Source organism: Halichoerus grypus, chromosome 5, assembly GCF_964656455.1.
Source record: "Halichoerus grypus chromosome 5, mHalGry1.hap1.1, whole genome shotgun sequence".
In the NCBI taxonomy this organism is placed as follows: Eukaryota; Metazoa; Chordata; class Mammalia; order Carnivora; family Phocidae; genus Halichoerus; species Halichoerus grypus.
The window spans coordinates 119,852,161-119,996,339 of NC_135716.1; the positions used below are offsets into that span (position 1 = coordinate 119,852,161).

Sequence of the window (144,179 nt, forward strand, 5' to 3'; positions counted from 1 at the left end):
AATGAAATGAGATGCCATCAGAGAAAGGAAAGGAAGCAGAGAAGTAGGATTGGAAACCATTAACCATAATTAACAATCTGTGTGTGCCAAGCACTTTGCTGTCTATCTCGATGCATGTCCTCTTACCAACACCTTAAAAAACGGTTGTAGTAAGGACCAGTTACCACTTACTTGGTAAGGAAATGTTGTTCCTAATTTTTCTCCCTGTGCTTGGGCCCATTCCCAAGAATATGCAAGAGCTCAGGGAGCTGACCCTTACTACCTTTCTTGGAAGTTATTACCTTAAATAAAAAGCACATAATACAGAACCCATAGGATATGTGTGTGTGTGTATGTGTGCATATGTGTGTGTATACATTTCAATTTTAAAGGAATTGGCTCATCTGCTTGTGGAGGCTTGGCAAGTCCAAAATTTTCAGGGTGGGCTGGCAGGCTGGAGACCCAGAAAAGAGTTGCAGTTTGAATCCAAAAGCCATTTGTTGGCAAAATTTCTGCTTTCTCCAGGGAGATCAGTCTTTTTTCCTGTAAGCCTTCAACTGGTTAGATCAGGCCCACCCATATCCTGGAAGGTGATCGGCTTTGCTCAAAATCTGTTTATTTTAAATGTTAATTTCATCTGAAAAATATCTTCACAGAAGCATGTGGAATCATGTTTGACCAAATATCTGCTTAAGTTGACACATAAAATTGGCCATCCCAGTACAGCTATCATAGTCAGTCATTGATAGAGAGCAGCTTACAGGAAATTCAGCCTTGGCACAAAAGCAGCAATGGGCGGGCGCAGGGCTGCAGCGGCTGGGGCTGTCAGTCAGTTATGCTCTTTTTGGCAGATCTGAGCAGCTTCTGTTCGTGGCCATCATACCCAGTGACTAAGGCAGCATCAAAAGTGCTGTCCAGTATGTAACTATAAGCATGTGCTATAGATTTGATGAAAAGCAGTGGACAGACAAATGGGACCAGAAGAGTGCATGTAAAGTGAGCCAAACAGGTAGCCACAAATGAGGAGCTTGAAAGGGAAGCAGAAAATCAAGGAGTAGCCGTGTGAGCAAAACCACTGTGTAATGGGCACTATGCTAGTGTGTTGTACATGCATAAGCTCATCTCATTCCCTCCAAAACACAATTCAGCATAAATTAATATCATTGTGGGAAGAAGAGACATTGGCTCAGAGAGCCTATGTAGCTTGGCCAAACTCATCTGTCTAAGAGTAAAGAAGCCAGATTTAGACTTCATCTTCCTGATACCAGATCCCATCTCTTTGTACCCTGTTCTACTGACTTTCTCATCTATCTCAGGACTAGGAGAACGATGAAGTGAGGAAACAGGCATGGGGTAGCAGAAGCAAAACACCTTTGGCACGAAGCAAATCATCCACCTCAACTGAGAAGCATCTTAATTTATTTCCTACTGAGGCAACTTCCAGTCCCTGAGGAAGTCCAGGTTCAGGCCTGCACAGGAAAGCAAGAAAGTAACTAGAGGCAGTCGGGGGCCGCAGTGGGTATGAGGGCAGAGAGGCATGGGCTGATCCCGACGTAGCTTTGTGAAATGGGAATGAACTATCAGAAACAGAAGGCAGTTTTCCTTTGAAAGTCTGTCACATTCACAATGAGAGTGATGAAAGACTTTCTTCCTTGCCTTTTAGGTGACTTCAATATGGCCAGACTTTGAACTCTAATACGGTACTGAATTTTGTATTGAATGTGGTGGTGCGATATTGAACTATAAAGAAGGGGCTGGAACAGTACTTTTCAAATACTTGCTGCTCAGAATCCCTTTGCCCTTTTCCACTTACGGGTATGATCTTATCTATTGATATTTTCTGTCTGAAAAGACCCTCTGTCTATTCTATCAGGTTGCCCTATTTTTCATTGTGTAATAGGCTATAGTTTGGAAATGAATAACCCAAACAACTTCGATATATTGCTATTACTGTGCTGTTCTTTTGAAGAAATTCTTCACTTGGCATTTGCACTTTAATCAGACTTCAAGCTGCTATGATAGCGGCGTCTCTCCATTGCCAGATCCCACCACCACCCCGGCACTGACTTCTTTGTAAATCCCGATGACTTCCACCATCCTTAACACTGAGGGTGCCCACCCCCGACATGCTGAGCTGGTAGGGCGCAGCTGGAGGCTTTCTTCCCACCTCCCCCCGGCAATGACCACTGCCGCCACTCTGCAGCAATGAGCACACGCGCTGTGCGGCTTTCTTTGTGCTTCTCACGGCCCTGTTCTGCCCACCTTTGCTCTTGATGCCCACTTGAAATCCTTATGCATCACGTGTACAGGTCCTCATGGGCATGAAATCTAAAGTGAACATGCCAGAAGGAGCTCCCTGGAGGCCGCGAGGCTGTTCAAAGCTATTTGTGCTCTAGAGGCATACTGAAGAGTGAGCCCACTTGTGGAAACACGGAGCACATTGAGACGGTGGTATTTGAGCTGCAGTGGGGAGAACTTCTAAATATGACTGGTCTGGGTACTGAATATAATTATACAGATATGAATAGTAGCGGCAAGCTGTGGTCCAAGTCATAAATGAAACAAAGTTAACAATATTGTGTGAGCATCTCCTTGGCTGCAGTGGTTGAAGACCGGGACAGAAGCTCCCAGCACTCGGAGCGCTCAGGTACCATGCTGGCACCATGGGCGCTCAGTCAGTGGGTATTTAGCAGAATTGAATTTAAAAGCAAGGAAAATTGTGTTTCTTAAGCTTATTTACGTGGGATGTGTTGCAGAGTTTGGGATGATCCGGTGAAAGTTAAGAACGCTCCCTCCAGAAACATGCACACACAAAAATTTGAACCAAGTTTTAAGTGGTCCTGTTACCCCCTAAGGGGTTGCTGGGAACCTCATCTGAGATTTTCATATACTCAAGAGTCTAATGTAAAAATTTAAAAATCAGAGGAAGACCAATAAAATATCAATAACCGGGGTTACATCCTCATCTGGCAAAAAGTTGGTGATCTGACATTTAGATACAACTCCGACATTTACTGTTTATATGAAAACATTTCTTAACCTACCGAAAGTTATTTTTTTCTTCTCTGTGCTGTTGTGGCATTCAATGTGATCATTTATATGAAATAGTTATGCAACTTCTCCAGAAATGGTATTATTATTGAGAAAATCTAAGCTGCCTATTTTATTTTATGTCTGCTTGTTTCTTTTCAGCCTCTTGTTCTTTTCCTCCTCCTTCTTTTTCTCCTCCTCCTCCCTTTCCTCATCTTCCTCCTCCTCCCCTGCTCCTCCACATTCTAATTCTTATTCCTTTGGCTTGGTGTTCAGTGAAAAATGTTAGTATTTTAGTGGTTGCCCCGTATACATGAAGAGTCATGAGCAATGAAAATACCTAAATGTCTCATTAGCATTTAAGGGGTAGCCACCAATATGTATTCCTTAGCTCACATGGTTTATGCAAAAAACTTGGGGTCAGAGCTTAAACGATTGTAGATTTGAACACTTCCTTCCATTTATTTTGGGAAGATTACACAACAATTGTTTTGTACGACTGTACTTTGTAAAGCTTGCACACTTGGAAAATGGGGATAACAACAGGATTATTTGAGAATTCAAGAGACACTCTGCTTAAAAACAATACTTTGCAAATTAGAAAGCACTCTGCAAGAGTGACTTACCATTAGAAAATGAAGATGAGAGAGGGCCAGTCCCACTGCTCTTTCACTGTCCAGATACTAGGAGACTGAAGAGGGCATTTATGATTTTGTCTGCCTAGCCCCTCTAATGAGATCTGAATTGCTCTTCAGATTCCACCCTGTGCCGTTACATATGGGAATGAGAACTCCTCTGTACGATTCCTCCAGCCACCGTGATTGGTCCTGGATTGGCTCAATCAGAGACTGTCCCTAAAATTTTCCAAATTAGAGTTAACAGAAGAGGAGCTTTATCTTTCAAGGAGCCACACTGGGAAATTGTAAGTCTGGAGCTTTAAGTGGCCATGGTTTAGCCTCAAGTGAAAAGGCTGTTTTGAGAGGATAAAGCCAACATACAACAGGAAGCATGGAGACAGGACAAAATGGATCCTGAAGTGATTTAAATCCCTGACATCCCAGAAGTCACCCCAATCCCTGCTTTCTCAAGACTTGGTTGTCCTAATGTTTCTTTAATGATAGGATATGTTTCTGTTACCTCATTTTCAAAAGGTTCTTTGAGGTGGGTTTCTATCACTTGCACACAGAAGAATACTGGCTGACAACAGATCTTGCATGTGCCTTCACAGAAGGCACAGAATGGAGCTTTCACAATGTCTTTGCAAACCTAGAGATAAAAACCTCTCTGGTCCCGCTCTGGTTGGAGGCCAACCAAACCTACTTTGCAAGTTTTGCCTCCCAAGGAAAGCAATATGATCAGTATCATCTTCCTAAAAAGCCAGGAAGATGCATCTCCACAATTTACAAAATAGTGTGTTCCTTAGCCCAGAGCTTGTGTGAGAAAGCACCAGGCATCTTATGAAGTCATCGTGCTTCTTGCAGCCAGAGTGCGTCTTTAGGAAGCCCAGCTGAGGGCACGAATAGGGCAATTTGGACTGATTGGAGAGGAGACAAGCATGAGGAGGAGACAACAGCAGGAAAGAAATGATTTCTGAGCAAGAGTAGATTGCCTCTGTTTGGCTCTTTTAGCCCATGGGACCCAGTAATAATTTTCCCTAAGTTTCATATGCCTTTGCAATCCAGTCCTATAATCACAAGTGTAGTGAGGTCTGAATTACTTTGCTTGTCAAAAAGGAGTGTTGTTTATAAGTGGAGTGCTAACATACTTCTCTGCCCTCAAGTCAAGTGAAGACAGATCCGTCTGAATAGAAATAAGGGAATGCCCAAAAATTCCTACCTAATGTCAAAACAATGTGGAATTTTTAATTATTCCAAATTCCAATCATAATATTTTGTTTTAAGCCTCACCAGAAGTAATTCTGTCATGCTTTTACATTTGAACTGTGACAAAGCAATATATTTTAATTAAAAAAAAACACATCAGTTTGGAATTGCCTGTGTAAACCTATCTATAGGATGTGTCACCCTCAAAACACAACAGATACAGAGACTAGGGATAAATATAAAAATAGGCTTTAATTTTCCCTAAAGCCTGGGAACACTCTCAAAATGCCACAAAATAAAATACTACTTAATTTCTTGGGCCTGTGTAGTACAAATCTTCTATAGGAATTCCTAAAAGTGATGGTCTTTCATCCCCTCCATCAGCACCTACTCCTGATGCCTACCTTCACCTACTTTACAGTTGTCACTGTACTTGTGTTTCCTATGTTTGATATTCCAGAACTTTCTCCATGCTTAAGAACCAGCTAGTCTAAGGGATTCTGCTTGTTTGTTCCTATCTTTAGGTATCTAAAAAACATTTTGTTCTGTTAGCCCCTTCTCAGTTTCAAGAGTCTCTGAAATTAAATGAATATATAGAAATGGTTGCTAATTTCTTACTGTTGTACTTATTTTTCTCTAGGTATTATTGCATATATGTCTAGAATTAATCTTTAAGGTAATTAACTTTATTATTTGCACATGCTACACCTCTTACCTCTTTACATACTCATTAAAAAATCCCTGATATTTTAACATCTAGTTTTGAACTTTATTTTATAAAAAACAAGTATTTTTTCCCTTCAGTTGTCGAATTTTCTACTAGTATTTATACTATACGCTTTTCCCAATAACCCCACTCTACTAAAGATAGATTTATAAGTGTCAGGTAGAACAAACAACTGTGTCATTATAAGTGTCATTTAATGGATTTTTATTTCTCTCCTTCAATTTTCCCTAGGTACACTCAATTTTTTTAGACAATTAGATTTTAAACATTATCCTTCAGGTTTCCAAACTATATTGATCTAAATATGACTCATGTTGTCAATTGAGTTTTTAAAAATTTATCAGCCTGTGTTCACACATAATTCAAGATGGGTATAGTTTTCTAATCTTTTGCCCTTTTGCCCTGCATAATGTCTAGTAAATCTGTAAGTACACGTAGCTTATGTCAAGGTGAATTATTGAACTAAAAGTTTAATATATGATCTTGGGAAAATACATTTTCACTGAAGGCAAACCATGAATCTCTTCGGGGCAATTCAGGTTGACTCCTTAGATGCTTATTTTGTGTGTGGGTTTTTTTTTTTAAGACATGCAGTTATATATCTATATCTTTATACTTATGAGTTTAATAAAAGTGTTATAGAAAATATTAAAGAAGACATTTATGTTTCTGTAGAAACTTTAAAATATGTTGGTGTGCAAATGAATGACACACTAATCTAATGCTTATGTTGACTCTCCTATGACTTGCTTTCATGTTTTCCAAACCTTTTCGCCACAACATAATTTTATTATATCAATAATACACAGCACATTCCTAAATTAGAATGAAGTAGAAGCATGTAAGAAAAATGTGAATATCCCCTTTTATTCATCATTCCTCCAACCTTACACATGCATACACATGTATACACACCTCACACCCAACTGCTGAATCCTACTTCCTTCTATAAATATGATCACTTCTGTGGTTTAATGTGCTTCCTTCTGGAATATTTCCATGTACTTAAATACGCATATGCAACTAAACCCAAATATATTTTTGCTTGCTTTGTTTTGACTTGCTATGAGCTTATAGCTAACATGTTCATGCTTTCTGTTGCTCTTTCCATTTCCTGAAATTTTGTTCCCCAAGATGGACAGTAGGCACAGTTCCTCAGTCTAATCTTTCCCTTTATTAAGACTATATTTCCTAGCTCCCCTGTTAAGAATCGAAACTTCCTCTCTTCTGTGTATTCTTCTCCATGCCATCCTTGTCCCTGAATTATGTGTCATCAGAGCTCTTATCACCTTATAAGTGACATGTTCTATAATTTGTTTTTGTTGCTATGTACCCACTAGAATGCAAGATCCATCTGAGCAGATTTTTTCATCTGGTTCATTTATTTCTATGTTCTCAGCACCTAGAATAGTGCCTAATGCAAGTAAATATTTATTGTGTTAATGAATGAAAATTGTGGTCACTAAAAGTGATTGCTTTGGAGCCAGATTGCCTGGAATCAGTCCTGGCTCTAACATCCACTAGTTGTAGGACCCTGGAAATTTATTTAAACTCTTTGTTCTTTGGTTTTCTTTTCAATAGTATAAAGATAATAATAACACCTATCATCCGGGTTGTAAGAATTAAACAAACATACATGGACACAGGGCAGTGCCAAACTTCTATAATCCTCACTCAATCGGTAGCTAGTAAATGTGACAGCAGTAGTTGTAATGTCAGTAGTAGTAATCCTGTGTAACTAGGTCTTTCATTCAACAGTGTCTTAGAAGCATTTCAGTCATTAAATATAGGTCTACCCACATTTTTATTGCTACAGAGTATCCCATTGTATAGATTTATTATAATGTATATAACCATTCCTCTATTGGTGGACATAAAAGTTCCCCACATTTATGTTACAGAGAAGTTGTAATTGCAAATGATATTCTTGTACACTTATGTTTGTGTACAAATTTATGTAATGCCATGTTATATGCATTATGTGAATCTCTTGGTCAAAGAATAAGACTATTTCAACATTCTCTCTTCCTTTCTCTCTCTTTCAATTGCCTTTGCTTTACAGAAATTTTGAAATGTTAGTCAATCGAACTATCAAGTATTTTATTTATGACTTCTAGATTTAAAGATTATAAATTCTTCTATATTTTCTTCAAATGTTTTCATTGTTTTCCTTAATTGAGCACTTAAATCCTTTTGGTATATATTGTGTTTACATGTGTAACATGAAGTTGGTATCTGATTTAGTTTTTCCTTAAAGAAATAGCTTCATTGTCCCCACATACTGTATTGAAAACTGTTTTCTTTCCTCACATATTTGATATTATATCTCATTCATATATTATATCCCAAGTACTTATGTTTGTTTCCTCGCTCTGTCTTTTTATTAATGTCCTCATATATTCATATGCAAGTAGCATACTACTTTAATTACTATAGCATTATAGTTTGTTATGAAACCTGTTTGGGTTTTCTTTTTTTAATCTTGCATATTGTGCTTTCATTAAGGTAAAGTCTTGGGAATTACTGAAGTCCAGATTAGCTTGAATAGTATTACTGTCCTTATTTTTCTAAAACTATTTAATATCAATTTTATTTATTAATATTTACAAAAATAATAATTTCATATCAACTATACTACTACTGAAATAATTCATATTAGTTGTAATATTATAATAACTTACTTTATTAAGCATTCTCAAATGATCTTCATAAAGAACCACACATCAAAACAAACCTTCTAGACCAAGGTTTCTCAACTTTGGCACTGTTGTCATTTGGACGAGCTAATTATTTGTCCTGTCTTGTTATATGTTGCCTACAAGAGACTAACTTCCGCTTTAAGGACATACATAGGCTGAAAATGAAGAGATAGAAAAACATATTCCAAGCAAATAGAAACCAAAAGAGAGCAGGGCTATCTCTACTTGTATCAGACAAAACAGTCTTTAAGTCAACAACTATAACCAGAGACAAAGAATAAAGATAAAGGGGCCATTTCATCAGAAGGATATTACAATTGTAAATGTATATATACACAACATCAGGGCACCTACATATGTTAAGGAAATATTGACAAATGTGAGGGTGAAATAGATGGCAAGGCAATAATAGTAGGGGACTTTACTACCCCACTTTCAACAATGGATAGATCGATCATCCGGAAAGAAAGTTAGTAAGGAAATCATGGACTTGAACACAACATTAGACCCAATGGACCCAACAGACATATATAGAACATTTTGTCCAATAGCAGCAGAGATACCAGAGATAAGATTTTTTGGCTAACTTCTGTCTTTCAGTGTGCCATATACACAACAATATATGCTCAAAGAGTTCAGTGCCTTTTAAACTCCTGTGGTATTGTGATATAATAAGAAATGTAAAGTTGGCCTTCTTCCCTGATTCCTGACACAGAGCTATGAAACTTTTGGAATTTTTGTGACAGGGTAAGGAGATCATCTTTTGTTATTCATAACGAGCCCTTTTCAACCATACCTGAGTTTATGTCAATGAGGTAAATCTTGGAGGATGAGAGCATGTTGCCAGAGGAACCAACCGTGGGATTGGGATTGGAGGGTGGGAACTTTCAGCTGCACCCTCAGATCTCCAAGGAGGGGAGAGGGGCAGGAGATTGTGCTCAATCACTAATGGCCAATGATTTAATCAATTATGCCTGTGTAATGGACTCTCCATAAAAACTCTAAACAATGGGTTTCAGAGCCCATCCAGTTGCTGAACACACCAAGCGATGTGCTAGGAGTGTGGCACATCTGGAGAGAGTGTGGAAACTCTCTACCCCTTCCTCCATTCCTCCATACCTTGCCCTACCCATCCCTTCTATCTGGCTGTTCCCAAGTTGTATCCTTTTATGATAAACTGGTAATCTTGTAAGTAAACTATTTGCCTGGGTTGTCTAGCCTTTTTAGTAAATTATCAAACCTGAGGAGGGGGTCATGGGAACCCCCAGTTTATGGCTGGTTGGTCAGAAGTACAGGGACAACTTAGGACTTGTAATTAATGTTTGAAGTGGGGGAGTCTTGTGCAAAAGCCCGTAGCCTGTGGGGTCTGAACTAACTCTGGACAGTTGGTGTCAGAATTGGGTTAAATTATAGGACACCCAGTCTGTGTCCATTGAGAATTGAAGAACTGTTTGGTGTGGAAAAACTCACATTTCTGGTATTACGAGTGTTGAGATTATAGAGAGAAACAGGATAGTTTACCTTTTACTCCACACTACATGCTAGGACATTCTGGGAACAAAGAATACTATCGAATGTTCTTGAGTATTGCTAAGGCATTTTGCAAGTGCAGAAATCTTTGCTTTTAGCTTAAATTTGGCTCTTTCCTGGAAGCCTGACTTTGATCCCATTCCAAAATTCCCTTGATTGTTACACAGTACATTCCTATATAAGAGGATGGGGGTGAACCGTATCAGAAAGAATTTTACTGGCTTAGAACAGAGAAAAGTATCCAGCGAACCTACCAATTTATTCTTTTTGAAAATGATTTCAATTTTATAAACTCTATAAAAGTGATTTCCTAAATCTCAATGATATCTCTAAAGCACTTGGAATTTTCTTTAAATCGGTGATTTTACAAAACACTGGAATACTGGTCTCTTTTATAAATCACTTCTTAAAATCTTAGCAAGCATTCTTAAACAATTCAAGTTTGGTGAATCATTTTGAAAAAACTTGAAATAGAACACGATGGTGTTGGCACTAGATTATGGGCCAGACGATTTGGATCTATCCTAAGATCAAAAACTATCAAAGAGCAAAATCTTTGCCCCCAAGCAGCTGTCACTCAGATTCATTATTTTGTCAAAGAAGAATGAAGATCCAGCGTACCATTATATCCCTTATCACAATTTGTGGGTGGAGAACAGGGTTTTGAAAATGAATAGAAAAGGAAAAAAATAATAATAAAATGAATTTATCTTAATGTACATGCCCTCTTGCCTGTGAATTGGCAGAATTGTATTTACCTACAGAAAAAGCATTCCTTACTATATTTCCAGCCTTGATCTAACAGTAGGGAAAATAGTCTAGTGTTAACGTCTGCTGGAGTACAGCCCAAACCTTTTCTCTTACTCACGGTTGCTGTTCATGCCTGCAACACCCAGCAGAGAGACCGCCCCCCCCCCCCCCCCGCCCCGTGTTCAACCTTTGTAGTAAGTGTGGTCAAGTTCAGGGCCATGTGGCAAGCACTGGTAGGCCCCGTAAGCAACCGAATAGGAGTTTCCTTGTGGATTCAAGCCAGTTGCCACAAGTCCCTGCCACCTCTCTTCTGAAATTTCTCAGGCAGTGTAAGAGAGGAAGATATTCCCTAAACTGAGATATTCTCATTCCAGGCTTTCAAATATGCTGTTTCTTTACCTGGAATACACTTTCTTTTTCTATATTCAGAAAATCGCTATCACCCTTTAAATCTCAGCTTTAACATCCCTTTTTTATAGAGATTTCCCTACCTGCCCACTTAGGTAGAAGCTACCCTATATGTTTCTGTTACAGTCTATATTTTCCTGATTTTCTTGGAAAAATTTATTCACACATACTCACAGAAGGGTAAAGAAGACTATAGGAAATTGATCCACAACTGAGAATTAATTAACATTTAATTTTATTTCCTTCTAGTGTTTTCTTCTGTATGGAGTCCGCTTTGATGTCTACACCTAGTCCTATTTACCTCTGGCCTTGACCTAAGAGAAATACTGTCTTGAGTTTGATTGACATACTTCAGATCCACTCCTAATTTTTATACGCACATACACACAAAAACACCACTAACAATAATACACCATTGCACTATATATATATATATATATATATATATATATATAGTAAATTTATAAAAATACACCATTTTGCTGTAGAAAACATGCTTTTGAAATATATCGATGTTGATAGTTATAGACATAGCCCATTCTTTTTAATTACATGGCCTATTAGGTAATTATTCTTGTCTTGCACATGTATGTACTGAATCTTATTGACTGTTTATTTCTCAGAAAACTGCATGAAGGTATGAACTCTGTTCACCATTGTTTCTTTCGCTGCACAGCACGGTGTCTGCTATGCGACTGGCAAACTAGATTACTGAATCAAGTTTGCTCTTACATTTACCTTGAAACGAGTTTTTTTATATATATGTTTGGAAATATTATTAGGTTGCCCCCTCTTGCTTTTACCAAAGTTTGTGGAATCTTTCAGAGAAAATGTTGATGAGATTTTATTAATTTATATCTTTGGTCTTAATTTAGAGGGATTTTGGAGAGCCTTATTAATGTTTATATATTGCTGGGCAACCAATAAGTTATGGTGAGCTTGCTCAAAATGGCTGCTGAGCACAGGAGAGCTTCTGAATGGGGTCAGTCCTGACTTACATGACTCTGGACAAACTACTTCTGCTCTCTCTCCAAACTTCCATTTCATCTGTCAGATGTGGTGGAGGGTGATAATACTTCACCTCCAGGATTGAAATGAAATAACCCATGTCAAGCTGTTACACAGGGTTCAGTATACCATATGAGTACAATGAACACTGGTGATTACACAGATTACAAATGATTAAAATTCTCTACTTTCTAAAATACTGAGCAATACCATAAATAAACTTCTGTTGTGGGATAATCTCATTATGCTTTCTTTGAGAGAATTTAGAAACTTACCTTTAAAGTTCACAAATAATACTCACCATGCCCTTCCTATAAAATACGATAGTGCAAAGAGTAGAGGCTTTGGACTCGGTCAGACCTGAGTTCAAGGTACTAATAACTGGTTAGTCATATGACATTAGCCAAGCTATTTTGCCTCTCTGAGACACAGTGTTTCATCTGCTGATCACACATTCTATCAGGGAATGTCAGACATCCTTAATAATCTAATGTCATTGGTCTCTCTGCCTCCAGCCTATGACAGGAACCCTGATATGAAAGCAAGGACAAAATAGAATTCTCAAAACACACACTGTGATACTAGTGAGGGAAGTTTTTGTGAATTAATCAAAGCCTTTACAATAAGTCTGGACGGTATCTTCTTTTTCTTTCCACTTCTATATTTGCTATGGCTTATGTGGCTAGGTTGGCAGTTGGGATTTGGGATCACTCCCCACCCATAAATCAAAAGTAGGAAATAGATTGAAGCCAAATAAAGCAAACAGGGAGCAGAAATCTCAAGGCAGCATTACGACCAAGCCTTAAAGAGGGGAAGTGGGTCCTCAAGGACTTTGTGTGGTTGTGGTTCAGCCCCCATCAAGGCAGTATACCATGCACAGATATAGGGCAGGTACTCGAGCTGTAAATAAAATGTGTACCTTTGCTTGTAGTAAACTTTGCCTCTAGAGCCCTTGGGAACTGAAAAATGCATGGACTGTTGGTGGCTGGATCAAATTGTAAGGACTTAGGTTCCACGTCTTCACCATTTACTTTTCCATGGACCTCATATTACCAGCAACTTCAGAGACATTATGGGATCTAAATGAAATGATATACGGGAAGTATTTTTGCTTATTCTCTTTTGCTACAAGTTCTCATTCTTAAGGATCTTGATAGGAGCAAATTCTAAGTAAAATGTCAAAGTGAGTGATATTGTCTTTGGCATTCTCCCTTCTACTTCTTTGTCCCCTGATGTTTTATCTTCTTTCTGCTCATTTTTGCAGATTCTTTGTCTAGCTACACCCAGGAGTGGGGTTTCTCATTTGTTTGCTTCACCTTTGTAAATATGAGACTGTAGGCAGCCCATGAGTAATCAGGAATGTCAGCACCCTTGAGCAAATAATAACATTTAGCAAACTTCTTGCTATCCAACCAACTAATCATCATGTCTTATCCAAAAATCTGCCTGCTGCAGTTATGATTGAGTATAGACTCTTTAAGAAAGAATTTGCCTCTTCACCCACTCACTCAGAACTATTATGAAAAACAATCATCTACTAATAAGATACTCTTTCATAGCTATTTTATTTTAAGGGAGTACTATTGAAGATTAAACAGGATTCAAAGTAATGAGTTTCTATGTGGAATTTCAAGTATATAGTCCGATGGGAGTGATTAAGGTTTCTAGGCTATAGAAATTACTCAAAGAGGAACAAATGAATGAAAGATATTTTGGAGTAGGACACCTTGATAGAATCCCTTAAACCATTTAAAGATGGTACACCTGGACTTGATGGCTATTTCAGAAACTAAAAACTCTAACCTATCTTCTACATATCCTTGTTTTCCAAGAATGCCCATGGGAGATCTGGCAGAAAAACACATACCAGGGTGATAGAGGGGAATGAGTCACTGACCTTGTGTGATACCTGGAATGCGACCTACAGACTTGAGTACAACTCTCTTTTAAAATATTCCATTCTTAACAAAGCTTGTGTGCATTTATGGCTTTAAGGCAGGAATTCTCTCAGGCTTAAGACGTAAATTAAAGCCATGCAGTGTCAACTTCAATAAGGGCCTAGGTTTTTCAAATTTTTTGACTTCCACTTAGAGAGACAACACTGCACTGGGAGGTTACTCTTTTTGATCAGTCTCAACATTTTTCCAGCCATTTTCAACTCCCCTTCAAAAGAATCTCCCACTAGAATTACATGAATATTGTGCCCCCAAGGTGAATGCAATGTTTAGAACAACAAAATATTGATTTCCCATTGTGTAACTTCCATTTAATTTAAACCAAAATGCAAGAAGGGGAAAGAGTTTGTAAGAAAATACACTGATGTAAGCCTTTCCAGTGATCCTTAAAAACTTCACACATTTCCAGTGTTGAATTTTGTTGACAGATACTTATTTCAGTCACATTTTGGCCCTATATATCTCTTCAAAGTCTGGTTTTTAAAAATCTGAAATCCTTAAAGCTTGGCTTCTCTAGCCCAGGGTGATTCCAAGAATTGGTATGATAAGCATTAAACCCTAGCTGCCCAATTCAGTCTAATTCATTATAGTTGGTTTAATTCTTAGGACTTACTCCAAAATAGCCTCTAAACTTATTGGCTGTTCCATAAATGTATGAAAATAACAGGTGTATACCACCTCCAGCAACATGTACTTTGTCTTTGCAACCTGGTTATTCCAATCTACGAGTAATCTGAAAACCTCTTGAAAATGTTCTACCATTTTGTATATTCTATTATCTTGCTAAACATTTCCTGATCTGCTTTTCTCCTCATCCCCAAATATCAGAAGCATTTTTCTATGATATTTTTCTCGACTAACATTATTTTATAAAACTATAGTAAATAAATTTATCATTAGTTATTTTTCTCAGCTTTTTCTCTGCTTCATTTACTTGGATCATTGAAGTTCCTACATCTGATTGCACTGGGTATTTTTGTCAGATTTTATAATTTTTATCACTCAGTGGATAAGGTAGTCTTTCTTCTCATTATTAACTTCTAGATTTTGTAATGCATTGATTTGTTAATTCACTCATATAAAGTGTCATTGAATAATGAAAAAAAAAAGCCTACCTCTACTGGACTGTGCTAAAAGCACTTTATATACATCATTGTACATACTTTTCACAATAACTTTAGGAGGTTAGTTCTACTATCCTCATTTTACAGGTAAAACTGAGGCTCAGAAAACTTAGATAATTTACCCAAACTTACCCAGGTAAATAGTAAAAGCAGAACTATAACCAATAATCTTCACTTTCAAAACCTGAGTTTTAGCCTCCATACTATCCTAAATTTATCAGTGGATCACTGTTTTGAGACATGATGTTTGTAAAAAGAGAAAAATAAATTTAGAAAAGGCACTGCTTTTTCAAAACTTGAAATAGAAGAAAAAAATCTATAGACACCAAAAACTATAATACCTGGTATAAATATGACACAAGCCTGGGGAAGATAAAAGTTCTTCAAAATAGAAGCTCAAAACATTCCTGATATTCAAGATGGTGGGTCAAATGAGACTTTTTATAAAAAGGAGAAAGAAAAGGTAGGTCAAATTTGTTAGTTCACATAATTGCACAGTTCAAGAGTAGATTAGATATCAGAGAAGCTTGGTCCTGTGTTTCAGTGTTATGACCAGACCCCATTTTTTTTTCCTCTTCCCTTTCTCCTAGACATTTCTTCAGCCTTGGTCCCATTCTCCTCTGTGGTTTCAATGGTTTGAGGTAGCACGCTTCCAGGTTTACATCCAGCAAGAAAGAAAAAAAATTCCTTCCTCAATAACCTAATCAAAAGACATGGAATTTTGGGGGGTCATGACTGGCCTGACTTGAGTCATCTGTCCATCTCCTAATCCAATCACTGTTGCCCAGAGGAGAAAGTATGTTAATTGGTTTAATTTAATTAGGGAGATTATTGCTGAGTTCTGGATGGGATCATTTAGACTCACAAAAGCACACAGGGAAACAGGATATTATCAGAAAAGGGAAACAAGTAATGTCAGTCACTAAGGATCTGCACCTTACGATCTCATGATTTTTATATGCTATGTCTTAAACAGAAAAAAAACATGATATTTAATAATTTAAAATTGTGAAATAGTAGTCTGGTAGTCTGAAATGCTATTTACCAATATGCTTTTTATTGGGTTTGGTATGTAATGATTCTTTATAAATTAACAACCCAATCATGAAAACATGCCTTATAAGTTCATCTTCTGAGATTTTCTTTGCTCTTGTTGTTCCCCTCAACTGAATACTTTCCCTCACTCCTCTAGATTCTCAACAAGCTAAAGAGCACAGCTTAAACCTATCCTTAGAATGTCTTTTCTGCCACCTTTCCCCAAAGTGCTGTCTAATTCTAGTCATATTTTTTTTTTAAAGATTTTATTTATTTATTTGAGAGAGAGAGAATGAGAGAGAGAGAGCACATGAGAGGGGGGAGGGTCAGAGAGAGAAGCAGACCCCCCGCTGAGCAGGGAGCCCGATGTGGGACTCGATCCCGGGACTCCAGGATCATGACCTGAGCCGAAGGCAGTCGCTTAACCAACTGAGCCACCCAGGCGCCCCTAATTCTAGTCATATTTAATATCACTGCTTGTACTGTTAGTTATTTGTCCTTGTGCATATGCATTGTCTCTTCAACCTGATAATAATCTTCCTGAACTCTATCACTGAATATCCCAGCTAGTTATATATTAAAAATCAAGGGCATTTGTAATTGCAATTACAAACACAGTTCATTTTTAATAGAGCAGTGCTTCTTGGTCTGATGGCAGAAGACCTAGAAAAGCATTACATTTATTATGCTGAAAAGACATCAATATATCTGATTTTATGTAACTAGATATATTATTTTATGACACATTAGTTACCATCCTAAAATTTATGTAGGTAAGTATTAAGAAGCAACAAAAATATAAGAAAAAATTTTTGAGAAGAAAAATATAAAAATTCTACTAGTGTGTGTGTCTTACTGATATTTTTTCTCTTGTGTTTTGCCTTGCTTTGTTTTTTGGCAAAGTGGGGGAAATATAAACCTTCTAAAATATTAGTGATACAATTCCTTGATTTAGTTCAGAAGGCCTTGGAGTTCTATTGGGGTCACAGTTTACAAACCTCTGCCACAGTGGCAAAATAACATCAGCCTGTGAGATAAGTAATGGCTACACATGTTATTAATTACACTTGAATTCAGACTAGCTCAGTCACATTGTTAAGAGCTTGGTCTTAAAATCAGATCTAATCACTAATTCCAAAGACAATGTTCTGAAGGCCTAGTACATCTTGTTTTGATCTTTCAGATAGTTAATCCCATCTTCCTATTTTTCCAGAACTCTAAAGACACATATAGATAGGTTGAAAAAGTGATAAACATTTTCAGTACTATTGTTATCTACCTAGACACTTTTCATCTTCAATGAACAATAGGCAGGAGATGAGAGAAGACACCAATATTTATTTAGCCCTAATTATGTGCCAGGTACTTTGTATGACTTAATTTATACATTCATTTACTCATCTTTAACAAATACTTTTTTGAGAGCTGGCACTCAACCAAAAAAAAAGTATTATTGTGATAAGCAAAAAGAGACTTATACCCTACATTCGTGAAGGGTATATATTCTAATGGGGAAGTCATACAAATAACCAAATTCATCATTGTAAACAGTGTTGGGAAGGAATAAAATGTGATTTTATCTTCAGCAGTCCTTTAAGAAATGCATGCTTCTCCCTATTCATAAGTGAGATTAAGGAACTTGTCCAAATCTACAAGGTTAGTAAAGGTCAGCAGGGCTGCCAAGAATTGCTGGGCAAGTGTTGTCCTGTACCTCTCTTGGGGGCAGGCGCCATCATTCACATCAACTCTAATGTGGCTGAAGCTCCTAGAGTTTTGTAATCTACCACCTGCACAACCATATGCATGGCCTTGAGTCAGATGGGATTCGATACTTAGTTTGACCATATTACCCTAGTCAATGTAGATTTTCAGAGTAACCAGATTGAAAATGTGTTAATTTGTTCATCAAATTCATTGTATATGAAGGCAAGTTTTGTGGGACAGCATCTAAACAATACCCTGAGATATAAAGATTATTTGGATACCCCGTTTCTGTAAAATACACAGAAAAAAAAAAAAAAAAAAAAAAGGTGTTTCTTGGCCCCACAGAGTTTGTAGTAGATGAGGAAAATAAAAGGAAATGAGATTGGCCATTGTGACAATACACTTAGAAGGCATGTTATTGTTAGTAAAGGATGTGTATTTGCTTCTCGTAGCAGTTCATAGTACTTACAGGATAGATAGTTGGCAAGGTAACCAGAATGCTTGGATAAAAGGTTTGAGTTTTCTTACTCTGGTCAATGATGGACCACTGTCAACTTGGGGACATAGCTGTTCAATGTGTTACACAATTAGGATGGTTACTCTAGCCATGCAGACACTTGAAGGAAACCAAGTCTTAGGGAATTCAGATATAAGGCTTTTACAAAGGTCAATTTATGTGGTAAACTCTTAGATTATGATGATGAAAACAACAAAAAAAGAGGGGGGAGGACAAATGCAGAAAAATATGTATTATTTAGAAGGAATATTGAAGTCTCGCTTCTTCTTGTTTTCCTACAGTTTCAACTTTATGTACAAGTAACAGTAAATCTTTCTTACTTTTTCACTGTAATATAAATGAACAATCCTACACAGCTCATTTCTCAGCTCGTTTTAATTAGTATCAGAATAGGAGAATGGGTATCTCAGGCTGTTAGTAATTTGATATAGAACTTTTCACCTCCAGGTCAATGGTAAGTGAAACACATTTACATATTTTTAAGTGGATTTATTGCTCTTGAAGGGAGCCCAGTTGTAATCCTTCACTCCAGAACACGTTATTGCCAGAAAGCCCACAGGCGTTGAAACATTGATCAGGAAGTAACAGGGAAAAAGCGTTCAATTTCAACTGCTCTTCAGTGTTTGGCTTGCGAGATCTTCTTAAATTGTTTTAATTAATCCTAATTATGATTCTATTTTTAAAGACTGATATCTATCTGATGACAAATTAGATATGGACCAATAAGCTGGGCTTATTTCAATTTAGAATATGTGCTATGCAGTTACTCAAAAATAATTATCCATATCAGAAAAAGCAAGAAATTTACTAGAGAGCTCACTTTGTGCTAAGGGGAAAAAGAATGAGTGATAGAAATTCTATTACAAATTTCAGTAATAGGAATATGGCTTTTATAATTAGAAAACAATAGTGCCATTTACATTGATCTTAGCATCAAGGGAATTAGATGTTACTTTTTCTGGATGTGTGTGCCCACTTAACACCCCTAGAAATGGCCATAATAGATCCAACCCCGTCCAATTTCCTCAGCCTCCAAGGCAACACATCCATGGCAACAACTAAGCATCATTACAGTTTCTCAACTGCAGAAAAATAACAATTTCTTAACTGCCTTTAGCCCCCACTCTTCTTAGGCAATGTAAAACAACAACAACAACAACAAAAACAAAACCCAAAACAACAAAAATCCCAAAATGTCAGTTCTATCCTCATTGTATATATGCTCTGTCAGACATATTCTTATGAGATGGGCATATAATAATAAATAAAACACAACACCTGGGTCATAGCTTGAAGTACAAGGAATGAAGGACTTGAGAAAAGAGTTTGCATGCAGATTACTTACCAGAGACATGATCCCCAGGATCAGGAGTGAGAGAAAGTGGAGTGAAACAAGGAAGAGGGAAAGCGAAACCAAGGATTAATGGATTGGCCCGCACCACAGGCAAATGGTGTTCCATCCTGCCAGATTTTCTAAGGAAACTTATGAAATGTGTCTCAGAATTTTTCACTTGGAAGACAAAAGAGACAGATTTTATCCACTGGTGCCTGTTCTCCAGTTGTTAAGTGTGACTTCATGGATATGAACTTCCTCACATTGCCCACTGGGCACGTGTGTGACTGACAGGGGAGCAACCATGCTGCAGCTTGTCAGGGAGGCCTCATGGGGTCGAAGCAAGACATCGTCAGGTTCATCTGGGTGAGTCTGATCAGGGCCTATGTGCAACCGGACACCGTAGCAGAGACTGCAGGAAGAGATCGTCACAGGGAGAGGATTTGACGTGGTCAAGGACGTGTCTAACACACTCTGCCCTTTCAGGACTCTGGATTCAGTGTCTCTCCAAGGAGGCACACCTTCCTTTGAGGGAAAGAAGTTGAAAACAAGGAAAATTTTTTGAATCTTTAGGAATTTTTAAAGATGCATCCTTTTAGAATTATTGTAGAGTAGACAGATCGAGATAAAATATATGGGCATTCAAGTCAGATAAACTGTAGTCTGAATACTGTCTCGAATTCTTACTTATTGTATGGTGTTTTCAACTCATTCAGAGTTTCCTGATCAGTATGGCAGGGGAAGGGAGGTAAAATAGTTTCTATCCCATGCAAGAATTGTGAATATTAAATAAGATGATGTATGTGTAGCACCTAGTCCATTGTCTTGCAGGGGTACCATATCAAAAAAAAAAAAAAAAAAAAACTAGCTCCTGCGCGAGGTAAAGATTGACAATCTTCCTGTTTTCTTATCTCTCTATATTTATGCATCAAATGATGCCATGAAGCATATAACACCTTTTTAATACAACTTGAGGATTCTTAAAGTAAAAATAAGTTCTTCTCATAGTCCTGAAACTGAAAATATAAGGAAGCTAAAGTTTGTCTAAAGTCTTTCATCAGACAGATGAACAAACAGAAATTGTTTTTACCTTCATTTTCAATTCACAAAGTTTTTTTTAAAGTCTACCTTATGAGAAGAAACTGGCAGATGATTTGGTGTACTAGTTATTAAACTAACTTTTTAAAGTTTAATTTTAAAAGTTAAATTTTAAAAATTTAAGAAAAAAATTGATGTTTTGCTCAACTGTTTCTTGAAACATCAGTGACCCCAAATGCACAGTCTTTACAAGCTAAGAATTCCCTGAAGCTCAATAGGAGAGTTGATATCTTAACCTACACAACAGAACAGCAGGATCGGGCAAGTCACTGCGCTGAGACACCACTTGGGGCCAGATTTTAATAGCTGACAACTCATAATGGATTGACAAAAGCAAAACATCATTAACTTGAATCTACAAAGTCGACATTTCCATATGCAAATAGGAGCTAGCACATATGTGCCTGTGTACAAGTCTCATTGCTTGTTTAGTTGTCTGTATGTCCTTTAGGTTGCCTTCCTTTGTCTTGAAGATCCCAGTGGACAAGAACCACGTCTGGTAACTCACTTTGCAAAACAACAACAGGTGCACAGATTGGGCCTCACTAAATGTTTTTTATGGTAATGATGGTGATATTGTTGACTTTTCTTTCTCACACAAGAATCTAAGATCTACTATGTAATGTCAGCACCCAGGAGTAAAAGGACAGTCATGAATAATACGTTTGAGCAGTGGAACATGAAAGTTACTGTATATTTATATAACAAGGACCACTGAACTGACCCCTAGGGGCATGAGTACTAGAAAGAACACTCGTTCTAATTTTCTACATCTTAGTTTAAGTTCTTAATATTGATCCTTACAAAAGATGTTTCCTACACGGCAAGCTAAGTAACTCTTTCTTATTTATCTTTCTTGAAAATAATGGGGCTGTGGCATATTACTTTTTAGTGTAACTCTGCTTGGTTCGGTGACATAAAAAATTACAGCCAGCCTAATTCTGGCCCATGGGAAAATGATTTAGCCTCTCTGAGCATTAAGTTCTTCTTGAATAATTGCAACCTATCTTACAATCTTGTTTTGTGGATCAGATAAGATCAAATCAGATAATATAAAGTGCTATAAAAACTTAAGCTGCTGTTATCCCCCAAAATGCATCCTTTGGGTTGCGCTTAGGTGACTTAAGGAAAAAGCCAATTATGCTATTTCCTTTATGAGAAAATGATCTTGGACTTATTGTTCAGCATGCCTCTATGAACACACCACAAGGCTCAGCAGCCTCTTAGGATTCTTTACTCATTGCTTTCGTTCTCCATTTTCCCAGTGAGCTGTCCTTTCTTGGCTTGTCGTTCCTTTTCTGTTGTGTATACAAATGTCGTGTGTTAAGATCAAGGGGGTGGACACCTGGTTTGCTTCTCTGAGTTCTATCACTCACTCTCATAAAGATTTTGCTTTGGGCATTGCAGCTGGCATTCCTCTGCTTTCTTTTCTTTGCTGCCGAAGAGTTACACAGGAAAGAATAATGAAGGCTTAAACTCTCCAATCCTGCTTCCTATCTACCTCGCATCCTCCTGTTACCAAAGGGGAAACACATGTTTTTCAAACTCAATTTTTGCTGATGAAAATTTTGTTCAGTTTCACAGCTTGACTTCAGAATTTTCCCAACTGATGGTAAATTCCATTCCCTTGCCAAACAAGGAAAAAATCTATAAGCGTGTTTGGAAGGAAAACTCAGAAATCTCCCTCAAGCTCTAGTACCAGATAAATATAAGAAAGAAAAGAATTTGTTATGCCAGCCTCTCTGTCATTCAAAACGCTAACATGTTTAATGACTGGAAATCTGGGGAAAATATTTAACGGAGGTCAATGGAATTTATCGTTACAGAAATGTAAACTTTGAAGCACAGAGATTTATAGCAATGGTAGCATTTGGATGCTGAAAAGACAGAAGTGAAACTTGCAGGTGGCTTGGGGTTGAATGCATATTTGTTGAATCAATTAGAGTCAGAGAGAATGCTCAATTAGATTTTCTTCCTCTCGTGCATTCTATTATTTTGCTTAGAATCGGGTTTTGTTTTGTTTTTTTCCCCATGACTTACCTTTCCTTGTGAAAACTTCTTTCTCTTATTCCTTTTATTTACTTGATAGTTACTTAAACGAGTATAATTCCAAGTCCCTTTTTCTTTCCTTAGTGCACCACAGCCCAGATCAAAACTCTTCCTATAGGTCACTTTCATTAAAGGTGTTATAAAAATAAATGGCTTGTAACAGGTAGGGAAAACATGAACCAGGAGGAACGGTGCAGAATCTTATTTCCCAGCAGTGCCACGGGAAGCCTTCATGTTCTTTGGGGTTTTTATTTCAGTGTTCAGTTCCGGCCAAGTTAAACCCCCTGCCTGGGTGTCAAGGGCTAGTACTGAAAGCTACAAAAGGCAGGGGAGACCTTTCTCCCTGAAAGGGGTTTTGGAAGTGAGCTAGTTTATTTAATCCCCAGGCAAACCTGTAGTCAAGCTAATAAGAATGAGAGAAACAGCTTCCTACATGGGAGCTAGGACTGTGAGAAATTGTTTTTCAGGGTGTTTTATAGCCAAAACCCTTCAAGGGTATGGAAGAGCTCTCCAACCAGGGGCACAAACATTCAAGGAGAGCTTGTTTGTTTTATGGTTATTTTTATCCCACAATAAACAGCTTAAATTTGCAGACTATACTTTTTGACTATAAAGTGGGTTATTTCTCAAGATGCCAGTGCTTTCCCATAACAGATGGAATAAATAGGAGAAAATGCTGAGAATACACCACTGAAATTCTGATTTATTCAATCATTAACAAAAAGAAGTGCAATTTCAATGGTAATAGAATGAAAACCCAACTGTTCCCGCTTTCCTTCTGAAAACTTGTTTTCTATGGAGAATGCTGCTCTTAGGCAAACACCTATTTAAGCCTCAGCAATGTATAATCTTAACTTCAGGCAGCATGGTTGTGTAGGTTCAGTAATTTGTAATACCTCTGCAACTAGGGATAAAATATTAACTTTTAATAATATAAGCACTCTCTGCAGTACAAATAGTGGGGAGAAAAGACCACGTATATTATCTCCCAGGAAAGATGTTATATGTATGTATATATATTTTATACTTGGCTTTCAATGCTTCTCAAGGCAGTCGCTTTGCAGTTTGTTAGAGGAAACAGTACATGGATAACCTTTGGGGACTTGGCAGTAAGTTGACAAGCAGTCAGTCCAGTGTCTCTTTCTCAAGACACAATTAAGAAGGAGGGGAAACAAAAACCATTTAAGTGCAACAATGCTTAAAATAATCATAGCGAAGTCACTTCAAGGTTGGAAACCACACTAAATGCTTCCTGGGACAATAGTTTGAATATAATAAAGGCAAATGAAACACTGCAATAGGTTTCTAAGAAAAACAGAAAAGTTAAAATAAAAACTCCATGATACACACCTATGTATAAAATGTTCATGATACACACACATGCGTGCACACACACAGGATATGTAAGAAGGCAGAACATTTCTATTTTCATTGCACATCACAATAAGCCCGTGGAATATAAGGATTTCACTATAGGCTTGCTTAAACTTGTCTAAGAATTTGAAGTTCTTTCATGATCAGTTCTTGATCTAGGCGGACCCAACAGAATTCACCCGGTATGGAACCAGGAATCCAAGATTGTACCCTGGCTGTGTTATTAATCCCATTGGATAGCTCATTCATTTTACCTACTGGGATCTTTTTTTTTTTTTTTCCTTTTTGAATTTGACAACTTGATTCCCAAATGATCTTATAAGGCTCCACTGGTTCTAAAATTGTACCGTCATAAGGTTTTCGTTTAATTTGTTTTCAATTGAGTATCTCCTGCCTTACTTTAGGGCTAGTATTAACTAAAAACAAATCAATATAGACTTAGGTTTCTGTGATGCAACCACCTGTGTTTATGAAAGAGAGAGATGGTTGTGACAGAAACCCTTCAGTTTTGTCCTTTATTATCTTTGGTTTCCATCAGATGAAAAGTTCTCCAGTAGTGAGATGGCATTTATAATCTATTAAACTTAGAATGAAAATTCCTTAAATCATTTCATAGAAGACCCAATTTAATAGATTCACTTCTCCCTTGCTTATCCCTCTCTTTCCCCTTTTATCTCAGCCTTAACTCAATTCTTAAGATCTTAGATAGAGAATAGACTATCATAGTAGTCTTCCTGGGAGTTTTCACAAAGCTACGTATATAAACACAATCTGGTGAAACATTTTCAATCTATATATTCTGAAAGTCGATGTGGCTTCTCCTGTTCTAACAATGTGAGCAGAACGCAAGGGTATTGCTCAAACCAGTAAAGTCTTTTAAAACGTGCTGCCCATTTCCTTTCTTAATCTGCCAAATAGTTGCCGTTATTTTTAAGTCTTTCTCATCTCTATGCTTTTGAAATCTTTTTCGTTCTCTGTGCACAGAGTATCAGGCCTATCTTTTAGTGCAGGTGTGTGTTTTGTTGGCACTTGTTTACAATGGTGGGGCTGGATTGCAAACGGCCCTGTATTATGAATAAACCAATGGCTGAAATGAAGTGGAACCTTGATTTATTTGGGTAGGACTGTTTTCCAGTGCTGTAAATCATATTTTGGTGTTCATTTACCTTTGCATTCTTTTTGAGCCACCGGCACTGAGGCTGACGAATGGGAATCAAATGAAGTGTGCTAAGTGCTTCTGCTGGAGGGTCTCATCTCCCCGCATGCCCGGGTGTGATTTATCTCTGCAATACATCACGCAACTTTTTTTCCTTTACTTATTTTATTTAGTGTTGTCACAAATAATATCAATTGGCCATTGACTGTGAACTCTAAACAGTAGTAAATTAATGAAATAAGCTACATCTACAGAAGTCATCTGTCCCCAATTTGATTAGAGCCACTTTGGTTGCACCAAGCCATTTACTATAGATGAACCTCATTTATTAAACAAGCAGCTTCATGAGTTCTGTGTAAATTCTTATGCATAATATTTGCAGTGATTTTAATGAAACACTTAAAGCTGACTCTTTTATATCTCAATCACTAAGAGTACTTTATGTTTGTAGAATAGGCATTTTCAGTCATCCTATGACTTGAATCGAAGTAACTCTATCTGAAGGAACTGTCTATTTATGGAAGGAGGTGTTCATTCTTTTTGTTTCTGCAGGAGACAGGGGGAGCAGGGAAGGAGCCCAGGGCTTTTTTAGGTAAGAGCTTCCTGGAGAAGGTGTCACAAGAGCACGGTGAAATTCCCATCACAACACAGAGAAGGTACTCAGGTCTCTGCCCAAGCATTCCAGTGTTCCACTGCACTAGCATATCAAAACTTTCAGACCACAGGAATGCAGAATTCCAAGTGTTTGATTTACCTCGGAATTTGGAAAGGTAAGTTTCACAAAAGGAATGACTTTATAAAAACAATCTGAGTCGTTCAAATAGATAATGCCAATATTTCTTTGTAGTGGCTTCAAAAATGTCGGGAGGCCAACCATGTCCCAGAAAAAGCACTGGGCGGTAGGTAAAAACTAAATCAAAAGCAGGGGAAATGGAAGCAAGTTCAGTTTGAAATAAGGTGACAGCCTCTGGGCACTAGAGCAACTGCCACAGAAACAGAGAAGGGGTGTGGAGTTTAACTGAGGGGGACATATATCCAGAGCTGCCTTGGAGTGGGAGGGGCTAACTGCACAATTTTGGTGAAGAGGAGAGGAACGAAATGGAACAACAGAGAAGTCATGGTGGATGAGATAAGAACATTCCTGTGAAGTATGTGTATGGGACCTAAGCGGAGTAAAAATTGGAAACATTTGGTAGGGTTTGTCTTTTTCCACAACATAAGTGAAGGTGGGTGGTGATAGAATGCAGAGTCATCCTGCACATTTGCTAAGGACATATGCCCTCCTCATGAATCCACTTGATGAGATCTACTGCAGTCAAGATCTGATTAAAGAGCTGAGAGACAATCACAGCGAAGCTTAGTGTTCAAGTTAAAAGCATATTCAATATCCTTGCTTTAGTAAAGAATTTGACCCATGCCAGCACCTCAAACCCTCATATGTTTTCAAAGAAATTTAGAACCCTACAATTCTAGAACTTGCAAACTGTAAATGAGGGCTTAGGTATCTCAGCCACACAGATTCTGTTCAGGATGTTTCCCAAAAGTTACTTCATATTTTTTTTTCCAAATATAGTTGTTAATTGAAATCCAATTCACTGGTACAAATTCTTTATTTTAAATAAAACTGGGGACACCTGGGTGGCTCAGTCGTTGAAGCATTTGCCTTCAGCTCAGGTCATGATCCCAGGGTCCTGGGATCAAGCCCTGCATCTGGCTCCCTGCTTCTCCTCTTTCTGCTGCTCCCCCTGCTTGTGCTCACTCAATCTCTCTGTCTCTCTCTCTTTGTCAAATAAATAATAAATAAAACTTTTACAATAAATAAATAAATAAATAAATAAATAAATAAAAACTGAAAAGTCCATTGAAACAATCACCAGATTAGAGGGAACATATTGAGGAAGGAAGGAAGGAAGGAAGGAAGGAAGGCAGGAAGAAGGGAGGGACGGATTGAGGACCTGCAGTCAATTTAGGTATGCATTTTTCTTATTATTATTACTGAGTGGGTTTTTTTTTTTTTTTGTACGACATTGTACAATATATAAATGCAATGCAACATTTAGTTTGAGGAAAAACTAGTTGAAGAAAACTAGATAAAGTACATCTAGGGCAGTATGTCCCAAAGTGAGTTTCATAACAAAATGTTTCCTGGTCAAACTATTTAGAAAACAACCACAACTATATATACTTCTTCAATATATACAGTGTACATAGTGGAGGTTCTGAGGAGTCCTGCAGTAAAATAAAGCTGTTTGAGTTTGTTTTAATTTCCATTTCAAAAAACACATTTGATTAGATAACTTTTTTCCATTCAATCCCCATTAACAGCTATAGCACTGGTGTTCCTTGGAACACATTTTGGGAAATTGTTGCTCTCAACACATCTGCAGAATTCACCTACAAAGTCTAACTCTTTCAGAGATTATACAAAAGAAATGTGTCCACGGGTAGAGTTATCCATAAGAAAAGCAAGCTTTATGAAAGGAATTCTTAACTCTGAATTCTTCATAAGTGACTGATGAGGGAATGAAAATCCCTCATTTTGGGAGTTCCCAAATTCCAAATAAGTTTTATTTTTTGGGAGTTCCCAAATTCCAAATAAGTTTTATTTTCTCCATAACTGAACCTGAAGTTACAAGTTTAGGCTTTACAAGGCAGTAGTATCCTACAAAACAAACACACACACACACACACACACACACACACACACACACACACATTGTGGATCAGAGACTTACACTTACCCACATTCTTCTTTCCAATTTTTGAAGTTGTAGACATGACTGAAACCCACTTACGAAAATTGCAATTTCTGCACAACGACTTTCTTTGTCATCTGAATTCCACATCCTCTACAGCAATCACACTGCTTAAATCTCCCTCTCTCAAATTAGCAATTACTCCCTTCTGGTTATTTCTCAGATTCAGCTCCCTTGAAGTCTCAGAGGCATTTGATAATGTTGATCATTATCTTCTCGAATGTGTTCTGGCCCAGGTCCTCTGTGCCACTCACCTTCTTCTCCTCCTACCTCTCAGATTACTCTCCTGGTCACTGTTTCCTGATTCAGTGCCTTCACTGCTCCTCTCATCTCACAAAGCCTAGGTTCTAATCAAATGTTCATTTCCCTCTATATTCATTCTGTTAGAGTCCACACCTAGTCTCTGTTTTTCAGTTATCTTTAAAAATGAGCCTGCCCAATGTATATCTCTCTCCCAGCTCAAAAGACATCTTTGTAGTAGCGACATTACCAGAATATATTCTCTCAAATACCATTCTGATCTATCCAATTTAACAAATGAAAACTAAACTTATCATCTACCCTCAGCCAGTTCCATTTACCAATGATCTTATTGCTCTATGTAGCAATACTGTATTTTTTTTTTATGTTTAAAATGTAAGTTTTGGGCACCTGCGTGGCTCAGTTGGTTAAGCATCTACCTTCCACTCAGGTCATGATCCCAGGGTCCTGGAATTGAGCCCCCCATATCAGACTCCCTGCTCAACAGGGAGCCTGCTTCTCCTTCTCCTTCTGCCCCTCCCTGCCTTGCTCATGCTCTCTCTCTCATTCTCTCAAATAAATAAAAAAATCTTAAATAAAATAAAATGTAAGTTTTTCCAGTGCCTTGTGTACATTTGCCTTCCACTTGATCATGAAATTCTATATATCATGCATCAACCAATTATTAAATCCTTAGAATATGCCATTACAACAGTAGGCACTGATACAAAGTTACTTGACCTTCAAGAAACTCATGATTTAACATGAGAAGTAGGAATATAAACATAAAATTTAAATAAGTTCAATGCTACAAGTACAAGATGTTGAAGTTTTTATGGAAAGAAAAAGAAGGATCCCAGAGAGGCATGGAGATGGGACAGTATTAGAAAAGGCTTAGAAGGAAACAACATTTGAGGTGGGTCTTGAAGGATGAGTTAAAGGTCATATGAGGCATAGGAGACAAAGAAATGATATTCTAAGCTGTAAATATTCATAACTTATGTAAAGAATTGACAAGAGCATTGGTGTGCCTGTGAGGTGGGATCAGGATTCATACCACTTGTTTGGAGGGAATGTTAGGCGATTGGGCTGGAAAGATGTTGAGCCCACCTTTACTATGGACCTTGAATGACTTGCTAAGAAGTTTAGACTTGACCCTGAAGGTGAGGAGATGATCAGAATTTCAGCAGACAAGTGCATAACGTGTCTATATCTTAAAGTTATCATGCTGGTTAAAAAAAAAAGAAGAAGAAGAATGGAAAATAGAGGAGGGGTAGAGGACAGGGAAATAGTCTCTCACCTAACTTTCCTTATTCTCAGCTCTTTACTCAATTCCAATCCTCCTGGATGACTCGATGATACTTTATTGCACAAACACAAACAGCAACATTTCAGCAGCATCTCTTTCTTATTACATCAAAATTACCCTCTTCTGCCTGACTTCCAGGATTTGCTAAATGTTTCTGTCCCTCAAAATTCTTATGTTGAAATATAATCTCCAATGTGATGGTATTTGGAGGTGGGGTCTTTGGAAGGTGATTAGACCGTGAGAGTGGAATCCTCATGAATGGGATCTGGGCCCTTATAAAAGAGACCCCAGCGAGTTTCCCCACCTCCACCACCATGTGAGGACATAACGAGAAGATGGCCATCTTTGACCAGGAAGAGGTTCTCACTGGACACCGAATCTGCTGGCACAGTTATCATGGACTCCCCAGCCTCCACAACGGTGAGAAAATGAATTTCTGTTCTTTATAGGCCATCCAGTCTGTTTTAGCAGACTGAATGGGCTAACACAGTGTCCTTTATGTTTACTGAAGGTCTTGTTATGCTGCACATGGCAAGTTTATTCCTCTCCTAGATGCTCACCTTTTTTTCCCCCAATTGACACCTTCCTCACCTTTGTCCCATGGCCATACCATAGCCATCCCAACTGAACTCTGTGCTTCTTTGCCTTGTTCCTCTCCCATGGGATGCTCCTCTTCATGGACTCAGATCAGGCCTATTAACCAGTATCAAATCCAAATCCCCTCTTCTCCCACAGTCTTTCCTGAAGCTTTCCCTATCTCTTGCCCTTGATCCCACTGTTTTGTTTTGTTTTTGTCTTTTATTTTCCAAATGCCTTGATATATGCTGGATCTCACAACTCATGCATTGCCTTCATTATTTGAGTCTAATTTCAAATATTTTTTTTTGTTTCTTGAGAACTAGGATCATGTAGTTTTTATACTTCTTAGTTTCTTACTTTTTATTGGACAAATTGCAAATAATCAACATACTAAAAGAAATCTACAGGACTCCTGCTAGAATGTTGGTTTCAATGCAAGAATCTCTAATAAGAAAATCAATGTCTAAATTTATTGATCACTTATATGCAAACTGTGCTAGGTGCATCTATGTGTAAGCCTCCTAATACCACTATGTAGTAGGTATTATTATTATTTTTTGTTGTTATTAATATCATCTTTAATATCATCATATCACCACCATATCCATATAAAGAAAGTAAATTTTATTTATTTTTTTATTTAAAAAATTTTATTTATTTACTTGTCAGAGAGAGAGACAGAGAGTGAGCATGAGCAGGGGGAGCGGCAGGCAGAGGGAGAAGCAGGGTCCTCATGCAGGACTCAATCCCAGGACCCTGGGATCATGACCTGAGCTGAAGGCAGACACTCAACCAACTAAGCCACCCAGGCGTCCCAAGAAAGTAAATTTTAAATTAAATTAAAATTTGACAATTGTTCAAGGTCACTAATTCATTCATCCAATCAATAAATTTTTATTGAGTTTTTAATAATGTCCCAGGTATGATTCTAAAAACCATGGAAGTAATAGTGAGCAAAACAAAATTCTGTCCTGGAAGCAGAGCATTTTGCTTAGGGAGATAGACCATTAGCAACTTAAATTTTTATTTACTTTTTTTGAAGATTTTATTTATTTTTGTGAGAGAAAGAGAGTGTGCATGAGCGGGGAGCGGGGCGGGAGGGACAGAGGGAGAAGTAGACTTTCTGCTGAGCAGAAAGCTTGATGCAGGACTTGATCCCAGGACTCTGGGATCATGACCTGAGCTGTGAGCAGACACTGAACCACCCAGGTGCCCACAATTTAAATATTTTAATTAAACAATTTAATCAAATGATCTTATAACAATGTCTGGTAGAGTGATGCCTGCTATAAAAAATCAAGCAAGGCAAGAGCATGGAATACAATGAATAGTAAATCATCCAGTCAGCTTAAGAAGGCAGGCTGTCGAACTTTATGTCCTCTGTAATAAGTCCCCTATTACTTATCAGCCTCAGGTACAACTTCATTACTAGCATTGGAGGCCTGCAGTAATCTCTTTCCACACACATATTCTAATGTAACTCAAATCTCATCAACATCAAATCTACATTCTAATGGGACAATTCTACTCTCTTCACTTAAACTGTACTCACCATGGCTTTTGTGTTCAGCTCATGCTATTCTTTTAGCATACACATACACACACACACACACCCTTTTTTATTTTAACACGGTTTAGCTTACTTATTCTATAAAACCTTTTTTGTCTATTAGAACAAGAGTTGTACCTTCAATTTTGTTTGGAATTTCCATCATATGTATTGTTATTCTAGGCAGTTTAAAGATATCTGTTGTCATGACAGAATTTATCTGAATTCTAGTTCCTGAAAGTGATGGAGAAAGAACAATATGTCATTAATGAGAATTGAAGAATTATTACTTTGGATCTAACTTTCTGCAGTATCTGCATTGACAATTATTTTTAAAATCAAGATATATAGTCTGAAAAGTTCTTTGGCATATTGGACTTTCTGATTAGGAAAATACATTGAGGATAAATACAAATATGATATGCATTTGTTAGACTTTGGAGAATCTAAAAGCATTCAATTCAAGGTAACCCTTAAATCCTTGTATATTAATATTATTTAACTTTTATGTCCTCCAATTACAAAAAAAAATGAATAAATTAAAATGGTTATTTATGTCATTTTAGCCATTAAATGTTTAAATACATTTAAAAATTATAGCTCAGTTTGCTGTGAAGAGAATGGTTTCTTTCAAAAAAAAGATGAGGGGTGCCTGGGTGGCCCAGTCAGTTCAGCGTCTGACTCTTGGTTTCCAGATCAGGTAGTGATCTCAGGGTATTGACATTGAGCCCTTGGTGGGCTCTGCGCTAGGCAAGGAGTATGCTTGTCCCTCTCCCTCTGCTTCTTCCCCTGCTCGCTCTCTTGTGTTCTCTCTCTCTCTCTCTGTAAAATAAATAATTAAATAAATAAATAAATAAATAAATAAATAAATAAATAAAATCTTTTTAAAAAATAGTATTAGGAAAACTGGATATCCACATGCAAAAGAATAAAAATGGACTCTTTCCTTCCACCACTTACAAAACTTAAAACAGATTAAAAACTTGAATATAACACTTGAAACTGTGAGACTCCTAGAAGAAAACATCGGGAAAAATTTCCTTGACATTGGTCTTGGCAATGATTTTTTGGATATAACACCAAAAGCACAAGAAACAAAAGAAACAAAAAACAAGTGGGACTCCATCAAACTAAAAAGCTCTGGTCTCAAAGGGAAAAATCAATGAAATGAAAAGGCAATCTATGGAATGGGAGAAAATACTTACAAACCATATATCTGATAAGGGGTTAATATCCAAACTTATGAGTCACTCCTTGTTATAGTCATTTTATGATATACGTGTATATGAACTCATGGGATTGTACATCTTTTAAAAAATCACACTATAGAACCAAAATATATGCAATTTTTCTTTGTCAATCATACCTTAATAAAGTTGAAAAATAAGAAATAAACAAAAACAGGGGCACCTGGCTGGCTCAGTCAGAAGAGCCTGCAACTCTTGATCTCAGGTTCGTGACTTTGGGTTCCACATTGAGTGTAGAGATTCCTAAAGAAAATAAATTAAAACTTAAAAAATACGAAAGAAGCAAAAACAAAGGAAAAAATTAAAAATCTGAAAAAACTATATAGATTTGAAGTAATAAGTGAAATACTTAGAGCTTGTGGTTGTTTGTTTTAATGTTCAAGAGAACTAGGAATCGAAAAGTGACTGAACACCACTAATTCAAGTTCATAGGCTAAGTAGACGGCTGCCTATCATTTGAGATACATTCAAGCTGCTAGAAACTGTACCTCCAAAATCTGTACACTGTCAGTGTCTGGCTAATATCTGATATTTTACTAAAAGATTGTCTAACAATGAAATGCACATATTTCAGCAAGTAGTGGCAGATCAAGCCAATCGTCAATCAGAAAAATTGTGCTGAGAATAACAGTAATGAATTTCTTGCAAGCAGTAGCTCTGCACCATCCAGTAACATAAAGTCCTGTTGCCTCCCCAGCTAAGCATCTCTATCATAGATCTGGGGTTCTCTACACTGTCAGCTTCCAGTCTAACATACTAATGCCTCTTGCCTGAATTACTGAAATAGGGTCTTAACTGGGTGAATACCTTAATTCCTTTATTTAGCCATTATGTATGGGGCTTGTAACCATGTACCAAGCACTGTCATAAATGCTTGAGCACCTCTGTGAGGGGTTTATCTAGCTGGATATGGAAATGCCTTTTTTGGGGGGGTATCCTTCCAATTTGTTATCCACACAATATCCAGAGTGATCATTTCAAAGGCAACTCTGATCTTGTAACTCCCTACTTAAAACCTTTTCATAATTTCCAATTGCTTTTAATTAAAACCCCAAAGCCTTGATGGAGACTTGAAGGCCCTGTATAATCTGGTTTCTATTAGATCTGCACCTCATTCCATCTGGCACTCTCCTTCACCTACTCAGTTCTGGTCACACTGGCCTTCTATCTAATGGTGACTGTAACTAAATCTCTCCCATCTCAGAACATTTGCATACTTGCTTCTTCTTTTAGGATTTCTCTTGCTCTTCATATGTCCATTTACAGCTCTTTCTTCATGTCTCAGCAGAAACACCACTTCCTCATGTGGTTCCCTAACTCACCAAATTTACCCAGTGTTCCTGTATTATAAATAATTATATGTATAATGTTTATCTCTCTAATTGAATTTAATTCAATTAGGACAAAGACCAGTAGGTTCATAATTTCTTTCTATATCTAGCACAGTACTGGATAAATAGATAGTACTTAGTACATATTTATTGAATATAAGAAGAATAAAGAGAAGCGAAAAGGAGAAAGAGAAAAAAGAAGGAATATCCTGACTGTTGGTAAGGCCTACATGAAAGTGGAATGAGCTTGAACTGGGATGGACACTAACTTAAGGGGTAAATACTTGGATTCTGGCAGAAAACTTCAAGAGAACACAATTTATTTTAGCCCACATTTTCCAAGTACATTTAATGGTAGGCCAATCTCATAGAATGCTTCTCAAAAGCATGATAACATGGTCAAAGGAGTTCTCACAGGGCGCCTGGGTGGCTCAGATGGTTAAGTGTCTGCCTTCGGCTCAGGTCATGATCTCAGGGTCCTGGGATCAAGTCCCGCATCGGGCTCCCTGCTCCTTGGGAGCCTGCTTCTCCCTCTGCCTCTCTCCCTCTCTCTCTGTCTCTCATGAATAAATAAATAAAATATTAAAAAAAAAAAGGAGTTCTCACAATATTTTCTGCCTCTAGAGATTCACAACGCATATTATGATTTCCTCTTAAGAGCTCCAAGAAGTCTCCTAGATTTAAAAAAAAAAAAAAAAAAGGTCTGTTTAATAAACCCCTCTCTTCCTCTGGAATAACTAGCAACACTCAGAATCACTTGCTGGGAAATAGGATTGTGAGATGTAACATGCCTCTTCCACGCCCTTGTTTTTTCCCTCATAATTAAAGGGATGGAAAAACCTCATTCTGCATTTTACCTTGTCTCAAAAGACAGCCTTGGATGCATTACCTTCAGAGGTTTTGTTTTTACTTATTGATTGAAAATTAGTGTATAGCATCAGGAGTCTTGGCCTCCTCTTTACAATAAAGGATTTATGTAATTTTGGATAATTGATGTATCAATATTTATGGATTTGTAGTAACATAACAATGGTCACATACTTTCAGTGTAGAATTCCTTTAGCCTAATAGTGTTATAGACCAGGAGTCTTCAAACATTCTTGTGTGCAAATTCCTAGTATTTGCATATTTATTTATATATGATAATATAAGTGTACCACTATACTTACATATTATTTATTTTATAAAACATACCCCCAAATAAAAGCTTTAAATGTTGAGGTGAAAAAAAATATAATGAGAGGTCCTAATATAGTCTTTACACTACTCCATGAATCATTTTGCCTACTCCCTGGATTGCATGCATGCACCTTACTTTAGAGGTAACTCTTGTAAATTCTAACAGGTTAGAGTTCACCAGGGAATGATAGGACCTAGGACTGTTGTTGACAAGTAAGTGACAATGCATTATAGGGCTCACAGTTTTCATTTATTCTGAAAATTACTCAGCTGTTATTTATTGGATGTAGCTTGTTTAGGTGGGTAGAAGGAACTGAATCTTTGGGGAAGATATTGGAATGTGGAGAAAGAATTCATCTTTACAAGGTTTCTGTCAGGATTGAGATGTTGCATAATTTACTACCATAATATTACCAGATAGAGCCCTATCATCTTTACCGTGGCCTGGGATGTCAGGAGGGCATAATTACAAAGGCATATGGTCCTCTTGGATGACCAAAACTACAAAGGTGGTCTGATCACTTAGGCATGGATCTACCAGAGGTTCAAAGTGCAGAAAACAGAAGTTATAAGGGTGGAATCTAAGATTGAGTCTATTGATTTTTACTCAGGGAGAATCCCAAAGAGTAATTTCAAAGTTAGTCAACATGGAGAAACCTTCACAACAGTGCCTGGCCAAATATACTTATCATATTGTGCAACCAACTTAGTTTAATCCTCTATCCTGGCAGAGACTACATTCAGAGAAGCCCTTAGAAGGGATTCATTATAGGCTTATACAAAGTTACAAGTTTAGAAGCTCCTTGAGTTCCAGAGTTATTTATCATCAGATAAAAGCATCATAATCATATAAATGAGTAGAATTACAGAATGATTAAGAGTACAGACCTTGAAGGGAGATGAGTCTGGTGTGAATTCCTACTTTAAATGTCTTAAAGGCTGGATGATCTGGGATAAACTACTTCATCTCTGACCTACCATAAAGTGTGAATGACTGTAGTCTTTCAAATCCCACCTTAAATTAAAACACTTAACACAATGGAGCTATAATTAGCACTCAGTAAAAGGTAGTAATCCTCCTCCTCCTTCTTCTCTGTCGTTGTCATCCTTGCTATCACCGCCTTCTTCCCCTTCTCCTCCTTCTTCTCCTTCTCTCCTTCTTCTTGTTCTCCTTCTTCCCCTTCTCCTTCCCCTTCTCCTTCTCCTCCTCCTCCTCCTCCTCCTTCTTCTTCTTCTTCTTTTTCTTCTTCTTCATTCTTCTTCTTCTGTATTATTTTTGGTTCCATGAAGGAAATGAAAATTGTCTATGATCCAAAGTGTTTTTTAGATATGTAAGTGAACCATAAATTTGTTCTTTACATTTCATATAGATGCACTTGACTACATTAAACGTAGTGACCATATGTAAGCTGACAACTTTGATTAAAGACTTTTCAATATGAACTTGACTTAATCGTTAGTTTTAGTGGAAAATCTGGTAATAAGGCTTTCTCTCCTCTGCAGTTCTGTCAAACACTTGATCCATGGAGACAAAATGGGGAAATAAGCCAAGGAAACACACCATAAGTAAAAATCTGTGGAATTGAACCCAGAAGCAATTATGAAAGAACTGCAGGAAAAAATACATAATCAGCACTGCAAAGCCAAATGACTCCTGTATCCTATATTGGGCAAATTTGAGGGTGAAATAACTTCCACAAAATAAAATTCTTAAGGATAATGAGTTATAAATAACACACTCATTGATCCTGATTTTGAATGGTGTTCTAGGGCATTTGAGTTCTAACACATCTGGAAAAATTGTCAAAGTTCTCCACTACAGACTGGGTTAAAAATTAATCAGCAATATGTTTATGGGTTTTATGTGTCATATTAGTCTAATCACCTGCTACCTGCTAACCCTGCAGAGATAAGGCCAGAATATGAGCTGTCAGGTGAAGTAAATTGGAAGTAGAAATGATCAATTCTTCCTTTCCTCAAAGACAACATAGATCTTTAAAATAATTTTTCCTTTTACAAAGAAGGACCCAGGCTCCTTAATCTAATAGGTTAAAGTAGGCTCATTTATTGCTCTTTAAGGATCTGGAAAGTCCATGAAGCAAGCACAGAATGGAACAGAATAGCTTCAGCAGAGAACTGATGTTCCAATTCATGCTCTGTAGAATTACAAATGGCAGTGCTTTTCATTGTGATACATTTCCCCCTACACATCTGCAAAGAATTGTGCAATATGTTTAGAAAAATAATACTCATTGTGATTTTATTTTCAGGATCTAGGAGATTTTAGATTTCTTAACTCTTTATTATGCTGAAATAATCAAGGCTATGATGGTCTCCTGAAGAAATTATTTTCTTAACATAAAAGTATAGCTAATGGAGAACACATGTAAAACTTTAAACTTTTACAAACCAACATAACTTCCCATGCTTGCAGCAAAGATTGACCATCATCAAACACCTTTGTAATTTTTTTTTTTTTTTTGGACATGTTAGAAAAGAGTGCACACTCAGCTTGCACCACTAGAACAGGGCCATCTTTACCAAGGTAAGCATTGGAATCATTAGCCTAACACCCTCAAGGCAAAATTGTAATGACCTCTGGATCATAACAAGATGGAGGTCACAGGAGAGCCATTTAACTCAATTCCTAACATAAAGTTATTTATGAAAAAAGACACAATTGAATTGTGTTTTGCATGAAGCCTATAAAATATTTTTATTAAAATAAAAACAGTGATAGAAAAAACAGAAAAGGAGAGAAAATATCTCAAAGCAACCAAACATATTTAACAAAGATGAAGCCCATTCTATTTCCCTGGGGTGAAAATGTGTGATTTAACATATGAGAAGGATATTTCAGTTGGTGTATGTTACCCATCATAGCTGTACCAGCAGGAGCAGCTAAAGAAAACGGTCCATTAGTTTTTCCATAATAAACTCTTTTTTCACTGGAACACTCTTGGGATTCTTTGACATTACTTCAGTGTAGTTATTGGTGGATGGCTTCAATAACTGGAACTCTCACAATCTGAAATTAACATTTTCCATGTCACTCTAGTATATCTTAAATATTATGAAACTTGATTTTAAGGGCATCCTCTTCAATATGTGTGATTCCGAAAGGCAAGGTTGTAAATGCAAAATGCTCTCTATATTTTTGCATTTCAGATTTGCATTTGTTTCTCAAATTAGCATGTCAAGACACCTATTCAGTATAACTTTATCATGCTCAAGGAAGGACTAATGAATGAGAGCTAACAGCTCCCGGTTGGAGTCTCCAATGTGTCTAACCTATACCTAAGGCAACAGCCTCCACACAAGGGAGTTCTCTGAAAATATGTGCCCTAAAATGTACAAGCACAAATGAGAATTGGATGAAAGTCTTCATTGAGGTTAAAAAAAAATTCAGCACCTAATTTTGCCAAGTGCCAGGAAGAAGAGATGGTTCTTGTGCTAAAAAGAAATCATGGCCTAATACAGAAGTCAGGCATTTAAACAACATAATGCGATAGGTTCAGTTGGAGAAATATACAACCATTTAAGGAAGAACACAGAAGAAATGTGATTTGTGCATACCAAAACACTCCTTGGAAATTTTTCTTAAAGCTACAAAGAATATGAGACTTGATCTGACTTTATGTCCTCTCTAAATATCATGGATAAGACTGAAGCCCAAAGAGGTAAAAAGACTCATGCTGGGACCCACAGCTCATTTACCTCACATCTCCAAATTCCAAATCTAATGTTCTACTGACTACAGCAGACACCTCTTTGGGAAATACATGGTAGCACATCCCTAATTCACAAGACCAATTTGCACTTTATTGCTCTCTTCTCAAGACTACAATGAAGTGGGGAGGGTGTGGCCTGAGGGACAACAACTAATTTCCTACTTACGTTTTCCTTCAATTGTGCTATTTAATAAAGAAATAATTGCTGAGAGACCTGGAACTTAGAAATGAGGTCTAACTGAAAGTCTGAGAGAATAAGCAAAAAAGAAAAATGGTCGTTGTATTAGCTCCATGGAGTAAGAGATGACAGTTTCAGAAGGAAAGGAAGGAAGGAAGGAAGGAAGGAAGGAAGGAAGGAAGGAGAAATCTTAACATTTCTTAGAGAAAGAGCTTTTCAGAAAATAATACAAGGATAGAAACAACGATCAGGAAAATTTAAATAGCTTAAGTAATGTCATCCAGGAAATATTTATTGAACATTTATGTTCCGAGCACAATGCTGAATACTAAGTGTTGCACAAGAGATGGCAAAGTTCCTGTTTTTAGAAAGGTATTAGTTTAGTTTAGTTTAATTGAATAATCACATTAATAATTCAACCCACATCCAGTGCTCTGTGACAGGAACATGGTTCTATGAGGGGTTATAACAAAGAATTCTGACATAGCCTGGAAGGTCAAAGAAGTTTTCTTGTACAAATGGGTATTTGAACTGAGATAAAGGATAAATGAGAATTAACTAGGCTAAATGGATGAGGCAAAGGAAATAATGTCTAGACAGCTAGTGGGAGAGAATTGTGTGAGATGGGTCTGTGAGCCAAGAGACCATGTAAAGAATTTAGGTCTTTGTAGTAAATTGATTGCACTAATGGCCTCGCTCTATCACACCTCCCTAAATTCATGCCTTCTTTTACTGCCTTCCCATGATGATTCTGAGCTTACCATGTGACTTTGGCCAACAGGACAGTGGCAAACTGGATTTAAATAGACTTGACAAAGCACTTGCATGTTGCTACTTCCTTTTGCTCCACCATGAGAACATGTTTGGGCTAGCCGGCTGAATGAAGAAATGTGAAGCTGAGTTGCCCATCATCTCTGCTGAGGCCCACTCAGACCACCTGACCTCTAGCCAAACACCTGAGAGAGTCGAGCCAAGATCAGCAATTTAGCCACGCTTATTGGTAACTAGTGATTGAATTTGGCTAAGCCCTGTTCACATCAGCAGAGCTCTTCAGAGGAGCCCAAAGAACCACCCAATCAGTCCACAGATTTGTGAACTAAATAAATATTTAAAGTCTTAAGCTGCTAGGATTTGTGGTTGTTACGCAGCATCGGTATAGCTATAGATAGCTGACACAGTGTGAAGTGTAAAACATGGGTATGTAGTGGTGTATGGTGTGCACACGTGTGCAGTGAGTTTCAGGCTGTTACAATAAGTGACAATGGCAACTTGGACTAAGTAATAGTGGGGCTGAAAACAAGACTATAGAATCAAGGCAATTTGGATTTAATTCTCTAGAAAATGATAAACTACTAAAGGCTTTTAAGCAGACAGTGACATGAACGAAGCTCTACTGATTTAGGCAAATTAAATTAACCATGTTTTCATAAATGGATTACAAAAGAAAGAGAGAGAACAGAATACAAGAACAAAAAAATTTAAAGAAAAAAAAGTTAAATGCCAAGAAAGTATCTCTTCACAACATGAACTTTAATGAACAGCCTCATACAATGAAACCATTCATTCTGAAGCCCATATGTAAGAACAGGTTCTCACTCTTAAAAAGCTATTCTTTCTAGATGTTAGTAGTTTCATTAAAGGCCCTTTAGACAGTCCAACCTCAATTAGTTGGAGTCTTGGAAGTGGAATGAAATCCATGGTTTTACAAAATGATAAATTAGTTCTAAGACCCTTTTCTGTTCAGTGGTCTTGTAGATAAGTAATGAAACTTAAGGTATAAACAGTTTAAAGGATATGGAGTTTGTTTTAATGTTCATTTTTGTATTATTGACAAGGGCTCTCTAGAGATTTTGAATTTACTATGTTAATAAGTTACTCCTTTCTGACTTACTAAAATTTTCCCAACCCTATCCTCATAACCATAATAGAAATCGTATCGCTTAATATAGAGAGACATATTATATTCTATCAGTGAGTGTTTAACCATTCCATAATATTCATGGGTGTAACATGGAATAGAAACTGCTTAGGAGACAAAGCAATGGGTTTTAATCTTATCTCTGTTTGAAGCCAATCCCTCCAATTGTGCATAAATCCCATTGCCTCTTGCTTAAGGACATCAGTCCAGAAATTCCTTGAGCAGCATAACTCCAGCCATTCTTCCCTCTTTCTCCTATGTTAATATTTGTCTCTTTCTCCTATATAATTGAAATCAGTGTACACACATATAGTTATATCTAAATTCTTAAAGAAATTCTCTTGTTCCTTCTTCCTTGTCACTTTATCTATCTATTGTTAGGTTGTACTTATTGAAAAACTCTAAGGAAGTAATTTATTCTTGTAGTTTCTAATTCTCTCCTCCCATTTTCTCCCAATTCAAGTTGGGGTTTTGTCTCCATCATCCCATCAAAATTATTCTTATCAAATTTACCACTGATTTCCACATTGGCAAACCAATGGCCAATATCAATAGCATATCCACTTCCTTGATAGATTTTCCCCATCTTCATACCACCCACTCCCTTGCTTCTCATCCTTCTTCACTGGTCTCTCTTTCTCAGTCTTGCTTGTTGGATTCTTTTTTTTTTGTTCTCTCCAACTTCTTACTGTTAGAAGATCCCCTGGCTTTGCCCTTGGTCTTCTCTTCACTGTCTCCATTCATGTCTTTGGTGAGCTCATTCCAATCACATGGATTTAAATATAAATCATATGGCAACTGTTCACACATTTATATATTATATATCTAGCCCAGACTTCTATCCCAAATACTAAATTTGTATCTATGTCTACTTAACTATCCACTTAAATGTCTAATGGACATCTTGAAATACATATGCCCTAAAATAAACACCAGGCTACTCCACCTGCAACCTTCTACATGTCCACTGATGGAAATTCCATCTGTCTAACTGCTTAGGGCGGAGATAGATAGATAGATAGATAGATAGATAGATAGATAGATAGATAGATATAAAATAGAGAAGAGTTCTCTAAAAAAAAGAGAAGAGTTAAGGAAATACATATATTTTATATACATATATATTTCCTTAACTCTTTTCTTATTTTTCATACCCTGCATCCATCCTATCAGTAAATTCTGATATATATCCAGAATCTCATCACTTCTCTTCATCCCCACTGCTACCATCCTGGTGTGGGTTACCATCATCCATCACTTGATTACTGTGATGTCTTCCTGATTGGTTTCTACTATTGTCTTCTGACAGTCTTTTCTTAACACAGTAGCCAGAGAAACACTTTTAACATTTGAGACAAATCATATAATTCCTCTATTCAAAAAAAGTTTAATGGCTTCATTTTAATGCAGACTGAAAGCCAAAACTCTTTAATAGCATTAAATGGCCCCTACCCCTGTACCTGAATCCAGTTATCTTTTAATTCACTTCCCAATATTCTCCCCTCAATATAGCTATGAGATTCCTTACTTTTCCTTACACATGATGAACCTACTCTCACCTTAAGGAGTTTGCTCTAGCTGTGTTCTTTGCTTAGAATACTCTCTCTCTCTGGGGCACCTGGGTGGCTCAGTCAGTTAAGTATCTGCCATCGGCTCAGGTCATGATCCCAGGGCCCCTGCATCAGGCTCCCTGCTTGGAGCAGAGCCTGCTTCTCCTTCTCCCTCTCCCTCTGCCTGTAGCTCTCCCTGCTTGTGCTCTCTCTCTCTTTCTCTGTCAAAAAAATAAATAAAATCTTAAAAAAATAGAATACTCTCTCCATATTTATGCATCACTAATTCTCTTTCTTTTAATGTCATCTTCCCAATGACGCTACCCTAACCTCAATATTTAATATAAGAGTCTAACTCCTTTCCCTAAATGGTGGCACTCTTGATTCCCTTTCTCCTACTCTACTGTTTTCTTTTTTTTTCCCATAACACTTATAACCTATTAACATACTAAATAATTTTCTTATTGCTTATATGTTTTGTTTATTTTCAGTCTCCTTCCTCTTGAACATAAGAAATCTGAGGTCAGAAATCCTTGTTCCGTTCAGTGAAATAGTCCCAAGAACACACAGAGTAATAACACATAGGAAACACTCAATTATGAACAAAGTGATATTTTTGAATGAACAAAGTGATATTTTTATGTATTTGGAAGGACATACCCCATCCCCAACTAAGCATGTGTTATAAAATATTCCTGTGGTTAAAATTAATCCTTTTTCTGTTGGCTTATATATCAGAATAATTTTTTAATGTGAATTAAGACATCCTTGCCTCACTTTTCTCCTTTTTATAATTTAATTGTCTACCATTACTGCCACTTTGTATACAATGTGGAGGCCCTGCCCTCACTGGATATAAAATGTAGGAATAACTGACAGTACTGAGTGGCTTGTGGATGTGGGGAGTGTGCAATGACAAATAGATGTCAAAGCCCTATGAGATAGATAGGACAGAAATCTAGCTGAGTGATTTACCCGGAGTTACACAGTGAGTCACCAATAGAAATGCAGGAATATGGGATTTGTATTTTCTGGTGAAGGTTATTTTCACTAGAACTTACCACTTAGAGTCTAATTCAAAGTTCCAGAAATAAGTGGCTTGTTTCCACCAGGTTCGGACATGTGAAACACCTGAGGCTCTAGGTGATGTGTCCTGTTCATCACAGGTCATTGTTGGACAGCCCCCATGGTTTGAATCTCGTCACTCCTTTTGCTCTCTCTAATTATATGTAAGCTGAGGGTGCAAAGTGTTTATGTCCATGTATTTCCTAGCACACTGTTATAGCAATCAGCTTGGTATTTATGTGTGTGCTTGCATACACACACACATACACAATCCATGAAATGGTAGAAATTAAAAAAAATAAGAGATGGTGAGGAATTGTCTATGGTAAAAATGAACAGTTTCATGCTGACTTTAGCAAAAAACACACTTCAACTTTGCTGTTCTACCTTTCTTCTTATATCTATCATGTATGAGTGCAAGTCCTTATATTTTATTTACATTCTCCCTGAATTTTGCTCGAGTTGTTCTATGCTTAGACAGTGAATCCTCACAGAGACTAACCTGCTAGATTACAGAATATTTCAGCTTTCCATGCTCTGACTCCTGATTCTCATCCAGACATAGCATTGATTGTTATAAATGCAAAATTAAGGATAAGAAGAAAACCATAGAATAAATACAAATAAGTGAATGAATAAACACGTATGATTAAATACTAGGCAATTCTCTTCATTAAACAGTACCAAATAAATGGTAGCTAATATAATAAAACCAAATGGTGGGACGGAGTTGCTCTTTATTACAGTAGCTTATTTTCAATATTTTAGTATTCAATATTTTTAATGACTTTTGAACTGTGATCTCTTCTAATGTTCATATGCAATCAACTGACCAGTAGATACTTATTTTATGTTGAATATTGGTTTCTGTTGAGGTTTAGCAAACTGTTTACTTCAAAGGATGACATTTGTAGAAACAGTATTTGAAACTTCTTCAATACAGTGATTCTAAATTTTCCACCACATATATCCAAAGAATGTGGTTCCTTATGTTCACAACTTCTCAAGGACCATGTCATTTCTTTTCTTTATCCATTTTACAGTAAATTATCCTCTGTAACACATGTTATTTACCTCTTCCCAGTTTCCCTCAATGATCCTATCTTCTGGTCCTGAATATTCATGCATTATCTGTGCTAGAAAAATAATTAGATGGATAGCCCTTTACTTATTCAAAATTTTTAATTAATTTACTTAAATTATGCATTTGTTTAAAGCCTTGTCAAATGTCCACCCATGTCATTATTTTATAAATACAATAAATTCCTACAAGTGAAAGAAAGAGCACATTAAATGATTTTATAGAGTAATAGCACTCTTTATGCAAATAAATACAAAACATTTTGATAGTGATAATAGTGATTATATTAGATTTTCAAATTCATTTTGATAATATTGCCTTAACCAGCCACAAATCAACTCTGATGAGTTCTATAGCATAGGAATATTAAAAAGAAGACTGAAAATTGATATTTTTTGATGAAGCCTGCATCACCAGATGAGTGAGAGGCTGCCTCTCTCCGGAAACGTGGTTTGATGCTGCCAAGTCTGTGCTGGTGGATTGGAGGGAACTTAGAGTCTAAGTTTCTTGCTTACCTTTTCATTAACTCATGCTGTAATTGGAGTGGGGTCTTACTGTCATTTCTCTTTTTTCCCCATTTATTTTATCTTTAAAGTGGTTATAGCAGTACTTTTCAATAACTGTTTGTGGTCAGACACTAAGTAAATAAATAATAACAGCCCTTTTTTTTGGGGGGGGTTAAGTAAAATTTATTAAAATTAATTTCATATCTTTCTTTTTACTTTAATATGATCAACGTGAAATTTTATTTTATTTTATTTTTTTTAATTTTTTTATTGTTATGTTAATCCCCATACATTACATCATTAGTTTTAGATATAGTGTTCCATGATTCATTGTTTGTGCATAACACCCAGTGCTCCATGCAGAACGTGCCCTCCTCAATACCCATCACCAGGCTAACCCATCCTCCCACCCCCCTCCCCTCTAGAACCCTCAGTTTGTTTTTCAGAGTCCATCGTCTCTCATGGTTCTTCTCCCCCTCCGATTTCCCCCCCTTCATTCTTCCCCTCCTGCTACATTCTTCTTCTTCTTTTTTTCTTTTGTAACATATATTGCATTATTTGTTTCAGAGGTACAGATCTGAGATTCAACAGTCTTGCACAATTCACAGCGCTTATCAGAACACATACCCTCCCCAGTGTCCATCTCTCAGTCACCCCATCCCTCCCACCCCACCCCCCACTCCAGCAAGCCTCAGTTTGTTTCCTGAGATTAAGAATTCCTCATATCAGTGAGGTCATATGATACATGTCTTTCTCAATAACAGCCCTTTTAAAATGCAATGCTGTAAGAGTGCTTAAAATCTCATTTTTTTTTTCCTCTGGGATAGGAAGCTTACTTAACTGTCCTATCTGGAAAGAATTGTACAAATAACTCTGTAATCCATTCTACAATCCATTTATCCAGATGCTATCTCCAACATTAACACAATTCCAGGTGTGGTTTTGTTTTTTTCTTCTTAAGTCTATAAGAAAATAAGTGTTTTTTAATATATTTTAAGTGTAGGTTTCTAGACACAGATAACAGATATCTGATGTTTTGAAGAATTGTTTAGACAGGTCTACAATGAATACTTTTAAACCAAGGGACAGATTTCAGTTAAGGAGAATGAAGATAAAAGCATAGAAATCTGGCCAAACCAGTTCTGTGAGTGGATTAGAGAATGTGTTTGTTGATCCAGTGGAAGATGTCAATATAAAGGGCAAAACTGAGGAAGCCAGAGAGTGATTGCAGAGTAAGGCTGAGGATGCAGATAGGGCAGAATCTAGATGAAATTAAAGGTCAAGGAAAGAACTAGAAGAGACCCTGACTCGAACTCAAGCACACATCCAGGTAGACTGAGGGGAAATTTAGGGGCTTTGTGTTAAATAGCTTTTTTGTCAAAGAGGAAGAAGTGAGCAGCACCTGGGTGGCTCAGTTAAGTGACTCCTTTCGTCTCAGGTCCTGATCCCCGAGTCCCAGGATCAGAGCCCCTCATCGGACTCCCTGCTCCGAGGAGAGTCTGCTTCTCTCTCAGCCTCTGCTGCTCCCTGCCCACCCCCTCAACCCCTGCTTGTGCTCTGTCTCTCTCACTCTCTCAAATAAATTAATAAAATCTTTATTTAAAAAAAGAGGAAGAAGTGAAATAATCTGCTATGAATGGAAGGATAAAGATTCTAGGGAGAATGCTATTTAGATGCTACAACAAAAGAATAAAATGATTATCAACAGGCTAATATGAGCAGAATAACCTACCTTTATAATAAGACCATTTTTCCAATATATCTAGAATATCTTGTTTTCTTAGACTCTGCATTTCCTATTATTATCAACATTTAGCTATTTAATTAATATTTAAATATTTTATCGATATTGCCCTTCAGTGCTTAGACATTCTGGGGAAGCTGGCATGCAAAATAACTAGGATGCTCTGAGTTACAGTGCCCTCCACCCTATGCAGACCACATATCAGGAATATGGTGCCTAGTTTCAGATGTCTCATTGGAGGGCCATTGACAAACGAAAAGCATCCACAGAGAGTTAGCAGCATATTGAGGGCTCTGGCCAAGCCGTGTGAGAAACAATTTAGAAAAAGAAAACTCTTCTTCTTAGAGAATCAAAGAATTAGAAGGACTCCTAAAGGTCATCTGGTCCAACTGCTTGCTACAAGAGCTTTCAGATTCTCCTGCAGATGCAACACAGAAGTTTTTACTGTCGTTGCTGAGACTAACCCTTCCAATGAATTCTTTTTCCTTCTTTTTCCTGGAAGAAAGGATCTGTAGTAGACAGCTAGATAGGGGAATATAATTCCCTCTTTCTTTCTCTAAAATTGTGATATTAAGATTTTGTTATACAACAATTATCTCTCTGTTCTTTGAAACACAGAGTGTCTTTTACCTAGTTTTTAAGATCTAACGTTTTGCCCCTCGCTATATATATATATCCTAATTTTATTTCTCTCCATGGTAGTCAGGCTAATCTCATTCCATTCTCTATGTCCAACAGGAAAATTGTTTTCATTCTATCTTAGTGGCTATTTGGGGTTTCTATTGCTATGTAGTAAACCACTGCATATATTAGTGGCTTAAAACAACATCTTTATTTTTTATTCTCAAAATTTGGTAGATAAGGAATTCAGGAAGGATTCAGGTGGGATGTTTGGCTTCAGTTGGCTTCATTAAAGGTCACTCTTTTTGTAGTCATTTCTGTATTAGAAACAAAGAGTACATTTTTTGGTATGGCTTTACTGCATTACCCTGTATGAAGGTATAAACTTATTTAGCCAGTTTCCTATTGATGAATATTTAGATTAGTTCTGATTTTTTCACTATTGCTGACATTGCTGTAATTAATGCCCTTTGATGACTCATTTGAGTTTCTGTTGGATAAAGTTCTACAAGGGAATTGCTGAAGAAAAATGTAAGGTCATATAAATTTTAGTATAAATGGATAAACCAACCAATAAAAGGTAGTTCAGTCTGGACCAGCATAGAGAACGACCACTTTTCCATCTCATTTCCATTCTGATAGTGAACTGTATTGCTATTATTTTCATTTGCATTTCCTTGAGTATTAGTGAGGTTGGAATTTTTTTATGTTTAGTGATCATTTGTAGTTTTCTTCTGAACTTTCTTTTCATAATATTTCTTCATTTTTATCAAAATGTTTTATTTTTTGTTTTATATCTGTAGGCAGTGGGATATAATAAAGACATTAAACACTGAGGACTATAGTAAATAATTTTCCACAAACAAATTCTCTTTTAACTTAATTAATTAATTTATTTATTTTTAAAGATTTTATTTATTTATTTGAGAGAGAGAGTGAGAGAGAGAGCATGAGTGGGGTGAAGAGCAGAGGGAGAAGCAGACTCCCTGATGAGCAGGGAGCCGGATGCAGGTCTCGATCCCAAGACTCTGGGACACTTAAGGCAGACACTTAACTGACTGAGCCACCCAAGCACCCTCTTTTAACTTTATTTATGATGTATGTTTCCCATGCAAAATTTTAAAGTATTTGGAGTAAAATTTGCTTTTTTTGTTGTTGTTCTTTTATAATTCTGAGTTTGGTTTTATGCTCCTTCTGTTCAATATTTCAAAATTTCTATATTTTGTTTCAGTACTTTTTTGGTTTATATTTTATATAAATATTCAATCTGTCTGGAATTAATTTTTGTGTATGATATGATAGATATTTTATTTTTCTCAAATAGATGGCCAGCTGATCCACTATCATTTATTTAATAAAGCATCTTTTCTCAACTAATTTGGAAAATCAAATTCACTGTATCTCATCCCTATTCTGTACCACAATTGCTTTACTTCTTCATGCACAAATATGAACTGCTTCAATTTCTCTTTCTATAGTGTTTTAATATCAGTGACACATATTGTTGTCAAAATTTCTGGGTATTCATGTAAATGCATTCTTCTGAATGACACCTAAGAGAATGTTTACAGTTGTGTCATACAGTATCACATAGCTTTTTACTGAGTTAAATTTATAGAATAATTTGGGGCAAATAGAAATCTTTGTAATATTGAATCTCCCTACCAAAAAAAATTATGATTGTTTTATTTTACATTTATATAAATATTTCTTTATAGTCCCAAGTTTTATGTAGTTATATAGTTATTTTCTTTTTATGCTGTAATAAAGTTTTTCTTATTATATTTTCCTATTATCTTTTCTCTGTTGCTATTAGTGTATATAAGAAAGCTATCGCTTTTTCTACATTATCAAAATTTTGTACAATATCAAATTATTACACTTATCAAATATTGGACCACTTCAATGACTTAACTATTTCTTTCAGCTTGTCAGTTAACTAGTAAATTTTTTTAGGTAAACATTTATATTATGCTTAAATAATTAGCTTTTGAAATCTGCTTTTAAATTAACAATGCTATTTACTTATCATTGTTTCAGTGTTTCATCACATTGATTAGATCAATCCACTTGAGTAATGTTAACTTTTAACAAATTTGATATTATGAAAATGCCTTTCTTAGAAAGAGTTAAATTTTGTTGGTGTCAGTGAGTTTATGACATGATGCCAAGCACTGTAATGATTACCATTGTGTGGAATGAAAATTGAGAATGGCTGGCCATATTTCTTACAATGTGCAATGCATGTGGCAGTATTTCAGGAAATCATAAGACTGAGAAAAAAGAACACTGACTTCTTGGGAATAATAAATGGTTCAATTTGAGATTTGAGAATTACAATTATTTTTTTGTTTTAACTTTGATTATTTTGTGTTCGTCTCTCTTTGATTAAAAGTAGTGTTTTAGGGCGCCTGGGTGGCTCAGTCGTTAAGCGTCTGCCTTTGGCTCAGGTCATGATCCCAGGGTCCTGGGATCGAGTCCCACATCGGGCTCCCTGCTCGGCAGGAAGCCTGCTTCTCCCTCTCCCACTCCCCCTGCTTGTGTTCCTGCTCTCGCTATCTCTCTCTCTGTCAAATAAATAAATAAAATCTTTAAAAATAAAAAAAAAATAAAAGTAGTGTTTTAAAGAAGAATAAAGGAAAGTTAGAATAGTAGGCAAGGCAAGAACTGAGATTGATGAAGAAGTCACAGATTGAACTGGAATGATAATCATGGATTATGAGTGATAATCAAATAAGTAAAGACAGAGAAAAGATATGTGTAACTTGAAGGAATGTTTAATTCTAGCAATTGGTGGTATGACCAGCACATAGAAATCACTTAATAAATATTGTTAAATGAATGAATGAATGAATGAATGGGGAATCAGTGCAACTCTATGGACTAAGTGCCCATATATAACCCAAATAGCAGGTCTATCCACGTCCAAATTATTCCCATAGGTACATTAAGGTCTAGTGTTAACATCCTCACTCCCAACCCTAGTGACTGTATGATTCAGTAGCTTCTTCTCCATAACTGAGAGCTCTAACTCACATTTTGGACTGTATCTGTGAGGGGGGGAGATCTTGGGCAAAACAAGAAAGATAATTGTCTAGTTAAACTGAATAGGTTTTGGTGTTCCACACCATCCTTCTCCTATTGAGTCTTTTTAAAGAAAATGGGAAAGTAGAAAAGTATGCAAGTTGATGACAAGAGAGCTATCAAACTATCTACCATTGGTTCAAAGTTGCTTGTGATCCATAATAATACAATACTTTAAACAAAAGGGGGAAAAATGCATCCATCATGTAAGTCCCAGTACCCTTTCTCTGAAGCAAGACTACAGAACTATTCACATGAGAAAGTTGTCTAAGGAAAGATACTACCCATATCACACCACTGGAGAAAGCTTTCAGTCAGGACCTAAAGAAATGTGAGTATCTAAGATCTCTGAATTGAAAAGCACATCTCTAAGCCTCAGTAACTTGGTAATGCCTAAATACAGACTTTCTGACCAGGAGGGTTTGGAGCCAGAAATGCACTGCTGATTCCACCAAGCTTTAGGGTACTCGTTTCAAATGCCACAGCATTATACTTTCACATAAGCAGAGAAGCAACATCAAAAAATATTAATTATGACAAAAAGTTCTAAAAACCTAAAACAAAATCCTGTGGCAACAAAAACTGTATAAGGAGATTTCACATGCTCTGATTTACTCATAGCTGTGGGCTTCTTTAATGTTTTTCATATGGTGCATTAGTTCAAACATCCCAGATTACTGAAAGGCATAGTACTGATTTAAGTAAACTTCTGTATAGACTTTTTTGTTCTTTTTGCTAAATTTTGTCATATATTGGAAAGAATGTTGACATAGGAAAACTAAGTTCTACAAACTCTGATTAGCTTAGTGCTTTTGAACATGTGATACATGTAGCCTAATTTCTCTAGGACCTAAATATGAAATGAACTGGTTTATCTCTAAAGCTGATCCTAAAAGGCCTTTCTCAACTAGGTAAGACCAGGTGGGAGTAGGCTTTGATATGGTTGAATATTGAAAATTGAACTTAGCAGGGTGTAATTGAACTCATAGGTGTGAAATCCACTACATTTTTAATCGAGCAATCTAACTAGAAAATCCAAATTAAAGAGAAGAATGGAGTAGGTCATAAATTGAGATAGGGAAGGTGGTTAGGAAAAAAACGTGAGGCATTATTTGAGCCATAAAAACGTACGTTTGATGTCGCTCTACTTAACAGGTCAATCAATTCAGGGCACTCTGAGCACCTTTATTAGGGTGTATGCTTTGAGGGTTGAGTGAAAGAGAGCTGCAGGTAAAAACACTTAATCAATCCTAAAAAAAAATCTGATATTCCCTCTCCTAGAACTATTATGCCTAGCTGTCAAACCCACAATTCTCAACAACATCTGAAAAGACTCCAAATCACAGGTTGTGTTAGCTGGGTTTGGCTGGGCCAGATAAGGTTACAACCTGCTCTATGGTGGGCGGCAGTGAAGTAATTGCAAGAGATGTGGAAAAGACCATGTATAATGACACCCCCTGGCTTTATCTATATGACCAGGCACAACAAAACAACCCTAAAATGGATTCTGCCCAGCAATTCTGCTTCCTTGGCCATATCCATTGCCAGTTTGGATTATGGGTACAATTTGTTGGAAATTCTGCTGGAGGATAACTGCCGAGAAGTTCTGAATCCGCTATGCCAGGGTGATCTGTTGTGTACTGTCAATGTGGTCATTATCCTCACTTCAAGTTCTGTGGCAAAACTGTTGAATGTAGAAAACTCAAGTAGGGGGAAAAGGCTTTTAGTACAATCTAGATTGGGCTATTGATTATGCCTAGAGGTTTCTGGCAGGCTGGAAGATTAATTGAAAATGCTCACTTAGAACCTCAATGGGAGATATCCCAATCACCCTGGGGAAAAGTCTGTACTTCGCTTTCACACTTGCCCACTTGGGAAATAGGAAAGAGGGGATGGAGGAAACCAAGCCAGGAGTAGAAGGGCAAGGGTTCAATATATGTAAATGTTTCTACATAAGTTGATATAAAACACATGACTCTGAATGACTTCCAAAATGCTTGAATCCTATAAGACACACAAAAAAATGAATGATCTGAACACCATCTGTTTGTCCTTTTGGTACATGTGGTAATGGTCACTTATCTGACTACCTGTGGATATGGAAATGCATTTGAAATAATGAAGGACCCTCTGCTCTATTATAATGACAACTACCAGTGACATTTGTAACCTTAGCAGCAGGTTAGAAACTATTTATGTCCACTCCCATTAAGAATTTTACCTCTTTTGACACATCCATTTGGTTCTGTTTGAAAGAGAAAATCATTAGTCTGACCTAAAACCACAAATGAAGACCAACTACTCTCAAGTAATTTGCATATGCTTAACTATTTATGAGTTCCCTGCTGAGCATCAAAAGTGGTTATCAATCTACCTACACCCCAAACTTCTATAGAACATTCAGTTTCTGTTAAAAGCATGCTCAATTCCCTATGAAATGAAACTTGAGGTCAGAAGCATAACAGACAGTACTTTCTTTCCCTCGGGGAGCATTTTGGCATTTTCTGCAATGAATAAAGTTTATCCATTCATCCAGCAGATATTTATTAAGTAACTACAATATGCCGAGCACATAGTCTAATTCTGGAACATGTTTAGATCTTCAATAGATTAGAGTATTAAAATCAATCTTATTTATCACCATCTATTCTTTGACCAGCATTCACAACAATTCCCTGCTCTTACCATAATTCAATTTGTCATTTGTTGATAGATGGGCTAGATGACAAAATTTGGCAAGCTACAAAACATGGAATATCTCTTATTTGAAGCATGTGTACTAGTAGAATATTGGGTCTTTAAACTTATTCAACATAGCCTGAAATAACAGTATTTCAATATCTACTTATCTTTTTTACTTGTATATTTATTTCAAGTTTTCATGTTTTTTGAGTTTCCAACTGATCTAAAACAAAAGCAGCAGTAAATACTGTAAATACATCCCACAGTGATGAGGCAGCAATCTCAAGGAAATTACTGCTGTTGCAAGTAAATAAGTTATTCATTGTTTTGTTGAAGGAGTTACACTTCCAACATGCAATGCCTTAAACTTTGTTTATTTTACAGTTTCGATGCAAAAGACTTGCCATCTTAATCTGGGAGTACATCAGAAACGGAGCGTTAGAGTCCTGTCAGAGCTACCAATGCTCAGCATATTTTCTGAAATCACATGGGTCAAATAACAAGAAGATTGTTTAGAAAGTACAGACTAGCTTCAGAGAGATTTGGGGAAAGATAATTTTACTTCTGACCACTAATGACTTCTGAAGTCTTTAGTTCACAACAAGAAAAATGTTTTAGAAACAAAACAAAAATATGTTTACTGATGCCTCTTTCAATTAGTCTCTGCCTTTTAGTATAAAAAATAGAGTGCATTTTGGTTTTTATTTCTAAAGTGTATAGAATCTATTGAATTCCAGCTGACACTGCTGAAGGCAAGTTTTAATGATTTCTCTTATATGATGAAAGTTCATATTTACATTACTCTGCATCATATTTTTGTGCTGTATAATTATCAAATAAACTATTTAGGAGTTATATGGGGTAGGGTGGGGGAAAAAACCTAAGCCACTTTCCTGGGGTTTTGTTTATTTTTGTTTTTTTCTCTTTTTTCATAAAGTGTTTATAAAATGGGCAAGTCTAGGGGAGCTTTCTAATTTGTGGATGGTGGTTCCAAGCTGTGCCTATACAGTTTTATGACTGCTTAGTTCCAAAATGTATAAACACATTACCCTTCTACATAGCAAAATGCCCAGGAGAAGGCAATGTAAAAGAAATGAAGCAGAGGAAAAAATATTGCACCATTTTCTTCCTTTCTCTTTTTTTTTTTTTACATTTAATTTAAAATTGATATAAAGTGATTTTGCTTTGAGGAGCTAGTGAATACTTTCCACTTGCTGTTTCCTCATTTTATCTCAGCTGCACTTGACCAACAAGTGAATCCCACACAGCTTCTGAGACAGTCCCCACAAGCAGGTATTGAAGGAAGACATAGTCTCTTCTCTGAGAGTCAGCAGTTGACGTTTCTAGTATTTATTTTGAAGCTAAGTGATTTTTGGGCTTGAAGTGTGTGTGTGTGTGATTCCCCATAGTCTTAACTTTGCAATGCAAACCAGTTTTTCAAAAGGACCTGCAAAGTTCAGCCATCTGCCAACAAATTGCTTGCACATCAGCTTCAGAACAAAATGACTGGAGGTCAAATTGCCTTAATGTATACTTTAGTATACTAAAATACTGTATATATCCAAGTAGTTGGTATGCAACTGAAAGAAAGTTTCACGTTTAAGAAGTTTTGTTGTTGTTGTTGTTGTTGTTGTTGTTGTTGTTTGGCTGAAAAGCATGAGTTTTTGGTGAAAATCCATGATTCTGTGTTGATTAATAAAAGATATATGAGGAAGAATCTAGGAAAGCTTTTGACTCATAGTAGAGTTCAGATAACATACATTGGGTTTGAAGCTGAATGTTACAAGTCCTCAACGTATTCCGTGATTTTGAGAAAAACAGCAAAGTATACTCCTGCTTGTACAGAGGAAAGGGGCCTGCTTCTTATCCAAACCATAGAGGTTAGCTAACACAACTTTTACTCTGGTACCAGCTCTACTGGGAATGTGGCCATGAGAAGAACCACAGACAATCCAACTTTGTTCAGGAATATAAGAGGGGCCCAGAGACCTGTCATGTGGCTATTGCCCATCTTCCCCTGTGCAGCACAAACACAATTCTTGAAAGGGTAGTTGATTGCCGCTTTTTCTACCTCCCATTTCCTCCTCAAGGCATTGAATAATCCGCTCACTGAGTGGCTTTTGCCTTCATTCCCTGTGGAAAAATCCATGTGCAGGTCTGTTGGTGGTCAATGAAAAGATCTGCTTTCATGGCTCATTTTTTGAGACCCATTTGACACATCATCTTCTCTCTGAAACAGGCCCTAATCCCTTTAGCTGATTTAGTTACTTCTTCCTTTGTTTTCTCATAACAAATTGTTTGTAACTCTCCCATTGTACTTATTCTAATGTGTTATGATTTATCTGCATACATAGTGGCTGCTCTGGTCAGATTTTAAACTTTTAAAAAGCAAGAAATATTACTTACTCATTTTTTTTTTTTTTTTTAGCACTTACTCATAGTAGATATACTGGCCATATTGTAAAAGCACAATAAATACTTATTAAGTGAGTGAATAATGGAGAGATTTCTGACCGTTTTGGAATAGCCTTGTTATGTTCTGTGATGCAGTATGCTCTATCAGTTCCATTAGAAAAAGGAATCAAATGATGCCACCCAGTGCCAATGGCAAGGCTTGCTCTTACTAGCATACAGTCTTCCCAGAATACCATGTAAGTCATGTTCAACCTCTGCTCCCTTATGCATGTAACTAGTAACGTCAAGCATCTCTGAAGAGGAGTCTTTAATGACTCCTTTTATGCTATACAGCCAACACAAAACTTCTGGGATAGTCTAGCATTTTTAACATGCTTTAGTTTTGCAATACATTCCATCAAAACTCATATGTTGCAGAAAGGATAGTGGTCTCTGACAGTATGAAGTACAATTACTTTACTGAATGTTCCAAAGGTGGTGAATGGAAGGAATCAAGGAAGAAAGGAAGGAGAAAAGTTTCCTAAATGTATTTCTATTTCTTTATCAGAATAGGGAAAATATTTCAAATTATAAATTCAGATAGACTTGATGGCATATATGTTTAAATTGCTTGATTGTCAAAAACACCAAAATGTAAATTAAAAGCAGAATGTCAAACTGTAAAATAATTATAACAATAATTCAGGTAAAAGGTTATTTCCTTCAAGGAAAAAAAAACCCACTTAGAATTAAATTTAAAAATAGACAAACACCACACACAGACACACACACAGAGACACGCAGACACACACACACACATCACAAATCTGAATGACTAGAACCCAATTTAAATGATAAGATGATATTGTTTTATCTATAAACATGGTGATATATATTTTATATGTAAACATGGTAAAATTTTATTTTAATCTTTAAATTTGTTGGCTTGTTTGAATGTTATTTAAGTTATAATCAGTGTGGTCTGGCATATGTTGAAATAAGCATTCTCACAAACTGTTAGGGAGTTTAGTTAGAAAATTTTCAAAATCGGAAAAATCCTTGATACTATTTTACTCAGAAGCTGAAATCCTCTATACTGCACCACAGAAATTCATCAAGTGACAAAAAGACAGAGAGTAAATTCTCAGGTCACATTTTTGAAATAACAGTGCAATTAAAAAAAATTTTTTTTTAAAGCATAGAGCTTACAAACACACACACCCCACACACATATACACACACACTACAACAACTTTGAGAATTTTGAAAAAAGATTATCAATAAAATGCTTCCTTAAATTACTACTGGGTTCAAGAGGACATTAAAATGACAAAGTTAGGGAGACTGCTTAGACCATAATAAAAGGTAAATACATCATATTAAAACTTATTTGTAGATTTCTAATTCAAGATGAAAACTTCCATTTCCAGAATGCATACTGACCACAGATATTATTTCCTTCTTACCAAAGATGCCTTTGAAATGATAGTAAAGAAATAAAATCATTTAAATCAAAGTGACCAGAAGAATTGGGTAGAGGGTTGGGGTGGGGATGACCAATAAGCCTCAAGAGATCTCATCAAATTTCTGGAATGTGGAAAGCAAGTGCAGGAGGAGTAAACAAGAAACAAGCCAGAGGAAACTTCAGTCAAGAGTATAAATAGTCCTCAGCCAATTTCTTTTTCATAACCAAGAGCAGACAGAAATTAGGAATACTAGATACAAAGGAAGGTGAGAGCCAGGGGGTCTCATTGAATGTAAGTTATAGCTGCTGCCAAGACACTTTGGACTTCTTTGTATCCAGAGACTAACAGCTGAAAGGAATCACTATTGTGATAGGAATAATTGACTCTGATCAGCATGCAAAAGTAGGACTCCATTTACACAATGGCCACAGTACTCCCTTGAAATACTGTAACTGTGATGAACACGGGCAGCCACCCCAGCCTGAAGGGTATGACTGCCAAATGTTATGAACTCGATGTTTATGCTCCCCTGAAATTCATATATGAAATCTAATACCCAATATGGTGGTATTTGGAGGTGGATCCTTTACAAGCTAATTAGGTGATGAGGGTGGAGCTCTCATAAATGAGATTGGTGTCCTTATAAGAAGAGACCAGAGAGCCAGCTTTCTTTCTACCATGTGAGAATACAAGGAGAAGTCTGCTGTCCACAACCTGGAAGAGGGCTCTCGCCAGAACGCAGCCAGGCTGACAACCTGATCCCTGACTTCTGGCCTCTAGAACTGTGAGAAATAAACATTTGTTGTGTAAGGCACTCAGGTGATGGTGATTTGTTAAAGCAGCATAAACTAAAACAGCAACCTAGGGCTCAGATCCCATAGGATTGAAGGTTTGTCATACCATGAGGTAAGCCACCAGCACCTCCTGAGGTGACAGATGAGAGAGTGAAGATAATTTGGATGGATAGTGGAAGAGGAAGAGAATGAGTTCCAGTTGTGACCCTGAGTCTACCTGAATAGTGGAAGCTATGGTTCAGCCTATTAACCTTTATCTTCTCTTTCTCCTCAGGAAGAAAGGCCCACACAAACCATAGAAGACCTGCTCCCCATCCTATAGATCTGTGAGACACATGGGAAGGACTATGGTGATAATTAAAAGACACTGGTCAGATCTCCTGCTGCACACTTGATTGATCTTAGCTGCTGCGCTTATGGTTCTCACCTTCATGTTTGCACTAAGGCCACACTATCCATGGGCTGATCCAACCTAATGAATGGGCACAGTGGGGCTTCCAAAGCAAGCTCAATCCTGTGAGATGCAGGACTCTTTAAAAGTGGATCTTTTGCTCCAGAACTCCCCCTTGGCAGGGTTCAATTTAGAACCTACAATCATCTGAGACTATTTCCCCTGCCCTCTTTCCTTCCCTTTCTCTATCGAAGGGTTCAGATCTATCTCACTGAAGATGTCCCTACCTCATGTGGCTCCCTCCACTTTTTCCTTCACCAGTGTTTTACCAACAAATCTCTTGCATATCTTTTCCTTCCCTGGCATCTGCTTCTCAGAGGACCCAAACAAAAAACCCTCCAAATTCAATTTAAAAAGGAACAACTGTTGGGCACCTGGGTGGCTCAGTTGGTTAAGCGACTGCCTTCGGCTCAGGTCATGATCCTGGAGTCCCAGGATCGAGTCCCACATCAGGCTCCCTGCTCGGCAGGGTGTCTGTTTCTCCCTCTGACCCTCGCCCCTCTCATGCTCTCTCTCTCTCTCTCTCATTCTCTCTCTCAAATAAATAAATAAAATCTTAAAAAAAAAAAAAGACCAACTATAGCATAATGAGATATTAATAGTAAAACATTCTCTGAAAAAAATTCACTTGATTTTTTTTTTTAAATCCTAGACGATTAGTGCTGAAAAGTATGACAGACAAGATAATAGACATAAAGAATTGCTACAGAAGGTCCAACATCAAACAAAGAATCTAGAAAGTGAACAGAACAGAGAAAAAAGTGGAAGAGAATTTCTGAGCACTGATAAAAAAACCCCAAAATTTATACTGAAAAATATCCTACTGAATTAATGAAAAATGATCCACTTATACTTGTGTGTTTTGAATTTTCAGAACACTAAACATAAAGACAAGAGTAAAGATTTCACATGGCAGAACATGTAAACACTGTGAACATGAATCAAAACGCAATGGACTTCTCAACAGCAGTAGTAGATACTAAAAGACTATGAAGGACTGAATTCTAAATTCTGACAATGTTCAGCCTGAAATTCTAAGCCCTGCCAACCTAGTAATCAAGTGTGAGGTTACCAATAGCCTGCACATACTAAGGGGCAAGAACTATATGAATGATTTATTTAATCTTTAACAATCTTATGAATAGATGTTATTAATATACCCACTTTACAGATGAAGAAACTGAGCAAACCAATGTTTATTAACTTGCTCAAAGGCACAGAACTAGTAAGTAGCAGAGTCACAATTCAAGCCCCCAAAACTTTAAATTGAAGTCAATACTTTGAACTGTATTATATCTCAGTACAAGCAGTGTAGATTATAGAGATTTTCAAATATGCACAGTCAGAAAATGTACGGTGTATGTACATTTGCTTAAGGAGTTTTTTCAAGATATTCAGAAAAAAATGAAAATAAACATAAAACAAAACACAACTATGGTAGAACAATTACACCCTCTTTCCCCTGCTCTCAAAGGATGCTTATGACTTATTCCCAGGAGCCTCTAATATGTTACTTTATATGGCCTGGCAAAAGGGATTTTGCTGACATGATTAAGTCAAGGATCTTGAGATGGAAAGATTATCCAGGTGGGCCCAATGTAATTACAAGCTTGTGGGAGGGACACAGGAGACAGGAAGAGTTTCAAAGATGTTATGGAGCTGAATTTGAAGATAGAAGAGACCATGAGCCAAGGAATGCAAATGGTCACTAAGAATTGGAAAAGGCAAGGAAACACTCGCCCTTAGAGTCTCCAGAAAAAATGCAGTCCTGCTGACCCATTTTGGAATTTTAACCTCCAGGACTGTAAGATAATAAATTATGTTATTTTAGGCTTCTCATTTCGTGGTAATTAATTATAGTAGCAATAGAAAGCTAATGATAACAAAATGAAGAGTGTCTGACAGAGATACAGGGTCCAAAAGGGAAGACAACTCTTCTCAGGAAGTAGTTAAAGGAAGCTCAAGGTGACAGCTTTGCAGAAAGCCTAGAAGCAACCATCCCGGGTTGGAAAAGTTGGACACATAGATCTGTAGGGAGTGATTTTGGGGAAAAAAAGATATTATGGTCTTACTGGAAAAAAATAACTGAGAATATAAGAAAGACATAGCATGAATAAATAAAATGTGATTGGAAATTCCTGGGGAAAAATATCAAGAAATGCAAACATATACACAATTTGCCTTGGCATAGAACAACACCTACATCATCATAGTGTGAATACTCTTTATTGATTTAACTCAAAATAGCAATATAATTATATTAGAAAGATGAGGAAATGTAAGGTAAGATTTTATTCAAATGATAAATCTTCATCTGTCATTGGATAATTAATAAATAATATCTAAAATTAGTAAATCAATAAAGAACAGCAACCACGTATTTAGAGACATAGGGGTAATCACTTGAAAAACAGAACTCAAAATAGTTGCTCTTGGGCCTGGGAGATGGGAAGAGAATGGAGGAGAAGATATTAATTTTTTGTTACTATACAGGTATTATTTTATGTCATATTAGTATTATTTTATTTTAACCACATGGAATTAATTTAGAATAACTAATTTATATAGAAGAAAAATGAAAATGTAAAATTAAAAAGTATGTGAGTATTGTAAGCAAAAAACAAAATAAGCACAAAAATGAGATCAGTGACAGGGATTCTCCAAAATGCTTAAAGTTCTTGAAAAGACAAAAAAAAATACATAAAATTAGAAACTAATGGCAAGAGGGAAAATATATTCACAACAAATATGAATGTATATTCTTAATATAAGGAACCTTTTCCAGATCAATAAGAAAAGTCCAAACATTCTTATAAAAACACTGGCCAAGTACATGGACAAGTCACAGAAGAATTAGGAATGATCAATAAACATAAAAATAGGTTTAACCTCTGTAATAGTTGAATGTATGTATATTAAAACAAAGAGGGTACCCTTTTTACTCAGTATAAAAATTATAATGATTAAATCGATGGTGGGAGTTTAGTGATGTGAGAATACTTACAAATGATATGGGAAGAATTAATACAGCTTCTCCAAAAGCAATTTAGCAATATAGACAGTCTTGAAAGTGTTCTATCCTTTGAACTAGTAATTCCATTTCTAAAAATCTGTTCTGAAAGAATAATAAGCAATGGAGGGGCGTCTGGGTGGCTCAGTCGTTAAGAGTCTGCCTTCGGCTTAGGTCATGATCCCGGGGTTCTGGGATCAAGTCCCACATCGGGCTCCCTGCTCAGAGGGAAGCCTGCTTCTCCCTCTCCCACTCCCCCTGCTTGTGTTCCCTCTCTCTCTCTGTGTCTCTCTCTGCCAAAAAAATAAATAAAATCTTTAAAAATAATAATAATAATAATAATAAGCAATGTAGACAGAGATTTATATACGTAAATATAGTGTAGTTTATAATGGTGAAAATTGCAAACAATTGAATTATAATTTATGATTATTTATAATAATTTAATTCAAGAGACTATTTTAAGAAACTATGGCACACATATTTTGCTGCCATGAAATGTCTTGTTTATGAGGATTATTTGACATTGAAGAAAAGTATAAAGTACATTGTTCAGGTTAAGAAATCTCAAATAGACAGAAACATGCTATATATTCCAAAAGTATTCATATACGTAAAAAAGAGTGAAACTATTCCAAGTTTTATATTCTTTTACGTATGTTTTTAGCATTTTAAATATTATCTGCATGTTTTTTCTCATTTTTCTAGAATGGATTTTCATATATGTATAAATTCAATACAAAGACTATTTGTTTTCTTTCTTGAAGCTTATGATTTTTGCATTGGAGGACAGTAATTTCTCTACCAAAGTAATTGGTGACCTAGAGACAAGAAATAGCCTCCTACTCAAGCACAAACTTCAGAAGAGAACATGTCTTTATTATTTGATTTTTCCTCATGATTCCATATCTACCAGCCCCTACCTTTACTTCCCTCTCTTCCTAACGTCTCCAAGGTAACTAATTTCACTTTTTTTACTAATGTCTTCAATTAACCCTCTGTCTTTCTACCATACCCATCAAAGCACTCTTTAAACATAGATAAATAAAACTATTTACCTCTTTCCTTCCCCTGAACACTGAAAATATTCAAAGAAACATATGAAAAATGATTAATTTTCAAATTTACATTTATACCCATCCTTTTCAGATGAGAAGATAATCACTCTTCCTTTCCTTGGCTCACTCTCTGTCTCCCCGCACTACACTTACCCCTCTTGTCCCAAATCGTCTTTCCTTTCAGTGGCAAATCCTTCCCAGCCACAAGGCAGACATATCCTGCCAAGGTCACATCCTATGAGGTCTCAGCTGTGAAGTATACAGAACCACTGTGAGTGGGAAGGGTTTACCAGAAATGGCAAGGCTGGGCCTAGGGCCTGCTATGAACTGCTCCCTGGGGAGAAATCTAGCAGTTCAGTTACCAATGTGCAAACAGATGGGGGTGGCTGATATTCCACAGATTGGGAGGCAATGTACCAGCATTGGCTAATTCAGAAGGAAGATTCTCTAGGTATAAATCAAGGCTCTGCCACGTCTTCACCTTACTTAACTCTAGGGCCTCAGTTTCCTCTCATCTGAAATGGGGCTCATGTGACTCATTGCTATTACTGTAGCCATATGACTGTAGATCTGTACAAAGGATCAAAAGAACAATCCAAACAATTTAGTATAATGCATCACACAGTAAATACTCAATAGATATCAATTACTATTATAAATTCTGTTATTATCATTACCTGGCTGATCTGGTGGAGTTTCTTTAACCAGATGCATATGGTCAGACAGAAGACAGTTGTATCGTCCTTATGTTTTCTCTCTGAGAAGCCAGAAGTCAGTGAATCACCAGAGTACAGTGGGGGTAAATACAGCTCCTGGGGTCTTAATGTGCTACTTAGCTTGACTAAGATAACCCTGGGTGAGCCTGCTGATTGAGGAAAGCTTGTGAGAGTTTGTAATGAGGCAACTAGCATAGCATGGACAATCACAGAAAGCTTCCCTGAAGAAGAAACATTTAAAGTTTGAGTGGAAACAGGCAGGTGGAGATAGAGGAAGAAAGATGAAACAGCAGTTGCAAAGGTATTGTTTGGGAAGGAGTAGAGCACGACAGAAATAAAAGGCCAACAGAGTTAGCATATGGTGGAGAGGGAAAAGTGGCTCAGGATGAGGTTAGATAGACTGACAAAAACTAAATCTCTCAGATGCCGTAAGCCATGCTGAGGTAGTCAAAACAAGACCTGGAGAGTGTGGAAGGGAATGGGAAAAGATTCTTCCAGGTTGATTTCTGGATTCCTTTTTACTTAGAAAAGTAAATAACCCTATTGATTCTCAGACTCATTTCCTGTAACCAGGCCAACACTGAGAAGTATTAGAAATGGAGCTAAAACGCTAAAGTGTAAACACACACATGCATGCAAAAAAAAAAAAAAAAAAAAAGATCTTCAGAGATTAGGAACAGGCAAATTAGAAGAGATGGACAGATTCCTTGTCATCCCTTGTTGAAAGGTAACCCTGTGTGGTCCTCATTGACATAGACGGGAACTAACTTCTTGCTTATAAGACCTAGGAAGTTGAAGAGTATGACTGAGGCCCAGAGGAGCTGCCAGTTTAATGGGACATAAAGAAATAAAAAGGATGAGGAAACATAGAGCTTCTGGGATGCCTCTTATGGCTCCAAGAAATCTGCGTGAGTAAATAAACTTACTTCCCCAGTTGCTAGACTCAAAACAAAAGCAAGATAAAAGATACTTAGAGTTACCACATGACTCTCTCACAGGAATCATGCACCTCTGAGGGTCCTGAGGAACAGGCTACAGGTTGAGAAAAATCTCAGGTTTACCCTTTGGATTAGGATATATGAGAAAACTCAATGGGATCTGAAAGGGTTTGGGACACCTCACACATCAGGCCCTTGAATCACTTCCTATTGTCCTACACCCACACCTGGTTTGATGACCAGGCTTAATGGGAAGGTATATACCTCAGTAGGGTTGAAATCCCATTTAGGTTTAAGATAGTGACTAAAGCAATGTAACAGAAATGAGCCAGGAGTAGGCCAACTCAAAAAATTGCTGTTGCAGTGGTCCTATTAATTTATTTAATAAATATTTATTGAGTACCCCCTATGTGCCAGAATCTATTCTAAAGCATTGGGTAAGGGAGCAGTGAACAAAACGAAAACATTTACCCACATTTATCTTTTATTCTAGTTGGAAATGGTAATGCTGATTCATGGTGTGGCTTTGATGATTGATTATAATAAGCAGCCAAATAAGTTTCTGCTTAATAATCTGTGTAAACAGAGGGACTTCAAGGCTTTTATGTCAACCTGTGTCATCTGCATACCATTGTACACATACAGTGAGGTGAACTCTGCTCTGATCAATGCATTAAATTGACCTGATAAGGGATGCTTGGGTGGTGCAGTCTGTTGGTCATCCAACTCCTGGTTTCAGCTCAGGTCGTGATCTTGGGGTCGTGGGGTTGTGAGATCTGGCTCCGGGATCAGCACAGAGTCTGCTTGAGATTCTCTCTCCCTCCCCCTCTGCCTCTACCTGCTCCCCTCTCTCAAATAAATAAGTCTTAAAATTTTTTTTAAATAAATTGGCCTGATCAATCAGCAGACAGTTTGGTCTACACTATCCCACCATCACTGTGTGACTCTATCAGTGGAAAGAAAATTATCCATATTTTCAGAGTTTATCATATACAGGCTCTTATTTAAAATAGCAAGTTGTAAGTGTAATGAAACCTCCAAATTTCCCTAGTTGTTTTCCTGAATATTTAGTACATAACTGGAATAGAAAAACTTGGTAACTCAAAAAACCACTACATAACCCTCAAGATTATTGCCTATTCTGTTTGGACACAGGAAGTGGAAATTATCGGAGCTCCCTTAGCTACTAATTTTTTTTTCAAAGAAGCATTGTTGTAATATTTTGGAATGAGTTTTTGTGTTCATTAAGGATTTGTCAGAGATCAGTGCGTTTTTGTTAAATTACACAGTTTGACAAGTTCAAAAAATGGAGGAATCATAGGCAATGATGGTTAATTAATAAATAGTTAATAAATCATGGAATGGCTTCGTATTTACTATTTATTCAGGAAACTTTCACTGACAGCCTACTGCATTCCAGGCTCTTGTTTTTATAAAACTCAGAGCCTAGACTAGAATTAAAAAATAATCACATAAATATAAATACATATTATATTAAAATATAATTTTAAAGTATATAAAAGGCATAAGAAGTGGCATTTATTAGGATAAAGAAGTCCAGAAAAGTGGTAGATTTGAGGAGGTCATAAGTTCTTTTTCAACACATGTAGGATAAGATGCCCATGGGACTTCCAACAGAGAGAAAGATGACATCAAAATTTGCAGATATACATCACAAGCTGTGGGTTGGTTTGTTTGTTTGTTTGTTTGTTTGTTTTTCCAGGGAAGATTGATATAGTACAGTAACTAGAAAGCAATCATCAATCTAATAAAAGGATCTTTAAAACAATCCTGAAACAGTTGTTGGAGGTATGTTACCTGGGGGCTGGAAGAAGTGGACTATAAACAGTAGATGGCCATAGCTCTGCTGGACGCATTCCAATTTGGCAAAGGCAGTACGATGGGACTGTTGCTTCCAAGTTGTTTTGGTTCTACAGATCAGCATAGTGTGTTTGGCAAACAAAACGTATTGACGCTCTTTCAGGGAAAAACACAAAGATAAATACCAAAGGATCTTCATTTGACACTGCTTCATCACCACCACTCTGCTCTCCTACCAAGAAAGTATTACCCCAAGATGATAGATTCCCCTCAGAGAAATTACTCAGAGGTCTTGGCACAGAAGGATCAACTTCTGAATGCTGGGGGGCTAACGCGTCGCCCTAGGAAAGTCACAATGAGCACTCGATTCGAAGTGAAAGGGTCTGAACAGAGAATGAAGGCAAAATACTTTGGCAGAAAAGGCAGAAATCAGAGCATTTTCTGAATTTCTACCAATTTGGTGGAAAGCCAACTTCTAAAATAGTAGCTCTTCAGTAAGCAGGTTTTGTACTAGCTCTGTAATAGAAAGCTTAAAAGATCATTTACTAATCTGAATTTCTATGAAGAGAAGCACAGCTACACTTGCGGGCAAGTGCTTCCTAGACCATGAAAGATCTTAAAGGTACCTGCTCACACTTTCAACTGTGATGAGCTGGTGAAAAATGACTCGAAACCTCAGCACCGGTGCTGTGAAAGATATTTGACAGCCCTGGAGTTCAAAGACTGATGTGCTTTCTTCCACCGGCTATACATATAGGAACTAAGTAAAAATCTTGAAAGTGAAATATTCTGAGAATAGGATCATTCACTTGATAAGCTTATTTTGACTTCTTGGGAAAGAAAAGGGGAGAAAAAGAAAGAAAAAGAGATTCAACCTTTAAAGTTCCTGCTGCCTTGAAGGCAATGATACTAATTTGAGTATAATTTAATTTCAAACGGTTAAATTCATATAAAAATAAGAGAGGAAGAGAGAAAAAAAAGAAAGGAAAGGAGGAAGGGAGGAAGGGGAGAGGGAAAAAGAGAAGTCTTAACATAAAGTTATTAAATTCCTAATATTGGGGCGCCTGGGTGGCTCAGTCGTTAAGCGTCTGCCTTCGGCTCAGGTCATGATCCCAGGGTCCTGGGATCGAGCCCCGTGTCGGGCTCCCTGCTCCGCGGGAAGCCTGCTTCTCCCTCTCCCACTCCCCCTGCTTGTGTTCCGTCTCTCTCTGTCAAATAAATAAAGTCTTTAAAAAAAAATAAAATAAAAAAATAATAATAAATTCCTAATATTGCAAGGAGCCTGAGAAGTAGTCTGGCCCTATTTGATCACCAGTTTGGTCATCTCTTCTTCCCCTCTATTGTTCACCTATCTTCCTCTTGATCAATCACAGTGAAATGGAAGCCAGGCCCTTTTATTGTTAGATACATCTAATTTATGATTCAGTTTTCTCCTTATGTTGAATTTAAATCAGCCTTCTAATAGCTTTCACTCACTTGTCTTAATTCTACCCCCAGGCTTACCAAGATATGTCTATTTCCCTTTTCTCATGAAAATCCTTCAGTACCTGAAGCCTAAATCCTCAGACACTCAGAACCTCGATCCATGAACGTACCCATCTTAGCAGAAGCAGAGCAAGCAGAAGCAGACCATTCCTCAAAGGGAATGCAGCTTTGGGAGCAGGCTATGACATCATCCTGATTAGAGAAAATGTTGTAGCTGGACCCCTGTGTTGTAGAGCATTTGTTAAACATTAAACAGGGAGGCCCATCTCCACAGGGAAACTAGAAACAACTGCAAATGGGGTCAGACTTGCCCAAGGGAGCCTGAAGCAGGAGTATTCTGACATGAACAGGAAAGATTGATGTCTCCGATGAAGTTTGTAAGGCAGTATCTTACATTTGCAGTTTGGTTCAGCAACACTGGAATAGTTTGAGTCTAGTGAAGCTGAAGCAGAAAGTCTGCACCCAAAGGCATTGTTCTGTCCTGCCCAGAGAGAGGGGGGACTAAAGAATTCATGAAGAAGCCTGGAAGATGGTGAGCACTGTGGAGCATCCAGCTCAGGGCATCTCGGAGGTAGCCCTCAAGATGATGGATGAGACCTGCAATGTCCCCCTGAGGGACAGCAACCCTGGGGATCTTAGTGAACTCAGAGTTCAATCACAAGAAGGGGACCCATGCTGAAGAGAGTATTTTCCTTACCAGAAAGGATGACTTTTGTTTTCCTTCAACATTTCAATGACAGGTTTTCAGGTGAAGTTGAAGTTGTGACATAGGGAACAGAACACAGGGAGCAACAGATTTAGCGTCATTATTTTGATTCTATGATTAGAAAAATTATCCATTCATAAACCCACTGGATAAAGGGGAGGGAACAAAATACTTGAGAGATTAACTGAGATAAAAAAACAAATACAACCATAGATCCAGTCATATAGGACTAAACACACATGGATTGCAATAATGTCAAGAGCCAAGTTACGTCTAATGGGAATGTCACCAGGCTGTAGGATCTCTGACTATAAGATAGATCCTGACGGACACATACATAACCCTAGTGAGAGAAAGGGATAGGAGTTGTGTAGGCCCAAACATCAGATTTGGCATAGCCTCAGTAATATTGGTACGGCACCTACAGTAGGAAAAGCTGATGATATTCTCTATAGCTGTATGATTACAAATGAAATGTTATTAGAATTAGGATAGAGAGTTTTTCAAGTAAAGCCAAACACAAAAAAATTCTTTGCATTCATAATACTCTTCTTTTTGTTTTTTTTAAAGATGTTATTTATTTATTTGACAGAGAGAGAGAGAAAGCATAAGCAGGGGGAGTGGCAGGCAGAGGGAGAGGGAGAAGCAAGCTCCCCACAGAGCAGGGGGAGCCTGATGTGGGACTCAATGTGGGACGCGATCCCAGGACCCTGGGGTCATGAACTGAGCCAAAGGCAGTCGCTTAACTGACTGAGCCACCCACGCACCCCCATAATACTCCTCTTGAAGTAAAAGGCGGTAGGTGGTTTTTATGTTACTAAGTCAGGCAACATTATTCTCAGAAATTACGTCTTTTGGGTTGGTTTCTCAGCTCAGAAATGAACAAGCCCCTGATAACCCTGTTTATATTTGTCCCCAAGAGTAATTATATTTTCCATAGAAATTAAGCAGAAGGAATTCTAGTTCGGTCTGGGCTTGTGTTCTGAATGGGGTGATAGAAACTCAGGCATCTGCCATGTGGCCTGAGAAGCAGAGGAAAAGCCTTCAGAGGAAGAAATCTGCAATGGGAATGCAAAAAGAGGCAAATAAGAGGTACACAGAGTCCTTTCTAGTTTATGGTTTTATTTTTACTTTAGAGTTCCAATTATTCTCCAGACCGAGGTCCGATATATGCCTTCTGGTATTTTTCATGAGCTACCTCTATATTCCTTTAATAAATGTCTCTCTTTTTCTTTATCTAATTTAGGTATTTTTTGTTGTTGTTATTGATAACTAGAGTTCTACATACTATAGAAATCTTTTGAGCAAGATTTTCCATAGAACTAATTTCAGATGTAAAATAAGCATTTCTTACCAATGCTTCCTGGAGTTAGTCTGAACAGCCTAGCATAACCCTGGGGTGGAGTCGGGGGAGATAAGCCTTTCAAAGAAGGCTTCTGGCAGAATCAATCATGTTGATTCAATTCACTTTAACAGACATACTCATACTTGAAGCACGTGTTAGGTGATTGGTTGGGACGCCTATCTGGGTACTAGAGTTTCACTGGTAAACAAGATGCAGTCCTAACTTACAAGAAGACTATAAAGTCTATGGTGGAGACTACAGAGGAAATATCAGTGCAGTGTGTTGAGTCCTAAAATAGGAGTAAACCTGTATGACATCTATGCCCTTTAGAGATCTAGAAGGGGTTTCCAGGAGAAATGAGGCATAAGACGATATCCGAAAGATAAGTAGAAGGTAAACCAGATTAAAGAGTTAGGGTACAGTGAGTAGATTTCTAGGCCACAAGTAAAGTGTGTTCTAAGGCTTATAGGCAAGAGTTAGAGTGGGTAAGTTTTCAGGATGGCTGAAGAAAATTTAGAGCAGAAGTGTTGAGAAATAAAGCTAAAAGGATAGCAAGGTCCAGCTCCAATGTGAGGACCTTGGATTTAATGCTGAGGCCATGGGATATCTTTGATGAATTTCAAGCAGGGGTGTTACATGATCAATAGTGTGTTTTAAAAAGATCGCACTCTCCTAAATGGGTTGGAGGATGGCAAGTCTGCCTTCAAAGAGACCTGGAGAAGTAAACTGGTTTACTAATCCATGCAAAACATGATGATACCCAGGATTAGTAGATTAAGCATGAGGATTGAGAAAATGAAAAAGCACAGTGAGCTTATCACTAGGGCAATCTGCCAGGAAGACCACCAAAACATTTGAGATAAAGGGTCTGGTCACTTCTTACCATGATCTGAAAACCAAAGGCTTTGATACCAATTGTAACCACATCAGAATATCTCAGATTGTTTTCCATTCCAGAAGAAAACCTAGTGTTGGTAATTTTTATAGTTATCTGAGCCTCAAAGACCTCCAAGACTGGATTGGAAACTTTACTTAACCACTTTACTGCCACAGAAGTTACAAAGCCTGAGGCCGGCCATAAAGATGTTAATTTAATGAATATTCATAATCAATAAATATTCATTAAACAACATTTCCGTTCCAGGCATGCTGTTGCTCCTGGCAGGTCCCGCCTGCATGGCAGAGTGCACTTGTTAAATGAGTGTTGCTCATCGCGGAAACACCTTATGGGATTTCATGAAAGAAGCTGCATTCATCTACAATACATACAGATGTGTAGAGACAAGTTTGAACAAATTCTGTACAAAAGAAAAAAAAAGCTTTTCCTCTTTAGTACAATGCTTGTGTTTCACACGTCAAATGTGTGGCCAAATATGTGAAATTCTATGGGGGAAAACCAAGTAGACTTCAAAGGGTTTTATTTCTGTCTCTATATGCTAGGTAAATGCAAAGGCAGTGGTCCCTAACCAGCTCTCTGGCTGACTGATAGAAGCCAGTTTTTAAATGCAAATGGAGAGTTGTGAGCATAAATGTTCAAAAAAATATTTTTTTCATTGTATGATGGCTTTGGAGAAAGCCATCCATTTAATGTTTGATGAAGTAGCTATGCTGCTCTATACATCCCAATTGGAGGATGTGTGTTCTATTAAGATAAATTATTTTTCTAAAAAATGGAAACCACTACACATAAATGTTTCTTGTTAAGAACCCAGAAGAAATCTTCTCGACCACCACCCGAGGAATCTTCACATATTCTTACGCACTGATAATAACTTACAAAACCTACTGAATATTGACAGTAAACAGATAAATACTTCTATACAATGTCACTTGCTTCCAAACTTCCTGCTTGATAATACTGTGTAACAACAACAACAACAACAAATATTCAACAACATTTTTAAGATACTGCAAGCCCCTTGCTTTCTGTTGATTCCATAGATGGCCTCCGGGAAAGAATTCTGCTCGGTTGTGTTCTAAAAGTCTGATGAGCTTCCAGTTAGCAGATAGTCATGTTACCTCCTTTCTGAGACCTCAGAAAGGGCAGATGAGCAGATAAAAAAACTCAGGTGTTCTGCCATCATGCTGCCAATTCAATGAAAAAGAAGTTTCGCCTGGCAAAAAGCATCTTTAGTCCTGGACCTCAGGCCCTTTCAAAGAGTGAGCCAAGTACAGAAGTCTCATAGAAACTTAAATTCAATGAGTTTTGTTTGTTGTGGTGGCGGTTGTTGTTGCCATTGTTCCTTTTCATTATTGTGTAGGTCCTTTCATAAAACTCCCCTCCGCCTACTCTTTGCCATCTTCCTTCCAAGAAAAATGAGAGTCTGCCTGTAGAGGTAGGTTTCTCCAACTCTCACGATTTAACTTTTTATTTTTTTTCTTCAAATCTTAGAACTTTGATTAATTCTTGCCTATTTCAGGTGAAGTACAAAGGTTCATGATCCAGTCGAGACAGCATTGGCTGCCATTCGGCTTGACAGTCTCTAGTTAGAAAATGTGAGATGGGAAAGAGGGGGGTAGGAAGGGCCTATTGCTTCAAGCCTACAAATGGAGCAAGAAGTCTCAGCTAGGACACACTCTCAAGGGAAAAATGATATCCTTATATTTTTCTGTCTTTGCATTTGTTCTGAGTGAGCCTTCTCTTAACAATCCTCATACCACATTATTTTCCTTTTAAAAAGGATAATGTAGAAACCACAGGACTCTCATAACCGAAGTAACTGCCTGTCAAATTCAGGTCACTAATTAGCCAAGATGCAACAAGCACTCTCACTATTGGGCACTTGTTATTCCTCCAAAGGAAGCTCTAATGGTCATCCTATTACCTAAGCAATTTTAATTGCATCTTGTGGCATACCATTAGTTTTATTAGTGGGTTGCTTAAGCTTGCTCATGAATAATAATTATAAAATACAATAAATTTTTAAATACAAATTACAAGGAAAGTGAACTCAAGTACTTTTCCTGGAGATGAATTTTAACCCAGCTTTGTCTACAAATTTAATTTTCTTCAGTTGGACAATTGAAAGTTACAGTGGAAAACTTCCATCTAATTTGGCTCCATGTGACACTATATTTTACAAAATTGTATTTTAAGGGAAGTATAATGAAATGACTTGAAAACTATATATTACTCACAGTATCTGTGTTATAATGATGACTTTGTCTAATCACAAAGGTTCTTTGATCCTAGATCTTGATGATCTGTGTACCTTAGCAATTCACAGGTTATTTCTTGCTCCTGATTCACAGAAAGATAACATTTCAGAGGACATTTCAAAAAAAAAAAAAGGGGGTTAAAAAAAATGAAGCTAGGAATATCCATCCTGTCTCATAGGACAACCCCTAGTCACCGGAAGTACTGCATCCCATGTAACAAAGATCATTTGTTTAGAATGCCACATGAATATTGTCTTCTAGAGCAATGCAACAAGGTGGTAAGGATGAAGGAATTGTGTTTTTACATTCAAATCCTGTGTTGCTTACCTCGAATCTTACCCAATTCAAACTGGTAGCATAAAATTAAATACGATAATATTTTTGTTGAGGTAAACAGTCTTTCTGTTGATTAGAATTCTAGTATTTTTCAAATGTGATTCCTAAAGTCCTCTAACCAAAAACTTCTCTCAACTTTACTGCTCTTCTCCAGTATTTTTTTCCTCAAATAAATCACAGACATTCTTGCCACTTTGACTTGGCTGCAGATATGTCTCTCCCCACTGTTTGCTCTCCATTTATCTAAGCCCAGGAGCTACAAACCCAAAAGTGTGAAATGGCAGCTTGTAAGCCACTAAGGTGTCAATATGGCTGGGGAAATGGAGTCAGATTTTTTTGAGCATTTGTGCTCACAACTCAAAACAAAACCAAGCATAACAACAATGACAGCAACAAACCTTACCAACAGCACATGTTTTTAGCTTATTTTACCCCATGAGGAGCCAGCCAGTGGTACCCCCGGTCTAAATCCTATGGCTCACAGCTTGTTAACTCTTGAGGCACCACAGTAGATGGAGTCAAACAGCTGAAGCAAGGCGCGTAAATAAGAAGATGGCTTCAGCTCTCCGGATTCTGATATATGTGGCTTGGAGAACCAAGGACATAGAAAAAAGTGATGTCAGAGCTTGTATCCTAAGGGACATTGTCTCTTATTCTCTCAACATCTTTCAACAGATCCTATCCTGTGGTCTCAGGATCTTTGCTGGGCTTGTTTGGAAACATCACCTTCAAAACCAAATAACTTTTAATTGCTGTCATTACCAGGTTACTGATACAACATATGACAGCTATCACCCAATCGTGTCTATCATATATTTAATGGGAAGCCTTATCAGCCACAGAGGAACCTTAATTAATTAGGTATTCTCCATTGTAAAGTAATACACAACCATTCAGATCACACTTACATGAGATAAGCAGCATGAGTCATAGTACAATTACATACTGGTTATGTGAATGGAGAAACTGAGACTAAAGTTAAAATGATTCATTCAAGGACACAGAAATAATCAAGGACAGAACTCAGAAGGGAACTTGGATTTTCCTGCCCCCTGTGCTGGTTCTCAGAAAACTCTGCCATTACCACCAGGGACAGCAATAGCATTCAAAGGCCCTTTGGAAATATAAATGTTTTGCATACAGATTTAAAATTCACAGAAATGGAATTTTAAAAGCAACTGCAGGACCTAGTAGAGATAGCTGACTCTGCTGACTGTAAACTGATAATCTGGTTGGTTTTCTAATCTCCATTCTCTATGTTCCCCTAACTAAAGGAACAGTGGCATCCATAGCACCATCAAGCCTCACAATTTGCTTCTTTACACAGATACATTTTGGAAAGATGAAGTATGTATGTCAGTTTGCAAAACAGCATGATTCTGTTAGCCTTTTCTCGCTTTATCCTGAGCCAAAAAGGGGTAGATCTGATAGCATCTGTTTCTACTACCCATGCTATCCCAATCATCAAAAAAGCATAAGGGTTGGGAAGGAAGTTCTGAAAGCTTTCACATGCCTGTTCCTTACCAGGAAAACCACTTTTTTTCCATGCATTCATTCCATTTCCCTTACTTTTGTCTGACTCACATGTACAACTGGGAGATAACTTAGGAGGAAGTCAACGGGAAAAGATCAAGGGTTAAGGATTGTATTAAGTTCTATAATTACCAAAAAAAAAAAAAAGATGTCAACTCTTTTGAGATGAAAGTTATACAGAAGGTCTTTAAAAAGAAAGAGAGAAAGAAAAAGAAACAATCATCCTTAGATCCTCTGAAAATTGCAATAGAAGACATTGGACCAGACATTAGAAATTTAACTTCACTGGAAAATTTCTGAAGACAGATCACAATATCTTAAAGTGCAGAGTAATAAAAAAGTGAAGAAAAAAAAAAACATGTTTATGACATCACTTTCCTTGTGGAAAATGGACATGGAGGACTCAGGATTTCTAAAAGTAAATGCATACAGTGGCATTCTCTCCTTGATGTTGCTTTTTGTTTCATTCTCCTTTAAGCAAATCCAAGAGTAATTTACCAATAAAGAATGGGAAAATATGAATTTATTTAGAGAAAAGAAAAATTTGTGTAATACAGTCAAACCATTGTGCTTAATCTTCCACCTCATGTAGCTCAACATATGTGGCAAGAACATGGACAGAAAGTCAAAGAGGGACATTTAGAGAGGAAAAAAAATTTCTTTTTGTTTTGTTGCTTATGACCTTGAAGAATCTGTCAGTATTCTTGACTAATTAGCAATGTTAAAGGATATATAGGAATATTTTGAGCATTGGATTATTATGGAAGGTGTGTTGCAAAGCTTGTTAATAGGAAAATAATCATAGAGGTATAAAGATAACATATTTGATTTATGTTTTGGAAATAAATTAAATATATAGAAATGGACAGAAATTAATATAGTTTCAGCAACTGTGTATTTTTTTTACAAATATTAATAAATCTATATAAAATAAAGACCATCTTAAACCTTAAAAGGAGTTTAGAACACTATGAATATTTTCCTATTAACAAGTTTAGAAATCACTTTCACTTTCCATAATAATCCAATGCTCAAAATATACCTGTATATCATGTAACATGGACAGTGAGTTAAGGTCAGTGTATTTCTCAAGGTTATACACAACAAGCACTTGTATCTCACTCTCTTTATACCCTGGGATTAGATTTATTCATACATATTCAGATCTGATTCCTTTACTCTTACAAATCTTTCACTTAAAACTTTCAGTGCCATATTTTTAATATTGGAGAATAGCCTGATCTAATATACATGATTTTGCTTTATATTTATTATTCACAGCTCTTTCTCTTTCCATCTGAAACTTAGTAATAAAAATCTAGTTATATGAGCCAATAACTTTGTGACATTAAGCCATCTGTCTAGCCTTATATGTTTTGACTCAATAACACAATCAATGACTTCCCAGAAAATTAACAGAGGTTTTCACAAGGGATGGAAGGAAACTTGTGCTTAATTATAGTCTTTGGAGAAGTTAACATACATTAACCTCCCAAATGATACACGTTCCTAATACTAAATTCTTACATACTGTACATACATCTATCATTATCCTCTATGTGTGGTCATAAATCCTCAGTATTTACCCAAATATTTTAGTGCAGTATCAAACTAAAGTGTAAGTATGCAGAAAATGTTGCTGGGTAAACTCTCTAAAGTATATATGCGTGCATGGCATTTGGCACATTTTGTTGCAGCTTTTAGCATATTTGTTAAAATTTAATAAAATAAATATGTTTCATAAATGTGCCAACTTCCCAAGTCACTATTTACTGAAATTGCTCATTCAGATAAAAATAAATCTAGTCATAGAGTAGCCTACACATAAATGGAACATTGTGTTTGGATATATGTATCTTTTTGTGCCAGCCCCCTAAAAACAACTTCCAAAGATAAAGTAATGAAATTGGAAGGGAAATGGCCACATTGCCCTATCTTGCCCAGGTGCTCATAGAAATCAGACTGGTTCTGACGATGCATTGGCACTAATTCATTATGAACTCAGATCATTTATGGGCACCATAGTCTAAATATACAAGCTAAACTACTCTTTATAGTTAATGTTTCAAGTGAAATTTTGGTTGCCTATGCTTACAAAGTAATGTAGAAGCAATCATTTAAATAATTCATACCAAAAGAACATATTCTTCTCAAAAAGGTGGCTGCTACAAAGTAAATTTATTTCATATTTTACTTAAATTATTAAAATAATTATTCCAGTCCACTTCATAAGTATAGAAGAGAGGGAAAAGTTGCTTCAGGATGTGACCAAAACAAAATTTCTATATATCTGTGAGTCATTTAATTATTTCTGAAAGATTAACATTTTGGAAATAAACAAATTCAGTTTTCATTATTTAACTGATTTTGTTTTAAGTATTTGGAAGTTGCTTAGACAGATTTTATGAAGTAAATTTTCATTGCTTTTTTCCAAAGCATGGAATTTTAGAAACAAACAAACAAACCTGGACCGGAATTGTATCGTTTCAAAAAATATTTTTTTACCAAAAAGAGAAAGGCCATTGGAATTTCTAGTACTTAGTTTTGATTCACATTGGATTATCTTATATGCCTGTGTGATTGTGAAAAATTGTACTAACCTTTCTGGGCCTATTTCAGTGAGCAAGATTATTATAAGGAATAAGAATAATTTAGGTGATGGGCATAGTACAGAATCCCACACCAAATAGAAACTCAAAAAATGATAATTATCTAAAAATTATTTTTTGTTTTTAAGACATAATTTATATAATAGGTAATTTAGTCTAGGTTGTCAACTAAAATTTTAAATATAAAATCAAAATAATTTAATTAGTGGATTGCTAGAGTCACACAGGTAATATGAACAAAAAAGGATTTTAAATACATGGGGTGCTGTCCTTGTATTTCATATTATTTTCAGCTACAAAGTTTTTAATTGTCTTCCTGTAGTCACAGAGTGCTTATACTTTGTGGGCGTGACATAGTGAATCTCAACTTTCTCAATTCCTGACTTTCTTACGTCTGCATTTGTAATAAAATGATGTTAATAGAGTTTACAATTGCAATTTATAGAAGGTAGCATATCCAAGTAGATGTTCCACTGTTAGAGATATGAGGTCCACTTTTACTGTGTGATCTAAACCACAATGTCATCTCAGACCTGGAGTCCCTTGAACTCTTCTAGGAATCCTTCGGTCCTATTATGTTGACTTGGTTGGCCTCATTTCTAACTTATGTCAGAAATTTTACTGTTTGAGGGATATAGCAAATATTTTTGACAAAAATCCAAGACCGCCTAACAATTTTACTAAGAGTTAGCATAAGCCTCTTATCATAATCGCTATGGTTCTTAGATGAATGATGTAGAGAATTGAAGGAAACACTATTAAAATGACAAGGGAGTATGTGGAGTAGAACCAAGGATGTTTAATCTGATTGGAGTACCATTTATAAGTACTTAGTTTCACCATTTCATTGTTGTGATTTTGCAAGATTTTACTCTTAAAAATATCAGAACTCTTAAATTAAATTAAGAAATTATTATGAAAATGTTAGATGAATAAAAAGTTCCTTTTTTTTTCCTTTCAAAAAGTTTTACCAGCCTGTCTAGCAAGGAACTCAAAATAGCACAAAGGTAGAGAGCTTGTGCCTTGGGGCCAGAGTGATGTGAATGGGAAACCCAGATCTGCCACTTGGGGAAATTATTTAACTTTGTGAGCCTCAGTTTCAGCATCTAGAACATGGCATAATAATAGCATCAATTTCATTTAATCATTTGAAGATTAAAATAGATAATGAATAAAGTACTAGCACAGTGGTTGGCATATAGAAAACAACAAACATTAGTGATTATTATTGTTAGTGTAATTTTCCACTACTAGCTATAATTATGGTTCATTTGACCAAAATAAAATTTTATAGGCAACACGGTTCTACTATACATTTTCAGGTAAAGATATATCTTATCAGTGGGACTTGATGACAATTGTTGCAAAATGAGGATTAAGCAGAAGATATGATGGCGTGTCTACAGTCTGTATTGAAGAATGAAAACACATATGTTCAACAGCGCATTATGGTTCAGTGGGATGTCACTGCTGTGACAGGATATGAACTTCTCAATGTAAAAACAGATAGATGTGATCTAGCCAGAACTGCCAGATCATAATTTTTTTTTTCCCATTGAAAGGCTTAGTTGTCTGCGTCCCCTAACACATGGTGAAATATACATTGTCAACATTCCCTTTATCAGTGAAAATTTAAGGAAAAAATAAAGTCCATGCAAAATTGAGTGGTTCTAAAGCAAAACAATAAAAAGGGGCTAACTAACACATACTCATTATTTTTCTTTAAACTTTACCGAAATGACCGACTTTGAAATGGCTTAAGGAAGTGAATGTCTTTCTGTGTGTCTAGTACAATGATGTAGTAGTCTCAAAGATAGCATGCAATGTGGCAGTTGCTATGGTAACAAGATGTTTTTCATTGAACAACAGTAAAAAAATGGCATATAAATAACATATGTACAGTATACTGTCTTTGAGTGAATGACCTTTGCCCTTGGACCATAAGAACATGTTTTCTTCTTTTCTGAAATTCTTGTCTATTTTTGATGTGCATATGTATCTAATAGACTGGTAATCAAACTGCCCTCTTTGAAGCTATACAGGGTACAGATCTGTGGTGAGGAAATGAAAGGTGGCTCAACATTGTATATGTGGTTAAAAAGAGTTGATGGGTTGGAAATTAAAGCACTTGAGTTAGGTACTGCGCTGAACACATTTCACACTTTACAAGCCCACTTTGCAATTCAAACTTATAGTGGGATTATCTTTTTTTAGTATTTGTTAGGAGGACTATTATATAGCGATTAGTTGTTTACACACACACACACACACACACACACACACACACACACACCTCACACCTCACAGTATAGCCGTAGGCAGAGAAGTTAAAAATCTCTTCTGTTCAGAGAGTTAGTAGTGCTGAAGAGACAAAGGCACTGCATTTGAAGTACCAGGATTGCCCGCCTAGGTTTATCCCTCTCCTGCTCTCTGGCCTTGGGCAAGTCATTTAGTGACCTTCTTATCTGTAAGATGGAGATAGGGCTAACCTATCACAAAGAATAGGCGAGGGTATCAAAGTAGCAAATGCAGATGAGACTGCTATGCAAATGCAAATCATTGTTCTTATCAAGTATTATGAAAAGAAATACTTAGTAGAGTCAAATTCTGAAATAGTCTGCCTTGCTTGGCTTTAAAATGATGATTCAACTATTTTCTTACTTCATGGTCAACTAGTCAATGTTACTCAGTAACTGTTGACCTCTTAGATTATAACATATAAATGTGCTAGTTTTAAAAATGTAAACTGACTTGCATATTTGATAGTATGGCAGATACTCTGAGTGCTTCTGACTGAAATAATCATAATTGGAGAGTAAAATTATACGTTTGTGTATATGTGTATATGTGTGTATAAAATCTATTTACACATATAATAGAGAATGTATATGAATTACATATAATGCATGTGTATATATGTGATGTATTTATGTGCATATAGAGAGAGAGAGAGAGAGAGAGAGATGGTACATATATTATACATCTAGATATTTTATATTTAAGTCTTCTAGAGTTCCTGGATCAATTCCAATATGGGAGGGGATCCACCTCACACAACTTTCAGCAAGTCTCAGACATCAACAGGGTGTCAATTCAATTTTGACACTGTCTACTCAGAGATAGCATCAGATTCCACAGGTTAAGGGTTCAGTCCCACAAGACTGCCCTCTACCCCTTACTTCAAATGCCAGTGAGAAGCCCCAGGCTGTTACCTGTGCTTCTGACAGATGAGCTAGGTTAGAGTTTCCAATGACCTCCTCCTTAAGTTTGATTAATTTGCTAGAGCAGCTCAAAGAACTCAGGGAAATACTTAACATTTACCAGTGTATTAAAGGATATGATAAAGATACAAATCATAGCCAGATAAAGAGATACATGGGGCGAGGTCCTGTAAACAAAGGAGTTTCTATCTTCATGGAGGTTGGAGCCAGATTCCTCGGCAGATGGGAATGTTCTGGGTCCCCAAGCATGGAAGCTCTCTGAAAAAAGGCCAAAAAGCTGTCCTTGAGTTTTTATGGAGGCTTTATTACTTAGTCATGATTAACTAAGTCACTGGCCATTGGCTGATTCAACCTCCATCCCTCTCCCCTCCTCAGACATCAGGGAGTGGGACTGGTAGTTTCAAGCCTTAATCACAGGGTTGGTCCCACCCTTGGGCAATCAGTCCCCACCCTTGGGTGGAGTCCAAAAATCATCTTCATTAATAATAAAATACCCATTGCACCCTTATTGCTCTGAAGGGTTTTCCAGATGAAGACCAAATATAGCTGAAAAATACATTTTGGTCATCTGAATGACCAAATATATATTTCTTATAAATCTTTATGTTGCAGTAGGATATAGGTATATAATAGGCATCCATATATAGATATATATATGTACACACACATACATGCATATATTTCATTATTGGCTTGGCACACAGATTCAAAGAAGCTAAGAACAATGTAAAAGCAGGACATTTGGGAGGGCACTTGGTTGGCCCTTGAGTTTCTGCCCAACTCTAGAAAACCTGTGATTTTTGTGTTGATGGAGAGCAGAGAAGAACAGGAAATAAACTGTAGGATGAAACGTCTAATAAGAAACCCATTACATAAGTAGGATCTGTGAACACTACAGAGTTAGTGTATAAGTGAATAAGAAATAAAGTCAAGCTTCAAAGTATGAGTATGCAATAAAAGACTGTAAAGAATGATAACATGGATTTGAAAATGATCCAAGGACTTGTAGAAATAAGAAAATCAATAATAATACTGTGACTTTTATTCATCCCTTGATCGGAAGTCTGCAAAGCACAATAAGATATCAAGAAAGAAATAAAATAAATACATATTATAAAGGAAGAAAAAACATTCATAGTTATTGAATGATGATATGATAGTCAAGATTGAAATTGCAGAAGAATCTTTATGTCAGTTACTAGAATTAATAAGAGGATTAGCAAGATGGCCCAATATAAAATCAATATACAGATATATTAAATTGTATTCAACAGCAACAATATATTAGACAATATATTTCAAATATAAAATATTCTATTTAATATCAAACTGTTAAAGTGCCTAGAAATAAATCCAACAAAAAAATGCAAGCTTGTGATATAAATAGGTATTAGATCTTATTAAAATACATTTTAAAAATCTAACTAAATTGAAATATAGCCAATGTTTATGACTGAAAAACTCAATGCCATAAAAATATATTTTCTTTAAGTTGAATGATAGTCCAACCAAAACTCCAACATAAAATTTTATGGAATTTAACAAGCTGAATCTAAAATTTGCATGGAAGATTGAATGACCAAAAATAGTTTAGACAATTCTGAGAGAGAAGATCAAAGTAGATAGAATGAAGATAAAAAGAAAAAATACAAATATTAAGATCTAATATAAAGCTAAGATATTAAGACAGTGTAGTGACAAAGTGCTAAACAAATATTCAAATGGAACAGAACAGAGATATCAGAACAGACGTGTGCATATATGGAAATTTGATTTATGACAATGTAGACATTATAGATCACAGTGGAAAGAATATTTTTTTAAATTTATTTTTAAATAATTTATCCTAAGATAATTGGCTACCCATAAAAAAGTGAAATTGAATCCATAATTCATATATGTACAAAAATCAATTCTAGGTAGATTAAAAACTTAAATGTGATTAGCAAACTATACAAATGTTAAAAGACAAGCCGAGGAAACATTTATTATACATATAGTGCACAGAGAATTAATATCTACAAATCATTAAAAAAAGACAAACAACTCAGTAAAAAATTGGGCAAAAGAATGAACAGACATTTCACAGAGGGGAAAACACAACAGATTCTTTTAGCAATAGTCGCGCTTCGGATAAACCTCATTGGCTACGATACTGTCACTGTGCAAAGCGAACAGGTTCTTAATCATATGAAAATATGTTCCACCTGGTATCAAGCAAGAAAATTCAAATTAAAACCATCTTGATATCTTTTCACATATACGAGATTGGGGGAAAAAACTGAAATGGACAATGCTGATATTGGCTAGAATGTGAGTTGACTGGAATGCTCATTTATCCAGGAGATGTGTATAATTGCACAACCATTTGGAAACAGTTTGGCATCACCTACTAAAGCTGGACATTTGTGTATTCTCATCATCAGTATACTCTCTGTTATATGCCGTAAAGAAAATCTTGTTTGAATCCATGGCAACTTTTTTTCTAAGTTTATGGAAGCTTCATTTAATATAACAAAACTTTTAGAATAGTTAAAATGTTGAGCAAGCATAAAATAGATATATGCATCAGAAATATCATAAAATGGAATATTATATACTAGTACAAAATTAAATTTCAGCTATATACATCTAGGTAGACTAAAGAAAAAATTATGAACCAATTGGAATATGCTTCCATTTATATCCATTTCAACCTAGACAAAACTGAACTTTATATTATTTAGTGTTTAATACAAATGTAAAAAAAATAAAAGTAAAAACAAGAGGATGATCAAAATGATATTCAGAAAAGAGAATAAACTTGTTAGTAAAGAGGTGTTAGATTAAGGGATTCTAACTGACTAGTTATATTCTGTTTCTTTGGCTATGTGGTAGCTAAAAGGAAATTTATTTTTAATTCTTTTAACTGTAATAGACACATGTTTTATATGCTGTCATATGTATATTTCATAATAAAGAATAACAAGATGAGATCCAAATTTAGTCTACTCCTACATTAACATAACACATAGTTATTGAATGCCTTTAATCTGGCATTTTATTGATGTTAAATTGAATAGATAATTTTGTTTTTTTTTTTTCAAAAAGCTAAATATCTAGTATAGCTATAGACAAGCACACCAGAAATAACATTACAGTATTATCACATGTTCCATGATAAACCTGTGCACAGAGAAAAGACAGTTAAACTGGTCTGGAGTTTGGAGCTTTCGTAGAAGACTTCTTATAGATGTGACAGCTGAGCTGAGCATTGAAAAATGCATGAAAAGATTTTAACCAAGAGAACAGTCCCAAGAAATGCATTCCAGGAAGAGCCAAACGTATGTGAGGAGGCAAACATCCTAGAGAAAGCAGGCTTTTTAAAGAGCTTAATAAAAGTGATAATTTGTTGGCAATCACCATCTGATTGCCTAAGTCTTCTGGAAGGAAAAACTATTACATTCTTGAGGGGCAAAAAAAAAAAAAAAAAGAAGAGTCTTAGAAGCTGTCGGACAGAATCTGGCCCTTTTCCAGCGTGGTGGCATGGTATATTCCTGTTGACCCAACACTTAAACAGGAAGCTACCAAAGGAATCAAAATTTTATAATTCATTTTTTAGCTTGATGTTATACCAACAGAGTGGGTCTGGAAAGTTGATTAGGCAAGAAACTTATGTTTTAAATTAAAACTGGTTAAACATCTTGAAAAGATAAAAGGATTTAAAAAATTCTCTTCTACTGTCTTATCAGAGAAGTAGAGCTACTCAATAAAATAGAGGAAATTATATATTAAAAATAAAAACAAAAACAAGCGTTGGAGGGTTCAGAGAAGGCTAACATAAATCAGAAATAGGTTCACAAGGAAGGCAAGAAGCTAAATTAAGAAATGTATTCATCTTAACTCTAACACATCCAACTCAAAGCATGGTGATTAAAATATTGAATATCTTAAAATGGGAGAGGGAGCTTACAAAAATTGGCAAAAGAACTGAGAAAAGTTTATCCTAGAGAAGGAGAGACTCAAGAGTGAAGAAAATTGGTCTCCAGTCCATCGGTCTTGGATAATTACAGTGAAGTAAATTTTGGAGTAATATGAGGAAGAACTTTCTGTTTATCAGATAGCCTAAATAGAGGGTGCCTGGGTGGGGCAGTTGGTTGAGTGTCTGACTCTTGGTTCTGGCTCAGGTCGTGAACTCAGGGGTTGTGAGGTTGAGCCCCGCATCGGGCTCTACGCTCAGCACAGTCTGCTTCGGATTCTCTATCCCTCTGCCCCTCCAGCTCATGTTTTCTCTCTCTCTCTCTCAAATAAATAAATAAATCTTTAAAACAAACAAACAAACAAACAAAACAACAACAACAAAAAAAACGAGAACAGCCTAAATAGGAAATGAGTTTGAGTTTTCTTGGTGTGGTGAGATCTCTATCTCTAGGATTATCTTAGTAGAAACTAGATAGTTAATAGGCAGAAGTGATAATAGAGGTGTTATCAGAGGCAATGCATATTACAGTCTCTTCTAAACTATGGACTTTATCTTTTTGAGTATTGCTTTTCATGTTTTCTTTCCATATTTTTATAGTATCCATCTGCAACAGTGTTTCATGACAGAGAACTTTAAATAATGCCATTTCTGAAATGAATAAATGGTTTTATATAGAATTTTACAGAAATAGAAATACACAAATGAACACAAGTTGTCTTTTAACTCACATGAAGTTTATAATTTGAATAGTAAAGTGTGATAAGACATGAAATACCTTTTGAGATATTCTTAATAATAAATTGTCTCAAAACTAAATTGCTATAAAAGCCATGAAGTAATTTTAGTCCTTGCCCAAGCCAGTAGCGGGAAAATGGTCCAGGTCACTGCTGCTTCTGAATTCCTAGACCTAGCTGTAACTTTCCCACGTGGTAAGAATGTTGTATGAGGACACGCAAACCCTGTTGCTCAGGATTCCAGAAAAGTACAGAAAAAAATACCCTAAAAATATAGACTGTCTATGCAATTTATTTGTGATTATTGCAGAAAACACCAGGTTCGCGTGCATCAGTTGATGGGAGCCTACAAATGATAGTTACTACATAAAAGACCTTCACAACAGCAAATTGCACTTAAAATAAACCCAATACATTCTTCTGAGTCTTTAGATGACTTCAAATAGTTCAAAAAGTCAGTGTCTGAGAGCGTGCAGATTTAGTACATCACAGTGAAAAATCATGATCTAAAAATCCAACAACCCTGAAGCCAAGTATGTTTTTGCTTTCCTCTACAGGAACCAAAAATCAATCAAATCATTCATGTCCTGCATGAATTCAAGCTATAAGATGAAAAGAGTTATCCATGATTTCCAAGCCCAGATGGTGTATTTCCTACTTGTTCTCCATCTTCAATTAAGCAGTGTTTGTTGATTTATGTTCTGTCTGAAATTTTATGTAAATTTGTTTGATTAAAGGGTCTCCTAAAATTTCTCTTTTAAAACCATTGGACAAGATGATCTTTATGATCCCATACAGCTCTAAATTCCATGAGATCATAAACTGTGCCTGTCTTTCACACCTCCCATTCTCACTTCTCAGAATTGCCTAACAGTACTTAAGAAATATTGCTGTATAGATGAATGAATAAATAAAAGGTGAATTAATATAATTCATAGAGCTAGAGTTAAGTCCAGTAAGGCATATACAGAGCATTACCAAGAAGTATCTTTTAAATGTTTTGTTATAAACACAAGTTCATTCATTTATCAAAAGTGTATCAAGTACTTTACTTACTGTGTGCAAGTGCTATTCTGCAAGGGTGGAATACATCAGCAAACAAAGTACAAAAGCACAGACAATAAATAACAGACAAATAAATGCATAGCTTGTAGAAGGTGATGGCCACTATAGAAATTAATCAGTAAAACGTGGAACAATGTGTAAAAGGGGCTCAAGAGGGCCCAGGCTGAGGAGGTGGTAGGTTTTACCAATAAATAGCATGAGCTTGGAAGACTTCATTGAGAAAGTGACATATGATCAAGGATCTGAAGATGATAACCAAATCAGCCATGGAGAATACCTGGCAGAAAAGAATTCTAGGCAGAAGAAATAGCTGGTGCAATGTCTCTCAGACAGGTGCACACATGAGATACACAAAGAACAGGAGATAGGACAATGTTTCTAGACTGGGGAGAGTAAATACAGGATAGTAGAAGATACAATTTTCTTAGTCTGCTTAAGCTGCCACAAGAGAAATGTACTGTGTCTTAAACAACAGAAATGTACTTCTGACCGTTCTGAAAGCCAGAAATCCCCAATCAAGGTCCAGCAGAGATGGTTGCTTGTGAGAGCCCTCTTCCTGACTTAAAAATGGCCAGCTTCTCACTGTATGCTCACATGACCTTTCCTTGTTGAGTGCATGCATAGAGAAAGAGAAAGATCTCTCTCTTCCTCTTCTTATAAAAGCCTCCATTCCCAGGACCCCACCCTGATGATCTCATTTTACCTTAACTACCATCTTAAGTCCTATCTCCAAATATAGTCACCTTGGGGGTTAAGGCTTCAATATGTGAATCGGGATTGGGGGGCGATCTCCATAGCACAGATCAACAAGATAAAGTTTGGGGGCAGAGCATATCATATAGGGCCTTGTAGACCATGATAAAGATGTGGGCTGAATATCTGTGGAATTTTCTATGCAAGGGAGTTTTATAATCTGTGTTCTGTCAAGCCATAGAATTTTTTCTTCCCATTATTTTTGCCTTTTTACTTAAGGGCTGAAATGGCAAGAGACAAAAGCTAAGAAGATACTCAAACTTGAGTCTCAAATGTCAACTTTGAATACTGGTTTTGAATATAATTGGAATAATTTGCCTGAACTTATTAATTGAATTCTATATCACAAACCTTGGAATTAAAGTCCTTTAATTTAACATGCAAATCTATGCAGAAGCATGCAAAACAGTATTCATAAAGCAACTGAAACATATCTTCAGGCTTTACTATAGGGGTCAAATAAAGGAGGCGGCAGGGAACACAAATTCTTTAAGGAGAGTTTTTGTATGACCTAGTATGCCAAAACATATAGTGGATGTATACTGGTAAACTGACCAGTTAAGCCAAAAATGAGGTGAGACACTGTTCAATTTAATTACATAAATTCCTACTGCATGCTTACAATGTATACTACTGGTCTAATAGGTAATGTACAAATAGGTAATGTAATTGCCACCAAGGATCAACTATTGAGCACATATATGCCAGGAAATTTTGGCAGGGCATCTTGCCATTTAACTAGAAAGTTCCCTGTCTACTAAAAGAATCTAATTCAATTTTGTTCAATGTCATTAAGAAAAAAATAAATGTAAAGTATAGGAAGTAGTTACTGTTACACCTCAGAATTATTATCAAAGCTGAGTTAATTGTAAAAATTTTATAAGCATGTATTATTTTAAATCTTATAACAATAATAATAATAATAGTAATAACATCACCATCAACAGTGACTCACAATGTTTTATTCCTAAACCAGTTTTCTTTATGTGACAGAGTAACAGAACCTCCCCGCCAGCGTCCCCCCACCTCCCACACACGTACTGCAAATCTATAAGAAGGAAAAAGGGAAGAAATTGCACTCATTTGTATATCAGTCCAAGCAGGACCTGAGAGATCAACTGTTTAATCTTCTCATTTTACAGATGAGGAAAGAGACCCAGAGAGGTTAAATAGTGAAATGTGAAATTGAGATGATTTGCTCTCACACAGATTGAATGGCTTTATCCCTATACCACCCACTCAGCTCCACATTTGGTCAAACAAATAAATGAATAATTTTTTAAATGATTTTTGCACCGTAAGACTGCCTAAAATATACACTTCTCTGTAAGCTTTACCAATCAAGCACAGATTTCAACCCTTAAAAAGAGGAATAACATTTTCTCACGATGATCAGACTACAAAATTTCTCTAATTTATGTGTGTTCGCTAGGTCTACAAGCTATTTTATTGGTATTTTTGTTAAAGCTCACCCGAGAAAAGCTGTATAGCCTTCCATCCTATCTCAGACACATCCCCAAATCAGTTTTCAAACACTAAAGGAAGAGAGACATCCAAACAAAAAATTAGCTTCCATGCATAGATTTCTCTAAATGAGGAATTTCACACAAGGTAGATCTGTGCTCTTTATCTACACTAAACCATATTACCAAAAGAATGCCTTAAGAACAAAAACGTAAGGTCACAAAAGACCGTTGTTATGACCCCATGCACCCAAGGGTCATTGCTCTATTGCAATCAGTGCTTATTGTTACAGTAATAAGGTTGTGACTTCTATAACACTGTCATGAGTTATAACCCTGAAAGCAATATGAAGCAAAGAAACCAGCAAAGCTGACCCAACAAAGACAGATATAAAATTAGCACTGGACTAGAGATAACTTTATGCCAGTTGCTAAGGGCAACGTACAACTGATGGATAATGTAATAACACACATTAAGCCACACTTACACTAAATAAGTTCACAACATCATTAATATCCGTAGCAGCAGGGGCACCAAGCTGACTGAGGTAAGCAAAGGTGTTGATGATGACTATACCTTAGGGAAAGGCCTAACCACTTAATGACCTGATAGGATGCATAACAGGAGGGGGAAAAAGGACACTGTGGTTTCTGCTTCATTTGTCCTTGCTTTTAACTTAAATAGCCCCTGTAAGTCTGTTCCTCTCCACTGCTGCCACATTTTACATGTCCCTCTTACTGAAGATAAGGGATATATCTTTCTTTTTATAATCTTATAGACATACATCATCAAGTCTCTTAATTTCTAGTGTGTTCCAACTGCTCTTCCCCACACATAGGCTGTTTCTCTGGTATACTTATTATTTTTCTCTTTATCTCTTTTTTATTTTATCTCTTTTTCAGAAAGGTTGAAAACTAGCTTCTGTGAAGCACACCCCTGCCTGTCTTCTGCTCTACATCAGAATGGGGTTGGGGGGGTGGATGAGGAGAAGAAAAGAAAATAGAGTGTGTGTGGATCTTGTACAAGCATGAAGGCTATCTCTAGACAAAATCATGAAGGCAGAAACAGAATCTGGCAACTACCACTTCCTTAAAATCATCACTCCCTGTTCCGAGGTTTCCAGAGATGTGGTTAACTAGACCATTTAGTATGGTGTGCCAAATGTGGATCCTTCTTTGTCCTTCTTCCCAATGAATGCCCTCACCATCATCCCCTTAGGAGCCAGTTGACTTAATAACTTGATAACTGTTGCTAATTAATTTGAGTCATTTTCTGATAGAAAATGCCTTAACTGGAAGGAGTGAATTAACCACAGCAACTTTAGACATTATGACTGAATATCTGAAATCTGGAGCAGAGATGGCTTGAACATGGGATATTCTAGCTTCCTTAAATAATACCCTCTAGCAGTCAGCAGTTCTATGTTCAGTAGAATGGACTTGACCTATATGAAACCCAGGGACAGAGGATGTTAGAACTTTTCAAGGACCTTAGAGATTACCTAGTCAACCACTCTTGCTTTGCATTTGAGAATTTAAGTAGCTTGTCCAAAATCAGATAGCAGTGATTGTAACCACAGCGGTCCTAGAGGGCCCTTAACAAATAATAACCTCAGAAACAGGTGAGCGTTTTGAGATCTGTTGATGAAAAACATGGGCTCTGGATGTCAGCATTTCCTAAGGCTCTCTAACTCTGGGCAGATTACTTAACTTCCATGTACCTTTTTCCTCACCTGCAAAATTGGATTAATAAAATGATATACTTCACTGGGCCACTGGAATGGCTATGAGGACTTAATAAAATAATAAATGTAAAGCACTTAGCCTGGAACATGGTAAGTGCTCAATAAATTTTAGTCGTTATTAAAGAAGTGGCCGAAAAGTCAACAGGGGTGGTCTATACTTAGTGTTGTCTTCTTATCTCCTTTTACCTTGCCTCTAAGTCTTCCTTCTTCTTCTTTCTCTCCAAATTCATTGCTCTCTTCCAAGAATGCTTCAGTAAGGCCAAGATGTAGTTCATGTTGTAAATGCAATTCCTAAAACAATTCTAGACACATAGGAGGTACGTGATAAATACTGGTAGAATAAATGTATACCAGATCTGAAATCTGCACTATCTCCAATAACAGATACAGCTGTGTTAAAATTTTTCAGAAAGCACAATGCCTCTTTCTTTCTTTTTTATTCTTTTGCTGTGACAATTTATTCCTAAGATATTTTTGGAAATCTGCCTTCCCCTCTATAATCTCCAATGACTAGGGCTAAATCACCTTTACACTTCCCAAGAAACTGGAACCCAAACTGCTCTGTGCTTATAGCCTATAGGAAGGTGTGGCCATGCTTCAGCTTTGCTGCACAAAGCACACTGCTTTGTCATCTGCAGAAACTAATATTGTTGCTGAATTGAGTCAAAATCATTGTAAGCCTAAAGATCAGAATTGGAGTCTCAAGTTTACTATTAAACATCTGTGTAATCTTGGACAATTTATAGTCTCTCTGGATCTTAATTTCTATCTCTATAAAAGTGAAAAATTAGATTAGATGATTTATTTCTTTTTTTAAGATTTATTTATTCATTTTAGAAAGTTAGAGGGTGAGAGAGAGAGAGCAGGGGGCAGGGAGGGGAGAGAGAATCTTAAGCAGACTCCACACTGAGCACGGAGCTCAACATGGGGCTCAATCTCACAACCCCAAGATCACGACCTAAGCCAAAACTAAGAGTCGGATGCTTAACTGACTGCACCACTCAGGCGCCCCAGATGATTTATTTCTAAGATCTTTTTTCATTCTAAGGACCCTAGGCTATTTAACTAGGAAATACAGTTGCTTTGTAACTAACAAGCTTTTATAAGTGTATGTTTGATATCCTGGAATTCCACTTTAACAGCATTTACTCTGAAATCTATGGAACCTCATGGTCTTTTTCCAGTTACAGTTTTGGAGGGACCACACTATTGTATCTTAAGAGACTTCATCTCCCAATTCACTTCCACCTTAGACTCAGAGTTACACTAACCGGAAGTCCTAGTTATAGGCCACACATTAACAAGGCTTACAAGCGACAAGAAACATTGCAAAGAAAATATTTCTGACATGATTTCATGCTCAGGAGCGCAGCAGTTTTGTGGTTCCTATCCATTGGAGACATCTTACTGAGTATTGAGGACATAAGTTTGCATATCGTGAATGCTATTCATGAGGTAAGAACCTACCTGGCCGATTCCTTTATTCTTCTTTATTACACTCTGGCTCAAGTAAATTCTTAGTATGACCTAGAGGAAACTCACTTTCTATTCTCTCTGTACCTCAGTCTCCTCAACTGTAAAATGATAATAACGATATCTATTTTATTGATTTGTTGGAAGGGTCAAGAGAAAATAAAACTGTAAATTCACTGTGTTAAACCCATTCTATAAAATGTCAAGTATTTTATGAGTTTTGAGCACTCAGTTATTCCCTCAAGTTTCTTTCTGTTCCAGTTTTACTCCTGCAACAAAATCCTAGGATCTTTAAACATAGGGATCACATTATTTACTATAGTGAAGCAAGCACTGAAAGAAGTAGCAGAAAACCTAGTACCACTCTGAACTGACAGTAGTCACTCTAATATGAGGCCTATAACCTTAAATGAGTATTTAGATTTTCTGAGACTTGTGTTTCAAAAAAAAAAAATCTGTAAAATAACGATACAATTCTGTCTAGTATGACGATCACAAGCGATAACGTAAGTGAAATATTTTTAGCTGTAAATACCTTCTCGAATAAAATACCTAATTTTTGTTCTAAGACCTCAATGTTTAGTTCTGGGCACACATTAAGCACTAAATAAGAATGTGACAATACAGACAATCAGAGTGGGAAAGAACCACAGGGACTAACTAATTCATTTTTCTTTTCAAGTGCAGAAATTCACTGATAGATTAATTTCAGCTTTCAAGGGTCATACTAAAACATATACGTTAACATGTCGACTGATAGTGTACTTTGTTCTTCCAGAAATGTCCAGGGGTCTGGATCCACTTATGATGATACAAGAGTAGATAATCTACACAAGTTCCCTAAACCACAAGAAAAGTGAAATGATGGTGCGTTGACCTAAAATGATTTCTGTGTGTAAAATAAGAAATTTTTATTTAAAAAAAATGAAAGACATGATGGCACTAACACAACTCATGGAAGGAGAATAAATGGGCACTATGGGAATTTTGTCACATAATAGAAAACTCTTTGATATACAGACGGTCATAATGAGACAATCCATCAAATCAGTTTGGGCACTGATTCTCTCATCACCTGTATGAGCTCCACTGTAAATTAATTTAACACTCATTTTATAAATTTCAGTCTTAGGACTGTTCAAAGCACTGAACCTGACTTTGTCTAAAAGAACTGCTTCTTCCAGTACCTATAATGTCTCTAATCAATCTGTTAATGGAGGCACCTCAGACTTTTAGTTTCAGCCAATTACTTATGAGAAGTTGGTGCACTGCCTCACTTAAGACAGCATAATAGTACTGGGGCAGATCATTTAAATCTAAAGCTTCTTAAGCCAGCTGCTTCATTAAGAGGTAAGCCAGTAACTGATATTTTTAATTTAACATTCTTTTCTAGAGATCTCCTATCAATCGGGATGTGTGCCACGGTAATACCCTCATAAAGGAAGAAGTCAAAACAGGCTTGAAACTGTGTAGTGGAGAAATAAAAGAAATAGATCTGGAGTTATTTTTCAGGATCCAAATGATTCACTTGGTAGTTACCAAATACCAACCCTAAATTCAAATGCTTTGAAATAGGAGGGATTAAGAGATTGTAAAAGAGGATGTGGGGGTTATGGAAATTCAAATCAGCAGCAAAAAGAGGGGGAAATGGCTCCAAATAGGGCAATCTCTGAAGGTTAGAAAGATAATGAAAAATCAGATGATATTTCTCTATATGAGTTTACCATCTGGTTTTTAGATGACTCACACATTAAAAGTTCATGCTGGACACCTTAGCTGATCCAGACGGAGATAAGACAGAGGAAGAGGAAACAATTAGTTAATACAAGATGGAATGCATTAATGTGCTCAGATACACATAAACAGAATGAGTACAATCACAGTTCAGAGAAGAAAGAGCATAGTATGGGTAGTCTTCAAAAAAGACTGGCTAAAAGATTTTTCATCATGGTTAATTGGTTGCATAAAATATGATTTCTGGTGAACATTTTTTAAGAGTGAACATTTTTTAAATAAAACAGCTAGATCATTTGGTAAAAGGTATCTGGAAGAACCTAAATATCATATCAATTGGATACCAAACAAATCCATTTGAAAAGTTGCTAAGTAAGATTTCCTCTGAATCAGAAATTTTTTTTTTTTTAAAGATTTTATTTATTTATTTGACAGAGAGAGACATAGCGAGAGCAGGAACACAAGCAGGGGGAGTGGGAGAGGGAGAAGCAGGCTTCCTGCCGAGCAGGGAGCCCGATGTGGGACTCGATCCCAGGACCCTGGGATCATGACCTGAGCCGAAGGCAGACGCTTAACGACTGAGCCACCCAGGCGCCCTCTGAATCAGAAATTTTATACTATATCTTCTACCTCTTGGATTCATATTCCATTTCACTTACCATATACAATCATATCTTAATGTAACACATTCTGTGCTCATCTTCCTTGTCACAAATGTAAATGAAAATGTAAATTGAAATGTTTTTATTAAATTTCCTTTGACTCCAACTTAGACTTAATAGTACACAATCGCTTTGGCTTAATATTATTCAATTTGAGTTATTTATTAAATATAAAAAGTAAACTACTAGAAATTATTTCTTAATGAATTGGGTAGATTATCATTTTCAATTAGTTCATGTATCATAAAAGAATACAAGTTATTTGTAAAATGATAATGGAATCAATAACAATTCTATTCCTATTTTTTTGTTTGCTTTCGAAATGTATCTGCTGAGAAAATGTGTTCCTAGAAATAAGAAGATGTGAATAGGAGGAGTTTTATTTTAGCAATACTACTCAATTCTTTGAACATTTTCTGAGGTACATATAAATAATCACGTTGTGATCTATCATTTTTAATGATCTATTAGCTGACAATTCAGTTAGGTTTTTCTTCTATTTTGTTGAATGCCACAAATGGTTCCATAAATGCTATCATTCAGTCATTAGAATCTTTTACTTTCTCTGTTTCAGCAAAGAGTTTACTAAACACTTTACCAAAAACCTATTAAAAAGACCTGTTCCTCTTCCACTTAGAGGCACCTTGTTTGACTTGGTAAATACAAAGTTAGGTAAACTTAAAAATGCTCTTCTATTATCACACGTTTTAAATACAATTTCATCAAAAGCTTGGAGTTACTGATTTAGTTCATTCAGTTTATGGAAATTGCACATCATATAACCTGATTGGTATGAATTACAGCCAGTATTTATTATCAAACCAATCAGCCAAGTCAGATTTAATTTCCAGCACAGCAAACTGACTTGATTTTTCAATCCATATAAATAAGTTAATATTCATGCCCATGACAAGCAGCTAACGTCTGAATTCTCCAAGTAAGTAGGTAAATAGATGATAGATGATGGTACATACTTAAGTCAAGAAAACTTTGTCATAAGTTTGTTTCTGGACAAAATAAGCCAAATCAGTATTTCTTTCTAATGTTCTCTTCTGTTTGTTTTCATGAGTCTCTCCCTGAGGATTAATACATTCTTTAACAAAATCAGGAGATGAAATAGGAAAGGTAGTTAAAAGGAAATTGCAACCTTTCCCACTGCTCCACACTAAAGACATCCAAACACATGCCAAAATATTCCAATTCTAATTCTACATTTTTCCATATAAGTATATATATCAGAAACAAAACATAATATTCCATGCATATAGATATAATTTCATAGGTATTTTTGTAGCATAGATTATTGATTTTCCATGTCCATAAAGGGAGGTAATAATGGGACAGTGCCAAAATGGCAGACTAACTAAATACATCACCTTTGCAGTATGACTTAATCATTAAAGTGACTCTAGTACTAATACTCCCCATTTACAAAATCCTTATCACCTTTGAAGTGTTTTCCCATCAGTATCAGTCCAGGTACAGCCAGGAAGCACAGACCACTCTTGCTCTTTCACAGTGAATGAATTTAATACAGTGAATTTTGTACATAGTTAATAAGAGAACTAAGAAGCCATATAAGAGATGGTGAGGCAACTGAGAGATGGGCAGAAGCTAGAAGCTGCTACTCCCAGGGTTAGAGGGACTACAGGAGAAAGCGATAACACCAGACCATGGAAGAGGGACCATCTGGCAAGAATGCCAACGCAGTGAGACCTGTCCTACCAGAGGTGGGACCTTGGGGAAGATGGTGGCTGGTGCAGGCTGGGACCAAGACGGAGCCCCAGCCAGACATGCCACCTAGAGAAGGGGAACAGAAGACCAATACCCAGGCCTTTCCATAACTCTCCTCATTGAATTTTTAAAATCCACTTCCCGTTGGCTGAAACTATGAAGTCAGAAAACAAGGGAGCATTTACAGTTTCCTGCAACACAGAGGAGCAAGTAAAGAGCAGAGACTGGATCATAAAGCAAACACATAATTGGCAGGTACAGCATCCATCATTTGATTCTTGCAACCACTTTATGACCTAAATGACATATTCCAAGGATTCTTTGTTTCTTTATTTTTCACTTTTTTTTTTTTTAAGATTTTTTTTTTTTTTTTTTTTTTTTGAGAGAGAGAGAGAATGAGAGAGAGCAAGCACATGAGAGGGGGGAGGGTCAGAGGGAGACGCAGACTCCCTGCCAAGCAGGGAGCCCGATGCGGGACTCGATCCAGGGACTCCAGGATCATGACCTGAGCCGAAGGCAGTCGCTTAACCAACTGAGCCACCCAGGCGCCCCTCACTTTTTTTTTTTTTAAAGATGAGGCCGTTGGAGTTTAAAAAGTTCAAGGTGCCAAGAAGAGTTGGATCTAAACCTCAAACTTGGGCCTTTTATTCTAGGGCTCTCTCAAGAACAAAACAGAACTTGGTATACCATTTTAATCTTTCAGATTTAAGCTTATGGGAGAAAATATGCTTTGTGGACATTTGGGCTTAAAATGAGGAAAGGCGACACAATGAAATGAGCTTCATAGTTGCCAGTGTACTGTATTGAGATTATTCATGCTGCTTATGAATCAATAACCTAAGTATAGAATTTGTAATTACGTATATGATAAATATCTCTAGTGTTAAAGAAACTTTAGCCAGGACTATCATTCATCTTCTCAGCAGAGAAAGAAAAAGCCAGATTTACTAATGACTTAATGTTGCCCCAGCCTTGTAAGTAGGCTATTGCCACAAAAGCATATTCTCATGAGTATTCTCTGAAATAACATAAAGGTGGTTTACTGTGGAGATAGATTGGGGACGGTTTCTCTTACAGCCTCTGCTATAGCTCTTCTCTCTGCAGGATAATATGACAGTCTGGGAGGGAAGAAATAATATCAACAGTAAAAATTCGTAGGCGAGAGCCTCTGTGTCCCTGAAATTGAGTGTATGTGTGTGTGTCTGTGTGTGTAATTGTTGATCTGCAATAACTATTGCATTATTAGGATGCACAGCCGAGATTCTATATTGCATAATTCTTTTGCTTTTATCACACATTTTATTCTGACCTGAACTTGGAAATTCTGAATCTTCCCATAGAGAAAAGGAAAAAAAGAAAATGGCAGACACTGTTAGCCATTCCCTCTAAATACCGGCTCACCAGGCTACAGACCCCAGCAAATTTTACAGTATATAAAACGATTCTCGGCTTTGGACTCCCAAGAGTTGTTAAAGGCAAATATCTGTGTGATTTAATATCTTGCCAAGAAGAACCCTTGAAACCACGGGAAGCAGGGAGAAATATCACTGATATTCAGAAATTTTGTTGGCTGTCTGCTCTTGACACTCAGGAGCGGACATTCAGGGAATGTTGAGTTTGTGGAGAGGGTAACACAAACATTGCTGCAATTAATTATAGTCTTTTTCCAGGGCTTTGAGAACAGAATCCATTGTCAGAAGAGACTGAACTCCCATAGAAGGAAATTAATCCAACATTTTCCCAATGGTATTTGGGGCAATGCACATTTTTTGCAATCTAGGGAAAGTTTAGCATCTCTTATGAGTCTGAAACCTGTGAACAGTGAATCAAATTCTGAGATATGACTAACCAGTTTCTTCCAAAGTCATCCAAGAGTGATTGGTAGTGTCATTGACAATGATAATAGTGTTTATCCAAAGAACAGAAGGAAGCGAAATTATGAACCTCTTGTTTTCCTTTTTAATTAGCAATATTACTTGGGGCTCCATAATATTTTTTCATTTGCCACGAAGGATACCATGCTTTGTGGGCTATTATAAGTCTGCAGCCAGATCTCATTAAATGAAAAGAGTGGCTGTTCTCAATTAAATTTATTCTGCATGGATCAAACCAAATTCCTTTCTGTATTAATTTTCTATTTGCTGGTAACAAATTGCCATAAACTTCAGTGGCTCAAAACAACACAAATTTATTATTTCATAGTTTCTGTGGGTCAGGATTCTAGGCACGGGCTAGTTGGGTACTGTGCTGAGGGTTTCACAGTTTGAATTCAAAGTGTCCCCAGACTGTGATCTCATCTGAGGCTTGGGACCCTCTTCCAAACTCACAGGTTACTGGAGTGGTTCATTTTCCTGTGGTTGTATGACTGAGGTCCCAATTTCCTTGCTCGTTGTCTGCTGAGAACCACTCTCAGTCCCTAGAGACTGGCCTTCTTATCTCTTGGCCCCCTCCTTTACAACATAGCTATTTGCTCTCCTCTGGGTCAGCAGGAGAAAATCTCTGTGACGCTTTATGACTCAGGGTGACTGGGTGGCTCAGTCGTTAAGCGTCTGCCTTCAGCTCAGGTCATGATCCCGGGGTCCTGGGATGGAGCCCCACATCACGCTCTCGGCTAGGAGAGGAGTCTGCTTCTCCCTCTCCCTCTGCCCCTACCCCCTCCCCACTCATGTGTTCTCTCGTGCGTGCACACACTCTCTCTCTCTCTCACTCTCTCTCAAATGAATAAATAAAATCTTTAAAAAAAAAATCCTGCTCAGACTCAAGGGAAGGAAATTATAGAGGGTGTGCACACCAAAGAGCGTCTATCTTGGAGACTATCTTAGAATTCTATCTACCACAATTTTCATGAATTCATTTTGCAGATTGTATATCTTCGTGTTAGAATAATTGTAACTATCTCAGAAGACCAAGTATTTCAAGTAAATTCTTGCTAGATAATGTATCATAGTTACCGTAAATTATGATTTTATATAGATAAAGTTTGAGACTGGTAAAAACAATCACAACATCTGAATATATTTATACAGAAATATAATTGACCAACAAATAATGCATATTCTAGATTAAACCAAATATATGCAAATGTTAGGTGTTAGCTATATATTCCCATTTTGTCCATGATCGGAGAAATCCTCTATTACTCATGATCACTTTTAATACATAAAATTCTAATCACAAGTAGCAGCTCTATTACTATGTAAGTAGTCACTGCATGGTATTATTTGGTTGTAAGCATATTTATCTAGGGCAAATGGTAAATGTGTACATATTTTTAAGGTCAAAGAGAAAGGACAAACCTAGAAGTTTGACTCCGAGGATCAAGTCCTTAATCAAAGTGTGGTACATACTACATTAACACAGGCTCTGCAAGCACAAGCTTTTGTTCTGTCATTTGCAAATGCTTGCAACTGACAAAAGAGCTAAAATAGTCATTTTTAGGTCATACCATGATCTAAAAAAATGTTTCAATGTTTCTCATGGTACTTCTTAAATAGCACTTATCAAAAGGGACAATAGTCTTGACGAATAAGCCTCGTGGAATAAAATGGAGTGATGTCCTTCCTACAATTTAGAGATGATGTCAATCTAGCTCACGGTAGGTTCTAAAACAGCAACGTATGAAATATAGCTTTACTCTTTAATAAGCATCTTCTTAGGAAAAGCAAGAAGGAACAAGTCATTATTAACTGTGTCTGTTTTCAAAAAAAGGAAGCATCAGTTCACTGTTTTCAAATGGGCCAAGGAAATCAATTAGCATTTTTTTTAAATAGGCAAGCGGTGGTCTTGGAAGAGAATTCAGGTATGTGAAAATAGTCCTGAATTGCCAACTAATTTCTTTTTTCTTTTTTTTTTTTTTAAGATTTTATTTATTTATTTGACAGAGAGAGAGTTAGCGAGAGTAGGAACACAAGCAGGGGGAGTGGGAGAGGGACAAACAGACTCCCCGCCAAGCAGGGAGCCCGATGTGGGGCTCCATCCCAAGACTCTGGGATCATGACCTGAGCCGAAGGCAGACACTTAACGGCTGAGCCACCCAGGCACCCCAACCAACTTCTTTTAATAGTGTGGAATGATGAGTGTTTCTGTGTGTGTCTATACTTTATGGAATAATTTATGTTTTTTAAAGATTTTATTTATTTATTTGAGAGAGAGAGAACAAGCAGTGGGGAGGGGCAGACAGAGAGAGAGAGAGAGAAGCAGATTCCCCACTGAGCACGGAGCCCGATGCTCGATCCCAGGACCTGGAGATCATGACCTGAGCCCAAGGCAGGCACTTAACCGACTGAGCCATCCAGGTGCCCCTTTATGGAATAATTTAAAGTCTACTCTGGCTTGACGTGTGATGCCTACTCCCAGAGACTGATGAAAGAAGTTTTATGCAAAAGTTTGCTACTGTGGTTATTGCTAAAATGCTACATGGTTGCTCTAAATTAATGATATTTAAACATTTCCCTCAATAATTTTACGTCTCAATTGAAAGGAAGATACATTTTAGGAGTGTACTGTTTTTTTATTCCTTTAAACTAAATGCTCCTTATAATACAAAACAGCACTCAGTGATCCAAGCAGACATTCATTTATAATATTAATAGAAGACATGTTCCATGCTAATCCATCTCATTAATATTAAAGAAAGGACTCCAAGACTGGTGAGCACTTAATCATCTGCAATTAGCACCTAACTGTTAATTCTATGGAGGGCTCTTAGGGAGAGAAGCAGAAGAAGTAGCTCCCGTTTCCTAAATGTTAGTTGATTTAACTTAGAGTATTTAATTCTGGGAAAACTCAGTAATTAGAACTATTCATGTAGCTAGACAAGTTTAATTGATCAGTTAAAAATAAAAGAGTCCCCCACTGAGAGCAACCACAAGATATACATTTTGGAAATGTCCGTGACATAGCCATTTTGCTAATTTATTTCATTAGGTTCAATGTACTTCTAGGCCAATGGATTTGGCATCGGAGCAGAGGTGAATCAACTTCCAGCTCCGGCTACCCCAACACAGATCCCAAAATCCAATTAGCAGAATGGGCAGGTTGTCTGGTTTGGCTCCAACTAGAGCAGCTTGCTTCCTCAATATCAACTCAACCTGAAAAAAAGAATGCTTGTGAGGCTCCTACTTGAAGACTAAAAAGAGCGTCAAGACCCAGAATAGGAGCTCTATGCCAATGACTTAGAGCAAAACCAAGCTTCCCACTGTGGTGTGGCCTCGCTGCTTTCCTTCTACATTCATCCTGCCATTTAATGGGCTCTCTCTCCCAGCTCTGAAATCTGCCTCTTTTATAGGAGCAGATCCTATTATCAATCATTTGTTGAAAACTTCTTGGAAGAAATCAAAGGCTTTGGGAGAATCTATTACAAAGCACTGAAAGGGACTTGACCACAGGGTAGCCATGCTTTAAGAAAAGGAATCTGTTTGCCCCGTTTTATTGACCCAGTTCTGCTTAAAGCTACTTCCAGCACCATTTCTTTTTTTTATCGAAGAAAAGCTGAGGTTGGCAAGATTCCTTAAAAGGCAGTGGGATTCCTTAAAATGAGCAGAGACAGTCTTGTCCATCTCTTCTGTTAATGTCATTTACTCAATTAGTAATGATGGAGTGCCCCCAGGACATACCACCAAATGTTATCTGTGGCAACTTTTAGCTCCAGTTCCACTGCCAAGTCGAGCAAACGAACTAGATTTCACTAAGCACAATTCCGACAGTTTCCCATTACTGTGACAATCAAGGCATTTTTTAACCTATTGTTTTATTTAACGTTTGCAAAAATTCTTACCCTACTCTCTTGCCATCTTTCCCACACACCTTGCTCATTTTGTGATGTGCTGTTATCTGTCAGTTGCTCTTCTTCCTTTCTACGTATTTTGTTGTGGTGGTGGTTGCCCTCTTCCTAGTCTTAAACTTGACTCTGCTTCTATTTGCTTTTGATAACAAGGCCATCTGCTCCCTTCGCCAAATGTTAGCCTGTTATTTTACAGCAGTTTTCCAGATGTGTGTGGACACCACAGCTGCATGGCCATTGCAGATGGCATGGAGAAATCTGTTTTCAGCCTTCTGCCTTACAATATACCCTAATCTTCACCAGCTGCATCAAAGTGCCTTAGCCTTTAAGGATTTGGATGAAAAACCATGGGTAAAGCAACAAAAGCCTTCACCATCAGACACATACCAGCCATAAGGCTCCCTCATGGCATAGGATAAACCAGAAGCAGCATTCCAAATGAGTCCTGTTGAAGAACTCCGTGCGTACACAGAAGATTACTGTGTAAACCGTATCTGCAAACACACTCCGTAGATGGTAAATAGCAGGTACCAGGTTTTGAGATTCCCATTCATCTGGAGATGCCCCGAAAAAGCCCATGAGTTCCGAGGGCAGATTTGGAGGACCCTCGTGAGATTCCATGATTAGGAACAGCATATACGTGGGAGTGCGGCACAGAGTCTAACAGATCATGGATTTGTTTTCGTCTTTCAAGCTTACTTATGCAAGATGCTGAACCTATTTGAGGCTGTTTCCTCATCTGTAAGATTAAGATCATAATAAAGTTTATATCATAGGATAGTCTGAGGATTATCTAATGCCCTGCACTTAGCACTGTGCCTGGCACATACTAACTGCTTGTAAGTGACAGTTACCAAAATTACTATCATTTTAAGTAGACATTTAGATAGGTGGCTTCTGGCATTCCTTTCCTTGACATCTAGCAAGTCCAAAAATCTTCTCTCAAATATTCCATGAAAAACAAAGACAGGGAATAGTTGGGTTTCAAAAGAGCCCACTGCTTGTTGCATGCAACACAAAAGGACATAGATGTCAGCCAAGAAAACAGGTAAGGAAAGGTGCCATTAAGCTGGAAAGTGAGACTTGTCTTGCATTAGTCACTACCGTGAACTCCAGAACGAAACCTCAGGATGTGTGTAACTGCACAAATTTGTTATTTGTGTGTTTACTGTCTCTCACAGAGTTCACTAGACTGTGATCGGGTTGTGGTATATTTAAAATAAATAAAACGAGGATACTTTTTTTTTCTTTCTAACACTTTATATTTAACAAAGCTAGGCACGGAGGAAAGGACATAGAAGCTGGGGTTTAAATTCCAGTTTAGGGGCCTGGGTGGCCCAGTTGGTTAAGCGGCTGACTCGGCTCAGGTCATGATCTTACAGTCGTGAGATTGAGCCCCGTGTCAAGCTCTGTGCTCAGCTGTCTCTCCCTCTCACCCCAGCTCACGTTCACTCTCTCTCTCTCAAATAAATAAATGCAGTCTTTTTAAAAAAAATTCTAGTTTAGCTGTTATTTGCTGTGGGGCATTAAGCAAATGTGAAACTTCCCTAGGCCTTAGTTTCTACATCTTTAAAATAGGAGAAATGATGCCCATTTAGCAATAGTTACTGAAAAGACAAATAATTCTTTTAAAATGCCTACTAGTTTTCTGGAGCATAATAACATTTACTAAAGGGAACTATTATTACCACAATCAATCTTCATAATAACTTTATTAGATTTCTATTGCCGTGTAACAAATAACCACAAAGATAGCAGCTTAAAACAATACCCATTTATTAGTTCACATTTCTGTAGGTCAGGAGTCCAAACATGCAGTGGCTGGGTTCTCTACTCAGAGTCTTACAAAACTAAAATAAAGGGATCAGATGGGCTGTGTTCTCATCTGGGGTTCACGGTTTTCTTCCTAGCTCATTTGACTGTGGCAGAATTCATTGTTACAGGACTAAGTTCTCTGTTTCCTTGCTGGCTGTCAGCCTGGCTGTCTAGCTCCTAGAGGCCATTCACACTCCCTGACACAGGGTCCCCTTCATCTTTAAAGCTAGCAATGGAGCATCGCCTTTGCATAGAATCCCTCACACACTTCAAATGAATCTCTTCTGCCAGGAAGAGTTGCATTCCATTTCTGTGCTGGACCTGATTAGATCAGGTCCCGGGAGCACAGTTTTCTTAGTCAACTGAGTTGGAACCTTAATTACACCTTAAAAGATCCCTTCACTCCAGCATGTTGATTAGGGTTTGATTGAATATTTGAGAGAAGGTATATATACACCAGAGGTCAGGAATCTTGAAGGATATCTTAAAATTCTGCCTATGATAATAATCTAGAGAGACAAGTGTTATTCATATTATTACTTTCGAGTAAACTGAGATTCCAAAGGTTTCATTGACTTGCCCAAGGACATTCAGCTGAGAATCAGTTCTTAACAGAATATCCCCATAGGACATTTTACAATGGTTGGAGACATTTTTGGTTGTTACAACTGGGGAGAAGCTGGAAAACTGTTATCTGGCCCAGGTTGAAATTCTATTAATATACAAGAAGAAGAGAAGAGACACTGGGGACCAGTGGTGGTCTCTGCCAAATATTATACTCATTTATGCCAGGCAATTCACTGAGAATGCTGCTGGAGTGTAGTGGAAACGGTCTTCAGCCAGTTTCTATGCCCTACAAATATATGTCAATAAGAAGCTTTCAGTATGATGTAGAATTTCTCAAATTCAGCAATAATGCCATGTTAGGCCAGATAATTCATTATAAGGAGAGGTCTTGTTTATGGTAGGATATTTCACAGCCTCCTTGGCATCTATCTACTAGAAGTCAGAAGTGATACCCCACCTCCCACTGCCATGTTCTGAGGAACAGAAATTTCTCCTGGGGGAGGAGTGAAATCACCCTTAGTTGAGAACCACTGCTCAGGGAAGAAGCAATCCTTCCCTCAACTCTCCTCCCTTTTCCATTGGTTTGAAGACAGACATGGTGCCTATAGCCAGGGCAACCATCACGAGCCACAATTTGAAAACCAAATGTTGTGGATGCTGGAACCAGCGCCGAGAGAGCCTGGACTGCTGACACCTAAATTGTTACAAGTGATGGAAACAAATTATGTCTTGTTTATATCACCCTAATATGGGTTTCTCTCTTACTGAAGCTGTTATTTTTATTCTAACTAATACCCATTTCCTCCCAAAGCCACTCTTCCAGAGCTGGTAAGTGTTATACATATTGTCCATTACTTTACAATCTTGTGGCTCTGTTTCCTTTTTGTTATTCCGCACATTATCTTTATGATATAGCCTGCCCCTAAAGAGGCGATACTTACAATGAGAGTCTGTACTTGATTCTTCAGTAAATACATAGTTTGTTTGACCTGTTCCAACAACCCAAATGCAGGTTTCTGTTGTAAACATTTGTTTCACAAGCAGATGCATCCAAATTGAAATGTTCCTTTTCATGGTTGCAGTGAAATATCCATTTGCTTTGAGGCCATTAAGGACTGCTGAACGCTTTTGTAAATGTTTCCACAGGCTGTTGGCCACCCCAGGCCTATTTTTCTCCCACCACTCAAGAATTTCCTAATGGTCAGGAACTCCTGAGAGATTTGCCCTAGAGTTCAGTGGTTGCTTGATGGAAGCGATCATCAAAGTGATCCTGCATTTGGGAAAGTGAAGACGGATTTTTTTTTTTTATCAGAACAACTTGTTGTCCCAGTGAATACATTACTCTCTTTGGATCTATTAAGCATATATAAGAAGCTCTATTAATGCTTTCAAGCCATTCGTCAGTAGTTTATTAAATGGTTTTTTGCAACCTTGAGAAATTACCTCCATATCACATGCTGGAGATAGTTTTTCTGCTGTAACAACAAAATATTTTTTAATAGTAGTACTTTTTTTCTAAGTAAAGATGAAAACCTAGGAAAGAAAATGAATTTGGATCTATTTATACCTATTGACACTAGATGTTGCCTGTGACTTGCCTCTGGAACTTATCTGAATGTCTTCCCCCCTCATATCCATCTACCGAAATGCTACCTGTACTCCAAGGTTCGGTCTCACTCCCTTTTTAAATAACTACAAGCCTCAAAGCTCCTGCCAGCTGCCCAGCTCTATAATGAAGAAAGTGGGGTGTGTGTGTGTGTGTGTATTTTAAAATGTGTATTTATTGTGGCTTCGTCCCTGTGGTGGGTTAAATCTGTCCTGCTGCCCTGAAAACATTTCACTGGAAAAAAGATTGTGCAAAAGTCAGAAGCAACTACCTTATATATATGCTGAACAACTATCACACCAAAGCATCTTCGCTAAACCTTCTGCCTACTAGCAGAGGGTGGCAAACTAGCCAGAGAAGGCTCTTTTTGCAAGAAAAAGTGCCATAAGGTAAATCATTCGAGTTTAGGTTGTTATGCTCTGAAAAAAAAAACCTGTTGAGCATCCCTTTCTTGATGGCATGGGGACCCCTCTAAGCAAAGACATCGTTAAAGGGAGTGGTGTCCTAATATCCCATGTCACAGCATACTCTTGAAATAAATTGTCATAAAATTCCAGTTACTAGGGAAGCATCTTTCTTCTTTAAAAATGTATACAGATTAATATGTGCATGTGCATTATAGCATTCATCTTAATCTGCCTTCCATCAAAGTTAAATAAAAATAAGAAATTTAGAAGATTCAGAAATAATAGCTAGGATTTGTTCAGCATTTACTATATATCAGGTCTCACCTTCATTTTATCATTTAATCCTCTCAGCTCAAAAAGTGATAGGCTTATTATACTCATTTAACTGCTGAAGAAACTGAAACCTACAAAAAGTACATGCATATGCCTGTGTGTGTGTGTGTGTGTGCGCGCGCGCACAGCTGTGATTTTTCCCAAGATCATCTGCGTAGTAAATGGCAAAGCTAATATTCAAACCCAAGCTGTCTTAGAAAAATAAATACAGGGGCACGTGGCTGGTACAGTTGGTTACAGTGTCCAACTCTTGGTTTCAGCTCAGGTCGTGATCTCAGGGTCCTGAGATCGAGTCCCGCATCAGGTTCTGTGTTCAGTGTGGAGTCTGCTTAAGACTCTTTCTCTCTCTCTTCCCCTGCCCCTCCCCCCAGCTTTCTCTCTCTCTCAAATAAATAAATAAATAAATAAATAAATCTTTAAAAAAAATACAAACAAATATTAAAATATGCTATGTGATAAAAAATGCTAAAAGGGGTAAGAGATTTATGAAACCCAGTGGTTAAAAAAGGGAGACAATAAAGTAAGTAAACAAATGAGCTGTAGACATAGTCCTCCTGATGCAAGTGACTCTAGGGCACCTGGGATCTTGGCCTTGAGGTGTTTAATGGAGAACCTCAGAGTCAAACATGAAGGGCAAAGAACATGACAGGACCTCATTTTTTGGCAAGTTCAGGACCGTCAGGCATGTGGCTCTGCACTTCACTCAAAGTCATCATGACCAGAGTTGAATAACCGGAGTATTGCAAATGTCTGTTCTTCCCTTGCTCATATAGTCAGGATGGAACTAGCTTACTCAGGTAACTTCCTCTCTCCTCAGTGAGCTCCACGGACCTGCATGACATCAGCAGGCACGCACATGTTCGGACCTTGGATCTTGGTTCAGCAACTTCCTAGCTGTAGAGACTCAGACAAGATTTTTAAACTTCACGCACCTCGGATTAGACAGGCACAATGCTGCTGTGGAATGAAAATAAGATTTAAGGCACTGATCACATAGTGGCGTCCATAATGGTTAGGCGTGTGTCATCAGTACTCAAGGTATTAATCAAGTCACTTTCATATTTGTGCTACCGCAGTCAACTCCTAGAGGCCAGCAAGCACTTGGGTAATGTTTAATTAAAGTGATTTGCCACAGGGTTGAAGAAATATTCCACATTCTTTATTTACTCTCATTGCATCTGAAGTTTTGAAATGCTGCCCTTGTTGATTCTTTTTTCCTGTCTTCTGGTTAGATAGAAGTTTTATGATAATGATACTTATTGTAGTAGGGTTTGACCTGAATGTTTCTTCTTTTATATTAGTACAATGCAGGAGAAGAAAAGAATTAGACAAATGATAAACCCTGTGATTTAAATTTCTTGGTGGTTCTATGCTATAATTTCCCAACTTCATGTTTTTGAAATGCTTATTTTGTGATAGGTTTGAACTGATTACTTTTTACTCTTTAGCAGAATGGGTGTGATTTTCATCCACATTTCTGCAAAGAAGAAAAAATTAATACACTCATACCTGGGGAAGATGTTCAATTATTTTGATTGTGCTTCCTGAATGAACACATTACTTCTTAATGGGTCTGACATTCCAAACAGTTCAAAGAAGAAATGTAAATGCAGACAGCCAACATGCAAGTCACTTTTCTACCTCTGGCAGCACTGAGTGAAAGATGATAGAGTTTAAAATACTGTTATTGTTTAGCTCAGCCTTAAAAATTTGAAAAAAAAAAAAAGGACTCTTTCTGTTTTGACAATCGCTCAGCCAATCACTGCAGGTATCTTTCATATTAAAAGGGGAGGTGTGGCGGCACATGGCCAAGATTAGTAGATCTCCTGTACAAAGACCTATAATGTAAATCTAATATCTTAAAAAGAAAGACAAAGAAGGAGGAGGGGAACGCAGCCCTGACCAATTCAAAGCTATTTCCTTTTCAAGCACCTCTGCCCACCCCCGGATAAGCATCATATCAATCTTAGACTGGCTGGATGTAAGAACATACATTAACCCAGTGTGAAGAATAGATGCCTTGGGACAGAAATCTGTGGATTTGGATCCCAGACTGCTACTTAATAGCTCTTTGGCCTTTGGAGAGTTACTTATATTCTTTATGCCTAAGTTTTCTCACCTGTGAAATATGATGCTAATATGACCCACTCATAGGAGGATTGAAGACGTTAATATACAAAAAGCAATCAGAACAGTAACTGGCATGTCATTAGCATATTAGCATACATGAGTAAGCTAATAAATATTAGCTATTGCCTCTCTGAATTCTGTGACATTACACATATATTTTGATGTTATTTGCCAGTTTGGAACACCTGCTGCTTTTAAAATCTAGGTTGTTGGTTCTTTGAGGCATTGAAAGGAACATATGTAACCTGCCAGTTTCGAGACCGAGGGTGTCCTGGAATGAGAGGGTCTGTAAATATACCTACAGACAAATATACAAACATAGGCAGCCAAGTACTGTTTCCATATCCAGATAGCATTCATCATGGATGATGGATGATTTACTTTTTCCAAAAATAAAATAATTAGGAATATGTTTCTGCCTCTTTAATATTAGCTCTAGCAGCCTCACACTTGGCAAGAACTTCCAGGATGACAACCCATTCATGCCCATGGACAGGCTTTGTGTTTGGTGGCTGTACTTTGTGCCTTTTAATAGATCCTTAGATTTTGCTTAAACTGTTGTTTTCTAGAAATGATATTAGGATGAACCAATGAAAAAGAGGATTAAAGGGAACAGAAAGTAACTCACATACAGATATTGAACTAACAGGAAATTAAGCAAACTGCTGCTTCTTTGAACTAGAGCTTGCCGCTGGACTGAGTTTTCATTCATGATGTAAACTTTTTTACTTCTATTAAATTTTATTAAGTGCTTCATAGAAGAATTTAAATAAGATAAAATTTCCTTATAGCAAGTAGACACAACCTGGTATACTTGTTTATTCACACGCACACACTCACATGTTTATCGACACACACACACATTCAAAAATAATACAGTAGACGGTGCTGCTATATTCATTGTGTTGCTGACATGTCTGATCGATGAAACATTCATAAAACTTTTCTCATTTAAAACAGATTTTTTTAAGAGAATAAACTTCCTTACTCTGACACTAAAAGGATCTACCTTTTCTTTACCTACTTTATTTTACAGGTTACATAAATTTTACTGTTCCCTTGAAATGATCCATCACCTAGTTTCTGATCATTTCATGTTAATGAATCTGTCTTCTGCTCTTATTTTTCAGCACTTGGTAAATGAAACAGATCATCTCAGGATAATCCAATCATTTCCTTCTGCTTTTCCTGTATTTGGTAACGTCTAAAATGGTGATCAAGTTTAACCTGGAGCCTTGGTAAATATCCTTGTAAAACTCATCATTTCCCTAATTTAAATCTTTCCTTCTCACTCGGCCAGGTACATCCTAAGTAAAAGCAAAGATGGAATCTTATTCATATTTGTATATTCTGGCCAAGAAGCCTGGTATAGAGTAGTTCCTCAAAATATTTTTTGCTAGGCTGTTGAATTGAAATGATCATTTACCTTAGTTTTTAAATATACATTTATTCTACCTCAAATATATCTGTGCTCTGAGCTAGGTAGATAGTTTATTTAAACAACTATCATCTACTATTAGCTTGGGTGAAATGTGTTAGAGATCAGGAGTGGATCATTTTGCAAACGGTCATGGAAAGGTATAGAAAGACAATGGTTCCTCCCAAAGATTCTTGAATATCTGCTTAATTCATGAAAGTAAGAAGATTTTAGTTCAACAGTTCCTTTGATCATGTCCATAATCAAAACCAGACTTTATAAGACAATACAGTTATGTGGGAAATGTTCACATTAGCTGTGTAAGGAGAATAAAACTAGCTTAGTCCCCTGCCTTTCCCAAGATAGAGACTGCACCAAGCACATTTTCTAAGAATATATTTCTTATAGTCTAAATCTAAAAGCTTTAGCTGAGTCTTCTGTATCTTAAGTATTTGTAACAGGTACATGACTTAAAGTGTCATGTTTCTTGTTCCCAGAAGGCTGCCTAGTCATAGTTTGAAAGGTGAGGTACATATAAACAAAAGTATCTCATACTGTTCTGCCTAATAATGTGAAGTGATTTCTCTAATGTAAGAGAGGTGACTTTGCACAATATAAAAAACTAGTATTACATTCTGCTTCCTCAGTAGCAACAAAACTAATAATGTGTGCAATACCCACTGTATGCTAGACGCTAAGTGTATGACACTTACTAATTCAGTTAATCCTCATAACATCTTATGAGGAAAGTACTGACCCTTTTGCTTTTTGCATTTGCACAGAGTGGCACAGACTGGAGTTGAGGAGAACAACGTCAGAAACAGAAGAGTACCCTTGAATCCAAGGGATTAATTTCTTGGGTGCCTTTTCCTTAAATTATGAGAAAGTCAAATTGAGTAAACACTTTTTACAATTTTCTTCCTTTCATTGTAATCGCCTTTAGTTACCCTAACACCTGAAAAAGTCAATTGTACAGATAGGGATTTGAGTTGATATCTTGCAAAGTAAATGGACAAACAGCAAGGGAAGGTGTAGCCTAACATGCACACACCCTAGCCACCATGTTTTCAGGGTAGGAAGAGCATTCTAGAGGGAGGCTATCTATGTCCCAGAACTCCAATGGAGACCAGCAGAAAAGTTGCTCCAAAGAACTATTTAGACCAACTCAGCAAAAAGAAGTATTCTTCCTCATAGTACATACTATAAATTAAAGTGATTTTTGTTAGGGTGTGGGCATAAAGGCTGGCACTTGGGTTATGTGTTGTCAAATGATAAAAACAATTAAGAGAATAGTCTGAGAGAATCAGAATGGTGGAGTATTCTGAGCTCAGCTCCCATGGGCACACCAAAGATGCAACTACATGTAGACCAACTGTCTCTGAGGATGACCTGAAGACGAGCAGAAAAGCTCTTTCACAGCTAAAGATATCAAGAAAAAGCCACTTTGAGGTGGATAGGAGGACAGGGACAAAGTCTGGTTGAGATCCACACCCTTGGCACAGTGACCCACAAACACCAGGGATATCACAGGAACAGAGGTTCTCCCAAATGAGTGAGGGGTTCAAGCTCCACATCAGGTAACCCTAACACCAGAAAGATAGCCCCCATAACAATTGGCTTTGAAAATTATCAGGGCTTAACTGCAGGAGAGCTAGAGGGCTATAAGGAACTAAGACTCTGCTCTTATAAGGCCTGTGCACAAACTCACTTGTTCTGAAACCCAGCACAAAGGCAGCAGTTTGAAAAACACCTGAACCATACATGAAGGTCATTAATTGACTATTTTTGAGCCCATACTGGAGGGGCAGGGATTTGCGGGAACTTTCTCTGGGAATGGAAGTACTAGCAGGTGTCATTTCGGATACCCTCCATCTACCTTGCTAACCCCACTTACCCTCCTCCCATTGTTCCCCTGTGGACCCACTCTGCCCAATCTACCCACCAGAGGCATGATTCCAAGGTGGGCCCCACCCCACTGCACCCAGCAAGTAGCCTCAGCTGGTCCCATGGCCTCCCCCAGAGCAGTGCCTGCCCATGGAGGAGGCCAGTTCTGCCCACCAGCACATCTGCAGCAGCCACAAGAGGGCCTCTCAGTAGCCATGCTGGAGACCAGCCTCACCCATCAGTGAACCCACAGCAGTTATAGTCAGGCATGACAGCTAGCTGGGCCAGGGACCAGCCCCACCCACCAATGCACCTGTAGCAGTTTCAGCCTAGCCACAGCAGGAGGACACAGGCAGCCCACCCAGGGGACACACCTGGGCTGTCTGGTTCTGGTGATCAGAGGGGATTGTGCTTCTGGGCCCCACAGGACATCTTCTAATTAAGGCCACTCCTTCAAGACCAGGAGATACAGCTGACCTACTAATACATAGAAACAAACACACAGAGTCATGCAAAATTAGGAGACAGAGGAATATTTTCCAAATGAAAGAACAAGACACATCTCAGAAAAAGAACTAAACAAAATGGAGATAAACAATCTACCTGATAAAGAGTTCAAAGTAATGGTTATAAGGATGTTCACTAAACTTGGGAGAAGAATGGATGAACACAGTGAAAACTTCAACAAAGAGATAACAAATATTAAAAAGAACCACTCAGAGATAAAGAATACAATAACTGAAATGAAAATAAATATACTAGAGGGAATCAACAGCAGATTAGATGATGCAGAATGAATCAGTGATCTGGAAAGGAGGCTAGGGAAAATCACTCAAGCTGAATAGCAAAAAGAAAAAGGAATTTATAAAAATGAGGATAGTTTGAGGGACTTCTAGGACAACATCAAGTGCACTAATATTTGTATTATAGGGATCCCAGAAGGAGAAGAAGAAAGAAAATTATGAAAGAAAAAACTTCACGGGTAAAAGCCAACATATACTGAAGGTAATGGATCAACCACTCATAAAGCTAATATGAAGGTTAAATGATAAAAAGAATAAATTCAACTATATCTACAATAATTAGTTAAGGAATACACAAAATTAAAGATGTCAAATATGATAACAAAAACATAAAACATTGTGGGGGGTAAAAATATAGTGTTTTGAGAGTATATTCTGTCTTAAGTGATCATCAACTTACAATCCACTGCTATATATATATAATGTTATATATTAAGCCTAATGATAACCACAAACCAAAAACCTATAATAGAAACATAAAACAATAAAGAAAAAGGAATCCAAACATAACTTTAAAGAAAGTCATCAAATAATAAGGGAAGAGAGCAAGAAAAGAAGAAAGAAAAAAAGAACTACAAAACAACCTGAAAACAATTAACAAAATGGCAATATCAATAATTATTTTAAATGTAAATGGACTAAATGCTCCAATCAAAAGACACAGGGTGACTGAATGGATTAAAAAAAAAGACTTATCTATATGCTGCCAACATGACTCGTTTCAGACCAAAAGATACATCCAAACTGAAAGTGAAGGGATGGAAAAAGATACTTCATACCAATGGAAATGAAAAGAAAGCTGGCATACCAATACTTAGACAAAATAGACTTTAAAACAAAGACTATAACAAGAGACAAAGAAAAGTATTACATAGTGATAAAGGGATCAATCCAACAAGAGGATATAACAATCATAAATATCTATGCACCCAATATAGGAGCATCTAAATATATAAAGCAAATGTTAACAGACTTAAAGGAATATATTGATAGTAATACAATAATAGTAGGGGACTTTAATACCCCACTTACATCAATGGATAGATCATCTGGATAGAAAATCAATAAGGAAACACATTAGAACAGGTGGACTTAATACGTTCATACAGCACCAAAATGCATTTTTTTTTCAAGTGCACATGGGATGTTCTTCAGGATAGATCAAATATTAGAACATAAAACAAGTCTCAATAAGTTTAAGAAGATTGAAATCATATCTTTTCTGACCACCACATATGACACTAGAAATCAATTACAAGAAAAAAACCTGGAAAAACACAAACATGAGAATGCTAAACGACACACTACTAAACTATAAGATACTGATGAGATAAATTGAAGATGACACAAATAAATGAATAGATATACCATGCCCATGGATTGAAAGAATTAATAGTGTTAAAAATACCCATACCACCCAAAGCAACCTACAGATTCAATGCAATCCCTACCAAAACACCAATGGCATTTTTCAGAGTCAGAACAAATAATTCTAAAATTTGTATAAAACCACATAAGACCCCAAACAGCCACAGCAATCTTGGGAAAGAACAAAACTGGACGTATCATGCTTTAATATTTCAAGCTATACTACAAATCTATAGTAATCAAAACAGTATAGTACTGGCACAAAAACAGACACATAGATAGTGGAATAGAATAGAAAGCCCAGAAATAAACCATGATTATATGGTAAATTAGTCCACAACAAAGGAGGCAAGAATATACAATAAGTAAGTCATGGGAATGTAAAGTACAGCATAGGGAATATAGTCAATGATATTTTAATAACTTTGTATGCTGATAGATGGTAACTAGACATCATGGTGATCATTTTGTAATGTATATAAATGTTGAATCACTATGTTGTACATCTGAAACTAATATAATATTGGATGTCAATTATACTTCAGTAAAAAATAAGAGAATAGTCTGGTACTAAAAGAACTCTATGTACTTATGTTAGCAGTGATTATGGGTGAAGGAAATATGGGTGATTTACTTACTTTTTGTGCAATTGTACATTTTCTAATATCATTATGATTTACGATCACTATTTTTTATATCAGAAAACTGTTATTAAAAGGGAATTATAGATATATAATCATGGATAGCCAAGCTATCTTCCAATATTTTGAAGATCCTCTCATTTAGAAAGGCACAAATGCTGTCTCTTCGAGAGCTAGGATATTAGTACCAAAAATCTGAGGGGCGCCTGGGTGGCTCAGTCAGTTAAGCATCTGCCTTCAGCTCGGGTCATGCTCCCAGGGTCCTGGGATCAAGTCTTGAGTCCTGTTCCTTGCTCAGTGGGGATTCTGCTTCTCCATCTGCCTGCTGCTCCCCCCTGCTTGTGTTCTCTCTCTCTCTCTCTCTGTAACAAACAAATAAAATCTTAAAAAAAAAAGTGCGCTCCACCACTTACCAGCTTTTGACTTTAGGCATGTTGTTTCAACTCCCCTTACCCCAGTTTCCTTACTTAGAAAACAAGGACAATATTCATTTCTCATATACAGATTGCAAAAGGATCAAATGGAATAACACATATAAAGCACTTAGACCAGGATCCAGCATACAGTAAATGTTAGCTAATATTTTTTAATTCATATAATCACACTAAAGAGGATAATGAGGAAGAGAATTTTTGGTCACTTGTCTAAGGTCCAAAAGTCAGGGAAATGTTGAAATGAAGATTTGAATACAGGTATGGTTGACACCAAATTCAGTATTCTGCCTAATGTTCTGTTATTACTATTGGTGAAAAGCTCAAAGACTCATAGCATGATTGAGTGAGTGATTCTTTGGTCATCTGATTAACCTATTAAAATAAAGCCAACATCCTTTCCTCTTTCTTTTCTTTTTTTTTTTAAGATTTTATTTATTTATTTGACAGAGAGAGACACAGCAAGAGAGGGAACACAAGCAGGGGGAGTGGGAGAGGGAGAAGCAGGCTTCCCGTGGAGCAGGGAGCCCGATGCGGGGCTCGATCCCAGGCCCCTGGGATCATGACCTGAGCCGAAGGCAGACGCTTAACGACTGAGCCACCCAGGCGCCCCATGCAAATTTTCTTTTCTTCAATTCTCTCATCCAAAAGTGAAGGAAATATAAATATGGACCATGATAACATTGATATTGTACTAACTTAAGATATTTAATTTAAAAAAACCCCAAAGACAGTGTTCATCAAGACAGAATTTTATTTCCCTATCACATGACAGACAAAATGGTCCAGGCAGAGGTAAGCAGTACAGAGTTGGCGGGACAATGCTACCATCCTCAAAAGGTGGCTTCCACACCGGGTGTTATACACAACTAATGAATTGTTGAACACTACATCAAAAACTAATGATGTACTATATATGCTGGTTAACTGAACATAATAAAAAAATATAAATAAATAAATAAATAAATAAATAAATAAAAATTGAGATATAACTCACAAAAAAAAGTGGCTTCCAGAGTTAACCCTGGTATCATCTTTTCCTAGCCAGAAGGAAAGTCCATGGCAAGTATATTTTAAGAAATGATTAAGAAGTTGTACATATTTTTTCTGCACACAGAAAGTCCAAAACCTGGATGAGAAAGTCCAAACCTAGGTGTAAGAGAGAACTGGAAAGACAGTCTGCAGGTTCTATTACCAAATAATGAAGGGGAGAGCAGATATAGAGGGGGACAGTTTCAGGCTCACCCATAAGAGTGTAGAGAGCATAGTACATGATCACTAATGTCTCAGAGTTCCTTTCATACAGTGTATTAGTTTTTAACAACTGATAATAGAAAGTTGGTGTCATAGCCATTGTGGAATAGGCCGCTCACAGGTTTTGTTATCTATCATTGCCATATTGATGAAACCAGCACCTTTCTTCTATGATAATAATCGCTGTTTTCGCTTCTTGTTTCAGCACTACCTACGTGAACAGTGCCTCTGGAACTGTGCAATGCAGCAACGCTGGTAGAATTGTTTTGTATTAAATTGCATTCTAATGCTCACAAGTTACACTGAGTGATATTACAGGAAATAGCTCAGTGAAGCATTCCAATGCCTTTATGCTTTTGGGGGGGTAGTATTAAGATGTAATTGACTCAATCATTCAGCATTCTATGAAGATCCTCAGGAGAAATTTCTCCTAAGCCTCATTGGTGGTAAAAATCTTCTTTTTGACAATTTTTCTCCTATAGAAAGAAATGCGAACCATTTAACTGTTTTGTTTTGGTTACTAGGAAACAGCTTAATCCACAGCCTGCTTTCATGAATTTACAGGGCTCGTGTGTTAAATTTTTCTTTTGTCATCTTGCTATTCTGCATTATTTTCCTTCACTCTAATTAGTTAATTTTTTACATGTTTTATAATTCACCTGTAGGAATGATGAGTGTATACCAACAAATAAACAAAGGCTGGAGATTTCATCAAGTATGGCACTCTGAAATTCTATCACATTTATTTGGTATTTCAATAATTAAATATGTCTGAAGATCACAATTTTTACTTTAACTTAAAGCATTTTTTAACTTCTAGGATGAAAGGAAATCCATTAACAAGTTTGATCCATTCTTTGCAAGAAGACGTGAATATAAAACTGCAAGTTGGTAAACTGAGAACTTATTTTTAGTTTGGAAAGTGCTATCAATTTAACTTATGCTTAATTAGGAAAACGTAATGCTTATATACGGTGCTCCATCTTCAGTAGATTTGCAAACTAAAAAGGATTTTGTTTATGATAAAAAACGGAAATGCCCAGAGTGACTCTAACTTTCTTTTTTTTTTAATCGTGAGGGTAAAAAGATGGATCACTCTGGGAGAAAACTTGGGGCTAACAATGCAAGTTTTAGCGCCTTTCCTGTGATTACCTATACCTCTGGCAGAAAAATCTTTTCTGACCCTATGGGTCTTTGCCATGGTTTAAGCCAGTGGGGACTTTTCAGAATGGTGGATAATCAATTTAGTTTGATTAAATGCAGTTCCCATCTTAAATTATGCAAAATGTAAGGACCCACGGGTCGAAACTGAGGTAGAACTGAAACCCAGAGGCATTCTAGCAGCTAAGCCACCCTAGCAGGTATGGGGACTGAGCTACAGGAACGTGATTCTTAGTTGAATTGCTTTGAATAATTCTCCTTGCTTAGAAGCAAATGATGATGCATGCTGCTAAAGTCCAAAGAAGAAAAATAGTTTAATGATTTCGATTATGAACACCAGTATGAAAAAACCTGAAACGTAAAGCCCCTTCGGTCGATAACAGGACAGTTTTGTAAACCACTTAAGGCTGTGATAAAATCCTACTTGACTGGCCTATGAGCAGATGTGACAAGTTGAATTTATTTCCTCTCTTACCAGGAAGCTTTGCAGGAAACTCTTAACATATGGTGCTTTTCGCTTCCATCTAGAGCTATAAATGTTATTGGAAAAGGATGTTCCCAAGAGCAGCGAGTTTCTGACGTCTCTGCCAAATGGAGTCCAAATGATCCTTCTGTGGTTCTGAATTCCCCGAGTTCTTAGGAGTTGGCAACCAAGAGTCTCTGATCTAAACACAGCTCACTAATTTAATTATTTTATTATAGATTTGTGAAAGCTCTTTCAGACCAGTGACTTAGCATCTGTATTGTATCTAGCTATACAGGAAGCCCAAGTTAGAAGGGTGTAAATATTTTGTTTCTTAACTGCTTTCATTTGAAAACTTGGAAATCATTTCACACAGAAACCAGGCACCACCAATGAACACAAAAGAACGTGAAATTGAGAGAAGTCAAATTTGCGGAAACTTTTCTCATGTTTAAGCTTTTCATACCGTACATAGCTGCACAATCTACCACTACATGGTGACACGGCGGTAAATGCTCGCAATGATTAGCAATCATACAAAAATGAAATATTGCTAAGTAAAAAAATTATTGACTCTGTTATGTATACTTTATAAGACTCTGCAAAGTGCTGAATACACACCAGAGGGTATAACCTTATTTAATGTCTTTTTGGAACATTTCATTTTAATAAATTAGAAGGACAACATTGATGCTTTGGCCATTGGAAGTTTGCTGCTAGATGAAGCAACACCATGATCGCTAAAATAAAACTAGTGACATAACTAGTTTATATTGTCCATGCAATGAGCTGTGTTGAAATGTCATTCAGTTTGAGACAGCAAAGGCATTAAAGTAAAATATTTGAAAATTGGTATTTTTAAAGTTGTGTTATAAATGATTATTCCATAATTTGGGACTGATCTTTAAATCATATATATATATAAAACATATGCCTGTATCTTTAACACTTTATAGTGTTTTAGTAATACTTCAGCACTTATCAAAATTAATTGTTTTATGGTCATGAATATTGGGTATTTTCTAGCATATTTTGCAGTTTCATAATACATGAAATGAGTCCTAAAGACTCAAGTTCAATGTATGTGTGTATGTATGTGCTTGTGTATTCTATACGTAGGTCTCTATATACTTATACATATATCACAATGTACAAATAAATACTTATCACATATCCTATTTAATGAATTTAGATACAATTTCTCAGAAAAAGTACGCATACACTAACCTGCAGCTCTTACAGTATCGTGAAAACATTTTGAAATTTAATTGTAAGTATAATTTAACAACTCTCTTTGAAAACCTAAATTATCGTTTGAATCTTTGAACTCAAAGACTTAATATGCTAAAGGGGGAAGACAAAATTATAACAATAACTATGCATTTAAAAACACTGAATTACAAAATTAAATGTTAATATAAACTAATAACCAATACAAAACCTTTTAAAAGTCGTATTTTTGCTAACTTCTTAATATTTAAGAATCCATAAACATTTTAAAATTATCAGTTATGCTCACTTAGAATATCCTTATTTAAAAAAGATTTTCATTTCATTTTTCTTCAATGTGATGTAATCGTCAAGCTCATTTCATCACTATGTTATTAAATGAATTTCTCAATTAACATAGCACTTTCAGAAATTCTGAGAAAATATTGTCTTTTTCTATTGGTATTTGCCCTTTTCAGGAGACTACATCCTTAACTTTAATTATTGTGAGCTTTAGAATTATTTTTTGAAAGACAAGTCCCCTATAGCAATAACAAAAAATGAGGACAATTCTAGATGCCACGTATCTATATCATTTTGTATATGCCTTTACTCAGATAGCTACCAAAATCATTACTGAAATTATTTGCATATGCAGCATGCTTTATTGTTGATATAAGCATACAGCCATGTCATATTTAATTTATTTTCTCAAATGTTTACTTTCCAAATTGTTTTCTTTAGTTTTAAATAAAAAAGGAAATTTATTGGACACCTACCGTGATATATATTATGACTTTCCTAATTTAACTTTTTTTTTTTTCCCCCAGGTTTTGGTATTTCACTTGGTTTGAAAACTAATTATAGGTTTTCAAAATATCCAAAAGAACAGTGGTATAAAAAAGATTCAGTTGTTGGGTATCCATTGTGCAATGATTAAATCATCAAAAACAATTTGATGGTTGACTGAAATTATTGGGTTGCAAAAACCTAAATCTTAACTCATGTAATTCTCTTGTTTAAAGGAAAATACAAAACAAAACACAACACTATACAACTGAATGTAGTTGAAACCAGCTTTAAAAAAAAAAAAGAAAAGACCTATTTTCTAAACTCATTGACATTTTAGAACTAGAAGAAGGTTTGGGTGTCATCTAAGACAAAACTCCAATTTTTCATAAGAACCAAATGAACCCCCAAATTATAAAACACGTAGATTTTGGGAGCTGCAAGGACCATTACAAAATCTTGGAATAAATTTAGATCATAACAATTTGGGTTGTTTCATCCAGACAGGTGCCCTGAAGGGACTAAAGTGCTGATGATGTCCAAAGCCCCTGCATCTTGGCTCCTCTTGCTCATTTCACATTGTCACATGAGTTGAGTGAGGACAATTGGAATGAAAAAGTAATTGAGCTTTTATGTTAGAAGGGCAAAGATTAACCAGTCCGATGCTCTCTATCAATAAATGAGGTCCAGGGAAGTAACAGCACTTCCCAATTAAGTTTGATGTACTTTTTAATTATGTGTTCCAATTCAATGGGGTAATTTGCCCACTTTAGATTTTGTTACCCAGGCAAACACAGGGAGTTCAATGGATTATAAAACTTAATTCAAGAGAAGAATTTGGAACTTTACTGAAAAATAAGTTTGGAACTTTAATAAAAACCACTCTTTACTTCTATGAATGTGAATAAATAATAATGACAAGTGTCTTTAAGTATTTACTAAGGTTCTCCAAGCTGCTGATGAATAAATGGTCTTCGATTTTCCATAGGATATATCATCAAATAATATCTGGCTAGTTACTACTTCTGTTGGGTAGGTTATGTCCCAGTCACTCTTCCCATATTATTTGACTCTGCCCAGTCTCATGCCTACATTAATATTTTTCTTGCTTTCCATGTTTCCTCTGATTATCCATCACATTTCATTCATAATGACCTCTCCGTGGCATTTACCCTTATTATAAGAAATCTTCTAGAAAGCAACACTGAGGGCACAATGACAGGGACTCACAGATGGACCCCTGAGATTTCATTAACAGCTGTGTGTCTTGTTCTTGATCTGAAATATTTTTTTTTTTAAAGATTTTATTTATTTATTTGAGACAGAGAGAATGAGAGAGAGAGAGAGCACATGAGAGGGGGGAGGGTCAGAGGGAGAAGCAGGATCCCTGCCGAGCAGGGAGCCCAATGCGGGACTCGATCCAGGGACTCCAGGATCATGACCTGAGCCGAAGGCAGTCGCTTAACCAACTGAGCCACCCAGGCGCCCCTTGATCTGCAATATTGATTCAGGCACAAAATAGAAAGCAGACAACATTTTAAAAATGAGGTTAAGCAAAGAAATGTTATCATTATCCAGCAGAGAGAAAGAAATATTAATTTGCTAGATGAATGTGTAAGAGGAGTCGAAGGGAAGAGCTAACATTCATATTCCGATTACTAAATATGATTGATCAGATCTTCCCATGACCTGGAAAAGTCTCCTCATTTCCCGCCATTTTCTGCTTCCTACTCTGAATCTTTCTGTTTGCTCAGGCTATGATGACATTTGGAAAATTGTCCGTCTTAAGTCACTTTTGAAATAGTCATCCATTAGTGTCACATACCATAGTTGTGACATCTGGCAATCACTTGGTGCCCAATCTGGAAGAGCAACCTTCTCCAGCTTGATAATCCTGACATAAAAACCCAATTTAGCATAGCTTACACACAATAGCCTTTTAAAAAGTGACTGAGGGAAGTCTTAAAATCCTCGAGATTTGAAGAAAATGTGTCTCTCACTATCAGCCTATCATATCCTTGACTATTTCTGAATCTACCCTCCTTTTGTAGACAGACTGCTCAGTAGATTGGTCAAAAAGAAAGTTTACATCCCAGCACAGTATAGGTGGGATTTGCACCCTCCTCTATAATCTGCCACAACATTGACAAGTAGAGATAGGCAGACCTGTTTGTTGCCATGCTTTCTTGCCCTGACCCAGAACGAGAAAAAATTAATGGTGGTATCTATATTGCATGTACTGTAGTCACATCAGTCAAGCTGATACTATTATAAATAAATACATTCTTTTAATTCTTATTTTCTCTGCTTTGAAGTACTTGTTAAGATAAAGTTTATGCACTCAAATAATCATGTCTAAAAATTGATACTGCTTCTGTTTATCAAGTAAAATTTGACAATTATATTTAAAAATTTGAGAGTGTAATTAAACATGTATTTATTTTTGAACTAGGAATAAGTCAGCTGTGTAAATTAGCACCTGCCCACAGGTCCCACGCATAAGAGAAACTGCTGAAGGGTTATAAAACAAAGGTGGATAACACAACCCTTCCTATAACCTTGGGCACCAAACTTGAACGAACCCTGGCCTTGGAGTCAGATGGCTTGCTCAGGGTTCCCTCTTCGGCCTTTTACTCTCTTTGTGACCTCAAGTAAATTACTAAACTGCTCTGATTTACAGTTCCGTTATATTTAAAAGGAAGTGACTCTGGTTTGTTGTGAGGATTAATGGAATTCTTGTGTGTGAAAGTGGCCCCCCTTAATGAAAGTGTAAAGTCATCTGCAAATTTGAAAGATAGTTGCAGATGATAATTGTCAGACAGCAGATATAGAGTCCTTGGGATGGTATTTGCAAAGGTTCATACAAAGTTGGCTTTAAAAGAAACAAACAGCTGCAACAATAACAAACTTCCGTCAAGGCTGATCCCACCCCAAATCTTCAGACCCTAGTTTTATCACATTCGTCCCTGTTCTTCCTCTTCTAGTACTCTCTGAATGAAAGTACAATAAACTCTGACCACAAACTCCTATCATTAGAAGTCTCTCATCTCCTCACTTCTAATGAGATCTGTTTCTCAGTCCCATTATTACTCCTCCCCTCCCCATCCCATGATAGCTCACTATTGTCTTAGTTCATCAGCCCCTCTTCTGGCCTCATTTGCTGGCCTAATCAGCCTTGACACTAGGGTCAGCCATTTTATTAGATTTGCACACTCTCTTGCCCCAGAGCTGCCGTTCCAATCCCCAAGAATGGGTAAATACCATCATTTGCCTTCCCGGCTCCTGGTCCCAGGCTGCCAAATATCGCCTAAGAAAGTCACAAAGCCAGGTTGACTTGTTCCACTGCAGTTCCGAGCTTTCTGAAGTCAGCTGGGCCCTCAGTGCTGTTGGACAGCACTTGTTCTCATGGATGATTTACAGCCTTCTGTGTTCCCTGCAGCATCAATTCCAAGATTTCCTCCCACCCTCGAGTTCTGTGTGTGTGTTTGTGTGTGTGTGATATGATCTCCGGGTTCTTAGAGAAAGTCAAGGCCAATGTTAGATCCCTCTTCTTTTCTTCTCACCATGTAAAAGCTCAACTTTGCTTTCTGATCTCATAGGAAAGTACTCTCCTCTCATATACCATATGCCTTTCACTAAGAGGAGCTCTTCCTTTTCACTAAGACTTCATTACATCATTTCTCAGCATTTTTCCCCCTGGTCTAGGCACTCCCTGGATTTGCTATTTTGTTTCCTTCCTTGAAAAAATTATTGAATGGAGAGTGTAGTTTACACTTAACTGTTTCCATTTTTTTTTTTTTTTTTGCCTCACACTCACCCTTGCTTTCTACTCTAATAAGTAAATCCAAAGATGGTTTTTCTACCCTCCCCATTCTTGTTCTTTGTAATTGATGGTATTGACACTGCATTGTCCTGAAATTCTCTACTATGTTTCCTCCAAAACCATTCTCTGTCAGTTTGCATTTCATGTCAGTGGTACCCATAGCTTCCCAGATACCCAAGATTCAGACTCTAGAGCCATGTTGGTCTCCTCACTCTCTTCTGTACCTTATAGTTGATGTATAGTTGATGTGTTTATTGCTTCCATTTCTGCAGCATTTCTCACATTTATGCTCTATCTGAAATTACTTTTTCTGGAACTACCAAAGCAGATTAATATAATTTTCTCCTAACTCCTTCTCTTTCAAGTCTTTTTCCTGACAATGTGTTTATATCTTGGGATTATCAAGGACTTCTTTAATGTGTCCCAAATTTTTTTTAGAGATTTTATTTTTTATTTATTTGACAGATAGAGACCTAGCGAGAGAGGGAACACAAGCAGGGGGAGTGGGAGAAGGAGAAGCAGGCTTCCCACTGAGCAAGCCCGATGCAGGGCTCGATCCCAGGACCCTGGGACCATGACTTCAGCCAAAGGCAGACGCTTAACGACTGAGCCACCCAGGCGCCCCTAATGTGTCCCAATTTTTATTCTTAGCTCTTTCTACCTTCATCTTTTCAAAAGGAACTCCTTGTTCTTCTTCTTATAAAACCTGAGATTACCAGTCACTTACTTCTTCCCAGAGGTGGGAAGTCAGGGAGATGGGCAGGATAAATCACATTATGTGGCTTTTGCCTCTCCAGAATAATGATGCTGATACATATAATGTCTGAATAAAAGAGTACAAAGTACTTGGATACTTGGATGTTTTCAGATTCTAAAAATTCATCAAACTGTATATGAATGGTATATGTGATTTTCTTTGTACATAGTATATTGTATTTTCTGTGTGTATAATATACTTTGATAAAAATGTGTGTATAACATAGTTTTGTGTATATATATTTCAATAAATTTTTGTTTAAAAACATTAATGAGGACAGGATTAAATGAGAAGAAGATATAACATATAGTCTGAGCAATAGGTTTAGTAGGATAAAATAACCTATGCAAAGTTTTTATATCACAGTTCCCTGATTTCTTCTTTTAATGCTTTGTCTCATAGAGTCCTTCCAAAGGTCTGGTGCCCAAAGAAGCCGTAGAATCTCCAGGACATCAAGATTATCCATACTCTAGAGAAAATTTTATATTTGGCCAAAATGTGTGACTGCACTATAAATAAGACTATCCGGAGGGATATTTGCCATTAAAACCCTATCTGAATTTATAATATTATATGTTTCCAAAAGAAATCATAAAATGACCCAAGAATGCAACTCATCAGATGGCAAGAGTCAAGTTGCTAATACGTTCATTTTATTCACTTAGGGATGGGATGTAAGCACAATTCCTAAGTTTAAAAAAAAAAAAAAAGAACGGCTCTGAGTTTGCTGTCCAAGTTCATACTTCAGTATGTCAGTGCAGTTTCAGGGGTCAAACAGAACAGACCTGAGTGTTGATTCCAGCTTAGCTATTTACTTACTGTATGACCTGGGAATGTAGCCTGAACTCTATGAGTTTCATTTTCTTCATTTGTGAAATGAACATAACACTAACTACCTTGCAGAAAAATGGTGAGGATGAGACAGGACCCAAGCAATTTGAATAACACAACGTTAGAAACAATGCACATTTAATAAATAGCTGCTATTATCTCTTATCTGTAAATAAGGTAGCTGAGCTAGATAAACTGTAAAGTCCCCTCTAGTTCTAACTTCTAAACTGTCTCTGTTACCATTACCAGAGCCTCCTTTCCCCTAACAGCAGCCCTTACTTACAGGTCCTGAGAAATATTAAAAAGTGAAACAGCCAATCTGATTTGTAGAGTCTTAATGATGTCATGGTATCAATAGACACTTTGGGACCTAAATTTTGGACATTAGTCTATCCCAAAAAATTAACTGTTCCCCATTTTAGCATCCTCAAATCAGCATGTGAAATTGGTTTTTGTTCAAGCAGAGATTTTTTTTCAAAGAGATTTTTTTTCTAATTTGTCACTTGTTTTCACTATATCTTATAATATTCCTTCCAATCCTTATTGTTAGATTAGACAAGAGCCAAAACTACATTAGATGGAAAACACTCTCAGGAAATGCAGGTTCAGGTTTTCAGTGTCAACCCATTTAATTTATAAGGAAATCAAAAGTGAAAGAGAACACAGAATGTCCATTGTAAGGGATGCTCTAGTGTGTCACCCAGTTTCTTCAGGACCAAGGTACTCTTTCTCCTAGGTATTGGGAATGTTGGCTGCTGATTTCTCATGGCTGAGTCCTTTTCTGGCCTCCCCCCGAGACACAGCCTACTGTTAGATTCAAGGTTCAGTGGGCTGGCCTTCTTTCCTTAATTCAAGGCAACTCTAAAAGCCCATCCCATCTCCAGAGATTCCCATGGAATTGTCTGAGGTTTCTCTTGTAGTTTTTCCTTCTACCCAATCTTGTTTCCTTCTCCTTGATGGGTATTGTTCCTTACAAATAAAACATCTACATGCAACTCTCTATTTCAGAATCTGTTTCCTTGGAAACCTGTTTTACCATATCTATTATTATCAAAATATTGGGAAATAATCGGGAAGACATTTTCAACACATAGCTTTAAAATCAGACACTCTCTGCCTAAGCTTAAAGTTCAAAATCAGCCTCCCAAATGTTTTGAAGTGACCTTCCTCCATATGACCAGACTTGTATTAACTTCTACAGATATAAGAAGGAATGTAGAATTCAGGACATGTATAGAACCAGTGATCCTATCTGTTTTTTATACAGTGCCTAATATAATCTAGAAGACCTGTGAATAATTAGGGAATTTGACCCTCTTTATTTGTAAAGTGGTTGACTTTGTTAAATTTGCCTGTAGATGGAGTGTGGATCATACTGACGATGCTATGTAACCTCACAAACTCCATGATGAGATGTTGTGCTCACAGCAATGGGACATGCCTGGGAATCCCATAGTGGCCAAAGGAAAGTGTCTGCAGCAATTGGGTATCATGGGTAAGCAGAGTATTTGATAAATGAGTTAGTATTATTCTCATTTCAACCCATTCTGGACCTATACCCACCTGGTGAGATCACTGCCCTTTTGTTTGTCATCCACCTACTCAACCAGGGCCCAGAGTGCAAATATTTGGTGCTCATAGCAGAGAGATAATGTGTCAGCTGAAGAATGATCTAACCACTTACCACAACTCCTTGTACCTATACTTAAGTACACAGGTGAGAACCTAGCTCATCAAAACCTACTAGAGAATAATAGTCCAATAATACAACCTAGACAAGCAGGAGGCATAAAGTAGATGTCTCAAAGTTTTTGGACTCAGGTATCCTTTACACTAACAAATTAGTGAGGAGTCTAAAGATCTTTTTTTTTTTAATGTGAGCCATACATATCAATATTCACCATATTAGAGATTAAAACTGAAACATTTACAAAATATTTATTTAAAATAGTAATAATAAACCCATAACATAACATAAATAACATATTTTTATTAAAAATATTTCTTCACAACAACAAAATAATTGTGAGAAGAGTGGCATATTTCTTTTTTTTTTTTTAAAGATTTTATTTATTTATTTGAGACAGAGAGAATGAGAGAGAGAGAGCACATGAGAGGGGGGAGGGTCAGAGGGAGAAGCAGGCTCTCTGCCGAGCGGGGAGCCCGATGCGGGACTCAATCCAGGGACTCCAGGATCATGACCTGAGCCGAAGGCAGTCGCTTAACCAACTGAGCCACCCAGGTGCCCCAAGAGTGGCATATTTCCTTTTGCATTTCATCTTTTGTGAAATGCTGTTTGGAAGCATGTAAAGAAAATCTGGCCTCATGCCGATATGTAGTTGGAAAAAGAAAGAGGTATATTTCAGCAGATAACTATGAATGTTTTCTTTGATATTATACCATTCCTTGACATATGTTAGTTTCTTAAAGTTAGTTGCAATATAGAATCTGAAACCATCTCATAAACTCTTCATACTCTACTCTATTAAAACTATTTGACTAAAAAAACAAAAACAAAACTATTAGACTAACTTGCACTTTGTATGGATCTTTTATCCATGCACGATTCTGTAACATAATACATTGGGGGTTTGTAAAACACTGATTCATAAAGTAATGCAAGTTTTCCAAATGTTGATACATTTTCTTATAAAAGAGAAAATGATTACATTGTTCTTTTACATTGAGTACCTCCAGGAACATGATGACCACCTTTAGAGTTGGGTGAAGCTGCCTTAATTCCTGCTAGGATGCCAGTAGTTTTATCCACCATTGCTTTTATATCATCAGTGCAAAAGTTATTTCAGTGGACATGACAAATAACATCTTACTATTTATATAAAAATAGTTTTGATCTTGCAGACTTCTGAAAATATTTCAGCTATACCCAGGGGTTCTATGGATGACATTTTGAGAAGCACTACTCTAGACTGGGCTTAGCCAAAGGGCAAAACCCAACATTTGGGATGAACATTTGGCACTCACCAGGGCAAATGGGAGGGTACAGATTCAAATCCCTATTACCCTTCTCTGTTACTGTTTCTACCCAAATCGTAAATACAAAACTGGCATTGATTAGTGGATATAAACATTTTTCTCCCTGGGCCAGCAGTCTTATAAAATATGCCCAGTGAGCCTTTTTTATTTATCCCTCCCGAAGGTAAACATGCCACTGCGGGGGGGGGGGGGGCGGGGGCAGGGGCTGGCTCAGTCTCTTCAGCAACCAACCTCTGATGCCAAGTAAATGCCAATCGCACAGGTTTGGATATCCTGAAGAAAAACTATTGCACCAAATCCCTTCACAGAGTGTTTCTGGAAAGAACAACTTTTTTTTTCTCCCCCCCCCAAATGTTTCTTTATATCTAACACAAATATACGGCTGCAGTGTAAATGCCCCCCCCAACCCCTTCCTGTCTCATTAGGTCCAGGCAGAAGAGCTAGTCAGCATGCTCATTATAATAGCCGGGCATATATTTAAACAGATATTAAGTCCCTCTTTAGCCTCCTTCTTCCCTCAGCCTAAACAAGACTAGCTATTAACCTTTCCTCTCAGGTTCTATTTTCCCACCCTTTTATCATTTCTGTTAGTCTTTGCTGGACTCTCTCCAGTTCTGCTACATTCCTCAAAGTGTGAGAACAAAACTAGACACCATCCTTTATTAAGGTCTTCAGTAATGCCAGTGCAGAGGAAATATTACTTCCTGGAGTTGGCATGTCATACTCTTGTTAATATATTACCATCGCAGCCTCCTAAATAACAGCACTGTTTTGCTGACGGCTCTTCACTCACAGGATGGCAGTCACTCCAGACTTTCTGTTGTAGTCGTACGTATGCAGACTGCCCCTGTCTTTAATCTCTGCATTTTGTTTCTGGCTTCTGATTGTCACATCTTGCCCTTGCCCTATTTTACTTTCTCCTAGTTTTTCCTGCCAATTTCCCTAATTTATCAAGCTCACACTGAACTATTCCCGGCGTCTAAGATGTAAGCAATACCAACCACTTAATGTCATTCACACATGCTCTCGATTCCATCATTCTAGACATTCATTTAAAAAAAAATACCACTTGATTTTGGGCACATTATTTTCTGGTTATAGATGAGAGAGTGCAGTAGCTAAAATGGGCTTCTCAAAGTCACCTCCTTCCTACTTTTGCACTACTCAGAAAGTACAGAGCTGCCCATATGCTAGCAAACATAAAAATAAGGCAAATCCTAGTTCTGCTATCTTTTAGAAATCCTACCACTGGATGGAATATGCAGATGAGATGAGGTTGCTGCAGAAAAAGACCAAAAAATACAGTTGCTTATAGAAATAGATGTTAATTCTCTCTCATAATAGATCTTAGGTAAGCAGGCAGGTCAGAGGTGAGGACCACGTATTCATTCAGAGATGCAGGTTTCTTCCAAGCCATTGCTCTGTCACCCCCTACAATATTGTCGTCATCTGCATGGTTCAAGCTGACTCCCACTCAGCTTTTCAGAAGAGGAAATGAGCATGAAGTTGTGCAGACTAGTGTCCTAAGGGCCAGACCTAGAAATGGCATGTATCACTTCCACTTAAGTTCCATCTCCAGGAACATCGTTACCTGCAGGAGAGGGTGGAAAGTGCATGAATTTCATTAGAAGATGAAAGGATGGATTTTGGTGGACACCTGCAGCCTCTGCCACCAGAAGTCTACTTTAACTTAAATGGTATGGTCTATTATGCCCAGCAAGGACCCTACCGGCAGTCATGAAAAATGACCTTTCTCTGTGTAACTATTTACAAACTCTGTTCATGTGGCTGATCACAAGCCTCTTTTATTTATTTATTTATTTATTTATTTTTTAAGATCTTATTTATTTATTTGACAGAGAAAGACCCAGCAAGAGAAGGAACACAAGAAGGGAGAGTGGGGGAGGGAGAAGCAGACTTCCCGCGGAGCAGGGAGCCCGATGCGGGGCTCGATCCCAGGACCCTGAGTCACCCAGGTGCCCCACATAAGCCTCTTTTAAAACCACTGTCCTGTAGAGGCCAGATCTCTGTCTACACATGCTGTCAGCCCATGGTTTCCCATACGACTTCCGTGGCATGCTAAGTAGAACCATCTTTCACTCTCTTCTCAAGTTTCATGACTTGAGTTTGCTTGAAAGTCCCGCAATATGAGTTGGGGCTCAGAATTAGACTCAGTGCAGTGTATCTGCCATGCAAAAGGAAGCCTCAAGAATTTGGACTGTATTTTAGGCTCCCTTGTTCTGGATCTTATGGGAACCATTTGATTTTTGCTATTTCAGTTTCATCACCTGTAAAATAAGAACCACCACACTAACTGATGCGTTCTGAGACTACTAAGTACAGAGAAAGGGTTAACATTTCATGACAATGTGTTGGTATTACTCTAAGATGACCAATTTCAATCAGGTAAAAATAAAAACACTTTAGACCAGTTATCCCACCCCCATTCTGTTTGCAATGCCCAGAGCCCCTCTTTGGGATAAACAAGAGGGATGATGAGGGTTTGGATGGGATACCAATAAAGTGATGGCTGGTTTTGATTACATAAAGCAAGTACTTTATTAATAGTTGCCAGGAACAGAAGGACCCCATATTCACATGAGAAACATCAACTCCACAGGGGGCTGGGCTGCTGACCACCTGGAGGGGCTTTGTGGACCACACTCTGTGAACCACAGCCCTAGGAATACTAAAAATGGATTTTCAAAAATCCTGTAGAAATGTGCTTGGCCCATTCTTTGAGCCCTTTCCAAAAACAATGACTGTGCATGATTACTTTTTGCATGCTAATTCAGCTGTTTTATTTTTTCCCTCTGCCTTGGCCTTGCTTCTTAAAAGTGTTCCTCACAATGCCCTGGGTTAGTTCAACCCCGTTCCACTGGAAAATGGCGGTTTAGGCATACTCTGGTTCTTTCTCTTTCAATCTTCTTCTTCCCATCTGACTAGCTCACCTAATTACACAGTAAGTCACCGATTCTATGACACAGGGAGAAAAGTCTTCGTGAGCCAGTCAATTGATGCTTTTATTTCACTCATGGAAAACTTATCAAAGGAGACAAGGAGCCCCAAATGCAGCAGATATTTGATGCTAGTGGTAAGCTTATATTGTTGCCATAGCAACCTTGTCATTAAGGATGTTTCAGCATTTCCTATTAACCTCTATTTTCAGAGGTTTATAACTTCTTGGTAAAAATTCCCTCCAGGCTAAAATTTGGTATACATGATCTCAGACGTGCCAGGTGTCAGTGAATATATACATATATAGTATCCATTTTCTCAAAGAAAGCCTGGTGCATTTCCAAATGAATTATCTCATTTTTCATAGGGTACAAATTCATTAAATTTAGTGTTAACTTGATTATTTTTAAAAGATTCTTAAGGCAACATGCCTAAGCACCTGTATGATTTCGTGTTTGCAGTTGCTTTCTTTCCTTTCACCTTACTAGTTGGCATGGTCACAATGCTTTATCTCAAATATTACTAAGGGAGACTTGACTGGCTCAAGATCAGTTTCAAATTCACCTAAACAGAGGCAGTTACAAGTGGACACTATGTGAAGCTGGAGTTTATATTTTACATTTATCAGAGCATGGGGAATAATAAAAGCAAACTAACTGGTTGTGCAGTGCAAGAGTCAGGAGGGATGGAAAGGGCAGGGCTGAGGTCTGAACCCACTGTCTCTTTTTCTTTTCCTCTCATGCACAGAGTGGCCACATTTCCCATGGTCAGTTTTCTAGGGATTAGAACCCTCCCACCACAGAATTTCAGAATCGGGTAACACCGTAGTCAAGGTTTGGTTTTGTTTTCTTCAAGAGAGTTTGTTTTGTCTTGTTTAGGTAAGTTCTTCACCCAGTTTGCAGTTTTTTTGTGCTTTCTTAACTTTTTATTTTGAAGCATTTTAAACCCACAGAGAAGTTGCAGGAATAATAAAGTGAACAACCATCTACCTCTTACATAAACCAATTGTTAACATTTAACTAAACCATTTGAGAGTTGTTAACATTATTATACTTCAGTATAGTATAATATATTTCAGTATGTATCTCCTAAGAATAAGCACAGCCTCCTACGTAACCACAAGACAATGATCACACCCAGGATATTTCACATTAATGCAATTATCTAAAATAATTCTTAGGCAGTGTCCTCAGTTGTCTCACATATTCTTTTTTGCTTTGTTTTTCATTTAGGATCCAAGCAGGGATCATACATCACATTTAGTTGTCACATCTCTATATTCTCGCTGAATATTAAACATTTCTCTAATCAATTTTAGCTTTCATGGCATTGACTTTTTTGAGGAGTTCAGGTCTACGGCAGTGGAATGCAGAACCTTGCATAGTCATTTCCTCATGATTAGATTTGGGCTATGCATTTTTGAAGATTTTATTTATTTATTTGAGAGAGAGAGAGAAAGAGCGGCGGGAAGGGGCAGAGGGAGAGAAAGAGAGAGAAGCAGACTCCCTGCTGAACAGGAAGCCCAATATGAGGTTTGATCCCAGGACCCTGGGATCATGACCTGAGCCCAAGACAGACGCTTAACTGACTGAGCCACCCAGGCACCCGTGGGCTACACATTTTTGGCAGGGATACTACACTGGTGATACCAGTCCCTTCTCTGTATCACAACAGGAACTCAATGCCACTTTGTCATTTTGTCCCATTATTGATGACCACTTTATTTCTTGGGTTAAGTTTCAAATTCTTTTTCAGCCCATTTTGTTTTTTTCATATCATGTATTAAAACCATCCCCTTAATGATAATTTACTCACTGAGTTACAGTTGTATTTGTGTATTTTCCCCCATGCCATATGCGTGTAAATTGAGGTACATAAATCCTTACGTGATTTGTAAATTTTCTTTTAATGGGACAGATTCCCGGAAGTGCGATTACTGTAGCAAAGAGTATGTGCAGCTTAATTTTAATAGAGTTTGCTTGCTTGTTTTAAAGGCTGTATGTCTGCACACCCACTGCTAGTGTATGAGAGAGACGTTTTTTACATGCCCACCAATAATAGTATTCTCAGTTGTTTCAGTGTTTTCCTCGGTGGTAGGTGTAAAGTGAGGATATCTCATTAACACCTACTGCTTTCTTGGATTAATGTGTTTGGGCAGCTTTGTATGTTTATTGGCCATTTTAATTTACTTATCTATGAATTGCTTCTTCACATCATGGGTTTATTCTTCTAAAAGAATTTTTATTGCTCTCTTGTGAATTTGTAAGAGTTCTCTATATATTACAGGATTAAACCTCTGCCTTTCTCTGTTATATATATATATATATATGTGAGTGTATGTGTATATATATATATATATATATATATATATATATATAAAATTTTATTTATGTTTTGGTCTATTGATTTTTTTTTATGATATGAGTTGACATTCAAAGATTTTTAGAATTTTTATGTAGTCAAATATGACTTGTTTTACAGCTTCTACATTTCCAGTGTTAGGAAGCAGACCACTCTTACCCCTGGATTTTATATGTAACCTCCTAGATTACTTTGCTAATATTAGTAAAAATACAAATGTTTTTAAGACTTTAACATAGCTATAATTTAACTTTATGAAGAAAAACATTGTGTTTAATTTTATTATCTTCCAGATGACTGCCCATGTAACATTTTTTTTAAGTAGCACAACTTATTAAATAATCTTGTCTTTTCCTACTGAATAGAAATGCCCTGTTGATCGTGTCAAATTTCCATATGTACCGGAATCTACTTTTTCAATTTCTTTTTCTATCCACTGACTTGTCTCTTTAAGTGCCTATAGCATGTAGATATGAATAAACCTTTTCCCATTTTAAGGTATCTATTCTGATTTATTGTTTGTTTAATTCACACCTGTCTCAGTTATTTCCTTAGATTGAGGTCCTTAGGTAATATTTTTAAGTATTTCATAGGTACAAAAATATTTTTACCATAATACATTCATAATAATATGAATAATAATTTGTCTGTTCATAGAACTATTGGATTGGATTTCTGCCCCTTGGAAATCTGTAAGATATCTGTAGATAGTATTTTTTCTTATAACTTGCGATGTTGCAGATGAGAAGTCTGATTCCAGTCTGATTCTTTTGCCTTTGTTAAAAACTTGTCCTTCCTCTCAAGAACTATATAACATGTTCTCATTATTTTTAGAATTCAAAAAAATATTACCTGTATGTATCTATATGTGTGTCTTTTCTAATAATTCCAACTCGGAACACAGTGAGCCCTTTCAATCTACAAGTTCAGTTCTTTTTTCATCTTAGAGAATTTCTTTATTGATTTGTTTAATTACTGCCCATCATCCCTCTGTTCCTTTTAAATTTACAGTTTGGGAATTTTGATTAATTTCATGCTAAGTTTCCTGGATCTATCCTGTCAGTCTCATATTTCACCCCATGTCCCTTCCTTTATTTCTCTTTTTGTTAATTCCTTTTTTTTGGTCTAAATTTTAAAATGAACATTATTCTATTTATTATTCTAAGTCACCAAGTCACTTTTCAACCATACCCATACTCTTCCTGCACAAATTATTCAGATTGGAAGTCATGATTTCATGCCCAACAATTCCATGTATGTGCATGCATGCGTTTGTGTGCATGTGCACACCTTCATGCTACATTTGCATCTTCCGAGGTGTTTTTACCGTTTTTCTTTGCCAGTTCATGCCTATCTCTTTTCAAAAGTTCTGAATCAATGGGAATATGGCTTAACGATTCTTTTTTTTTTTTAAGATTTATTTATTTATTTATTTATTTGAGAGAAAGAGAGAGAGAGTGGGGGGGTGTAGAGGGAGCGAGAAACTTAAGCAGACTCCCAGCTGAGCACAGAGCCAGAGGCCAGTGGGGCTCCATCCCACCAGCCTGAGATCATGACCTGAGCTGAAACCAAGAGTTGGATGCTTAACCAATAACGCCACCCAAGCACCCCATGGCTTAAGGGTTCTGACTGATATTATCTCCAGTTTCTGAGCAGCTAAAGTTGTAAGATTATTTTTCTTTTAGAATGATTGGTAATTGGTCTGGTTGTTATAGGATCCTAATTGGTGGCATTCCCAAAAGTAGGAAAAATAAATGATCTCTATGTAGGCCAGCCAAGTAGCATCAGACAGGTCTTAGGTGCAAGGAGTTGCAGTCCACCCATTCAGCTGCTTCTTGGCCTCTTGAGCAGGTACCATGTACACTAAAGTGAGATCAATTTTGAACTTATCCTGAGAGAACTATACTCTACTCTGGGCCAAGGTATTCCAAATATGCAGTGCTTTATAACTTTCTTTCTGGGGCTCTCTGATTTGGGTTTCCAGGTTCTTACCAACCCAAAAAGAACAAAGCCCATATGAATCCCTTCTATTGGAATTACAGTGGATTCCAAGAAAAGTAGATCACTTAGAATCAATAAAGAGGGTGGAACAAGGCAGCCATATGCAGGTCCCAGACTGCTGAATGAATCCTTTCTATCTGCTTTTTCCTACCACAATTTTTAATTTTAATTCTACTAATGTTTACCTTACAATTTTAAAAGTACATGCTTAAATTTGTATTAAATTTATCATTGGAATCATTTTCCATTTTCTTGTGTAAAGGAAGTTTTTGAGATGTTCCTAACACCTCCCACCACACACATCTTACCAAGACTGGTTTTCTCATTTGAAATGATAAAGTCCATAACTTTTATTTTTTTTCAAATTTGAAAGAAAATCTCTTACCAAATTTTAATCAGTATTATTCAAAATAATATTAAAATTTATCCCAATACAGTTAACACATTTAAAGGCTCTAACTGTCAGTTATTTTCAAACATGACGTTCTCATTATAATTTGCTTCATGTTTCATCATTTTGGGATAGATCTTCTGGCAGTTTAATAGTTTACCCTGGAAAGAACACAAACTGGGTGGAATAGGATTAAGCCCTTGCACATCAAAGAGTTGCTTTCTCTTGTCTTCATAAATGAATGACAAACTGGCTGGAAATAGAATTCTTGAGTCAAAACATTTCCCTTCAGAATGCTAGAGTTGTTCCATTTTCTATTCTTTAAGGTTGCAGAAATGTGGAGTCATGCTTTGTGTTTCTTTTCTTATACAGAATGTGCTTTTTGCCCCCTTGATGTTTGCAGAATTCTTCTGTATCTTTGAAGCTTCCAATTTCACTAAGCCATTTTAAGTATGATTTTATTTTTAAGTTTGGCTGGAGTATGGTATGTATCTTGGCTATTAAAATAAACAATCTCTTTAGAGTTGAGAATAATTTCTTCCATTTTTTTTCTTATATCCATTCTGTTTCTTTTTTCTAAAATGTTTTATTACTTATAGTTTGGACTTCCTGAATCTGACCTTTATGCACTTTCATCTTTGCGTCCATGTTTTTCTTATCTGATCATTTCTGTCAAGTCCTGTAAATTTTCCCTAAATTCTACTCATAGCTTTTATTTTCTAGCATGTACAATCTGCCAGAAAACCATCTTGTTTCTCATCACAACATAGTCCTTTCTGATGGCTTTTCTTGTCTGCTGGTTTGGGACTTCTTTGTTGTAAAAGTTCCAGATTAATAAAAAAAAAATTGACATTTAGACATATCAAGGAGTATATGTTGAAGCATTGACATCTGAGGCCTGAAAATGTCTACTTTTCCATCCTGCTGCTTGAAGCATCGATCTGATGGATGAAGTTCCATGTTGCTCCATGAAGTAACTAATCTGGGGTTTGGTGTTTAGGCAAGGTGGGACAATGAGATCTAAGGATCTGTAGAAAGAAGTCACACTGCTGTGAACTGCTTATTTCTGAATTTTATGTAAGTTAAAATACATTTCTTTTTTTTTCTTTTTCTTTTCTTTTCTTTTTTCTTTTTTTTTGCTTAAGCCACTCTTATTTTTCACTCTTTTTAAATCCCTTTGTAGGGGTTATAGAGCCAGGCTGCTCAAGTTTAAATGACAGCACTGCTGCTTAACTCCTACTGTGGCTTTTAGATAAAGTACTTAGGCTCTCTGTGCCTCAGTTTACTCATCCATAAAACAGGAATACTGATAGTACCTATTTCATGGTTCCTTAGAGTAAATAGGCCACTGAGTAGAGTTTTGTTACATAGTGACCACTATATATAAATGTCTCTATTATTATCTTTAGCTTTAGCATAGAATTTACCTCTGTCTCACACCTCATGATTTACTACAGAAAAGCTGCCATGATGGCTATTTCTTTGCTTTGCAGGCTTGCCAAGCGCTCTTCTTATCATTATGCCCACTGACTTGTTGGAGTAGTCTACACTGATAAGAGGTCTGGGTCATATCTCTAGTAAGGTTCAAAAGCTGAAAAAGGGAGTTTAGCTGGTGTGCTTCTTGATAGGTCCTTACCTTGATATTACCTCCAGTTCTCCACTTACAAGAGCAATATAACAAAGGATTTATCAGGTCTTCTACTTATTATCCATATTCTAAAACCCTCCTTGAATGAAATCTGTGCCTTAATATCTGCCTTCAAAACTAAAGGAAAACTTTCTCTACTCATAGCATGTCTGGCCCCAAGCAATTTTCTATGGATACCAACTAGTTATTCTATGATTTCATTCATTTCAGGTATTAACGACCCTGAGTTATCCCAAACCCCACCGGTTATGAGCTCAATTTTACAAGACTGTTTGCCCACTTCAGATGCCAATCACAGGTTGTGGGTTTCAAGGTCACACACACTTCTGTCTGATTTGACTACAACCCCCTCCTCAGGTTTGATAATTTGCTGTTAATGGCTCACAGAACCCAAGGGAATGCCTTGCTTATTATTATTATCAGTTTATTATAAAGGATACAATATTATAGGATATAAATGAATAGTATTATACAATATTATACAATTATATAAGTATATATTGTATATATATTATATATATAGTATACAATTATACAATATTATAAAGATACAGTGTTATAAAGGATACAAATGAACAGCTAGGTGAAGAGGTACATGGAGCAAGGTCTAAAGGGTCCTGAGAGTAGGAGCTCCTATCCCTGCAGAGTTGAGTATGCCAGTCTCTTGGCACATGGATGTGCTTACCAACCCAGAAGTTCTCCAAATTCCTTAGTTTAACATTTGTACAGAGGTTCCATTGCATAGGCATTATTGGTTAAATCATTGGCGATTGGTGATCTACTCAATCTCCAGCCCCTCTGAGCATTCCAGGGATTGGGGAATGGGGCTGAAAGTTCCAAATCTCTAATCATGTTGTTGGTTCCTCTGGCAACCAGCCCCATTCTGAAGCTTCCTAGAGGCCCATCAGAGTCACATCATTAGCATAAACTCAGGTATAAATGAAAGGTGCCTATTATGAGTGACAAAAGATGTTCCTTTCACCCTGTCTCTTAGGAAATCCCAAGGGTTTTAAAGGCTCTGTCTCAGGAACCAGTGGCAGAGACCAAGTATATATTTTTTATTATGTCATAAAAATATTTTCCCATATGTGCTATATCCTGCATAAATTCCTTAAGTCTATAGATAGGCTTCTATGTTGACCAATATGAATTTAACCAGCCATAGATGTTTCTAGTAACGAAGCAGATTGTTTTTCCTATTTATAAATTTCATTTCATTTTTTTTTTAAAGGTTTTATTTATTTATTTGAGAGAGAGAGAATGAGAGAGAGCACATGAGAGGGGGGAGGGTCAGAGGGAGAAGCAGACTCCCTGCAGAGCAGGGAGCCCGATGCGGGACTCGATCCAGGGACTCCAGGATCATGACCTGAGCCGAAGACAGTCGCTTAACCAACTGAGCCACCCAGGCGCCCCTATAAATTTCATTTCAATAATATTTGCAAGATGGAAAAGTAGATGCTTGTATTTATTTTGCTCAGAAGTTTAAGGTTAAGCCATGTGTTAAGAGTGTCTATGAGAGATGGTGCCACACCCACATCTCTTTTTGTGTTCCAAGTTGTCCCAGCTTCTCATATCACTGCTGAATCCTAGTCCTTGTTGGACTATTGATCTACTTCCCTTTTGTCCTCAGGCTAGCTTAGATTTCTTAATGAGCAAGGGCTCATTTCAGAGACAGAAAACAAAAAAAAAAAAAAGAGAGAGAGAGAGAGATTGAGAAAGAGAGAGAGATTGTTCAGTAATTCCTGATTGTGTATCTTGGGCACAAAATCAGATTTGTGCCTGAACCCTGCTCTAGACCACTGTAGCAATTAATCTGAGCGTACACACACACACACACACACACACACAAATTTTCCCCTGATTGGTAGTACCATTACAAATTTTTTATTTTCATCCTAGTCACACTATATTGTGTAGAATCTATATACATTCTAATGAAATGGGGCTCTCTCCACAGAAATGGTGGTTGAATGTATTGGGGTTCATAACCATGCACTTAGGGCTGGGTCTTATAAGCTGTCATTAAGACATTATCTTTTTATAAGCACTTATTATTCATTTTGTATTTTCTTGTCATACTGAGGTATCTTAATCATGACTCAAATTTACTTCCTTTGACTCCTGGAACATTATTTCCTATAGTTTTTTTCCCCTAAAGTTTGGGTAAAAAGCTGACTATATCTAAAGATCTTTAGTCTTTAGTGTTGACGGTATTTTTCTGGAAACTGGCAATAGCATTTAACTATTTATATTAGCATATCTGCTGAGCAAGATGTTAGTTAAAAACTTTAGGCTTTCCATAGTTTGGCTATTGTAGAGCCCAGATGTCCATCGACAGACGAATGGATAAAGAAGCTGTGGTATATATATACAATGGAATATTATGCAGCCATCAAAAAAATGAAATCTTGCCATTTGCAACGAGGTGGATGGAACTAGAGGGTATTATGCTAAGTGAAATAAGTTTATCAGAGAAAGACTATTATCATATGATCTCACTAATATGTGGAATTTGAAAAACAATACAGAGGATCATAGGGGAAGGAAGGGAAAAATGAAACAAGACGAAACCAGAGAGGGAGACAAACTATAAGAGACTCTTAATCTCAGGAAACAAATTGAGGGTTGCTGGAGTGGAGGGGGGTGGGAGGGATGGGGTGGCTGGGTGATGGACATTGGGGAAGGTATGTGTTGTGGTGAGCACTGTGTATTGTGTAAGACTGATGAATCACAGACCTGTACCCCTGAAACAAATAATACATTATATATTAATAATAATAAAAAAAACTGGAAAACATGGGTTTGATTCTTTAATCCTATATCTCCAAGGACATTAAAGATCATAGCTGGAAATAATGCATGGATGCTAGGAATTTTGAAGTTTAGAAATTCTAAAGAAGAACTTTAAAACATGAATTAATAACCATTATCTGCTAATTAATAAACAATTATGTTAATAAACAAATTTAGTAATGACATTTAAGATACTCTTGAGTGTGGAAAGCCATGTGATATTCCTCAATGAGCCCTACAAAGTTCTGATTTCCTGGATTCAAGTCTCAGTTCTTCCAATTTAATTACCAACTAATCTTGAGCAGGTTGTTAAATCTCACAGAGTTTCAGCTTCCTCATTTGTAAATTGAAGAAGATAACATTTGCCTGACTGTGTTATACTAATACACAGAATTACTGTGGATGTAATTTTAATTTCTTTACTCTCTGCTACATTTTGAATCAGTTCTTGCGTTGTTTCTATATCCTGCTTTCTACAAAGAGTATCTTGTTTATGACCCAAAGATAGGGGCCTCCTCCCTCCAAGTTGTAGAATCAACACACCTAACAAGGTTTCCTTATTCTGAAGAAAATGGGGAAGAGAATTCTAGAAATGATGTACCTTATGTTTTCTCTTATTTTTTTTTAACTACCAAATCTGAAAATAATCCATTAATCTGCTTTGTTATTTAGTGATTTAGTTTAAGTGTGTGAATTGAGATGGCTCTATTTTCAGCCCCATGCCAAGAATGTATTACTGAAACTATAAGAAAGAGCACATCGTAATTGTGTTCCTTGTATAACCTGACCAATTGACATATAGTATTATATGCAGATATTTTAATACGTTCCAGGTACTTTTCCCCCCATGCTTCTCCCCATTATTTTATATATTTTTATACAAATTTTAAGACTTTTTAAATTTTACTTTTAAATCAGTTCTCCCTGCTACCCACATTAGACTACATCCCCAATTTTCTAATTAAAGGTAAATTGGAAAAAAGATTCCATATGTAGAAACCATATATAATTAACACTTTTAAGGAATATTTTTTATCTGTCCCAAAGATATGTGAACCTAATCGATTTGGTAAGATTTGGGCTAAGAGAAATGAGAAGACATTCTTGCTCTCTCATTTTCCACATATCATCTAAACTAGTTGATAGTGCCTTTTATATATGCCTGTAACCATACCCCCTGAAACAATTTCGATTCTGCACACAATTGCCACTTGTTCTCTAAAATACTGAACTCTTAACTGGTCTGGACTGCAGTCATGTGTCTCTTTAATCAGGGCAATATTTCTAAAACACAAATATGACAGTTTCACTACCCTCTTTCAGTGGTTCCCCATTACCCTGAGGATTAAATACACCTTAGTATGAGAATGAAATCTCTTCATGGAGCCTGATTTTCTTTCCATCTTTCTTTATAATCTCTATCTCTCTCCTTCCTTTCATAATCTATTCCCTGCCCCATGATGCTAAATACTGTCCAGTTCCTGTACCATAATATACCTTTCATTTCTCTGGAAAATATCTCATGCCTATCTTTCCCCTTGAGCTGTGTAACACCTACTTCTTGGGGATGATTTTACCCTCCCTGGGTAGATTTCTTGAATTTCCTGGGTTCGTTAGTTGTCCATGTTCATGCACCATACGCATACAAATTCCAGAGTGCTTGTTTATTCCTCTGTCTACCCACAAAACTATAGCTTTATGTTATTTTCCTCATTGCATCTTCTTAGAATAATGCCCATCTACCATTTATCCTCCAGATCCCTTCAACACCCTGAAAATCCTGTCCTGTGTCCTAACACTGATCCTTATGGACTGTATCAATGGGTTCTCTTGCCATGATTTTCAGTTGGCTTTTGCTAAAGGAAGACCCTGGCATGAGATTGAAAAAGGTGAGGGGGCACCTGGGTGGCTCAGTTGGTTAAGTGTCCAGGTCTTGATTTTGGTTCAGGTCATAATCTCAGGGTTGTGAGATGGAACCTGAAGTCAGGCTCTGAGCTCAGTGGGGAGTATGCTTGAGATTCTCTTTTTGCCTCTGCCCCTCCCCCTGCACAAACACACTCTCTCTCTAAAATAATAAATAAATAAATCTGAAATAAAAAAAGAAGGTGAGGGGGGCGCCTGGGTGGCTCAGTCGGTTAAGCGGCTGCCTTCGGCTCAGGTCATGATCCCAGGGTCCTGGGATCGAGTCCCACATCGGGCTCCTTCCTCAGTGGGGAGCCTGCTTCTCCCTCTCCCTCTGCCTGCCACTCCACCTGCTTGTGCTCTCCCTCTCTCTATCTCTGTCAAATAAATAAAATCTTTAAAAAAAAAAAAAAAAAAGAAGGTGAGGATGTTCTTGGGGGCTTGGTTCCCCCTGCCTGGTCGCCTTAGGTCCATTACATTCTTCCACTAAAGGCTGTAACTCACTTCATCTCTCTCTCCAGGATCTGGCAACCACTCCTTCCCATTTCCCCTTCATAGCTAGAGATGGTAAACAATAAATATTTATTTAATTAATATTAATCGAATCATTTTATATGAAATACTCTTTTCCCCTGGTGCATGTTTTCTAGAGTAAAGAAAGAAAACGAGTTTTCTCACATCTGACTGACTGTCCATTAATTGACCACTGTATATAGCAATATTTTCCAGGCCACTTTTGATTCTTAGATAGTGTACAAATTAACATTTTATATTTTAATAATCATTTATATTGATATATAGTAAAAAAAAAAACTAGCGTATCAACCCCATGGTTTTACGGGTAGCATAGCATAATATACATTTTTCTTATAGAACACATTAAGTGAAATCATTGTCAATTGAAAGAAAAATAAGTAAATAACGTTTACTTATTACTGATAGCAATGGATATGACAAACTTATGGGAGTATTTTGTGACCGTCTGGAATCTGGAAAAGGCTGCAGAATAAAGGATTCTGAGGCTGCATCTTACTCATATAGAAAAGGTTGTGGTAGATTGAGGTGTCTGCCACAAACACTGGAAGGACAAAAAAGATACTCGCCAGCAGTGTGTCATGTCTGGAGTCTCACCTTTCTTTTACCCTGGCAATCTGGGGAAGAGAATGTCTAATTCTAACATCTTGCCTCAGCTGCTCTGTTGGAGCTGGATATCCTAAGTTAATGCTGCTAGGTGCAAGTGTGAAAAAAAAATATATATATTTCTGCCTTTGCCAGAAGTCTATCAGCTCCTGTTACTCCAGAAGTTGAACTGACACTCATTTAATTACCCCAACTGGTACAAGCACTCTCTTGAATGACTAGCTACTCGAAAAGTAACAAAGATCCTGAAACAGTCATCGGTGTTATCATTGTAATTGTGTGAACAGAAAATTTAGCAGTCCCATCTCCGGAGTCCACAACAGCTGAAGACATTGGTTAAAAATCAATAGATTGTTCGAATCCTGATAATAGGATTATGGAATGGGAGAAACTTTGGGGCAACTAAATTTTTTATAGGAACTGAATAATTAAAAACTATTTCTATGGCTATTCTCCTGGGTGGTGACTGGGTTTATGACTGTAGGCACACCATACTGGGATT

At 37.0% G+C, this 144,179-nt stretch overlaps 1 non-coding gene across 1 annotated transcript; it reads right to left on the bottom strand.

Moving 5' to 3' along the window:
- Positions 1-82,727: 82,727 nt before the first annotated feature.
- On the bottom strand, positions 82,728-82,864 carry LOC144382013 (U4 spliceosomal RNA). Its single transcript, XR_013448438.1, has one exon. It is a non-coding gene; the product is annotated as a U4 spliceosomal RNA (small nuclear RNA).
- Between the last annotated feature and the right edge of the window lie 61,315 nt (positions 82,865-144,179).